Source organism: Saimiri boliviensis, chromosome 9 (assembly GCF_048565385.1).
Source record: "Saimiri boliviensis isolate mSaiBol1 chromosome 9, mSaiBol1.pri, whole genome shotgun sequence".
In the NCBI taxonomy this organism is placed as follows: Eukaryota; Metazoa; Chordata; class Mammalia; order Primates; family Cebidae; genus Saimiri; species Saimiri boliviensis.
The window spans coordinates 119,814,217-119,957,414 of record NC_133457.1 but is presented as its reverse complement, the minus strand read 5'-3'; the positions used below and the strand labels follow the sequence as shown (position 1 = coordinate 119,957,414).

Sequence of the window (143,198 nt, the reverse complement as noted above, 5' to 3'; positions counted from 1 at the left end):
TGGATCTATGTAGTAAAGGCGTAAAATACAGAAGAAACTGATAACATTGTTTAACTTTGGAGAGAGAAAATTGGGTAACTGGGAAAGAGGGAGACATTGACTTTCGAAGCACAAAACTATTACCCATGACACTGTCAACTCACATGTTTACTTGTGGATTTCTGCCTGGGAAAAATAAAATACATATGTACAAAGAAATAAATAGGTTCGCTGGGCACAGTGGCTCATGCCTGGGTGATAGAGTGAGATTCCATCTCTATAAATAAATAAATAAATAATAATAATTATTATTATTATTTTTTTTTTTTGAGACAGAGTTTTGGTCTTATTGCCCAGGCTGGAGTGCAGTGGCGCAATCTCAGCTCACTGCAACCTCCACCTCCTGGGTTCAAGCGATTCTCCTGCCTTAGCCTCTGAAGTAGCTGGGACTATAGGCATGTGCCACCACCCCTAGCTAATTTTTTGCTTTTGTTTTTTTGGTGGGTTTTTTTTTTTTTTTTTTTTTTTTTTCAGATGGAGTCTTGCTCTGTCGCTCAGGCTGGAGTGCGGTAGCATGATCTTAGTTCACTGCAACTTTCATCTCCCTGTTCAAGGGATTCTCCTGTCTCAGCCTCCTGAGTAGTGGGGACCATAGGCATCTACCAGCACACCTGGCTAACGTTTTTTGTTTTGTTTTGTTTTGTTTTGAGACAGAGTTTCGCTCTTGTTACCCAGGCTGGAGTGCAATGGCGCGATCTCGGCTCACTGCAACCTCCGCCTCCTGGGTTCAAGCAATTCTCCTGCCTCAGCCTCCCGAGTAGCTGGGACTACAGGCACTCACCACTATGCCCAGCTAATTTTTGTATTTTTAGTCTCTAATACAGGGTTTCATCATGTTGACCAGGATGGTCTCAATCTCTTGACCTCGTGATCCACCCGCCTCGGCCTCTCAAAGTGCTGGGATTATAGACGTGAGCCACCGCACCTGGCCTTTTTTTTTTTGAGACAGAGTTTCGCTCTTGTTACCCAGGCTGGAGTGCAATGGCGCGATCTTGGCTCACCGCAACCTCCGCCTCCTGGGTTCAGGCAATTCTCCCGCCTCAGCCTCTGGAGTAGCTGGGATTACAGGCACGCGCCACCATGCCCAGCTAATTTTTTGCACCTTTAGTAGAGACGGGGTTTCATCATGTTGACCAGGATGGTCTCGATCTCTTGATCTCGTGATCCGCCCGCCTCAGCCTCCCAAAGTGCTGGGATTACAGTCTTGAGCCACTGCGCCCGGCCTTTTTTTTTTTTTTTTGTATTTTTAATAGAGACAGGTTTCATCACGTTGGTCAGGCTGGTCTCGAACTCCTGACCTCTTGATCTGCCTGCCTCGGCCTCCCAAAGTGCTGGGATTACAGGCGCGAGCCACCGCACCTGGCCTTAGTCACTGTTTCTTGAATGACGAACAGAGAAACGATTGACTGAGCTAAGAGCTAAAGAGTCCTCAGGAGGGGATGTTTCTGTAATAACACAGCGAAGTCAGGCGGCTACTGACTCCAGGGGTCCAAGTGAGAGACCACATTCCGGAACTGTTGGCCGGACCCCTGCGTCCATATGCACTGGGGGAGATCCTGAGCACCCTGTGGCCTGCCCAAGTTCAAGGAATCCAGAAGTCTCTGCTCTGTAGACCTACAGGGCTGTATCTTACGGGCCAGGAATGAACTTCGGGCTGGGGGCCTCCAACTCACCAGAACTCACCCCGTGGGTGAATGAAGCCTCAGGCAGGGGAAAAAGGAGGAGCAGGAAGGAAGCTTGGGGGCGTCAAGATGGGAAGGGAATTGGCTATGGGAAGAAAAGCTGGATGTTGGAGGAATACCCTGATCTACCCATCCACCCACCCTGACCTCAAGGAGCAGAAAGTTTGCATTTGCCTCTGGTGTGTCCACCTCCCAAATCTCTCTCCAGCGTATCCGTTCTGCTTCATCTCCCCTGGAGGACAGTGCGCCCTGGGCTTCCCCAGGTGCCTGAGATGGCCTCGAGGAGGCAGCACCCACAGCAAAGGCCATCGGCCTGCCCCACCCTCACCCCTCTCTTCCCCACCAGAGTTCCATTGCAGGGGTTTTTAATGGAAGGGAATCTAATTTCTTTCTGAGAGCAACTTGCTCTAGGGGGTCATCATTTCTACACTTGTTACTCATCGGAGAAAGGCCCAAAGCACTGGCAGAGGGAATTTTTTTTTTTTTTTTTGAGATGGAGTCCTGCTCTGTTGCCCAGGCTGGAGTGCAATGGCGCAATCTCAGCTCACTACAACCTCCGCCTCCCAAGTTCGAGCAATTCTCTGCCTCAGCCTCCCAAGTAGTTGGGATTACAGGCATGTGCCACCATGCCTGGCTAATGTGTGTATTTTTAGTAGAGACAGGGTTTCATCATGTTAACCAGGATAGTCTTGATCTCCTGACCTCGTGATCCACTGGCCTCAGCCTCCCAAAGTGCTGGGATTATAGGCATGAACCACTGTGCCTGGCCTGGGAAATGTTTAAAAGAACGTAGACTCACAACTCCCATACAGAGATAAGCTGACTGTGTGACATAGACTTTCTCTGACTCATTATTTAAGGAGGAAACAAGTAAGAGGTTGCAATCACTTCAAAGGAGGATTCGGAGAAGCATGCCTGGCAGTCAGGTGCTGCTGGGAGTTCGCAGGCCGACGCAGGCTTCAACACGCTGCAACTCATGCGCATTTTCATGAACAGGAATGTTTGCATATTGTTGGTGTTCTACAATTTACAGAATTTTTTTTTTTTTTTGACATAGAGTCTCACTCTGTCATCCAGGCTGGGGTGCAGTGGTGCGATCTGGGCCCACTACAACTTCTGCCTCCCGGGTTTAAGAGATTCTCGTGCCTCAGCCTCCCAAGTAGCTGGGATTACAGGCATCCACCACCACACCCAACTAGTTTTTATATTTTTAGTAGAGACAGGGTTTTGCCATGATGGCCAGGCTGGTCTCGAACTCCTGACCTCAAGTGATCCACCCATCTCAGCCTCCCAAAGTGCTGGGATTACAGGCGTGAGCCACGGCACCCAGACTACAAAACTCAAGTAGCTCAAACACGATCAGAGGCTGAGGACCCTCCGAAAGGCACCCTGCACAGCCTTGGCTTTCTGCCGATGGCTCCATAGATGTTCCAGTCCATTTCAGAGCGGGGCACAACCCTCCCTGACTGCATGCTTGCTCTTCCTGGGAAAAAAGACTTGTTGCCCATCTGTTGCCCACCACCCCCAGGCTGTCAGAGCCCAATGGGTCCAGAGTCCAAGTGTTACAGGAAAGGAGTCCCGATCCAGACCCCAAGAGACAGTTCTTGGATCTCGCCCAAGAAAGAATTCAGGTTGAGTCCGCAGTGTAAAGTGAAAGCGATTTTATTAAGAAAGTAAAGGAATAAAAGAATGCCTACTCCATAGACAGAGCAGCCCTGAGGGCTGCTGGCTGCCCATTTTTATGGTTATTTCTTGATGATATGCTAAACAAGGGATGGATCACTCATGCCTCCCCTTTTTAGACTATACAGGGTAACTCCTGACGTTTCATGGCATTTGTAAACTGTCATGGTGCTGGTGGGAGTGTAGCAGTGAGGATGACCAGAGGTCACTCTTATCACTATTTTGGTTTTGGTGGGTTTTGACCGGCTCCTTTACTGTAACCTGATTTATCAGCAAGGTCTTTATGACCTATATTTTGTGCTGACCTATCTCATCCTGTGACTTAGAATGCCTTAACCATCTGGGAATGCAGCCTAGTAGGTTTCAGCCTCGTTTTACCCAGCTCCTGTTTAAGATGGAGTTACTCTGGTTCACATGCCTCTGACTCAAGCTCCTCTCGCAATCAAACTCTGGGATCAGGGCTGGCCCGTGGTAGCCATCAGTAAGTACCTGGTGAATGGGTGAACTGCAGCGAGGGAAGTGAGCTGAGGACAGCTGCTTTCTGTGCTTCTGAGGGATTTGATTTACTCTCCCGTGGCTCTCCTTTCTCACGAGGACAAATCCAAAGTCCTTCCAGTAGCCTATAGGGCCTCCATGGTCGACACCCCGCTCCATCTCTGCTCACGCCTTCACTCCCTGCAGTGACGCCTCCATCATGCCAGGCTGCTCCAGCTGCAGGGGTCTCTGCTGCCCATTCCTCCGGCCCCCACCCTCTCCCCCCAGTTTGTCCTTACAGCTTCCTTGCTCAGTCAGCTGCTTCTCAGTGATCCCTTCCCTGATCACATTGTTTAAGGCTGTAAACTGCCCTGCTCATCACACACACACACATCCCCCCCATGTACACACACGTACGCATGCACATATATGCACACACACACACACACACACACACACACACACACACACATGTTTCCCTTCTGTGCTGTCTTTCTCCAGAGCGCCCATGCCCTCAATAGACTATGTATTTGGCTTTTGTATTTCCTTTCTGTCTCTACCCCAGGAAAATAAAAGCTCTATGCAAGCTGATGGTTGTGTGTGTTTGTTCTTAAATCTCTTCATCCCAGTGCCCCTAACAGCACATAGAACAAATATACACTTATTGTATGAATGAATAATCAAATGAAAATGTTACCTGCTAATAAAAATAATGTTACTATTACTACCAGTATTACACATGCTACTTGTGGCTGGCATAGTGGCTTAGACCTGTAATCCCAGCACATTGGGAGGCTGAGACAGGAGGATCGTTTGAGGCCAGGAGTTTGAGACCAGCCTGGGCAACATAGTGAAACCCTGTCTCTACAAAAAATTAAAAAAATTAGCTGGGCATGGTGGCATGTGCCTGTGGTCAGCTACTCAGGAGGCTGAGGCAGGAGGATCACTTGGACTCAGAGGAGGGTAGAGGCTGCAGAGAGCCAAGATCACGCCACTGCACTCCAGCTTGCACAAGACAGTGAGACTCTGTTTCAAAAAAAAAAAAAAAAAAAAAAAACTCAAAAAAAAAGTTGTTACTAGTGATTTAGAAACAGCCTATTACGCCGGGCGCGGTGGCTCAAGCCTGTAATCCCAGCACTTTGGGAGGCCGAGGCGGGTGGATCACAAGGTCGAGAGATCGAGACCAACCTGGTCAACATGGTGAAACCCCGTCTCTACTAAAAATACAAAACATTAGCTGGGCATGGTGGCGCGTGCCTGTAATCCCAGCTACTCAGGAGGCTGAGGCAGGAGAATTGCCTGAACCCAGGAGGCGGAGGTTGCGGTGAGCCGATATCGCGCCATTGCACTCCAGCCTGGGTAACAAGAGCGAAACTCCGTCTCAAAAAAAAAAAAAAAAAAAAAAAAAAAACACAGCCTATTACTCCAATTTACACAGCTGTTGTTTATCAGAGGTCCCTGAAGCAAAATCTGGAGAACATGCTCTCTCTGTTCTCTGTGACGGGCTGTATCTGCCATCTAGTGGCATTGTCTAGTAACTGCAAGTCGCATAAGCACCGCTTCTAACATTGATGCTGCGGGGTGAGCTGCTCCAGCCACCTAGCCGCGGGTCAGTCTCCACACCTGTATCAGCATCTCTTGTGAGAATGCAAATTGCCACAATCCGTTTAGAGGGAAATTTGGCACTACCTAACAAAACCGCATATGCACTTAACTTTGTACCTTACAATCCTACTTCTAGGAATCTACCCTGAAATTACAGCTTCAGCAATACCAAAATACATAGACACTTTTAAAGGACCAGACCACACAAGAACTCACTCACTGTCACAAGAACAGCACCAAGGGGATGGTGCTGAACCATTCGTAAGAAATCCACCTCCGCGATCCAATCATCTCCCAGCAGGCCCCACCTCCAGCACTGGGGATTACACTTCCACAGGAGATTTCACAGATCCAAGCTGTATCAAACACAGAAATAAAAACAGAACACGAAAGCCGGGTTTCCTGCTGTTGGATAAAGAAGCTGTAAAGAAGGAGAAGGAAGGTGGCTAGGATGAACATGAAGTGTCTTTCTAGAATTGGAGGGGTCAGCATAGAGTCATGGTATTTCACATGTGTATACCCAGACAGATGCAGAACCGTAGCTGTGTTTGGGGAGAGGCTTCATACACCCAAGCGTATATTTCCTATTAGAGGGCCTAGGAGCAATAGCAGCCCAGTAGTGACGAGCACACCTGGGAACCAGGTCCTGGCTTCTAAACACCATTCTTCAAGAAAAGGAACCTGGACCCTTGGGGAAGTGGCTGATCCAGGATGAAGGAGGCAATGAACCAGATGAGCATGGAGCATCTTGGGTTGCCAGAAAGGAATTGCTCAAAAGAGGAAGGGGCTTGCTCACAGAACACACGTGCCAACCCGAAGGAGCTCGTAATGCCAAAGGTGGGAAAGTTAAAGCCAGAAAATAACAAAAATATCAGATTTTAATAGAGTAAAATAAACACCTAAAAGTCCATACTGAAATCCATTCATCAGTCAATGGCGAAGGAACAGCTCTTCCTTATGGCAGAATTCCAATCAAGAAAAAATGTAGAAGGAGAGAGGAAAATTGAAATTGCCGTCAGGCAAGCACTGAACCCTGCAGAAATCCCTGTTGCAGCAAGGCCCACTGATGCCTGTTCAGCTTAGCAGGTGGAAGGCTAAGGAGGCATGATTGGTGCATCTCAAAGCAGTTCCCCTAATACATGTATTAACAGTAAGGGGAAAGGTACCATTGCAGAGCCGACACCCATCACAGCCCAGTGAACACCAGTATCAGCCAACAAGCACAGCGAATGTGCACAGCAAGGGGTGTCAACACAACACAAACCCCTGGTCCGAGGCACTGAGGACACCACAGTGCTTCTCCAGCATTACTGCCACACAAGCACAACCGCATTCCCATCATGAGAAAACACCCTTCAAACCCACATCATGGCATATTCCACCAAACAGCTCATCACTGTTCTTCATTATACAATTGACTGTGGAGCGACACGTTTGGACTGCAGGTCCATCTATGCTCAGATTCTTCCTTCTCCGCCACACCTGAGGCAGCAAGACCGATCCCTCCTCTTCCTCTTCCTCCACAATGTGAAGATGACAAGGATGAAGACCTTTATGATGATCCACTTCCACTTAGTGAATAGGAAATATATTTTTTATTTCTTGATTTTTTTTTTTTTTTTTTTTTGAGACAGAGTTTCCCTCTTGTGACCCAGGCTGGAGTGCAATGGCGCGATCTCGGCTCACCGCGACCTCCGCCTCCTGGGTTCAGGCAATTCTCCTGCCTCAGCCTCCTGAGTAGCTGGGATTACAGGCACGCGCCACCATGCCCAGCTAATTTTTTGTATTTTTAGTAGAGACGAGGTTTCACCATGTTGACCAGGATGGTTTCGATCTCTTGACCTTGTGAGCCACCCGCCTCAGTCTCCCAAAGTGCTGGGATTAGAGGCTTGAGCCACCGCGCCCGGCTTTTTTTTTTTTTTTTTTTTTTTGAGACGGAGTTTCACTCTTGTTACCCAGGCTGGAGTGCAATGGCGCGATCTCGGCTTACCGCAACCTCCGCCTCCTGGGTTCAGGCAATTCTCCTGCCTCAGCCTCCTGAGTAGCTGGGATTACAGGCACGCGCCACCATGCCCAGCTAATTTTTTGTATTTTCAGAAGAGACGGGGTTTCACCATGTTGACCAGGATGGTCTCGATCTCTTGACCTCGTAATCCACCCACCTCGGCCTCCCAAAGTGCTGGGATTACAGGCGTGAGCCAACGCGCCTGGCTTATTTCTTGATTTTTTTTTTTTTTTGAGACAGTTTTGCTCTTGTTGCCCAGTCTGGAGTGCCACTGGCACGATCTCGGCTCACTACAACCTCTGCCTCCTGGGTTCAAGTGATTCTCCTGCCTCAGCCTCCCAAGCAGCTGGGATTACTGGCATGTGTCACCACGCCTGGCTAATTTTTTACTTTTAGTAGAGATGGGGTTTTTCCATGTTGGTCTGGCTGCTCTCTAACTCCTGACCTCAGGTGATCCGCCAGCCTTAGCCTCCCAAAGTGCTGGGATTCCAGATGTGAGCCACCGTGCAGGCTTCTCATTGTTTTTTTTTTTTTTTTTTTTTTTTTTTTTGAGACGGAGTTTTGCTCTCGTTACCCAGGCTGGAGTGCAATGGCGCGATCTCGGCTCACCGCAACCTCTGCCTCCTGGGTTCAGGCAATTCTCCTGCCTCAGCCTCCTAAGTAGCTGGGATTACAGGCACGCGCCACCACACCCAGCTAGTTTTTTGTATTTTTAGTAGAGACGGGGTTTCACTATGTTGACCAAGATGGTCTCCATCTCTCGACCTCGTGATCCACCCGCCTCGGCCTCCCAAAGTGCTGGGATTACAGGCTTGAGCCACCGAGCCCGGCCTCATTGTTAACATATGAGATTAGCATAAATTAGAGTTTGGCAAACTTATCCTGTCAGGAGCAGTTAGTAAATACGTGTGGGCCGTATTGGTTTTTGCTGCAATAATTCAAGTCTGCCATTGTAAGCACAAAGCATAGATAATATGGAAATTACGTGGCGCAAAAGCAGCCATAGATAATATGTAAATTAGAGTGTGGCTGTGTTCCAGTAAAAATTCATGGGTGCTAAAATTTGGATTTTATGTAATTTTCATGTCATCAAACATATACATATATATATATAGCCACAGGGTCTCACTATGTTGACCAGGCCGAACTCAGACTCCTGGACTCAAGCAATCCTCCTTCAGCCTTCAGAGTAGCTGGTACTACAGGCACATACCACTACACCCTGCTTGATGTTTTTAACCATGAAAAAATATAAAAACCATTATCAGTCAGTTCGCAAGACCGTACAAATATAGGCAGGTAGCCAGATTTGGCCTGTGAGCTATGGCTTGCTGACTGTGGGTCTAAGTATCTGCTGGTTAAATGAAGACGATCTAAAACCTGCCCCATCTTGAGATTACTGGCTAAAACCATGTTTTTTCTTTTTAAATTAAATTAAATTTTATTTTTTTTCGAGATGGAGTCTCGCACTGTCACCCAGGCTGGAGTGTAATGGTGTGATCTCAGCTCACTGCAACTTCCTCCTCCTGGGTTCACGAGATTCTCCTGCCCCAGCCTCCCGAGTAGCTGAGATTACGGGCACATGCCACTACATCTGGCTAATTTTTTTTTTTTTTTTTTTTTTGAGACGGAGTTTCGCTCTTGTTGCCCAGGCTGGAGTGCAATGGCGCGATCTCGGCTCACCGCAACCTCCGCCTCCTGGGCTCAGGCAATTCTCCTGCCTCAGCCTCCTAAGTAGCTGGGATTACAGGCATGTGCCACCATGCCCAGCTAGTTTTTTGTATTTTTAGTAGAGACGGGGTTTCACCATGTTGACCAGAATGGTCTCGATCTCTCGACCTCGTGATCCACCCGCCTCGGCCTCCCAAAGTGCTGGGATTACAGGCTTGAGCCACCGCGCCCGGCCTATCTGGCTAATTTTAAAAATATTTTTAGTAGAGATGGGGTTTAACTATATTGACCAGGCTGGTCTTGATCTCTTGACTTCATGATCTGCCCACCTCGGCCTCCCAAAGTGCTGGAATTACAGGTGTGAGCCACCGCACCTGGCCACCTTTTTTTTTTCTTTTTCTTATCTGGATTTCTTCAGAGTGGGCTGTGACGATGACTCACATACTCTGTTTTGCTTGAAAACACTCATAACTAATATGGAAAGCGAAAGGAGTAATCTTGGCTCCTTTCATTTCTCCCATACTGAAACCTGAGAGTTAAGTCAAAAAGCAAAATGTTCAAGGACCTTTTACAAGAGGTCCACCTTCCACACACGAAGACAATTGCCAGTTTGGGATGGATCCTGAAAGCCTCATGCAAATAATGGGAGTGGACTTTGTGGTTGGCAAGGAAGGTGGTGGAGATTCAGGACTTCTCTGTCGGGCACCAGAAGTTTGGACTGAAGTTAAATAAAGGAATTTCCATAGTGTTCCACAACTAACTGTTCTTTCCAGCCACACACAGGTGTGTCTACAAAACCATCAGGTTGGTCTTTTATTTTTATTTATTTTTATTTCTTTTAAAGGTGGGGTTTCACCATGATGGCCAGGCTGGTCTTGAACTCCTAACCTCAGGTGATTCACCCACCTCGGCCTCCCAAAGTGCTAGGATTACAGGTGTGAGCCACCGCACCCGGCCCAGGTTGGCCTTTTAAATGAGGAAGATGGGCTCAGAGGTCAATAAGGGCCTTATATTTGTAAGTATGTACAGAGTCAGCCACACTAACATGTAAAATACCCATATTTTAAATAAGTAGGATAAAGTACATATTGACTGATTTTGATACAGATGTTAGCATATCTGTATTCAAAACCTCAATGATATAGAAAGTATGAATTATTTTCCCCTTTTCTTTTTTATTAAATTTTTAAAATGGTGTTTAAAATTATTTTTATTTTTATGTTTTATTTAAAAATTTAAATATTTATTATTATTATTATTATTATTTTAAAATAATAGAGAAGGAATCTCACTATGTTGTCCAGGGTGGTTTCAAACGCCTGGGCTCAAGCAATCCTCCTGCCTCAGCCTCCCAAAGTGCTAAGATTACAGGTGTGAGCCACTGTGCCTGGTCTCTCCCTTTTTCTTAATCCAACTATTGACAAATGTAACTGCTAGTTTGGTAGAGGGAAGAGTCAATACATGGAAACTTTGATTGGAATGAATGAAAGGACTCTTGTGGCGGTGAGAGAATCAGATGGACTCTAGAATACACCTCTCTTAAATGAATCATTTTGTCACTTAAAAATTGTCATTAAAGTCATCTTTTGTAATGTGTCAGAGATAAAAAGCAGTTCTGTGTCTTGCGCAAATAGATACTATAGAGAAGAAAACAAGAGTTTTTATGGAAATGACATCAGCATCTTATCCCAGATTTCCCTAGCTCCGTGGTCCACCCGCGGCCACTGCACGGAAGCACGAGGTCATCGCGTACTATTGTGCAGCTTTCAGTGCCCTTCTCACCACCCACAGCTCTGGAGAGAGGCAAAACCAAAACCATCACCGCTGTGGCTGCTGGTCTCACATTCACTTTTCCTTCTAGTGAAAAAAGAAAATAAGCAAGGTCTCAAATGCGGAAGTTCTTCAGAATAGTTTTATTAGTTTGCATACAGTTTGTCAGCATTTAACTTTTTTCTCTATTTTTTTGACACACAAATCCATTCAGTTAGAGCCGCCTTCTCCCCAAATTTCATAGATCGTGATATTATTGTGTGGATCTGCAGGCATCACTGACCTTCGAAGCCTGAGGTTGCTGCCACCACCTGTTGCCATAGCAACCTTAAGATTCCGCACCTTGGACACAAATTTCACAAGCTCCACCTCGAGTTGGCTTAAGGTATTGAACGCACAGTCTTTGTTGGGGGAAGCATTTTGACTTTTCTTTAGTGGAGTGCGAAATTGGCTGCCTCGAAGGCCAGGAGGACTCTGCTCCTGTTGAGAAAGATACTCAAAGTCAATAATATCGTGGACTTTGCTGGTTTTGACACAGTTCCAAGAGAGTTGGGCCCATTTAAGAGAAGATGGTTCTTGCACTGCTCTAATGCAGGCATTGGCAAACTATGGCCAAATTTGGCCCACCACCTGTTTTTGTAAATAAAGTTTTATTGGCACACTATCATGCACATTCACATTTGTATATTGCTTAAGGCTGCTTTCATGTTACACCAGCAGACTTGAGTAGTTGCAAGGAAGACTATACTGCCCACAAAGTGGAAAATAGTCACACCCTCCCAGGTCCTTAACAGAAAAAGTTTGCCAATTCCTGCTCTAATCAGTCTGGGCACAGTACCATGACGTGCTGGGTCTTTCTAGGGGAGAACACACTTTCTCTCCCTTTTCCTTTCTACATGAAAGAGTTGTTTATGGTCACTTTGAGGCCCGGCTCAAACTACTTTACACCTTTATCTCTTTTTGTATGTTTGTTTTTCTGAGACACAGTTTTACTCTGTCACCCAGGCTTGAGTGCAGTGGCATGATCCTGGCTCCCTGCAACCTCCGTTTCCTGGGTTCAAGCAATTCTCATGCCTCAGCCTCCTAATTAGCTGAGACTACAGGTGCCCACTACCACATCCAGCTACTTTTATCTTTTTTTTGAGATGGAGTCTCACTCTGCTACCCAGGCTGAAGTGCAGTGTCACTATCTCAGCTCACTGCAGCCTCTGCCTCCCTGGGTTCAAGGGATTCTCCTGCCTCAGTCTCCCAAGTAGCTGGGACTACAGGCATGCACCACCTTACCAGCTAATTTTTGTATTTTTAGTAGAGACAGGGTTTCACCATGTTGGCCAGGCTGGTCTTGAACTCCTAACCTCAAGTGATCCACTCACCACGGCCTCCCAAAGTGCTGGGATTACAGGTGCGAGCCACCATGCCCAGCCTACACCTTTATCTATTTAGCACAAGTCTCATATTTTGTTGGGATAATGATACCATTTCCATTTAGCTCAGGTATTTGCAGTAAATGAAACACTAGGAAAAATTTAAAAAGCAGGGGGAACACTGAATCTGACCCTGTGAATAATTTGACCTTCTGAAACACACCAGAAGTTCTTTTTTTTTTCTTTGAGATGAAGTCTCATTCGATCACCTAGGCTGGATGTGGTGGCGTGATCTCAGCTCACCACAACCTCCACCTTCCAGGTTCAAGCAACTCTCCTGCCTCAGCCTCCCAAGTAGCTGGGATTATAGGCACGTGCCACTGTGCCCAGCTAATTTTTATATTTTTAGTAGAAACGGGGTTTCACTATGTTGGCCAGGCTGGTTTCAAACTCCTGACCTCAGGTGATCCACCCACCGTGGCCTCCCAAAGTGCTGGGATTACAGGCGTGAGCCACCATTCCTGGTTGAGTTCTTGAATCTATTCTTTTTTTTTTTTTTTGAGATGGAGTTTCGCTCTTGTTACCCAGGCTGGAGTGCAATGGCGCGATCTCGGCTCACGGCAAACTCCGCCTGGGTTCAAGCAATTCTCCTGCCTCAGCCTCCTGAGTAGCTGAGATTACAGGCACGTGCCACCATGCCCAGATGATTTTTTTGTATTTTTAGTAGAGATGGGGTTTCACCATGTTGACCAGGATGGTCTCGATCTCTTGACCTCGTGATCCATCCGCCTCGGCCTCCCAAAGTGCTGGGATTACAGGCTTGAGCCACCGTGCCCGGCCTAAATCTATTCTAATTGTAAAAAATCCATCTAACCAGAAGAACTCTGAGCCAATAAGCAGAAGGTCATCTTCCACCGTTTGTCCCGATATCTGTGGTTCTGGGGACTATTGTCTTCACTAAGGATACATCAGGAGGGGAATTTGCTAACTTTGCCCAGGACCATGAGATAGGTTCATTATATGCAAAGGTTCCACCTAGACTTACTAGAACATCTGTTTCCCTGAGACTCCTGAGATTGCATCAATGTGGTGTAAAAAATGGAGCCATCCTTACCTTTTTATTCCCACTGTCTCCTCGACACTTCAGTATCACATACGGCACAACAACAAACAGAAGCCAGAGCCATTTGTTCCCAAGCCAGCCTTGGGTGTGCTCTGGTGGATTCTGCCGAATCCGAAAGTGCCCTCCACATGGCACCTTCCCCTGGGGTTCGCTAGTTTTCTCTATCAGGGAAGAGAACATAAAGGCATAGCTGCAGGTGAGGCACAGAAGCAGGACCAGGAACCATTTCAGCATCCACATGGTGAGCAGAGATGGGGAAGGGAGTTGCTCATGATGGGTTTGCTTGCCCTCACAACTGCTTGCAGGTCCTTGGTGATGTCACAGAGGCCCTGAGCTGAGGCCACTCTGGCCATTATGATGACTTCAGGACAGAGGATAATGAAGCTCACAGAGGTAGCCCTGGAGGAGGACTCAAAGGGAGATGGGGACATTTCCAGCAGGCAAGTAAGAGAGAGAGGATGGGCATAATGAGTGCCAATTCCCTGCCAGGGGACTCTTTCCAACCCTGGAGCTTTGGTGGGAGAGGCCATCATTTCTGTTTTTCATTTGTTTGATCCAGACATTGTGACGAGCCGGGAGATGGCATGTGCCCCATGGAGCTGAATTGAATGGGAAAGAAAGAAAGATATTAAACTACAGGCTACCTACAAACTCAGAGCCACCTATGTGTTTTGTTTGACCTACCTTGTTTCTAAAAACTGTCAGTACTTAAATGTTGGGAGGCATTTCACTTTAAAACTCCAGGTTTCCGTTTTCCTTTGAAAATATGAGAGTGTGGCCAGGCGCGTGTGGTGGCTCACGCCTGTAATCCCAGCACTTTGTGGGGCTGAGGCGGGCGGATCACCTGAGGTCAGGAGTTCAAGAGCAGCCTGGCCAACACAGTGAAAACCCATCTCTACTAAAAATACAAAAATTAGCCAGGCGTGGTGGCACGTGCTACTCGGGAGACTGAGGCAGGAGGCAGGAGAATCGCTTGAACTCAGGAGGTGGAGGTTGCAGATTGCGCTACTGCACTCCAGCCTGGGCAACAGAGTGAGACTCCGTCTCCACAAAAAACCAAAAGAATCTTGCTCTGTTACTTAGGCTTAAGTGCAGTGGCAGTATCATAGCTCTCTGCAGCCTTGACCTCCTCGGCTCGAGCGATCCTCCTGCCTCACTCAGACTCAGGTGTAGCTGGAGCTACAGGCGTGCACCATCATGACTGGCTACTGTGTGTGTGTGTGTGTGTAGAGCTGTGGTCTCGCCATGTTGTTCGTCTCCTCTCGAACTCCTGAGCTCAAGTGATCCTCCTGCCTCAGCCTCCAAAGTTTTTTACAATCTTAATGATGTATCTCGGAGGGCAGGGACTCGGTATATCTCATTCACTGCTGAATGCCCAGCACCCGTTACCATGCCTGGCACGCAACAAGCTCTCGACAAATGTTTACTGAATGATTGATTATTGATTAAGTAATTATTGATTACTTAATGATTATATGATTAATGATTATGAATGAAGTCCTGCCTCTTGCCTCATTTTCTTCCTTTGGGCATGTTACTCCCTGTCCTATCCATGTCACAAGATTTTGTGAGGCTGCGGGAAACACAGGATCCGTTCCCCGCGCCCTGGCGTTGGGTTGGGAGGCTCTCGGGCGGCCTCAGGTTTTACATTCAGAAAAGGCGAAGCTCCGTTCTTCCCCTGGAACTTGCCAGCTGAACTCCATGTGGGCGCCTCGCCCACCTCAGGCTCCGCCCACACCCAGCCTTGTCCACTGCTGTGGGCTGATGGAAGAGTGAGAACCTGTCTCTAAGGGGCGTGGCCAGAACCCCGCACGAGGAAAAGGGTGGAGCTTCAGAGGCCACTGACCAATGAGAGCGCAGAGTTCTGGGCCGGAAAAGGCGGGGCCACGAGCCGGAGAGGGCGGTGTCCGTATTTCCATTGGGCTACCTGTCGTCGTTAGGGAAACTCGGTGTCCCGGGGGTGGGGGGCGGGCTTTACTGGGAGGCGGGGCTTCCGGGGCCGGCTCGGCTGGGACTGGGCGTTCGCCGTCAGCTGACCTGCAGCCATCATGTCGGCCATTTGTAAGTGGCCTAGAGCGGTGTCGCGGTGTCTGCCGAGCTGGTCGCCGCTTCTGCCGCGGTCCTCGGACCCCGCCGCCGCTCTGGCCTGGGGGCCTGCCCCGCCGCAGCGGTCGGCAGCGCAGCGATCTGTGAGTGGCAGGCGCGGCCCTCGGGCCCGCTCACAGCGACCGGCCGCGGGCTTCCCGGAGCAAAAGCCTGCGGGCAGCCGGGATGGTCCTCAAGACGGTGAAGGGCATCATCGACCGCGTGTTCGACAAGAACCTGTAGGGCTTGGTCCACGGCACCCGCAACCACAAGGAGGACGAGGTGAGCCCGGCGCGCCAAGGGGACGGCCCGGACCGGTCACCGTCCCGGCCCCGGGCCCAGCCCTGCTCACAGGGCCTGCTCCGCCGGCAGCCCGCCCGGACTGGGCTCCGCAGTCCCGCTCTGGTCTCCGACCCTGCCTGCCCTGGGCCTCGGCCGCCGCCCACCTCGTCCGTCCCCCAGCGTCACTTTACCCCCGAGAGGCAAAGGCCCTGGAGCAGCGCCCCTCGGGTCCTTGCCTCATCGGATCGCCGGAGGAAAGGGCTGCCCAAAATGCCGTGCCCTGGGTCCCGCCGATGGGTGGCCTCCCCCTGGAGCCTCAGTGTACCCGCTCAGAGAGAGATTCGCCTCCTTCTCCGCCCGGGTGACACCCACAGGAGACTTTCGAGGTCTCTAGCAGAGGTTCTCCAACCTGAGTGTGTTTCCCAATCGCTGATTAAAAATGCAGGCTCCCGGACGCCGCCCCAGGACCCTCCTTGGGAGACGAAGGCAAGGGGATCCTGGGCCGCCGCGGGAGAAACTCCTGGGTCCTGTAAATGCGTGTCCCTGGGGCCTGGCTTGCCTCCTGTGCCCCTGTTCCCAGGAACGCGAGGCTGCTTCTCGGAGGGATGGAGGGCTGACAGCGGCATTCTAAGCCGGGTGAGGTAGCAGCTCGGGGGAGCCTGGAATGGGGAAGCTGACTTCAAGTAGAAACCTGAAAGCCAGGGCAAGGAAACGGTTTTCCAGAAATAAAATTACAACTGTGGGCATCGTTTCCTTCCTGCCCCTCGCTTCCGCCACCGGTGACCTAGGTTGAAGAAGGATGGGGATAGTGGTCACGAAGCGTCGGTCTTGGTCGAAGGATGCCCGTGCAGCCAGTGGGCAGTGGAAGCCTTAGAAAGCCTCCTACTTGAGCGACTGCCCACTTGCAACCCTGCAGGGACAGCAAGGCGGGCCTGAAGGAGAGCAGCCTTCTGATACTGCGGCCCCAGTACCAGAGCTTGTGTCGGCATGAAGTGCCAGGAGGGCGGGCAAGTTAAGGAATTTGCTTGCAGGCACCAAGTTACCCTCAGCCCATGTCCCTCTCCTTGGGAACCTGAGTTCTTATTGTACTTTTCCAGAAGTCGTGTGGCTTCGCCTGCCTCTGGCTTAATGAAGTCATTTTTGTTCATCTCCATCCTTTTTTCCTTGGTTTTCGTCATCTCAAAAGCACTCCCTAACTGCTTTGGTTACAATGGGTAACTAATGTCCCTACTCCTCAGATTCAGATTCCTTTGGAGTTGAAGGCGTAGCTGAGTAGCCTGGAGTTTAAGAGCGTAGTTCACCAGATTGGGAATGTGGTTTGCTTCCTGAGAGGACTTTTCCTTCAGGGGCAGGATCTCCCAGCGCGGATCCCTGCCCTCTTCAGTGCTTGTCACTGAGCGGCCTGTTCTGGGATCCTGAGGAGCGGCCTTGGGGTCTGTGCGGTGGAGAACCACCCACTCTAGTCTGGGGTGTGGTTTTCAGGGGGGTTGCCTGTCTTCACTGGGGAGCCCCGGAGCCTGGGTTTCTTCCTTTGGAATTGGTGTGAGTTCCCTACAGGCATGGGCCCATTCAAGTGGGTATTGGTGATGGAAACATTTTTAGAATAGTGTGGGACCGTCCTTGAAAGTCCCAGGCTTCCTTCTCAGCCCTGCCGTTGGCCAGTCAGCGATTCCATGCAGGACACTAGGTGTCTGGGGGGCCCTGGCTTTCTCATCCAAAGACCATCCTTATGGCCCGGAGGGTCGTCATTACTCAGGGATCCACTTCTGACTCGGGATGTTCTCTGCAGCTGCTGAAGTTTGCTGATTGGAGAGCAGCAAATGACTGTTCAATGACAGTTCTAGTGGAACCCAGTGCCCCCATCAATTCGCTTTTCAAAAGCAGCGACCCTGTAGTCTGCATGTTGTAGGCTTTTCTTCCCGCCTGCTGCACCGGGAGCGAAGACTCTTGACAGTGCTTTTTCTGCAGCAGTATAGTTTCCAAAAAAAGGTTTCCATTTTGTAATAGATTCTCACTTAAAACTTGAGTGTGGCTTCATGGAAACGGCTTAGTAATGACTTTGAAAGCCTCATGGAAAGGCAGCGTGATTGAGTGGAAATCGCATGAAGTTTGGGAGATCTGAGTGTCCCGACCGACTTCATGGGGCCGCCCATGGAGAGCCCTCTGTTCTGTCTCCTGGGTAACATGGGGACCTGGGGATGAGTTGCCTCCCTCCTTGGTGAATGATGCTGAGGATGCTGTAGTGAAACGTGGTTTTCTGGAAGTGCCAGAGCGCTCGAAGAGGTTGTTTTGTTTTTTGTTTTTCGTTTTTTTTTTTTTTTTTTTTTGAGACAGTCTCACTATGTCACCAGGCGCCAGGCTGGAGTGCAATGGATCTCAGCTCACTGCAATCTCTGCCTCCCGGGTTCAAGCAATTCTCCTGCTTCAGCCTCTCGAGTAGCGGGGACTACAGACGCGTGCCACCACGCCCAGCTAATTTTTATATTTTAGTAGAGATGGGGTTTCACTGTGTTGACCAGGATGGTCTCGATCTCTTGACCTCGTGATCCACCCACCTCGGCCTCCCAAAGTGCTGGGATTACAGGCATGAGCCACCGTACCTGGCTCGAAGAGGTTATTTAGTTCACTTTTTTCCAGTCCTCAGGCTGTGACTTCTTAGTGCATTGTAAATTCGATTTACTGGGTTATGCTAGGTAAGAAAAAGGAAAACAAACTAGAAAATACCAAAGCGCAAGCATTCAGTAACTGTCCTGTCTTGAAACTTTGATTTCTGCATGTGATTCTTGTGTGCATGTGTGAGCATATTGGGTTACCATGCACTAACATGAGTCTCAAAAGTATGGGAAGTAGTGGTCTGATTTGCACATGTCTTGGTCTACTTGAGTGTGCATGAATCCTTCAGAAACAGCAAGGATGATGTTGGCAGGTGGGTGGAAATCCACCTGGGGGTGTCCTCAGCTTCATAGAACTGGGACAAAAACCAAACCACTTTTCTTTCTTTCTCACAAGTCCTTTCCATAGTTCTGCGAAAGTTTTCTCCTTTTTTTCTTTTTACTATTATTTTTAAAAATCTCCATCTTATAGACAAGCATGGGAAAATGTTCTTAATCCTGATTTTTTTATTATAAAATCAAGGCTGGGGCTGGGTGCAGTGGCTCACACCTGTTATCCCAGTACTTTGGGAGGCCAAGGTGGGCAAATTGCTTGAGCCCAGGAGTTCAAGACTGGCTTGGGGAACATGGCATGACACCATCTCTACAAAAAAATACAAAAATTCGCCCCAAAATGCAGTAGCACACGCTGGTAGTCCCAGCTACTTGGGATGCTTTAGCGGGAGATTGCTTGAGCTCTGGGAGGTCGAGGCTGCAGTGACCCCTGATCATGCCACTGCACTCCAGCCTGGGTAACAGAGCGATACCCTGTCTCAAAATATGTACATTTAAAATTTATCCATACTTTTAAAGCTTACTTTTTAATGAGCGCAATGTTATTAAGTAAAAAGTGAACATGTCTTCATCTAAATATCCTCCACTCCTTCAGAGCAACCATTTCTACCAGTTTGGTGTCTATATATTTTTTTGAGATGGAGCCTTACTCTGTTGCCCAGACTGGAGTGCAGTGGTGTGATCTCAGCTCACTGCAACCACTGCCTGCTGGGTTCAAGTGATCCTCCCACCTTAGCCTCCCAAGTAGCTGGGACTAGCCCATGCTACCATGCCGGGCTAATTTTTTTATTTTTAGTAGAGACAGGGTTTCACCACGTTGGCCAGGCTGGTCTTGTAACTCCTGACATCAAGTGATCTGTCCACCTCAGCCTTCCAGATTGCTGGGATTACAGGTGTGAGCCACAGTGCCCGTCCCCAACTCCCCACTTCCACACACTCCCCTCCCCCCGTTTTTTTGAGACTAGGTTGTGCTCTGTCAATCAGACTGGAGTACAGTGGCAGTCTTGGCCCAGTGCAGCCTCCAACTGCTAGGCTGAAATAATCCTTCCATCTCAGCCTCCTGAATAGCTGGGACTACAGGCACGTACCACCATGCCTGGCTAATTTTTTGTTTTTGTTTTTGTTTTGAGACAGAGTCTCACTTTTGTCGCCCAAGCTGGAGTGCGGTTGGCACTATCTCAGCTCAGTGCAACCTCTGACTCCCAGGCTAAAGCGATTCTTCTGCCTTAGCCTCCCCCGTAGCAGGGACTAGAGGTGCGCACCACCATGCCCAGAAATTTTTGCATTTTTAGTGGAATTGGGGTTTTACCATGTTGGCCAGGCTTGTCTCGAACTCCTGAACTCAAGTGATCCACCTGCCTCGGTCTCTCAAAGTGCTGGGATTAAAGGCATGAACCACCATGCCCTGCCTAATTTTTGTATTTTTGTTGAGATGGGTTCTCATTATGTTGCACAGGCCAAACTTGAACTTCCAGGCTCCAACAATTCACCCTCCTCGACCTCTCAGAGTGCCGGGATTACAGGCATGAGCCACCGCACTCAGCCTGGTGTCTACACTGTTGAGATTTTTTCCCAGCATAGAGATGGCAGGTGTTTCCGAGTGTGTAAGATCTTGCTCAGCATTCCTGTCATCACTAATGGCTTTCTATGCAGCCAGTGTAGGAAGGCCTAGCTTGCCATTTCCAAATCCTCCCTGACATGGGCATCCATGTTTTTTTCGCCATTTCCCCCTTGATGGGGATTTCCAGCAGTGCCACCATTCATGTCATGGGGCATTGTCCGTGCAGATCTCCATGGAACAGATCCTCAGAGGCAGCATGGGGAGTCAGGGTTCTCTGTCAGTGCCCGCCCCCCGCCTGGCTCCTGTGCCTCCTGGCTTGGTGTGGCCTCCCCGCTGGTACCTCTTGGTAGCACCCGCAGTGGGTCTCCCAGACCTCCAGCTGCAGAGGGCAGTTGACTTGGGCCTAGCTCCTGGGCTCTCACACCTGTCACCTCATTCACCAGAGGCCACACTACTCAGTGACGGAATACACAGGGAGACACAGGCCTTGAGGGGCTGTGGTCTTGCTGAGCTTCCCTTAGGCCACAGGGATGGCAGCACAGGATGCTCTCGGGAGCATTTTCTCACTGAAACAGTCCCTGGAAACTGCAAGTACGTGTAGACCCTGCTTGGGGTCACTGCTGCTGGAGGCCTTGGATTGATCTTTCCCTTTGCACGTTTGCTGGCCCAGCTCTTGGTAAGCTGGGAGCAACCAACTGGCACCCAGGGCTGTGGATGTGCAGCTGCTCCCGTGGGTGTGGCCTTAGGGCAGCCCTGGGTCCCAGCAGTTTACCTGTGGCTGGCTGTGGGAGGCCAAGCCCTCCTCTCCTGCGCCCTGGCCTCTCCTCGCTCCCTGGCCCCCTCGTTCCCCATCACACACTTCCCGAGTCCTCTTTGGCCCCTTTCTCCTTGCTCAGCTTATCTGCTCAGGCTGATCTGTGCACCTTCCTGAGGACACATTCCCCTTCCCCGCTCTGGGAAGATGCTGCCCACCCTGCAGGGCCCAGGGTTGTGACCCCTGAGGGGCACCTGTGCCTTCAAGTCAGGGCCTTCTTTCCCTGAGGCCCCAGGCGTCTGGGCTGCTGTCTGCCCTGCCTCCCTCTCCTGGCTTCTGCTGCAGCTGCAGAAGCCAAGGCCTCCTGCCTCATGTCTTAGTCTCCCCTGGGCCCTGGGTGACTTGGATGTTTGTGAGGGTGACAGCACTGGTCAGCTGGGCACCGGCCCCAGAGATGTCCATGCACTAATTCCTGGGACCTGTGGGCCTGTTCATGTAGCAAGAGACATTTTGCAGATGAATTAAATTAAGGATTTTAAGACAAGTCATGATCCTGGCTCCAGGAGGTCAGGTCACCATTCTCCAAGAAAGGGAACCTAGGCCTCTTGGGGAAATGGCTGATCAAGGATGAAGGAGGCAGTGAACCAGATGAGCATGGAGCATCTTGGGTTGCCAGAAAGTAAGGAATTGCTCAAAAGAGGAAGGGGCTTGCTCAAAGAACACATGTGCCAACCCGAAGGAGCTCCTAATGCCAATGGTGGGAAAGATAGAGCCATAAAAATAACAAAGATAGCAGATTATTTAGAATAAAATTAACACTCATCAGGCCATACTGAAATCCATCAATCCATCGGTGAAGGAACATCCTCTGCTCTCCTTACAGCAGAATTCCAATCAATAAAAAATGTAGCAGGAGAGAGGAAAATCGAAATCACCATTAGGCAAGCACCAAAGTACGTGCGGAGATGCCATCAGCCACACCAACATGAAAAATGCCCATATTTTGAATAAGTAGTATAAAGAACATGTCAACTAATCTGGGAGCCCTGGTTAGCACATCTGTATTCCAAACTCCAATGGCATAGAGAGTATGAATTTTTTCTTCCCCCCTTTTTTTTTGTTGATTTAAAATAGAGACAGGATCTCACTACATTGCCCAGGGTGGTTTCAAATGCCTGGGCTCAAGCAATCCTCCTGCCTCAGCCTCCCAAAGTGCTAAGATTACAGGTGTGAGCCACTGTGCCCGGCCTCTCCCTTTTTCTTAATCCAACTATTGACAAATGTAACTGCTAGTTTGGTAGAGGGAAGAGTCAATACATGGAAACTTTGATTGGAATGAATGAAAGGACTCTTGCGGTGGTGAGAGAATCAAATGGACTCTAGAATACACCCCTCTTGAATGAATCATTTTGTCACTTAAAAACTGTCATTAAAGTCATCTTTTGTAATGTGTCAGAGAGAAAAAGCAGTTCTGTGTCTTGCGCAAATAGATACTATAGAGAAGAAAACAAGAGTTTTTATGGAAATGACATCAGCATCTTATCCCAGATTTCCCTAGCTCCGTGGTCCACCCGCGGCCACTGCACGGAAGCACGAGGTCATCGCGTACTATTGTGCAGCTTTCAGTGCCCTTCTCACCACCCACAGCTCTGGAGAGAGGCAAAACCAAAACCATCACCGCTGTGGCTGCTGGTCTCACATTCACTTTTCCTTCCAGTGAAAAAAGAAAATAAGCAAGGTCTCAAATGTGGAAGTTCTTCAGAATAGTTTTATTAGTTAGCATACAGTTTGTCAACACTTGACTTTTTTCTCTCCTAGTTTTTTGACACACAAATCCATTTAGTCAGTCTTCTTCTCTCCATATTTCGTAGATCGTGATATTATTATGTGGATTTGCAGGCCTCTCTGACCTTCGAAGCTTGAGATTACTGCCACCACCTGTTGCCATGGCACCTTTAAGATTCCGCACCTTGGACACAAATTTCACAAGCTCCACCTCGAGTTGGTTTAAGGTATTGAATGCACAACAGTCTTTGTTGGGGGATGCTTTTTTATTTTTCTTTGGTGGAGAGTGAAATTGGCTGCCTCGAAGGCCAGGAGGACTCTGCTCCTGTCGAGAAAGATACTCAAAGTCAGTAATATCGTGGACTTTGCTGGTTTTGACACAGTTCCAAGAGAGTTGGGCCCATTTAAGAGAAGATGGTTCTTGCACTGCTCTAATGCAGGAATTGGTAAACTATGGCCAAATTTGGCCCACCACCTGTTTTTGTAAATAAAGTTTTATTGGCACACGACCATTCACATTCATTTGTATAGTTAAGGCTGCTTTCATGTTACAATAGCAGACTTGAGTAGTTGCAAGGAAGACCATACTGCCCACAGAGCTGTACCTATTCCCACCCTCCCTGGTCCTTAACAGAAAAAGTTTGCCAATCCCTGCTCTAATGGGTTTGGCCACAATATCATGACATGCTGGGTCTTTCTAGGGGAGAACACACTTCCTCTCCCTTTCCCTTTCTACATGAAAGAGTTGTTTATTGTCACTTTGAGGCCCAGCTCAAACTACCTTACACCTTTATCTCTTTAGCACAAGTCTCATATTTTGTTGGGTAATAATACCATTTCCATTTAGCTCAGGAATTTGTAGTAAGTCAAACACTAGGAAAAATGTAAAAACCAGGGGACAGTGAATCTGGCCCTGTGAATAATTTTGAACCTCTGAAATACCATAAGATGTTGAATCTATCCTACATTAGAAAAAATCCACCTAACCAGAAAAACTGGGAGCCAATAAGTAGAAGGTCATCTTCCACCGTTTGTCCCAGTATCTATGGTTCTGGGGACTTGTCTTCACTAAGGATACATCAGGAAGGGAATTTGCTGACTTTGCCCAGGGCCATGAGGTAGGTTCATCGTATGCAGCGGTCCTGCTTAGACTCACTAGGACATTTGTTTCCCTGAGACTCGGAGACTCCCGAGATTGAATCAATTTGGTGTAAAAAAAAAATGGAGCCATCCTTACCTTTTTCTTCCCACTGTCTCCTCGACACTTCAGTATCACGTACAGCACAACAATGAACAAAAGCCAGAGCCATTTGTTCCCAAGCCAGCCTTGGGTGTGCTCTGGTGGAGTCTGCCGAATCCGAAAGTGCCCTTCGTCTGGTACCTTCCCCTGGGGTTCGCTAGTTTTCTCTCTCAGGGAAGAGAACATAAAGGCATAGCTGCAGGTGAGGCACAGAAGCAGGACCAGGAACCATTTCAGCATCCACATGGTAAGCAGAGATGGGGAAGGGAGTTGCTCATGATGGGTTTGCTTGCTCTTGCAACTGGGAGACTGGGTATTTGGTGCCAGGCCCTTGGTGATGTCACAGAGGCCCTGAGCTGAGGCCACTCTGGCCATTGTGATGATTTCAGGACAGGATAATGAGGCTCCTGGGTAGCCCCGGAGGAGGAATTAAAGGGAGATGGGCACATTTCCAGTGGGCAGTAAGAGAGAGAGGATGGGCATAATGGGTGCCAATTCCCTGCCAGGGGACTCCAGCAGAGGAGCTTTGCTGGGCGAGGCCATCATGTTTTCATTATTTATTTGTTTGATCCAGACATTGTGATGAGCAGAGGGGAGATGGCATGTGCCCCGTGGAGCTGAGTTGAATGGGAAAGAAAGATGTTAAACCACAGGCTACTCGGAGCCACCTCTATGGTGGTGGTGGTGGTGGTGGTGGTGGTGGTGGTTGTTGTTTTTGCTAATTTTGTGTTTTTAGTAGAGACAGGGTTTCTCCATGTTGGGCAGGCTGGTCTCCAACTCCCAACCTCAGGTGATCTGCCCGCCTTGGCCTTCTAAAGTGCTGGGATTACAGGCGTGTAATAGGTGGGCCACTGCGCCTGTCCCACCTATGTGTTTTGTTTGGCCTACGTTGTTTCTAAAAATTGTCAGTACAAATATTGGGGGGCATTTCACTTTAAAACTCCAGGTTCTGGCTTCCTGTGAAGATATGGGAGGTCCGCAAACACTGGGCACACACTCATAGAAACAGTCTCTCTGCTGGAACGAAGTGAAACCGGCCTTTCTGTGGCCATATTCCCTCCACAGCCCCCAAAACTCCCTATCACCTCACACCATCATTGATCATAGCAGTGTGTGCTCACCCTGGGTTAAGAGTATACTTTAGGCTGGGTGCGGTGGCTCACACCTGTAATCCCAGCACTTTGGGAGGGCAACGCAGGTGGATCACCTGAGGTCAGGAGTTCGAGAATAGCCTGGCCAACATGGTGAAACCCCGTATCTACTAAAAATATAAAAATTAGCCCAGCATGGTGGCATATGCCTGTAGGTCCAGCTACTTGGGAGGTCGAGGCAGGAGAATCGCTTGAACCTGGGAGGCAGAGGTTGCAGTGAGCTGAGACTGTGCCATTGCACTCCAGCCTGGGGGGCAACAGAGCGATACTCAGAAAAGAAAAAAATATATAGTTTGATTAAAATTGTGATAAGAACAGACAGCTTTAGAGACTAGCAGAAGGAGACTGCTGTAAATTAGGTTATGCAGGAAGAGTTTCCAGAAAAAGACGGTTGAGTAGAGCAAGAGAGATGATTAGGAGTTGGTGGGTAAAATGGGAAGGAGCTGAAGCCCCCAGATGAGAAGGAATAGCCAGCTTGACAACTGAGACCAAGGCTGGGAGTAAACCGAGGACTCCACAGTATACTGGAAACCATGGGTTTTTAAAAAATGACATGAAACAAGAAATCCTGGGTACTGGAACACCCGGCTTATTCCCCTGGGTCATCTGTAGAGCCAGCTTCACCAGAAGCTTCACCTCAGGCTTCACCAGAGCCCGAGGAAGGCTCTGATGCAAGGATTTACTTCCAAGGAGCAAAACTTTATGCTTCACGAGAAATAATCAAAGGTCTGCTGGGCACCTTCGCTGTGCCTTAAACTGTACTGAGCTCTGTGGAGTGACAGTAGTTCTGCAAGACTGGCCAGGTGTGGTGGCTCACGCCTGTAATCCCAGCACTTTGGGAGGCCAAGGCATGCAGATCACCTGAGTTCAAGAGTAAGATCAGCCTGATCAACATGGTGAAATCCTGTCTCCACTAAAAATAAAGTAAAAAAAACTTAGCTGGGTGTTGTGGTGCACACCTGTAATCTCAGCTACTCAGGAGGCTGAGGCAGGAGAATCACTTGTATCCAGGAGGCAGTGGTAGCAGTGAGATGAGATTGTGCCACTGTACTCCATACTGGGCAACAGAGGGAGACTCTGTCTCAACAACAAAAAGAAGTTCTGCAAGACTATTCTAGAAAACCAAAAGGGGAAAACGGCGTTGAGCTGTGCTGCACAGCTTCCTCCAGGAGCATGCACAGAGTCGCTGGGGAGTGGGGCTTCCTGCCAGAGACTGGGTGGGACTGGAGAGATGCAAATCTTCAGGCTGAAGAGAAGACGGGCACTTCTCTTCTTACAGGAGCCCACTCAGCTCGGCAGCTACTGCCTTGAATTATGCCCACTGTAGAGGCAGCTGCCCTGATGTCCAGGGCCTTGGGCCACCCTGTGACCTCAACTTAGAGGCCTGTCCTTGGTATCACGCTGCTCCGTCCCCAGTCTTCCTCATTCATGGCTGCTGGATATTTTCAGGGGCCCCCAAATCCATACGCAGCCTGTGTCTTTTATTTATTTATTTTTCGAGATAGGGTCTTGCTCTGTCACCCAGGCTGGAGTGCAGTGACATGATCTTGACTCACTGCAGCCTTGATAATTTTTATTTTTTTGGTAGAGACAGAGTCTGGATAATTTTTGTTTTTTTGGTAGAGACAGGGTCTCCCTGCGTTGCCCAGGCTGGCCTCAAACACCTGTCTCAATAAGTCCTCCTGCCTCGGTCTCCCAAAGTGCTGGGACTGCAAGCAGGAGCCACAGCGCTCAGCCAGCCTGTGTCTTAAGTGGGCTGAGAAGTTTGGCGGCTGTGGTGAGATGCAGCAATAAGGGGCAAACAGACTTGGTTTACAGGAATGGCCCCAAACCACAGAAATGCTCAGAAGTTTTGCCACATGTGATTGTGTTATTTGTAAATGTTCACATCTTTAATAGCAATCACTTTTTCCTACATGTGTTCAAAAGTGTGGAGCGCTTTCCAACCGAGCAGGACCAGTGGGAAAGCAGACAAGATCTTTGAACCAAACTTCTCTCTGGGTTGTGGGATGGAGTGGCACTCTTTTCATTCATTTTGGCACTTTAATTTCATCTGTTGGAAATAAAGGGCTGTGAGAAGCCGAATAGATGGCATTTTGGAGAATTTCTACATCTTCCATTTTCTCCTTCCAGCTCCCTCTGGTGGAAAGCAGCTCGGGTCCTGGGGGAGGACGGGGGAGGAGGAAGAGCTAGGAGATCCTTCACTTTCCCCTTGGGCGCAGCACCTGAACCCGTGGTCTTTGCGCCCCGGGTGGGAGTCTGCCCCAGCTGCCACTCATTTCTTCATCTGGTAAGGACTGAATGGGGAGAAGGTGTGGTGTGGCCAGGCAGAACTGATTCACCTCACTGCTTTGGAACTCAGGCACCATGTTCGTCTATAAGGTGGGGGATGGCTATCTTCCCACTGCACTGGGTGGCTGGGAAGTCCCAGTAGAATAAGTCTTTCAGGTGCTTGGCTGTTCAGTGAGCCCTAAAAACAATGCGAACAATCACCCCTCCCCAGCCATTGGTGTACTGAGGTCCCATGCCCGGCACAGGTGGGGACATACATCGTGGACACCTTCTTCCCTCACGTTGGCTAGAAGCCTTGAAGAATGGTGCCTTAGCAAAATGTGAAAGGCTGGCTAGCAATCTCCAAGGAAGTCTGATCCCTCCTGCGTGGATGGTCCTGAGGGCAGCTGGGGGAGGGAGGCCCACAGCCTGTTTATTTCAAAAAGGCCCAAAGCAGAGGACTTTGAAATGCTAAAGTTTTCATGTTGAGGACGCTGTGACTCAGTTACCAGAGAAAACTGGACACAGTCAATAAACTCAATGCACAATAAAACTGATTCAGGATAACATGAAGAAAACTGAATTGGTAAAAATAATGGTGATTAAAAGAAAAAAAAAAAACCCACGATGGCAGAAGCTGTAATTAGTAAAATGTGACTAAAAGGATAAAATTAAAATAGGGAAGAAGAGTGATAGAAAATAATGTTATTCAATTGAGGAAGGAACTGACTTGTGAAAATAAATTAAGAAAATGAAAAGGGGGTCCAGGCAGGTGGCTCATGCTGTAATCCCAGCTCTTTGGGAGGCCGAGATGGGCAGATCATTTGAGCCCAGGAGTTCAAGACCAGCCTGAGCAACACAGTGAAACCCCATCTCTACTGAAAATAAAAAAATTAGCTGGTGTGGTAGCGCGCATCTGTAATCCCAACTACTTGAGAGGCTGAGGTGGCTGGATCACCTGAGCCCAGGAAGTCAAGGCTGAAGGCTGTGGTGAGCCATGATCATGCTGCTGGACTCTAGCCTGGACAACAGAGTGAGACGAAACCCTGCCCTGTCTCAAAAAAAAAAAAAAAAAAAAAAGGGAAAGAAAAAGATGTTGAGATTCACTCAGGTGGCTGGTAAAATATTAAATATTAGGAAAAGTTACAGGTTGTAATCTCAAACCTTTTGCAAGGCCAAAAGGTTTTACTGGGGCAGGCTGAAGGCAGCTGCCTCATTTACATTAGCATAGGAGAGAGACGATCAAAGGCTGTCCCAGTTTAAGTCTGTTTACCCCACATCCCTTTGTCTCCACTGTTTACTCATGTCAACTTAGTGCTGGGGGTCCTCACAGGGGGAGACCAAAGGGGAACTGCCCGTTAATAGTGTTTACTCTGGGCCCGGAATCTAAAGCACTTTTATCATTCATAAAACCACTTCAAACCATGTTAATTATCCACAAGTGTGTTCACTTAGAACCTCTGTCGACGGCTGCATTTCACCCTCTGAAAGCAGCCCACCCATCCCTAGCCCACTTGAATCACTGTAATGGTGTGGGAGTGCATTCATTCATCCATCGAGTCAGGGTCTGCAGGCCAGACTTCCACAAGCGGTGGTCTGTGTCTCAGGTGGTGACCCTGACATGATCAAGGTCACAAACAAGGGAATAAAAAATAATGAAAACGGTTGAATTTGGCTGTATAGAAAATAGGGGAAATTAAATGGCTAATTCAGGTTTGTTCTGGAGAAGACCATGAAAAAAATTCATTTAATATAATTTCGATTAAAATGCTCTATACTCACAATGTCAAAATATCCTTGGGGCCAGACCTTCCCATCACTGTGAAGCTGAGAACCACACAAGATTTGAGAAAAAGCAGGGCCACCCATGGTTCTCCCTTGCTGGCCTCTCCCTGGAATTCCCCCCACGTCTGTGTTTCCCACAGAACCTGCCTGCTCACCTGCCACCGCTCCCTATGCTTCTGAGGGAAACCCAGGGCTCGGGGGTCTGGTGTAGAGAACCAGTCACTATCTGTCATACCACCGTGTGCAGAAAGCCATACAGAGGCCTGGGTTCTTGGTTCTTCATTAGGAGTCTAATGGGAAATTTCACTAACTATTGATGTCAACACACATTACAGGTAGATCAAATGCACCTTTTTTGGGGGAACAATTCTTCCTTTACCATCTGCTGGAGGAGACAAGGGTGATTTCTCTGACTTCATGGAATGATTCCTATCATCACCAATGCAACAGTTGCAATGTTCTTACCCAAGCATGAGCAGAAGTTAGAAAAGATAAAAACACAGAGGAGAGAAGAGGCAGACCAGCTTTATTTCTGAACCCAATCACTAGTGCCCAACTGAGACTGCTGTCTTCAAATGATGAGGTAGGGGCAGACTCCCCTAATAGTATTTAGCAAGACCAAGAAGAATCCAGGCTCCTCCCAGGCATGGAGCAGAGGGACGAGGCCCTTCAAAGCTTCTGGTGGGCACAGTGTATTTGAAATCCACTCTTTCTAAAGCCCAGTTTCACTTGGCCTACTTAATTTATTGCTGATAGCAAAACCATAATTTTAGTTAGTATGTGCCAACTCTGCTCTTGTGAGGACTCCAGAATCTCTCGTTAGTGGAAGCATAAAAAGTGCAGCCCGCAGGGCTTCCTGGCCATGGAAAGGACCAAGTGTACCTGAAGGTGGAAGCAAGCAAGACCTTGGGCCACTGTGCAGCCCATCCTATGTCCCCCCTGGAACGCACACACCTCACAAGAGTGGCCACACCAGTTCCAAGGCTGGCCAGGTCAGCTTTATGACGTACAGAAAGAACACACAGCAGCGCACGCAGGTGCACAGTGACCCGCCTAGGTGGAAACCAGACAGCCTTCTGGGGCAGGAGCAGTGGCGGGGTGGGTTTCAGAAGCAGTAGGACGTGTGGGTGACCCAGTGGGCGGACTCCTCCTTGGAGCGCTTGGCAGAGCTGTGAGTGGTGAAGAGAGACTTGTAGGCCTCGGATTCTTCACTGTCAGCGATGGACCTCTTTGTGGCTCCACACGTAGGCTTCCCAGCTTTTCCAGACGAGCTCTCATTTGTTGCTGGAAATATGAAGAGTCAAAGCTGTCAGGGCTGGGATGAAGATTATCCTAAACTTTACAACCTCAGAAGGGAAGCGTGTCAGTTACTCTGTCCCAGACTTTCTCTCACTGGCTGTGTGAGCGCTGACGGACATAATCTTAATTGCCAACTCCAGCAAAGCAGACCCAGCACGACACATCTATTATTTGCTGTCCCACCAACTACTCCCTGCTCTGTTGCAGACAATGGTCCCAGCCCCGTGAATGACTTAGATTGTCCTGATGAGGCAGGGCCTGCATTACAGGGGAGGAAGCAGAGACAGGAGCCTCAGTGACCGTACAGTGCGGAGCTGGAATGGGAGCCCATCAGCCACTGTGGATGCTATTTAGAGCACAAGATCACAGTCTCTTAATAATGAGTCTGTTTTTCATTTTGTGAAATAAATAGTATTTTCTTTGAGTTAAAGAGAGTGAGTTGTAGGAGAAACTTTGATCCTTGGTTAAGAGGCAGCAGAGAGGGGACTCCGAGAGGCACATGTGGAGCCCATAAGAACCCCAACAGTAAAGAAACTGGGAGCATTCCCACCGGGTCCCTGAGCCACAGTCCTTCTGACAGTCTCTGTGCGACATCTGAGTCAGTTCTCAGCGCAGCCTCTTTTGCTTGGCACCAAGCGCGTCCATGACAGGAATCTAAACAATTAGTATTTGTGCCCAGACCCTGTCAATCCTGCCAGGGCTCCTGATGAGGGTTTAAATATTTCTCAGTCATCCCTGCTAAAGAGAATTCAGTAAGTACGCTCTAGAGACATGACTTAGGACAGGCCTGGGCTTTCCATCCACCCACTCCAGTGAAACCTGGGCTTAGCTGCCTGGGTCTCCAGCCTTCTCAACATCTCCCTGGAGCTACAACAAAACCCACCTGTGCTTCTGGGAGCCAAGTTGGTTTTCTTCTCTCTAGAATCAAGGCTGGCTTCTTCAGACTTCCCTGTCTTAACTTTTGAGGGCCCTGGGACTTCTTTAAAAGAAACAAAGTAGTCAAAGCAAAAAGGATGCCAAACAAAGCACGAACTTACTAGCAGACTGGCCTAGAGCCGTATTTTGCTAAAACAAGGATCTCTTGTAACATCTTACCTTCACTGACATCTGGTTTTGAAACAGACTCTGCTGCCTTGGGTTTCTTTGTTTTCTGTAAAAAGAAAGAGGATGTTGGAGGATGTGCTCAGATTCACTCCACTTCAGCATCAGTGTGGCTGCCCATTGTCCCAGGGACCCTGTCAAACGGGGTAGCCACACTGACGTTGAGATGCCAGTCACATGAGACAGGCAGTCACTCTGAAGAAGGCCTTTGATGGTCCAGTAACTCCTCAGCCTGAATCCTCTGCATGTGACTTACGTCATGCACTTCTGCCTCACGCAAGAATGTATCTGCACAGAGCTCCTCACTTTCATATTTACATTTCCCAAATCACATTCGCAAAAGTCTTAAATGAAGCTGACCGGTTTCAGTAATAAGGGCCAATGTTAACGGTGACTACGTATACAAAGGAGCACTTAAATGAATAATAACACAAAGTTTATATGGGTGTGTGAAGTCCGGCCAGCATAAGTACGAACTAAATCTTGCCTATTCCACTAATTTTCAAAGTTGTCAAACTGCTTTGGTGTTTGTTATTCAAGTTTAAGGCCAAGTTTATATTAAAGACAGTTTAGCTAATTATTCTAAACTCAGGACTACTGTTGTTAAGATTTTCAGGCACTAGAATTGTTACTCATATTTTGACCAGCAATAATAAAAGAAACAAACCATTCTACAGTTACACAGCAGCGCTGGAATTGATTTAATTGTAGAAACAAGTAGGACTAGGTTCATTCAATTTACTTTAAAATGTCAATTTCCTAACCATCCAAAAGGTGGCACTAAAGATGCGCAGCCTGATTACTATAGCCATCCCCCGGCACCGAGCATGAAAAAAGACCTCTCAGGCCTTGAGTTTGTAACACATACATGCAATGTGATTTATAACAGAACAAAGACCTTCTGCTCATTTCACACATCCAATGCAAGCATGCGCATCTGTGAATATTGATACTCAGTCCTTCAAACTGAGTATAAAAGACAACTGTTTTATTTCTAAGCCCTCCATTCACAGCTGAGGTTATTTGAAAAGAACGGGCAGTCAGGTGTTAGGAAATGTTAATGTCCTGCTTCCAGTACTAATTGTATTTGGGAAATATTTTGGTATCCTGGTAGCAGTAGCTATGAGGCATTTCCAGAAGCTCTAGAGAATATTTTGCAGAGAGAAGCATGGAGTCCCGCTGGGCTTTGAATAAGTTGGCAGGAAACCTGTGACCAAGAAAACTCACAAAAGCAAAATGGTCAAAGGTAATAATGAACATTTCTATTTCTAGTAGCTTCCTTTGAAATGCATATTTGTGTGTGTGTTTCAGAGTTTCACTCTTGCTCAGGCTGGAGTACAATGGCGTGATCTTGGCTCATTGCAACCTCTGCCTCCCAGGTTCAAGCAATTCTCCTGCCTCAGCCTCCTGAGTAGATGGGATTATTGGCACGTGCCACTAATTTTTTAGTCTGGCTAATTTTTTTATTTTTAGTAGAGACAGGTTTCACCATGTTGTCCAAGTTGGTCTCAAACTCCGACCTCCAGTGATCTGCCTGCCTCTGCCTCCCAAAGTGCTGGGATGACATCACCTGGCCACCCTTTTGTGTTTTTAAAAAACTAAGCTTGAGCAGTTTTTAAAAAGAAAAACAGGGAGATCCCTTTTGGCGACTGCCCTTAGCTAAAAAGACCTCAAACTGGCCGGGCGCGGTGGGTCACGCCTGTGATCCCAGCACTTTGGGAGGCTAAGGCAGGCAAGTCACAAGGTCAGGAGTTCGAGACCAGCCTGGCCAACACGACCAAACCCCCGTCTCTACTAAAAGTACAAAAAAAATTAGCCAGGCGTGGTGGACACTAGGGACACTGACATAGGAGTTGCAGTGAGCAGAGATAGTGCCATTGCACTCTAGCCTGGGCGACAAGAGCAAGACTCCACCTCAAAAAGTAAAAAGACCTCAAACTTAAGCTTCCCTCTTTTTTTCCTCTCTCTCTCAAAATAATGAAATCAGGCCGGGCGCGGTGGCTCAAGCCTGTAATCCCAGCACTTTGGGAGGCCGAGGCGGGTGGATCACGAGGTCGAGAGATCGAGACCAACCTGGTCAACATGGTGAAACCCCGTCTCTACTAAAAATACAAAAAATTAGCTGGGCATGGTGGCGCGTGCCTGTGATCCCAGCTACTCAGGAGGCTGAAGCAGGAGAATTGCCTGAACCCAGGAGGCGGAGGTTGTGGTGAGCTGAGATCGCGCCATTGCACTCCAGCCTGGGTAACAAGAGCGAAACTCCGTCTCAAAAAAAAAAAAAAAAAAAAAAAAAATAATAATGAAATCACAGTAATTTAGAAAACCAACTTAGAATTAACACACTTTATATAAGATATACATGTATTCACGTTTCAACCTTAACACAGCACTTAAAATGGCCAAGTGGCTTTTTTTTTTTTTGAGAGAGAGTCTTGCTCTGTCAGGCTGGAGTGTAGAGGTGCGATCTCAGCTCACTGCAACCTCTGCCTCCCAGGTTCAAGCGATTCCCCTGCCTCAGTCTCCCGAGGAGCACGTGCTATCACGCCCGCCTAACAAGTGGCTCTTTAAATAGTTTTTATGAATATTGTATTAACATCTTACAAAACTGCTCCATGGAATATTTCTACTGGCATCTGAATTCCAAGTTTGGCACAATTACTACAGAGCCATTTCCAGACATTATTTTCTACCTAGGTAAAATGATGAAAGGAGAAAATGCAAATGCTTTGGCTCTTTCTGATCATTCTGGGTCCGTATGTGAAGATAGCACTGCTGCCATGTGCTCAAGCCTCACAACCATGCATTACACGGTATTCCAGGGTGATACGGTCCTGTCTCATCTTCTGTTAGGGTTTTATAAAAACCTCAAACCTCTGAAAAATCATAAACGATTCCATCATTCTCACCTTGGACTGGCACTGGTAAAATGCAAGCCCAGGTGAGGGCAGGCGACTTTTTTCATAATTTTATGTCCTCAGCCTACTGGAACTAATTTTCTAGTACTTCAAGCATTTTTTGGCCTTAGTTTTGACCACATCAAGTTTTCACCCTAGTTTATCCTGAACCCAACTTTGAGCAATGCTCTCCCTGCTTCTGGTTGCTAGGCTCCCTTCTGGACGCTGAAGCACCATGCTCCATAAAAGCCCCTCCCTCTCCCCATGGGACAGCTTAGGAAGGTGAGGGATTTGGCCCCCATTTTTAGGAGAGCTATTTATTAGCTCCTTGCTATTCAAAGTGCACCCTTGAGTTGCATTCACGTGCCCTAGGAGTGGGTGAGAAGCACAGGTGCCCAGGGCCCACCCAGGCCTGCTGGAACCCAGACTCCTGGGCAGCAGGAAATCCTGACAGCCGCAGCGATGACAATGACTTTTCTTTTTTCCTTTGTTTTACAAGCTATGAGCACCAAGTATGTACTGTCTCAGAATCAACAGCAACAGTAAGTGATAGCAACAGCGATGGTGGTGGCTCCCTTTCCCCAAGGCTCGCTGGGGCCATGTCAGTGACAGAGCTTTCCCCGGGCATGGTCTCTGGAGCCTGCTGACAGCTCCGTGCCCTTGCATGTCGTCACTGCCCCACTTCACTGATGACAAAGCTGGGCGTGGAAGAGCAGAGCTCCTGTGCCCACCACAGCCAGGCAGTGCCCGAACCACAGCTGTTATCTGCTTCCACAGTCCAGGCCCTTCTAGGTAATAAAAATCACCTTGATCATGCAAACCCCTGAGCAGCTGCCAGCTCATTCAGTGGTTTCAGTCGGCTCTGGAGTAGAGGTGGGGGCTGAAGACTCCCATTACCTTTTCCAGCTTCGCTCTCAGCCTTCTCTCCTCCATCCTGGTCTTCAGCACGTCCACATCCTCCTTGGTGCCATTGAGCACGATCACATCATCCTCCTGAAAGGCAGTCCCACACTGGGGAGGGCAAACGAGAGGGCAGGGTCCATCACCACTCAGTGGGGAGCCCATGCTTTGGTCCCCCACTCTCAGCCTTAAGCAGTGGCCCCCAGGCTCCAAGTAAATTCCCATTACTGGTTTTCAGTTCAAAGTCTTGGTTTGGGAAGTTCCCAGGCACAGAGAAGTGTCAGCATAGCAGCTTAAGAGTGCTATCACTTGCAAGGCAGGTGCCTGGGGGCTTGGATTTTGGGAGGGTTCCCGACATTTTCTAACTGCTAAGAGTAGCTTGGCTCTCCGTGCCCAGACCATCTGTATGAACAATGTGGTCTATGCTAACACCTACCTTCCTTAGGGGAGTGTGGAATTCTGGAACATGCTAGGTCGAGGGTATAATGCCAGCCCTCAGCCAAAACTTTGGGTACCAAGTCTCTAACTTGCTTCCCCAGGCAAAAATGTCTCACAAGTGTTGCAGTTGTGTTGCGGGGGGAAGTGTTCACTACATGCAACTCCTTGAGGGAGGGAGTGTGCATAAGGAAGCCCCATGTGGATTCTTCCAGACTCTACTACCTGCACCTTTTCCCTTACCACCCAGCTCCGTATCCACACTACACTGCTGCTGTGAATCTTAGAGCCGAGTACAACTATATGCTAAGTGTCGAGTCTTTCTAGAAAATCCCCAAGCATGACAGCAGTCTTGGGGACCCCCAACACACCCTGGCAGAACAAGACTGTGAGCAGGGTCTAGACCACTCAGACATACTGCGCATACCCAAAGGCAGGCGTCCCCAAACTACGACTCGGCTCGCGGGCCACATGCAGCCCCCTGAGGCCATTTATCCGGCCCCCCGCCGCACTTCAGGAAGGGGCACCTCTTTCACTGGTGGTCAGTGAGAGGAGCACAGTATGTGGCGGCCCTCCAACGGTCTGAGGGACAGTGAACTGGCCCCCTGTGTAAAAAGTTTGGGGACGCCTGCCCAAAGGTGTGCCCACACTCAGAACTGTCAGTGAGCAAGCCACTCAATTCAAAATGTAGGATTGGGGGCCTCCACTTCTGGTTCTCATTTTTCTCTCTTTTTCCTGTCCCCAGCCCTGGGTACCTCTGCTGTGCCAAAGACTGGGTAGCTGCCGGGCCACAGCAGGGAAGAAAGCATAGACAAAATGATGAAGATGAGACTTGAGGTCATGATTAGTACCTGTAATCCCAGCACTCTGGGAGGCCAAGGTGGGTGGATCATTTGAGGTCAGGAGTTTGAGACTAGCCTGACCAACATGATGAAACCGTCTTTACTAAAAATACAAAAAAGTTAGTTGGCTATGCTGGCACATGCCTGTAATCCCAGCTACTCGGAAGGCTGAGGCGAAAGAATCACTTGAACCTGGGAGACACAGGTTGTGGTTAGCCAAGATCATACCACTGCACTCCAGCCTGGGCAACAGAGGGAGACTCACTGCACCCCAGGCTGGGCGAAAGGGCGAGACTCACTGCACCCCAGGCTGGGCGAAAGGGCGAGACTCACTGCACCCCAGCCTGGGTGACAGAGGGAGATTCTGTCTCAAACAAAGAAAGATCTAACCCAAGTGCAGTGGCTGATCCTGCTCCCGGCGGACATTTGGCAGTGTCTGGAGACATTTTTAGCTGCCACATCTGGGGTGCAGGTGCTATTGGCATCTTGTGGGTAGAGGCCAGGGATGCAGCTAAGCACCATACAATGCACAGGACGGCACCCCTCACAGAGTTACCCACCAAGATGCCCCTGTGCTGAGGCTGAGAAGCCCTGGACTAGGGTCATAAACACCTAAATGTAAGAAAGGAAGAATAAGAATTTCTAGGAAAATGTGTTTTATATCTAGGGTAAGGAAAGTCATCTAAAATAGCAGTCCCCAACCTTTTTCGCACCAGGGGCCAGTCTCCTGGCGGGTAGTCAGAAGAAGGTTTCGGGATGAAACTGTTCCACCTCAGATCATCAGGCATGAGATTTTCATAAGCAGCATGCAACCTAGATCTTTCACATGCAGAGTTCTCAACAGGCTTTGTGCTCCTGGGAGTCTAATGCCGCCGCTGACGGAACTCAGGCAATACTGTTCTCTAGCCCGCGGCTCACCTCCTGCTGTGCGGCCCAGTTCCTAAGAGGCCATGCACTGTCCCTCTGATCTAAAGCTAGTAAGGTTAACAAGTTTTACTATGAAAAATTAAAAACTTTTACATGACAATGTCACAATAAACAACAAAAACAAAAGCAAAAGGCCAAGAGCATATTAGTAGCACATACAACGAAGGATTTGTTTACAGAACATACTCACATAACTTTTTTTTTTTTTTTTTTTTTTGCAACAGGGTCTCAGTCAAACACTCAGACTGTAGTGCAGTGGCACCATCACGGGTCTCCGCAACCTCAACTTCCCAGGCTCAAGCAATCCTACCTCATCCTCCTGAGTATATGGGGCTATAGATGTGTACCACCATGCCTGGCTAATTTTTGTATTTTTTTGTAGAGACAGGGTTTTGCCATGTTGTCCAGGCTGGTCTCAGCTTCCCAAAGTGCTGGGATTACAGGTGTGAGCCACTGCGCCCAGCCTCAGTTTAAAGATTTCACTGATTTCACCCTGCAGCTTGTAGGCTCTGTGTGGTTTTTCTTTTTTATTTATACTGTAAGTTCTGGGGTACAAGTACAGATCGTGCACGATAGGTACACACGTGCCATGGTGGTTTGCGGCATCCATCCCCCCGTCATCTACATTAGCTATTTCTCCTAATGTTCTCCCTCCCCTAGTCCCCCCACCCCCCAACATACCCCAGTGTGTGATGTTCCTTCCCCTCCCTGTGTCCATGTGTTCTCATTGTTCAACACCCACTTATGAGTGAGAACATGCGGTGTTTGGTTTCCTGTTCTTGTGTCAGTTTGCTGAGAATGATGGTTTCCAGCTTCATCCATGTCTGTGCAAAGGACATGAACTCGTCCTTTTTTATGGATGCATAGTATTCCATCGTGTGTATGTGGCACATTTTCTTTATCCAGTCTATCATTGACGGGCATTTGGATTGGTTCGAAATCTTTGCTATTGTGAACAGTGCCACAATGAACCTACATGTGCATGTATCTTTATAACAGAACAATTTATAATCCTCTGGGTATATACCCAGTAATAGGATTGCTGGGTCAAATGGTATTTCTGTTTCTAGATCCTTGAGGAATCACCACACTGTCTTCCACAATAGTTGAACTAATTTAACAGAGAGCCAAGTCATGAATGAACTCCCATTCACAATTGCTACAAAGAGATTAAAATACCTAGGACATCAACTAACAAGGGATGGGAAGGACCTCTTCAAGGAAAACTGCAAACCACTGCTTAAGGCTCTGTGTTATTTAAGACAGTCTCTGCCCTCTGTGAGTTGGGTAGGGAGTTCTTAAAAATAAAAAATGGAGGAGCAGTGAGCTTCCTACTATCATCCTGTCTATGAAACTTCTGTTCTCCCCTGCCTGAGGAAGTCTCTTCAAACTTTTATTTACTCTGTAGCTAACTCTTAGAAGAGCATTCTGGGTTTCTGTTTTGTATCTTCTGATCTCCCAAACCTTTTTTTAGGGGTGGGGGAAGCAGAAATCATGTATTGTCTCTTAGCTCACAGTATAATGCTCAGGACACAGAATGCTGAGTCGGCTCTAAAAGAACAGCTTCAGCACCTTGTGCATTTGCTACCTAACTGGCCTTTTTAACAAACAGGCTTTCTGAAATCTAATTTACATAACGTTATGACATGTACAATTCAGTGGCTTTTAGTATATTTAGAGTTGCGCAACCATCACCGTAATCTAACTCTAGGTTAATTTTTATCACTTCCAAAAGAAATCCCATATCCATTAGCACTCACTCCATTCCCCTTTTCCTCAGTCTTAGACAACTGCTCATCTTTCCATCCTACATATTTGCCTCTTCTGGACATTGCTATAAATTAAATCATATAATTTATGTGGGTTTTTTTGCGACATAGATTTTAGCATATGTTTTCAAGATTTATCCACGTTATAGTATGGATCAGAACTACATTTCTTTTTATTGCCAAATAAAGTTTCATCTATGAATCTGCTGACAGATACTGTAGCACAGCTAGCTTAAAGTTAGAACCTGAGCAATGCCATTTTATAAAAGAAAAAGCTGTTTTTAAAATAAGTTGTAAAGGCTGTCCCATTCTCCTCACAGTAACTGCGGGCCTTGGCCTCTGTAAATACAGTTGCTAGTTTACTTTGCAAAATGCAAGAAGGTAAAGCCGCTTAACAGCAACTGCCAGAGTTGCTAGTCTTTGCTTACCGGTAATAAGCATCCCATCTAATTCCATCCTGGCTCATGCAGCTTGTACTAAGTGACTAAGGTCTGTTATTTCTACTTTAACTCAGACAATGTGCAAACTAACGCTTATCTTGACTTCTGTAAGCCACTTAGGTAACAATCGAAGTGACAACAAGTCCTCTAGCCCTCAGAATGTCCGGAGACCCGCACCCTCCTCCCTGCCTGGGAAGTCATTTATGGAATCCCCTGGGCCTCGGATTGTCTGAATCCCTTCTCCTCCACCCCCGCCCTACTCTCTCACCCACAAAGGTGGGCATGAAAAGGTCCTGTCACCCTCCTTTCGACGACACAGGTTGGAGAGATGCAACTCCTCCGTGGCCACCGGCAAATAAACCCTGTAATTTGGCATACTTTTGTCCTGGTGTTGACTTTCTATGCTGGGTCCAGTACAACAATACCTGAGTTGTTTCCACTTTCTGGCTAAGAAATTCACATGGAAGTCTTTTGTGGACAGATGTTTTCATTTACGGCCAGTCATTCCAATCCTGGGTAGATACCTAGGATTGAAATGATTGGCCATAAGTTAACTTTACATTTAACCTTCGGAGGAAATGCCTTTCCTCAAATGATGCATTTCCAAAATGACTGCACCATTTTACATTACCACCAGCAGTGCTTGAGGATTCTCTTACACCCTTCCCAACACCTGTCATCATTTTTCTTTCTTTTCTTTTCTTTTGGGGGGGGTGGGGGCAGAGTTTCACTCTGTTGCCCAGGCTGGATTACAGTGGCTCAATCTTGGCTCACTGCAACCTCCATCTCCCAGGTTCAAGTGATTCTCCTGCCTCAGCCTCCCTAGTAGCTGGGATTACAGGCGCCTGCCACCAAGCCCTGCTAATTTTTGTATTGTTAGTAGAAACAGGGTTTCACCATGTTGGCCAGGCTGGTCTCAAACTCCTGACCTCAAGTGATCCACCTGCCTCCCAAAGTGCTGGGATTATAGGTGTGCGCCACCATGCCCTGCCTGTTGTTCTTTTTAGTCGTAACCGTCCTAATGTGTGTGAAGTGCTGTCTCATTGTAGTTTTAATTTGCGTTTCCCAAATGACCAATGATGTGGAGCATCTTTTCACCTCTTAACTGGCCATCTGCATACCTTCTCTGGAGAAATGTCTGCTTAAATCCTTTTTCCATTTCTAGTTGTCCATGTCTATTTGTATTGTCTCTTCAATCTTGCATTCTAAGAGGTCTTTACACAGCATATTCTGGATATAAGTTCTGTCTTAGTCCAAGACTGTTACAACAAAATGTCTTACACTGGGTAATTATAAAAGTGTTTTATTCTGATGAAATTGGACTTACCAATTTTCTCCTACCACTACATTTTTGGTGTCATATTTAATAAGTCATCACCTGACCTAAGATCGTGATTTACTCCTGTGTTTCTCCTAAGTGGTTTGTAACCAGAACTTACAGATTTAAGTCACAGATTTAGGTCTGTGATCACTTTCAGTTCATTTTTACATTCAATGTAAGGTAAGGGTCCAAATTCATTCTTCTGCATGGGGCTATCCAGTTACCCCAGCACTGTCTGTGGAAAAAAACTATTCTTTCCCCATGGAATTGTCTCAGCCCTTTTGTCAAAAATCAATGACCATACATTCGAGAGTTTATTACTGGACTCCCCATTTTATTCCATTGATCTACACACCTGTCCTCATGTCAGCACCCCACTACCTTGATTAGAGTAGGAACTGTGACTTGTAAGAGCCACATACTGAATGGATCAGCCAAAATTTTTTTTCTGGTATCTATGAAAAACTCTATTAAATGTTTAGTCATAGATATTTAAAGGTATGCCAAATAAGGTCTGTTACTAACTACAATATTTAGTTACTCCATAAGATGCTGCCTCTGAAAAACATCAAGGTAGGCAACCAAATAACAAAATTCTTTAAATAACTGGATCAGTAATTTTTACAGACCTACTGTGCCCAGAACAGTAAGAGACATGCTATGCCTGGAATCTCTTTTGTAGAAAGCATTATCAGCACAAGAAAAGCCATAAAAGTACTTTTTTCCCTAAAGTTGCCAAAGATTTTCCAGCATCTCCCAAATTCACAGAAGATACCAACAAGCATTTGCTGACCCCCGACAGCCCCTGCCTTCACTTGGTTATTTAATGTGCTTCTTGTTTCTGAAAGTGATTTTCAGGTTAAGATCAGCTTTCTTTCTAGGGTGAGTTTTCATGACCGAAGATAAATTTTGGACCAACAAATCCTTGAGGGTGGTGCCATAGAGAAGTTCTATCAATGACTGAAGCAGGCGCCCAATCTAGCATTTAACTGGGACAACCCTTGAAGAAAGGAACTTGTTTTTAGCCGTCACTGCAGAGAGCTGGGCTACAGGAGGAAGAACAGCCTGCTCCGCTACAGGAGGTCCCTGGGAAGTCTCACGCTATCGGAGGTCTGAGTGGAGCTTTCCCTTGGCTCTGGAAGATGGTCTCTTCCTCGGAGAAGGAATGAAAAAGAATCTGCAGGAGCAGAACCAGGCGGCAGTTAATGCCCAGTGGGAGCTGCGGCTCCGGCGTCCACGGCCCAGGGGTGGGGAGGAGGAACCAGCGTCTGCTTCTCTGTTGGTGCTGCCCCTCCTTTCTCTTTCTCTCCTCCCAGGTTTCTGCTGCTGCTGCTTTCTGTCACCCCTTGCTGCTCCTCCTTACGACAGTGTCAAGGTCAGCGGTCTCCTTTCTCTAGATCTGATCAGAGGCCATGGACCTTATTCTGCATATAGCTGTGTTGTGTTGTGCCCAGACTTATTGTACTTTTAAAGATGAACTGGCACTGACAATAAGAAGTGAGGAACCCCTCACATTAGAAATGGAGCAATCTTGCTCTTTCTCATAAAAATTCAAAGATCCGGGCCGGGCGCGGTGGCTCAAGCCTGTAATCCCAGCACTTTGGGAGGCCGAGGCGGGTGGATCACGAGGTCGAGAGATCGAGACCATCCTGGTCAACATGGTGAAACCCCGTCTCTACTAAAAATACAAAAAACTAGCTGGGCGTGGTGGCGCGTGCCTGTAATCCCAGCTACTCAGGAGGCCGAGGCAGGAGAGTTGCCTGAGCCCAGGAGGCGGAGGTTGCAGTGAGCCGAGATCGCGCCATTGCACTCCAGCCTGGGTAACAAGAGCAAAACTCCGTCTCAAAAAAAAAAAAAAAAAAAAAAAAAAAATCAAAGATCCATTAGCACCAAACCCACACCTTCAAGAGCATCAATGGCTTGAAACTTAGTAGGAATGCCCCTGGAGACTGGGCACAGTCCTCTCAACCACTAGGGAGGGGCCGCATCACGCGTTCTGGGTACATGTTTGACCCTAGAAATCGGAGTGCAGTGGTTCATCCCTGAAGGATGAGGGAAAATAAGCACAGGGGCTACTGCGGAGATGGGGAGTGGGGCTGCTGCAAAGGCACAGCACAGCTGGCCCATGGGGACCTGCTCCCCACCTCCTTGGTAAATAATATGTATTATACAAATAGAAAAAAACACCGTTATCTTCCTGCTAGTATGTTTATCTTGAGTATTGTTACTGTATAGTAGAAATTATATATCCATTTTAAATTTTATCTTCATTCCCTTTATCACTTGTAACTCTGATGTCCAAAAAATGGGGAAAATGGTTAAAAAAATCATAATACGGCCGGGCGCGGTGGCTCAAGCCTGTAATCCCAGCACTTTGGGAGGCCGAGGCAGGTGGATCACGAGGTCGAGAGATCGAGACCATCCTGGTCAACATGGTGAAACCCCGTCTCTACTAAAAATACAAAAAATTAGCTGGGCATGGTGGCGCGTGCCTGTAATCCCAGCTACTCAGGAGGCTGAGGCAGGAGAATTGCCTGAACCCAGGAGGCGGAGGTTGCGGTGAGCCGAGATCGCGCCATTGCACTCCAGCCTGGGTAACAAGAGCGAAACTCCGCCTCAAAAAAAAAAAAAATCATAATACATTCCCAGAAAGGGAGATTATATGGTTACTTCAGAGTCTGGGGCAACGCAGAAAATGCTTATCATAGGTTAAAGGAAAAAGCAAACTAGTAATTGTATATTTATATTGATAAGTCCTCTGGATGCTTTTTAAAAAGGCCAGTAGGGAAAGTGCCAAGAGGGAATAGTGGTCAAATTAGGAGCAATATGCGAATGTATCCAGATATTTATATCACTCTAACAAATGGAGTAGTGGCTTCCCAATCTTTGTCCTTACCAGTAATATTAGCAGTGAACAGCTGACTGCAGGCATCTCTAATCTAGGAATTCCACTTCTGACACATGCTCCTTTCTCTATCACGGAATCCTGTTTTTGTTCCCATGGCTCAGAGTAAATGAGTATACGTCTGCATGTTTGTACTGACTTTTACAACAGTGTGTTCCCTCCGCTACACTGTCAGCCCCAAGCAGGAGGCATTTTGTCTTCATGTTCCATGGTGGGAGCCTAGGGTTCTGCCCACAATAGATGCAGTGAATAACTGCTGAACAGAGCCTGAGGAAAGATTTCAAAGTAGGAAAAAGAGGAGATTTTAAAGCCATGCAGTCTCCCAAAAGCTCGCATGAAACATACATCCCTATACATGAGCGTGCCCATCACACCATATGTTTTAAAGAAAAAGCAACTTATGCTAATCTGAATGGCAAGGGAGACAGCTCCTTTTTGGCTTGGATTAAGAAACATAAACCCAGGGCCGGGCGCAGTGGCTCAAGCCTGTAATTCCAGCACTTTGGGAGGCCGAGGAGGGTGGATCACGAGGTCGAGAGATCGAGACCATCCTGGTTAACATGGTGAAACCCCGTCTCTACTAAAAATACAAAAAAGTAGCTGGGCATGGTGGCGCTTGCCTGTAATCCCAGCTACTCAGTAGGCTGAGGCAGGAGAATTGCTTGAACCCAGGAGGCGCAGGTTGCGGTGAGCCGAGATCGCGCCATTGCACTCCAGCCTGGGTAACAAGAGCGAAACTCTGTCTCAAAAAAAAAAAAAAAAAAGAAAAAGAAACATAAACCCCACTGCATTCACAATACCTGTTTCATAAATTATACCATATGTCCTTTTATTAGGGATTTCATTTTTTAAATGTTTTACTGTAGTCAATCTGTATACAAGGTTTATATATAAAGCCTCTTGACCCTCTGTCCATTTATTGTCAATAAAAATGGGTGCGACAGCTCCTCCAGTATGTTTGGTTCTTGTGTTGACATTTCCCTCAGCGCTATGGAAGTGTAATGTTTTATGTGGGCAAGACTCCCCAGCGTTTCCTCTGTTGCTTCTTCCACTGCTGTTTGGCTTAGAACGGCTTCCTCCTTCCAGAGGTAGGATGCAAGACAAGAAGTGAAATGAACAGATCTGCCGTCCAGTCCACCTTCACCACGTGCTATGGCGCAGACTTACCCGTGGGAGCGCTACAGAGCATACAGCAGGCTGAGCCCCTGCCTTGTGAAATGTCTGGATTTTTCTGAATGCTATTTATGGAGAAACAGGATTTTTAAGTGATTTTTATTCAACCCCTTAATGAAAGAGGGCCTGATAACTAAACATGCCTCCTGTTTTTAAAATCATTTCAAGAATCTGACCCATGAATGCCGCAACTTCATCCTGCAGTTTTCTGACTGTGCACCCTTCCTCTGGGCCAGCCATCTTCTGTTGTCTCATGTGGGTTTTCACGAGGGATCCGGTCCCAAGGAAATACTCAGAGAAGCAAAAGCAGCAACGACTTTTCAGTCTGCACGTCAGAACCAACAGGAATAAAACTCTCCAGGGATATACGGCAGCAAAACCTGCCAAGCAACTCTGCTCAAAGGATTGAAGCAGGTGCCGCTGCCAGGAGGAACCGATGGGAGAGAAAGATCGGGCTGGGCCCCGATGCGCCAGGACCCCCACTCCAGGAACCAAGGGGCTTCTCCTGGTAAGCGCTTCAGTAATTATGCAGGGCCCACCAATGGCAAAGGTTAAGCAGGTACACTGTGTGGGGGGCGAGGGGGGAGTGGGGAGCAGGGTCTCACTCTGTCACCCAGGCTGGAGTGTAATGAGGCAATCTCAGCTCACTGCAACCTCCACCTCCTGGGTTCAAGCAATTCTCCTGCCTCAGCCTCCGGAATAGCTGGGATTACAGGCACATGTCACCACACCCGGCTAATTTTTGGATTTTTGGTAGAGACGGTGTTTTACCAGCTGGTCTCAAACTCCTGACTTCAAGTATCCACCTTGGTCTCTCAAAGTGTTAGTATTACAGGCATGAATCACCATGCCTGGCCACAGGTATACTTTTTGAAGTAGACTATGTTTTTCTTTGCCATCTCTATGGTTTTAAAGTATTAGAATATGAGTAATATTTGAAATATAGGTGTTGCAGGTATCTTTTTCTCTCAAAAAGTCCCTACTTTTTGTTTAAGCCAAAGAAAATGAAAGTAGAGTATCTTCCCAGTGTGGCATCAACTCGATTTTTAAATATAAAATGCCACCACTGGTTAACTCCTCACATGAGGCAAATTCAAGGCCACGTCCAAATCCTCAGCTCTCATTTTGTGAAATAAAATGTTTTACTTCTTGTGGTTGTTTTGAGAGGATATCCTAAAATAAAGTTTTCTTATTTCCATCAAAACAGCTAAAATAATTTATATGTTTTAGCAATAAGCATTTTGTGAAAGACATCCATTTTACCAGACAGTTAGATAGCTTTGAATTCAAAATCAGTCCAACTTATAATGCAAATAACTCAAGAATACACTGTGCTAACACTGAGGCTGCTCTGGACAGCATTCTAAGCTCAGAAAAGGACACCACATTTTCGTTGTGTGGCCACAGGGACTAGAGGACGAGTGGAGGGAGCACCTGCAGTTACGGTTTCAGGCTGCATTACTCCGAGGGCTGCATGCCCGTGAGCACGGAGCACCTCCAGGGGCCAGGCTCAGCGTGAAACTCACATCCTTCACTCCTCACCTCCTCCCAGTGTCCTTGAGGCAGGCACTACCATACACCGCGTCCGCAGTCAAGAAAATGGACACTCGGGGAACTTCCATTACTTGCCCCACAGACTCCTTAAGTGCTAGGACTGTGAGCTTAACGTGAGAGCCCTGATTCAAAGCCCATTCCCTGAAGCTAAATATGAGGTTCCTAATAAGGTCAATGCAATAATGAGCCCCCCCGCAAGGAGTGAAGCGCTCAAAAACTTTATTTGGGTGCTAAGTCAGCTGTTTATGCTGGTTAAACTAATGTTAATGCTCTAAAACAGCAATATTCTACAATATGTGGCAAAATAGTTTGAGTTCACTTTTAGAGGCACCCATCCTCTATTTACTCATAGGAATTACCTTTAAAATATATAAATATAAAAAATTCAGCAAAAAGGATATATATGGGATGCTGCCAACTCTCCCTAAAAAGTCTTTATCACAAATTAAATATCATCGTAACCAATTCACAAAGACTATCCTTCAACGAACTGTTCTGGAGGTAACATGGTATCAAACCCATATTGCTGACTTTTGCTATTGGCTGTGAAGTCTTGTTGGGAGTGGACACTGGGAGGAGGTAATTTAGAAGAGAAAAAGACCACAGGCACCGGCTCTCACTAGGAGAGCAATGTGTTTTGAAACCACCCCCTGGAAGTACTTTAACCTTCTACAAAAACATAAGATGTAAAATAATTCCTCTCTGAGAATTATTAACTGGAAAGCATTCCCGTTCTTGTGCAGATTCTGGCACTAAAAAGTTAACCACCATCCTGGCCATAAGTTTGATCACCATCTCCACTGAAAGATATTATCTCTTGGATGCTAGATGGCTTCAGTCAACCGAATGTACGATTTTAACATTATTCACTGCTTGGAAGCTGTTTTGTTTCACTGCACACTATATACATATTTAACAATGCTACTTTTCAAAGGCTGCAGATATGGAGGACTAAAAGATTATTAAAATATACAAGGTCTAGGAAAGACAATTTAAAGATAGACAGTACATGAAAAAAGTCTTGAGATGGTCTCACACACAAACCCCCAAATTTATTTTATTTTGGAGACAGGATATCACTCTGTTGCTCAGGCTGGAGTGCAGTGGCATGATCATGGCTCACTTCATCCTCAACCTCCCTGGCTCAAATGATCCTCCCAGGAGCTGGGACCACAGATGTAGCTAATTTTGGGACCCCTAATACTTGGCTAATTTTTTATTTTTATTTTTTTTTGGTAGAAATGAGGTCTCGCCGGGCGCGGTGGCTCAAGCCTGTAATCCCAGCACTTTGGGAGGCCGAGGCGGGTGGATCACAAGGTCGAGAGATCGAGACCATCCTGGTCAACATGGTGAAACCCCGTCTCTACTAAAAGTGCAAAAAATTAGCTGGGCATGGTGGCACGTGCCTGTAATCCCAGCTACTCAGGAGGCTGAGGCAGGAGAATTGCCTGAGCCCAGGAGGCGGAGGTTGCGGTGAGCCGAGATCGCGCCATTGCACTCCAGCCTGGGTAACAAGAGTGAAACTCCGTCTCAAAAAAAAAAAAAAAAAAAAAAAAAAAAGAAATGAGGTCTCACTATACTGTCCAGGCTAACCCCCAAATTTTAGAAACTGTTAGTTTCCTTGTGTAATACACAAGGAAACAGGACACTGGACTAGTAAAAATAGGTCTGTTCCAGACAAAGAACTTGCTCCATAACACACAGCGTAACAGCCACTCTTTCTAGAGCCTTTACAGTAAGTATCTTAAACATCTTTCTATGGAGGAAAAAAATGGTTCGAAAACTCAGTATGACAACTTTTTTTTTATGAGAGGCATATTCCCCACACTTAGAAAATAGCACCTACATTTACTGGAAATTAGTGATAGAAAATCACGTTTAGTAACTAAACTTCCATTATTTTTTCATTAAAAAGTGGACTTCGCAATCTAGAAATAAAACAGCCACAACAAAAACTCACTAATAATTGCTAGGAAATGTTTGCAAAACTGAAAATACTGTTCACCATTACTTTAAAAGGGAAAAAATGCCAGGCCATGAAAAGTTTCTTCCTCTAGGAATTTTCATATTACCCATTAGATGTTATGTTCAAGTGACAGCAATAGCAGCGAGATCTCCAAAGGCCTGCATTTACAATAGAGGACCTGGCTGCCTTAAAAACCATGTCTTGATACACTGTGTGCACTGAAACATCACTTCATGCTCCATAAACACATACAATTCTTATATGCCAATTTTTAAGTGGTTTTTTTTTTTTGAGACGAAGTTTCACACTGTTGCCCGGGTGGGAGTGCAGTGGCGTGATCTCGGCTCACTGCAACCTCTGCCTCCTGGGTTCAAGCAATTTTTCTGCCTCAGCCTCCCAAGTAGCTGGGATTTCAGACACGTGCCACCACACACCTAGCTAATTTTTTGTATTTTTAGTAGAGACTGGGTTTCACTATGTTGGCCAGACTGGTCTCAAACTCCTGACCTTGTGATCCACACACCTCGGCCTCCCAAAGTGCTGGGATTACAGACAAGAGCCACTGGGCCTACCCACTAACAAGTTTTTCTTTTTAAAGCTCGTGTGGCAAAACCCCATCTACAAAAAATTAGCTAGGAGCCTCTAGTCCCAGCTATGGGGGAGACTGAGGTGGGAGGATCGCCAAATCCCAGGAGGTTGAGGCTGCGATGAGCCATGCTCATACTACTGCACTCCAGCTTGAGTGACAGAGTGGGGTCCTGTCTCAAAAAAAAAGCTTAGATTGAAACAATGACAAACTAAACTGCTGGGGACCCCGGTTTCCACTCAACAGGGCAGTCCAGCAGGCATCCATTCTGAGGTTTCACGGTGAACCTGAGCCAGAGGGAAGATTTAACTGGGCCGAGGTGAAAGCTGCGCTGATGGAACCAAGGTAGAAATAAGGCAGCAGCAGGTCAACACTGAACTGGCCATGTCCCTGTGTCTATATAAGGGAGAGAAAAACACTTAGCCTGGGTATTTTCCTAAAGGACAATGGGCTATGCTTGGGGCCTGTCTTCATTTAATTATTATAAACTACTGAAAATACCCATCTCCTGGGCTCTGCATAAGGCTAAGTTTACTTGGGGTATCATATGACAGTGATGAGGGGCTAACTCACTTCTGTGACAGGAGAAACAGAATGATTTCACAGTCAGCTTAAAAACAAAATAGCCAAGCATGGTGGCTTGGGCCTGTAATCCCAGCACTTCAGGAGGCCAAGGCAGGTGGATCACCTGAGGTCAGGGGTTCAAGACCAGCCTGAAGAACATGGAGAAACCCTGTCTCTCCTAAAAATAAAAAATTAGCCTGGGTGTGGTGATACATGCCTGTAATCCCAGCTATTTGGGAGGCTGAGGCAGGAGAATCGCTTGAACCCAGGAGGCAGAGGTTGCAGTGAGCTGAGATTGTGCCATTGCACTCCAGCCTGGGCAACAAGAGAGAAACTCTCCTAACAATAACAACAAAATAGGCCAGGTGCGGTGGCTCATATTTGTAATCCCAGCACTTTGGGAGGCCGCAGAGGGTGGATCACTTGAGGTCAGGAGATCCAAGACCAGCCTGGCCAGCATGGTGAAACCCTATCTCAACTAAAAATACAAAATTTAGCTGGGTGTGGCAGCAGGTGCCTGTAATCCCAGCTACTCGGGAGGCTGAGGCAGAAGAATCCCCTGAATCCAAGAGGTGGAGGTTGCAGTGAGCCGAGACCGTGCCACTGCAACAGCATGATCTCAGCTCACTGCAGTGCAGTGGCACGATCTTGGCTCACTGCAGCCTCTGCCTCCTGGGTTCCAGCAATTCTTCTGCCACAGCCTTCTGAATAGCTGGGATTACAAGCGCATGCCACCACACCTGGCTAATTTTTGTATTTTCAGTAGAGACGGGGTTTCACCATGTTGGCCAGGCTGGTCTTGAACTCCTGACCTCAGGTGATCCAACCGCCTTGGCCTCCCGAAGTGCTGAGATTACAAATATGAGCCACCACGCCTGGCCTACTTTCATTTCAAGAACATTTTTCATTCCTATTCAATTTCTATTATCAGGTTTTATTTATTTTAGAACTCTCATATAAAATGTATAAATTATGATGGTTTTATGTTTATAAAAATAAATATTACATAATTTATAAGAATGTCTTTAAAATTAGGTTATAAGATTTCATGTTTGAGGCAAAAAACATTTACTGAGCCAGTGGAACACACTGTAGCCTGACATACCTGGGCAGTGGCTGCTTGTTATTTTTGAAGCATGATGGGTAGAAATAAACTGTACAATGAAAATAAATACAACATCTTTAAAACCAAAATTAATGTTAATAGTTTTTGGTGGCTCAGAGTTTAAGAGCACAAGGATAACTCAAACTGCTGCCTGGTTGAGGCTTTATCCAAACAGCATTTATAAAAATCATGTGGAAAGGCAAGGGACCAGTGTCCAATCTAAGATCAAACACCAGTTGAACGTACACAGGCTTTTTAAAAATAGAAATAGGAACAAGATGCAACTAAAAATTAGCGAGATGTGGTGGTTCCCTGATTATCCCATTGCACTCCAGCCTGGGTGACAGAGTGAGACTTTGTCTCCCAGAAAAAGAGAAAAGAAATAAGTTTCTGAATTGTTTGTAGGAAAGATGTGATAGATTAAAAACAAGATACCTTTATTTAATAAATAACATTATTTGATAATCATATAGTTGTCTGTCGAGTCTACAAAGGTACATGAATACGTGTAGCAGTAGCAAAAAGTGACCAAAGGTGTTTCAATTAATTTATTATTATTATATGCAAAGGTCATTCTTTAGGGTTTTCTTTTCTCTTTTTTTTGGGAGACAGAGTCTCACTCTGTCACCCAGGCTGCTGTGCAATGGGATAATCAGGGAACCACCACATCTGGCTAATTTTTAGATTTTTTGTAGAGATGGGGTCTCACCATTTGTCCAGGCTAGTCTTGAACTCCTGGGCTCCAGTGTTTTCTGCCTTGGCCTCCCAAAGTGCTGAGATCACAGGCATGAGCCCAGAAACTCACTTCAACAGGTTTAAGTGTATAATCATAAAATTCCTCTTAATTTGTCACGTCTTTTATTGGATCATATACAGAGTAATGGCATACAATGAACTTTGAATAATACAGAACAGGTCAGTGTCTATGTCCAAAATGAGTACTTGAGATTTTTCATCTCCCTAAATAAGGGCAATAACATGAAAATATGCTCAACATCATTAGTCATTAGGGACATGCAAAGTAAAACCACAGGGAACTAACATTACATTAAAAGGTAAAAAAAATTTGACCACAGCAAGTATGCATGAGGATACATAATAAATTGCAGTATCATACATTACTGGCACAACCACTCTGGAAAACCGTTTGGCAGTTTCTTAAACAGTTAAACACACAATGACAGACTAGTTTATAGTGACACAGATTATGGCATATCGCAATTGCCACAGATGGGGATGGAAAGAGAGGATGAAAAGGAGCATAAGAATACTCTGAGGGGTGAGGGAAATGCTTGTTACCTTGATTGTGGTGATGGTTTCATGGGTGTGTATATGTAGTTTAGTATACTTCAATAAAATTGCAGGGGAGAGTTATGACATCCTAAACTGTATCTGTTTTTCTTTTAGGAAGCTTAAAGGAAAAAATACTCAAATTATGGTAGTAAGAATGCACTTGGAGCTCAAGACATGAGCCAGCTTCGAGCCACAAAGTCTGGACTTATGGTGTGCGCAGTTATCTGCATCTTCATTTTTTTTTTATTTAAGGAATCCAACTCCTGTAGAACCAGAAGAGGAACCTGTCTATCCAGAAGTAGTAGAATGTGGCTTTTACCCAGAAGAACTGTGTTCTGCTTTATTTGAAGGAAAAGGGGTGGCCCTCCAAATTGCAAAATTTTGCAAAATCCCTCATAAATCCAAAATACATGCTCATTTACACACACCAGGAAACTGTTCCAGGACTTCTCAAGGACTGCATTTCATAACCAGACCCCTGTCTGCAGAAGAGGGCAATTTCTCTTTGGCATATATTATAACGATTCATAAGGAGCTGGCCATGTTTGTACAGCTTCTCAGAGCTATTTATGTACCTCAAAATGTTTATTGTATTCATGTTGATGAAAAGGCCCCAAAGAAGTTTAAGACTGCTGTGCAAACCTTGGTTAACTGTTTTGAAAACATTTTTATTTCCTCCAAGAGAGAGAAGGTGGCTTATGCTGGCTTTACAAGACTACAGGCAGATATTAATTGTATGAAAGATCTAGTGCGTTCCAAATTTCAATGGAACTATGTCATTAATCTTTGTGGTCAGGATTTTCCCATCAAAACCAACAAAGAAATCATACACTACCTCAGAAGCAAATGGAATGGTAAAAACATCACTCCTGGAGTAATCCAACCACCACGTATTAAATCCAAGACAAGTCAAAGTCATCTCAAATTCATTCCTGAAGGAAATACCTACGCATCTCCAAATAACAGATTCAAAGATAAACCACCCCATAACTTAACTATTTATTTTGGAAGTGCTTATTATGTACTTACGAGAAAGTTTGTAGAGTTCATACTGACTGATATCCGTGCAAAAGACATGCTTCAGTGGTCCAAAGACATCCACAGCCCAGAGCTACACTACTGGGTGACCCTGAACCGACTAAAAGGTAAGAATGACCTAACTGGTGTGGATGCCTCTTCAGGTCAGCAGCAACAGCAGGAGAAGATTTACTTTTTTTTTGAGATGGAGTTTCGCTCTTGTTGCCCAGGCTGGAGTGCAATGGTGCGATCTCAGCCCACTGCAACCTCTGCTTCCCAGGTTCAAGCGATTCTCCTCCTTCAGCTTCCTGAGTAGCTGGGATTACAGGCATGCACCACCATGCCCAACTAATTTTTGTATTTTTAGTAGAGATGGGTTTCTTCATGTTGGTCAGGGTGGTCTCAAACTCCCGACCTCAGGTGATCTGCCTGCCTCAGCCTCCCAAAGTGCTTGGATTACAAGCATGAGCCACTGTGCCCAACCAGAAGATTTATTCTTTTCTTCTTCTTTCTTTTTTTTTTTTTTTTGAGACAGAGTCTCGCTCTGTCGCCAGGCAGGAATGCAGTGGTGCAATCCTGGCTCACTGCAATTTCCACTTCCTGGATTCAAACAATTCTCCTACCTCAGCCTCCCAAGTAGCTGGGACTACAGGCACGTGTCACCACACACAGCTAATTTTTGTACTTTTTAGTAGAGACAGGGTTTCGCCATGTTGGCCAGGTGGTCTCAATTTCTTGACCTCGTGATCCGCCCACCTCAGCCTCCCTAAGTGCTGGGATTACAGGCGTAAGCCACCACGCCTGGTCCAGATTTATTCTTTTTCTTTTTCCTCAGTCTTGGATACATCTTTATCAGCAGACGATTTATTCTTAACTGAAGATTCTTTTTTCAATTTACCTATGTTTCTTTAGCTTTGTAAATGTTCTACATTTTGCAGGACCTTCCACTTAGGGAGACAGGAAGTTCTCTGATTTTAGGGGTCTGAAGTTAGCTAAAAGATGTTCCCAAATCCGTCTGGCTGCTTTTGTTCCCTCTCCAAAAAGAAGTACTTGCATTCTGCATTTCCTCAGAGACTTTGGAGAAACCTGAGCATAAATCTTTAGAAAGTCCTTCATTTATTTGATAAACACTACTGGATACCTACTAGTGCGAGGCATTGTGCTAAGGGCTCTGTAAGACGGAAAATATTAAAGCTAGTAATATTTTTGTGGCAAGTCTGATACTTCAGATGGGTTCTCTGAAAGGTAGAGGGAAATCAGTTACCACCCTTTTTTTTTTTTTTTTTTTTTTTTTTGAGACGGAGTTTCGCTCTTGTTACCCAGGCTGGAGTGCAATGGCGTGATCTTGGCTCACTGCAACCTCCGCCTCTTGGGTTCAGGCAATTCTCCTGCCTCAGCCTCCTGAGTAGCTGGGATCACAGGCACGTGCCACCATGCCCAGCTAATTTTTAGTAGAGATGGGGTTTCACCATGTTGACCAGGATGGTCTCGATCTCTTGACCTCGTGATCCACCCGCCTCGGCCTCCCAAAGTGCTGGGATTACAGGCTTGAGCCACCGCGCCCGGCCCAGTTACCACCCTTTAAGTGGATTTCAGTATTTTCTCTTTGTAAAATGTGAACTTGCCTCCTATAGGGAGTGTAGCTTCAAGCCTGAACAACCAAGCTAATCAGCCTAGATAGTGGTATATGATGAATCCAGCAGAAATTGGTTAGCATTTTTCTTATAATCTCATATCCACTGCAAGTTCTATTTTCAAATAATCTCTGAGGGCTGTTACAGAGAAAACACAATCCAAAGAACCCAAAGAGAATCACGAAGAGCACTCTGCATACAACAAGCAAGTAACAAGGGATGGAGAAAGGGATGAAAAAAATGAAATCCAAGTACAAAGATGAGGATCCCTGACCTTGGTCCACCCGGATGCTACTGCCAGTGCAGCAGATGCTACTACCCCCAAAAGCACTAGCCTTTGATCAGATGTAACAAGTGAAAGATTTCAAGGAAGGCTGGACTTTCCCCTTCACTTTTCTCATTGACTATCTCATCTAGAGGAAATGGAAATGATAGCACAGAAGAACTTATACTAAAAGAAGTGGGAAGCAGATTCCACATCGTATGGTTTTGTTTTCCTCTTAGATGCTCCAGGTGCTACACCAAATGCTGGCTGGGAAGGAGATGTTCGAGCTATTAAATGGAAAAGCGAGGAAGGAAATGTTCATGATGGATGCAAAGGTAAAAAGAAAAACAAAACAACAAAAAAGGTTTCAAATTTTACAACTAGAAAGCTGCCTAAATTCCAGTGGGAAAGCCTGAGGATCATGTTTAAAGTAATCTGGAATTAGTGATGATCCAATTAGCATAGGTTGAGTCAATTTTTAAAAATCTTTTTTATATAAGATTCATAAAGAAAAGTACACAAATCACACACAAAAAAAGTTGATAACATTTCACAAAGTGAATATACCCTCTGCGGCAATAGCTGGGCCCTGCCGTGTGTCCACACACCGCTTCCTACCCAGTGACAGGAACTACTGAACAAAGATACATGAACGGATTTTAACGGTGCTTCTGGGTAAGGTCCTTGGGTTTGAATATAGTAGACCAGCTATTAAACTAGGTTTACCCAGTTTTTCAGCTGTTTAAAGGACTGGCCTAAAATAAACAGGTTGGAGACAAAAAATGTAAGTTAAATACCAGACTAGTTCAAAGACAAGTAGTCCTGCTGCCGGCGTGCACAGCCGCGCTCCTGTGTAGAGGTACCAGGTTAGAGGGCTGGAACCTTCTAGTGAAGTGGTTTTTTAAAAAGTAGATAAGATTCAATTAGGGATCCATTCACATGGTAGAAAGGTGACAGGTAAACCACAGGTTAGCAAGAGCTCTGCTCTTTCTTTAGAAAGCAGGGGCTCCCTGTCATTACACACTGGGGTTCAGGACTTATCAGTATGCTCAGAAAAGCAGGGTGCTTGATTCTTCCTAGAAACAGGAGCCCCTCACGTGTGCACATGGTGTAAGAAGTTATGAAGGGTTGATACCATCAATAATAATGATTCAGAATTCTGAATGAAATCTGAATGTTTTAACAATGTTTTAAAAAATCCTAGTTATTATAAATCCTAACAAAGCTCTCATTCCCTAAAGTAGACACTTCAGAAAGTTCTTACCATCCCCAGCTTCAGTATGAAAACAGTTCTCACAGTTAGGCAGTAGTGTGGCATCTGTGGCCAGCATTCAGATCAGCACCCAAAGAAGGCCAAGCCCTGGTGCAGGGAGGTGGTAAACCTTCGGGCCTGGCTCTGGGCCTGCACTCAATCCTCACAACAATTGTCAGGTAGAAACAACTATTATTCACCCTTTACCAATGCAGAACCCAAGGCTCAGGGAAGTGAAGTCACTCCCACAGGCACAGTGGGGGCAGGGCTGGGCCTCAGACTGGGGGCAGCTACCTGCCGCCACTACAATGCATGAGCTCCCAGCCCGACTCTGCACACAGAAGGACGGCTATCCCATCAGAAGCAGCAACCAAGAGTTCTTTTATTTTTAGTCACCCAAATAGCATTAACACAGCTCTGAAAATGGTACATTGATTTTTATTCCCTTCTAGTTCAAGTTCATCCGTGTCTAAATGGCCCAGCTGTATTGTTACAATAAGGGTGTAGCTGAGCTGCTTTTCTTACGTCCTGAGTTTCTCCCACTGACTGTCTTCATATCTGTAATCTTTTTTTTCTTTTTTTTTTTGAGATGGAGTCTCACACTGTCACCCAGGCTGGAGGGCAGTGGTGCCATCTCAGTTCCCAGCAGCCTCCACTTTCTGGGCTCAAGTGATCTTCCCACCTCAGTACAAGTAGCTGGGGCTAAAGGTGTTAAGCCTGGCTAGTTTTTTATTTTTGTAGAGATGGGGTCTCACTATGCTGCCCAGGCTGGTCCTGAACTCCTGGGCTCATGTGATCCTGTTGCCTTGGCCTCCCAAAGTGCTGAGATTACAGATATGAACCACTGCATCTGGCCCATATTTATAATGTTAAACTAGTTAAATGTAACTCTACTGAGATTCTAGCACATTGTAACAAATACGTTTAACAGTTAAAATTTTTTAAATCATGGTAACAGCTGCTACTTACATAGTCTTACAAACAACACTGGACTTTCTGTGCAAACATCCCCCTGCCCCTTTCAAAAATAGTATTTCCTTAAGATAGTTTTTAAAAGTAGGATTACTGGGTTGGTGTGGGGAAGAGAGCAGCAAGGAGCTGGAGAGAAAAAGCAAGGTTTCTGAAACAGACCTCCTTCCCTCTCATACACACGCTGAGCCCTCACTTCTCTAAATCTGTTTCCTAACCTGCAAACTGAGAATAGCAATAGAACCCACTTCAGAGTGTTCCTGTGAGAATTAAGAGAGAGAGCAGAAAGAGCCAGGCACAGTTGTCAAGCATATAAAAAATATTACTGAGTCTTCAAGGAATCTAGTCACCACTGGATTCCAACACTCATTCCCACTTAAAAAAAAAAAAAAAATTAGAGACAAGGTCTCACTCTATTGCCCAGTCTGGTCTCGGCCTTCTGGGCTCAAGTGATCCTCTTGCTTCGGCCTCCTGAAGTGCTGGAATTGCAGATGTGGGCCACCATGCCGGGCTTGCAATCCCAATTCAATGTTTCTAACAAATGTTCACTCTGAAAAACCAATAAAAAGCAGCGCCGGGCATGGTGGCTCACACCAGTAATTCCAGCACTTTGGGAGGCCGAGGAGGGCAGGTCACTTGAGCCTAGGAGTCTGAGACCAGCCTGGCCAACATAGTGAAATCCTGTTTCTATAAAAAATACAAATATTAGCTGGGCATGGTGGTGCATGCCTGGGGTCCTCAAAAAAGGTAGAAGCAATGACTTATTAAAACCCGTAACATTCTTATGAACTCCTTACAACCAATGAAAAACTTAGAAGTTCATGGAACTTAGAATCTACCAGAATTGAGATTTTATCAGACAGATGAGTGCTAGCTCATCTCCCTTGTGCCCAGGATGAGCTGAAATTTCATGGTATTCACCTAATGTATTAACTAACAAAGATTTTAGAAATCACTAAAAAAAAAAAAAAAAAAAAAAAAAGAAGGCATCCCTTTCCACTGTAAGTTCAAAATTCAACATAAAAGCCCCTGTCAAAGTGTCAAAGCAATCATGGAATGCTCTTTGATGTGAACTCTGGTGAAGCTGAGGCTCGCAGATGGCAATGGACGAAGCCACTTTCTGTGCACGCAGAATGGGTGAGAAAACAGAGGCAGCTAGGTTTCTGTTTCTTTCTGCAGGCCACTACGTCGAGGACATCTGTGTATACGGACCAGGAGACCTGCCGTGGCTCATTCAGTCGCCTTCTCTGTTTGCTAACAAATTCGAACTCTCGACAGACCCGCTTGCGGTTACCTGCTTAGAGCGGCGGCACAGACTTCAGGCGCTCAGGCAGGCAGAAGTTCCTACAGAGCCACACTGGCATTTCCAACAGCAGAGTCATTTCAGTATGAGACCGCACCGCTAGGCAGTGTCTGCTTTCTTACTTGTTGACTTGAAACAAGAGAACGTTGAACCAAAGAAGTGGGAAAATCATTCCTAGATATAAATTATTCCTTAAATGAATACAGAAACATGCTGTTGACAAGACTTTACTATTGATTACAGGCCACTTTTATAGCTATGGGAAAGAAATCACAAGACAAAAAAACTCAAGCTACCACTGGTGACATACAGCAATGCACTCAGAAGGTCAACTGCTTCAGTAAAAAGCTGCTGAAAACACAAATTCTCCGAACAGTTGGATCCAGGCTCAAGCTTGAGTAAGAATGACACAGCCTGTTTTGAAGACCCAGATATTAAGAACAAGCTCCCAGTGAAAATGAAAATATGCTTATCTGAAACAGTCCTCACTGGCTGCAAACAATGTAAGTCTGTTCTGGCAGTCCCAGACAAATACTGAGCAGTATTTGTCTTTCGGTGAAACATTTCTTTAGGTGAAATGGAACTCATCTGCAGTAGAAAACGCACCTGGTTAAAAAGGGTGCCCTAAGTGTCTACAGTCCTGATGTGACCTATCGTCTCCTAGCACCTTCTGTGGGGTGGACGCATTCCACAGCCAGGCTGTCCAATGCTTGCCACAACCACAGGGGCTCCTAGGCATTGGAAATGTGGCTAGTGCAACTACAAAAGTGAAACTTAATTTTTATTTAATTTTTAAAAATTTAGTTACCTTTAAATAGGCACATGTGGCTACTGGCACCATGCTGAACAGCACAGATCTGAGACATGAATGGTCTTAACTATCTCTATTCACAGATCTACGTCTCCTCCCTTCCAAAGTCCATGACTTTTTGTTGTTGCTGCTGCTGCTGCAGAGAACTTTATATATAGTCTTTCTGAAATGCATGACTATTAAATGGCACAACATACAAGAGATTTTAAAACGGGATTTAAAAAAGAAAACACTGGAACCAGAGGAGAGGAAATTAAAGAAATGGAATTCCAATGCAAAATGTAAGCACCTCAGTAAATGGAAGCTTCCCATGCATAGAAATGAAGTCAAATCACCGTGTGTCAATGAGATCGCCCGCCCTGGGAAAACATAATCGCTAGCCAGAGGGGAAAGGAATTTGGAAGGCAGATCTCACAAATCAAACATCAAGGAACCACAGAAAATTAACACCTTTGTTTAAACAAACATTTTTTTCCCTTGGATATCTAATCCAAGAAAAGCACATATGGATAATATTAAGACTTTCAAAAAGAACACAAGAGCTCCATGACAGCACACCACCGCCTTCCTACACATTTTTACAGGCAAACAAGGCGCTCCGAAAGGCAATAGCTGGCTACGTGCTGATGGGCTGTTCATTCAGAAAGCTCACATCAGCCACGATTATGTCCCCAGCATTTTATAACTCAATAGCAATTAAATGTAAACCCCACTAAAGGAACCATAAAAAAGCTTTTATCTTTCAAGTTACTTAAAGCACAAGCCTGCCTTCACTTCATTCCAGTATCAACCCATGGTACACCCAGTCACATACTGTGGAGGGGGCCTTGTGAGAGCATCTGCCCACCAGCACTGTTACGAGGGCGTGGGTGTTCCTGGGGGAGAAGCCCTCAGAGAAATGTCTGACATTTTTAACAGAGGAGGAAATTGAGACACAGGGAGACGATGAGATGTTCCTGGGATCACACAGCTGGGAAGATGAGGATAGGATTTGGACCAGGCATCTACACTCTGCAGTATCACTGCTGAGTCCCAGGCAGCTACACCGCCTTACCTCACACAAAGCAGCACAAATTAAAACAAACACCTGCCCCCAACAGTCTTAAATACTATAATGAAGTCATGTCCTGAACAAATCATTGCAGTAACAGCAGGATAGAGCAGAATAAAAGGACCCTAAATGCATGGTGGAGTGCAGCAGCCTGAGACTGGGCTTCAGTGGACAGTAGGGGTAGCGATGGAAAAGGAGGCTGAGAGGCAGGGAGGCCGAGGCAGGGAGGCCAAGAGGCAGGGAGGCTGAGAGACGGGCAGCCTCAACAGGCCTGGGAGGCCAAGGGAAAGCAGCAGCCTCCGTGAGCATCAGAACAAGAAGCCTAGGCTCACTCTCTCCTGATCAGACCCTCAGTGTGTTCATGGGTACAGTAAAAGAACAAAACTAAATCATATGCAAAATGTGTCAAATATATTGCCAAGGTGATGTATATAAATAGGAATCTCAAAATAATTTATCTAGCTTTTTGGGAACAGAACTCTCTTGCTACCACATAAAGTTTACTCTTCAATTTTTTGATTCAATTTTTCTTACACGTGAAAGTTTAAGGCTGCCTGTGCTGTGTCTTATGTGATTCCTTGATGCTAAATATTCACAAAGAGTATAAAGACAGCATAAAGCATAATTTCAAAAAGGCCAAAGCCTGAAAACCAGAATTAGCTGTGCTGACAACCAGAATTAGCTGCGCTGACTACTACTGATAACACTCCTTTTCCCTAACTTAACTTTTTCTCTTTCCACTCCACCCACTCCATGAAAAGCAGGTGGACAGTGCAGGTATGTATTTTTTGACTTCTGACTTTAAAACATCCACACACCTCATTCACCTATCTACAAAGCCCAAATAAATGAACCACAGAGATAGCAAGTCCGATGCTACTGATCACAACTCCAATACTACACATCAGCACTTTTCAAATTTTACTGTGTATACAAATCATCGAAAGATCTAGTTAGAATGTAGATTCTACTTCAACTGATCTAGGGTAGGGCCCGAGAGTCTCTCTTTCTTTTTAGTTAACTTATTCTTTTAATCTTGTTTTTTTTGTTTCTTTTTCTGATACAGGGTCTCACTCTGTGTCACCCAGGCTGGAATGCAGTGGCACCATCATGGCTCACTGCAGCCTTGAACTCCGGGGTTCAAGCCATCCTCTTGCCCTAGCCTTTCACATAACTAGGACTAACATAACTAACAGGTGTATGCCACCACGGCTGGCTATTTTAAAAGTTGTTGTAGAAACAGAGTCTCCCTATGTTGCCCAGGCTGGTCTTTAACCCCTGGTCTCAATTGATGCTCCCGCCTCAGCTCCTAAAAAGCTGGGATCATAGGTGTCAGCCATTGTGCCTGCCCAAGAGTGGGCATTTCTTAAAAAATAAACAAAAAAACCTGCCAGATGATGACAATATTGCAGGTCTGTAGGTCATGCTTTGAATAACAAGCCCATCTTTTATTTTGCAGCCTGTAATTACTCCAATGTGTTTCTTCTTATTACAAGAAGTGCAGAGCACAGTAAGGAATACAATTAATATTTTGGCTAGTGATTTGTTTATAGTAAACACAAAAACACCTAGCAGCTACATCTCTTTGGACCCTGTTTACTGAAACCAATGTGCACACCCTGTGTTTTAGAACATGGCACCAATGCCATTTCAAGCTCTCAAGTCTCTTCCAGTGAACTGAAAAGCCAACTGTTGGTGTAACGACAGCCTGAAAAGTGGAGAAAATGTATACCCTCAATACAACTGAGGTTCCTGACATTCTTACGACACTGGTTTCTCTAAATGTTAGACATTATCTAAAAAGTGAACATACTTGTTTTAGACTTTGACACTGTGGCTTTATCTCTCTTCATTCACGTTTTTGTGATGCACTACAGTTCCTGAAACTGCACCATCACTTTTCTTTTTGGTAGAGTTTGGTAGAAATATGTAGTGTTCACCTCTTCGTCCTGGGCATCCAGCTAGACTACATTTCCCAGGTTACCTTGCAGGTGTGGCCATATGACTTCGTTCTGGCTGATACAATGTGAGCGCAAGCCACGTGCATCCCTTCCAGGCCTGATCCATAATAACCTCCTAAAAGAGATGTTCTCGTCTCTTTCTGACGGGAGCATGTTCCCAAAACAAGAGGTAAGAGCTACAAGGCAGCAGCGGCCTGAATCTTTACTTTTGGAAGAAGGCTGCCCACTGGATTAGCCGCTGGAAATTTGGGGTTGGTTGTTACAGCAATTAGCCAACCCTGACCAAAACACAGGTTAAAAATTCCTTACTGGAAAATATAAAATCTGAAATGCTTCAAAATTTCAAACATTCTGAGTGCTAACATGGTGTCACACAAATGGGAAATTCCACACCTGATCTCATGTGATGGGTCACAGTCAAAACTCTGATTAATGTATAAAATCACCTTCAGGCTGTATGCATAAGGTGTATATAAAATTTAAATAAATTTAGACTTGGGTCCTATCCCCAAGACACCTCATTATGTTTATATGAATATTCCAAAATCCAAAAAAATCTGAAATTCAAAACACTTCTGGTCCCAAGCATTTCAGATAAGGAACATGCAACCTGTACTTCATATGATTAAGCTTTAGAAATCTGAAATTAGAAATTGGAATTTGAGTCTTGATAAAAGTATATGAATTCGCCATTTATTTCCTCATTTTAAAATGTTACTGTTTAGAATTTTGGATCTAAATAAAAAGCATTTGAAAATTTACTATATTCCTTCATTTTACATAATAGAATCTGAGGATCAAAGAAAGTGAAGTGATATTCCCAATGCCAGAGCCGGTGTGTGAGCCCAAACTGGTACTGGTTGTGCAATGGTTTGGATGTGTTCCTTAAAGTTCATTTGTTGGAAACTTGATCCCTAATCGGTGTTGGGAGGCGAGGCCTCATGGGAGGAGTTGGGGTCATGGGAACACTGCCTGCATGAATGGGGTAGATGTGGGAGTGGGGTCCTTATTAAAGGGCAAGGCAGGCTCCCTCTTGCTCTCTCTCTCTCGCCGTCTCTTCCTCCCTCCCTTCTCCATGTGATGCATTCCATCATGTTATAGCCCAGCAGAAAGGCTCACACCAGATGCTGGTGCCTTGATCTTGAAATTCTCAGCCTTTGGAGCTGTGAGGAAATAAATTTCTCTTCTTCACAGATTAGCCAGTCTTGAGTATTCTGTTATAGCAGCACAGACCAGTCTAAGGTTGCCTGCATAAATGAATGAGTCCCACTCTAATGTGCCACTGACTGTCCCATGCTGGTTTTTTTTTTTTTTTTTTTTGGAGAGACAGTCTTGCTCTTACCCAGGCTGAAGTTCAGTGGCATGATCTTGGCTCACTGCAACCTCCATATCCCGGGTTCAAGTGATTCTCCTGCCTCAGCCTCCTAAGTAGCTGAGACTATAGGTGTGTGCCACCACGCCCAGCTAATTTTTAAATTTTTGTATTTTTAGTAGAGACAGGGTTTCACTATGTTGGCCAGGCTGGTCATGAACTCCTGACCTCAAGTGATCCACCCACTTCAGCCTCCCAAAGTGTTGAGAGTACAGGCATGAACCACCGCACCCGGCCCCATGCTCTGATTTTCTAACTTGTGTATTATGGGTTAACTTATATCCCCCAGCAAAATTCTTATGTTCAAATCCAAGCCCTAGTACCACAAAATGTGATGTTATCAGGAAACATGGACACTGCAGATGTAATTAGTTAAGATAACGTCATTAAAGTGGGCCCTGATCCAGTATTAGGAGTAATGTCCTAATAAGGGAAAATCTGGATACAAAGACAGACATGACAGAGGGAAGATAATGTGAAGAGGGAGAAGGCCGTCTATAAGCCAAGAAGAGGCCTGGAATAGAGCTCCCTCAGAAGAAACTAACCCTGATGACACCTTGATTTTGGACTTTAGTCTCCAGAACTATAAGACAACGAATTTCCGGTAAGTCATCTTGGGTACCTGATTACGGCAGCCGCAGCAAATCAGCACAGAGTATTCAACACAGCTCTGCAAAGGCAACTTTTATGGACAGTATACAAGTAAAAAGCATTCATTTTCTCATCCATTCTCTGTTGGCAACAGATTTATTTTGAAGGCAATTTCCTGAGGTATCCCTGATTTTCAACCAGTGTCCTGTCATAACTGCAGAAAGTCACAACAGCCAAGGTGGCCTCCACGAGGAGCCGGGAGGAGCCTACGCTCTTGCTCTTCACCTGGTCTCTGCTGTCCCTTACGCAATCCTGACGTGGCTCTGTTCCTCTTTCCCTTCCCCTGAAGTGCGCAAGGTACAGACTGTCAACAGCTTACTAGCTTTCAGTATAATTTCCCAAGCAGCAACAATAGAATCTGAGTTCCCCTGTGATGCTATATTTCCATGGAAAAGATCGACTTCTCTGTACAGCTCTGCAGACAGTATGTTTTTACTGCGCATGTGTCCTCATGGTTACTAGTTTGGATGTTTTAGGCCAACCAATGCAAACTGTGCATCCATCTAAGAGATGGGTATCATTACGGGCCTAAGAAAAGAATTGGATTGCTTTAGATCAGTAGGGCCCCCATACCTGGTTAACCATTAGAATGATTCTGAGAATCCTTAAGAACTAGAACTCCATGGGGCTCTATACCAACCTAGAAGGCTTTTCTGAGCCTTTATCTTCAATCTGAGATGGCAAATGGGAACTGAATAAGCCACTATGGCTGGCGATTCTAAAGTGTAGCCTGGTTTGGGAATGACTGATTTAGGTCATTTGGCTTCTACAGTAAATCTCAGCTTCATCTCCTACCTTCCTATATTTATATTCTTTCCAGAAGACTTCCTGGGTATCCTTGCAAGTGTGTCTAACATCATCCTGCTCTCTATCTGTTAAAGTGTGCACATGTTTGAACACAGGGCATGTGTGAAGCTTCCCTCCTGCTGGAGGAACCCCTGTGAGCTGCCTCCCACACAGGATCCTGGCTCATTCCTGCTGTCAAACTCCTGCTCAGTCTCTTGTCTCTGTCCACCCTGCACAGGTCCCCACACTGAGGATCCCAAAGCACTTTCCCACTGGCTACCAGCTGCACTTCCTCATTTTCTCGTTCATTCTCTGTTGGCAACAGATTTATTTTTAAGGCAATTTCCTAAGGTATCCTTGATTTTCAACCAGTGTCCTGTCATAACTGCGGAAGGTCACAACAGCCAAGATGGCCTCCACGAGGAGCCAGGAGGAACCTACGCTCTTGCTCCTCACCTGGTCTCTGCTGTCCCTTATGCAATCCTGACGTGGCTCTGTTCCTCTTTCCTCCTGCCTCCTTCCCTTCCCCTGAAGTGCGCAAGGTACAGACTGTCAACAGCTTACTAGCTTTCAGTATAATTTCCCAAGCAGCAACAATAGAATCTGAGTTCCCCTGTGATGCTGTATTTCCATGGAAAAGAATCAACTTCTCTGTGCAGCTCTCTCTGCAGACAGTACGGTTTTACTGCGCATGTGTCCTCATGGTTACTAGTTTGGATGTTTTAGGCCAACCAATGCAAACTGTGCATCCATCTAAGAGATGGGTACTATTATGGGCATAAGAAAAAAATTGGATTGCTTTAGATCAGTAGGGCCCCCATACCTGGTTACCCATTAGAATGATTCTGAGAACTCTTTTTTTTTTTTTTTTTTTGAGACGGAGTTTCGCTCTTGTTACCCAGACTGGAGTGCAATGGCGCGATCTCAGCTCACCGCAACCTCCGCCTCCTGGGTTCAGGCAATTCTTCTGCCTCAGCCTCCTGAGTAGCTGGGATTACAGGCACGTGCCACCATGCCCAGCTAATTTTTTGTATTTTTAGTAGAGATGGGGTTTCACCATGTTGACCAGGATGGTCTCGATCTCTTGACCTCGTGATCCACCCGCCTCGGCCTCTCAAAGTGCTGGGATTACAGGCTTGAGCCACCGCGCCCGGCTGATTCTGAGAACTCTTAAGAACTAGAACTCCTGCTTCTCCATCTGGCATTTGAAAGTTTCCCCCATCCACTCCAACTCACACCTTGGCCTCTCTCCCTGCTCCCGTACTGCCCCCGCCTTGCCCACAGTCCTGACAGGACTAGGCCTTGATCACACCTGCTGTTCATCTCAGTACGGCTGCCTGGCTGCTTCCGCCTCACCAATGCTGCTGCTCCTCCTCTTCCCCCCATTAACCACAGTCCCTGCAGCACTTACAACAGTGTTTTGCAAACTTCAGCCATTCCCCTCCCAACTGTACTGTCAATATCTTAATATTTTTATTTAAATCTACCCGTTATTTCTACTTAATTTTATCCATTAACTTTCTCTTTCTTTTTCTTTTTTTTTTTTGCAATGGAGTCTTACTCTGTGGCCCAGGCTGGAGTACAGTGGCGTGATCTCAGCTCACTGTAACCTCTGCCTCCCGGGTTCAAGCAATTCTCCTGCCTGTCTCAGCCTCCCCGACAGCTGGGACTACAGGCATGCACCACCACACCCAGCTAAATTTTGTATTTTTAGGAGAGACAGCATTTCGCTATGTTGGCCAGGCTGATCTCGAACTCCTGACCTCAGGTGATCCACTCACCTCCACCTCCCAAAGTGCTGGGATTATAGGCGTGAGCTACCATGCCCAACCTAACAGTAAACTTTATATTCCTAGGACAAATACAGAAAAACAGTACTCTTTGCCATAAAGTTACCATAAAAATGCAGAGAATGCCAAACGGTTTTGCTAGATTCTGCCTGCCAAAGCTCTGAGCTTAATATCTACTCACTTAGGCAGTTAAGAAAGGTGTTACACAACACCTTACAGAGATACCCAGTGCCTGGCTATGTACCTCCCCAGAGCAGCACCGAGATCACCAGCAATCTGTCCATCCCTGGGAGTCCAACTAATAATCACGCTCTTCCTTTGAGGCCCAGAACAAATGCCCCTCCCTTTATAAAACCATTTCTCACCAGCAGACAAAAGAAAGTTCTCTGGCACCTTAATGCCAATATTTTTACCATCCATTTGGTACCTGGCCTCAAAAAGCAAAGTAATGATGTCTCAAAAGCATGACATTTCCCATAATGCACAGCTCCTGCAGGACTGAAATTTCCTTGAGCACAGGAACCACATCATCCAAATCTTATTCTCCCTTGGAATCTATGCCACCATCTTAATACAGGAGACATGATCAATACTTCTGGTGGAATGCTATCAACCAATTCCCAAATGTCTTCTTTGAATTTCTTTTCTTACAAGCAAGCTTAGTAAGACAGACTCCTCATTCTATGAAGCCTTTATTCATAGTTACCTCAAACTGGACACAACCTACCACCCCCACTGACCTCTTCCCCACTCACCTCTGCCTGCCTCTGGGCCTGGGTAACTGGAGCTGCCCAGTGTCCTCCTCCATGTCTTGGATTTTTAGAATAGTCACTTAAAAACTAATGCACATCCCATCTGGCTTAAAACTGCCTTCTGGCTTCCTGACGCTCTTAGAATGAAATCCCTAAGTCCCAATGTGGCCCCCTAGAACCTGTATGAGACGACCCCTGCCTAACTCTTTAATCTCATCTACTCCCCTCGCAGTCCCTCCACTCTTACCACACTTTCTGTTCCCTAAACTTGGAAACTCCTCTGTCACTTCTGAGCTTTTGCACATGCTGTTCCTGCTGCCTAGGAGGCTGCTACCCAGGCTATACAGGGCTGGCTCCCTTGTGCCCTTCAGGTCTGAGCCCAAACCTCCAGAGATGCCTTTGCCGACCATCACTACACCAGCCTCTCTCCCTCCGTCACACTGTCTCATGTGTTTCCTTCCTGGCATTGGTCACAATCAATTCTGCCTTGCTTATCTATCCGATTGTCTCTCTCTTCAATTAGAATATGGAATGCAGGGGTGCAAGGGCCTTCATGGATCTTATTCAGCTTGCTAACCCACATATCAGTGCCTAGCCCAACCATCACTCAATGAAAGCTGCAGGCTTTCACAACAGGGAGCAACAATATAGGGAACGAAATACAAACAGGGTTGATACACACAAAACACAATCAGAAGTTGCTGGCATCCATGACATTAAATGAAGCAGCAGGCTAGCAGTACACCAAAGACACAAACATTGTGGCTTCAGCACAACGCCATTAAAATAAAGCCATCGGTATTTCCTCCACGTGGGCTGAGGCTAGCTCTCATGCCTAGTTACTCGCCACCCATGCAAGCATTTACTGGGGACATTCTACATGCCCTGGAGAGAACAGGCCCTATAGATAAAGAGATGAACAAGCCTTGTTCCCTATCCTCAAAAACTAAGTCTGGTAGGGAAACAGACACATACACACACAATTGCATTACGATGGGAGGAGTGAGATAACAAGGTGCTTGGGGAATGTGGAAGGGGGTTTAGCACCAGGAAGTCACAGAAGAAAGAACTATGGAACTGGGGCTCACAGGGGAATAGGCCCTCCAGGACAGCAGGCCCACTAGAGGAAACTGAGGCAGCAGCATGTGCAGGATATGGCTGTCGTGTGGTCTGACCTGGACTGGCAGGCTGTGGTCAGGTGACAAGAGGCTGGAGTCTGTACTCCCAGCAACCAAGAGCCATGGAGGCAGAAAAGCAACTCATGAGAGCTGAGCTTCAGAAAGCACAAACGGAGGGAAAGGACCCTAAACCATCTGACTTCCTCAGCTACGGAGAAGGAACAAACGGTACTTGTCAAGAACTCACCGTGTGGCAAACTTCCGCTTTTATCTCTTTCAAGGCTCTCTCAGAAAACACACAGCCACAGCACCGCAGGAAGCAGAACCTGGAGAAGTAACCCAACGAGGGTGTGACTACATCCATCACATAATCAATTCTCATTTACCCAAGAACCACAAAGATTAAAACAGTTACACTTCACTCCATTAAAAAAACCAGTACATTCTCATAGAAAAGGGCCAGAAAAAAAAAGAAAGAAAAAAAGTCAGTTATATACAAAAAAAAAAAAAAGATTGAAACTGACACCACAAACATAAAAAGTCAAAAGAACAGGAACTCAGGGAGAAACTATCTTCAATAAATATAAGATTCAGAGCTTATTTTATAAATATTCAAAAGGGTCTCAGTAACAGTCAACAATACAATAGAAAAATGGACAAAGAGGATTAACATGCAGTTCACACACAACATATATAAAGACCAAAGGATTCTTAACCTCAAATGTTAAAAGAAATGCCTTTTAAAACCATGACCCATCATTTTTTTTCACTTATCAGGCAGTAATTCAAGAGACTGGGGCTGGGCACAGTGGCTCATACTTATAAGCTCTGGGAGGCCAAAGCGGGAGGATCACTTGAGGTCAAAAGTGCCCCAATACATTGTCATAGGCAACGTAAGTAACCTAGAGTTGATTTAAAGTATACAGGAGGATGTGTGCAGGTTATACACAAATACTGTGCCATTTTATATCAGAGACCTGAGCACCTACAGATTTTGGTATCCACAGGGGGTTCTGGAACCGATCTCCCACATACATGAAGAGATGACCACATACAAACTAATCCAATAATCAATTTCACGTGTGGAGCTCTTATCAATAACAGACGGACAAAGTCAAAATACGTAAAGCTCAATTCATTGGGTAAGAGAAAAAGGAGAAGAGACTGACCAGCAAATGAAAGGAAAAACAACAGGGGAAGCCACAAGCAGAGCAACAGGCAGCAGGGAACTCTAAGTCAAGACCCCACTGTGGAGCTCATTTCTGCTAAGTTCCTCTTCTGAGGTGAGCTCCAGTTTTCTTAAAAAGAAGTGGGAAGTCAAACACAAAAGGTTACATATTGTATGATTCTATGCGGGTGAAATATCCAGAAGAGGGAAACGCACTGAGACAGAAACAGCCTGGCAATGGGGAGTAACTATTTGATGGGCAGGGGGTTTTCTTTTGGGGTTATAAAAATGTTTTGGAACCAGACAGAGGTGGTGACTGTACAACACTGTGAACATACTAAATGCCACTGAACACATACTTTAACCAATTTTATGTGACATTCACTTCAAATACAAACATATATATATGTGTGTACAGCCACACACCCACACCCATATAAGATGGTGAACTCAATTAATGTGTATGTGTGTGTGTGTATATATATATATATATGTGCGTGCATACACACACACATACACACACACACACACACACACACACACACACAGAAGTTGGACATGGTTAGGTAAATGAGTCTGGTTCCCCAAATATGTCCCTACTTGACCCCAATGTAGTTTAAAAGAGAGCCCTAAGTGGTTTAAATTCAGATTATTTGAAGAAGAGTGTAATATTTAAAAGCAAAATGTCCTTGGGCCCTAATCCATGAAAGCCCTAATCCAAAGCCATGAAGCCCCCAGCTGTTCCGTTTCAGACCAGGACAGTTCATTTCCCGGGTGCAGTCTGCCACATGCAACACTGCCTGGCACACCGAGAGGGTGTTCACATACACCTATTAAATAAACAGGACACCAATGTGCCAGAATGCTCAAGATTAAATACTTGTTTACAGCTCAATGAAACCATTTTTACTTACTCAAAATGCTTTGCCCCAGGCCCTTCCTGAACGAAAGTAGTAAAAAATGCTACCTTTCAATATGTCGTGTGCTTGACAGCAAATTCCAGAGGGCAGTCTAGACTACCAGCTACTGAGGATACAAGCACACCTTGTTTTATTGTGCTTTGCAGATACTGTGATTATTTTGCAGACGGCAGGCTCATAGCAGTCCTGCATCCAGCACAGCACCATGTGTTCACATAATGTCTCTGTGTCACAGTTTGGTGATACTCAAATATTTCAAATGTTTCCATGATTATTATATCTGCTATGGTGATCTGTGCTCAGTGATGTTTGGTGTTACTTTTGAAACTGTTTTGGGGTGCCAGAAACCATACCCATATAAGATGGTGAACTCAATTGACAAATGTGTGTGTTCTGACTGCTCCATGAACTGGTCATTCCCCCATCTCTCACCTTTTCAGCTCTCCCTATTCCCTGCGACACAACAATATTGAAATTAGATCAATTAAGACCCCTACAATGGCCTTTAAGGGTCCACATAAAAGGAAGAGTTGCATGTCTCTCACTTTAAATCAAAAGCTAGAAATGATTAAGCTTAGTGAGGAAAGCGCATCCAAGCCAAGACAGGCCGAAAGCCAGCCTCTTGAACCAAACTCTTAGCCAGGCTGTGAATGCAAAGGAAAAGTTCTTGAAGGAAATTAAAAGTGCCACTCCAATGAACAAATGAATGTAAGAAACAACCGTATTGCTGATACGAATAAAGTTTTAGTGGCTTGGACAGAAGATCGAACTGGTCACAGTGACAGTTCCTTAAAAGCCAAAGCCTAATCCAGAGCAAGGCCCTAACTCTTCAATTCTGTGAAAACTGAGAGGTGAGGAAGCTGCAGGGGAAAAGTTGGAAGTCAGTAAAAGTTGGTTCACGAGGTTTAGGGAAAGAAGCCATCTTCACAACACAAAAGTGCAAGGGGAAGCAGCAAGTGCTGATGGAGAAGCTGCAGCAAGTTCTCCAGAGATCTAGCTAAGATCGTCAATAAAGATGGCTACACCAGACAACGGATTTTCAGTGAAGACAAAATAGCCTTGCATTGAAAGAAGATGCTATCTAGGACTTCTACAGCTAAAAAGAAGTCAACGCCTAGCTTCAAAGCATCAGAGGACAAGCCCACTCTCATTAAGGTCTAACATGGCTGGTGGCTTTCAGTTGAAGCCAATGTTAATTTACCGTTTGAAAACCCCAAGGCTTTTAAGAATGATGCTAAATCTACTCTGCCTGTGTTCTAGAAATGGAACAACAAAGCCTGAATGACAGTACATCTGTTTATAACATGGCTTACTGAATATTTTAAGCCCAATACTGAGACTTACTGCTCAAAAAAAAAAAAAAAAAAAAATTCCTTTCAAAATATTACTGCTCACTGATAATGCACCTAAGTCACACAAGAGCACAGACTGAGATATACAAAGAGATTCTCATGGCTGCTAATACAACAACCATGCTGCAGCCCATGGATCAAGGGGAATTTTGACTTTGAAGTCTTATTATTTAAAAATACATTTCATAAGGCTATAGCTGCAATAGCCTTCCTTTGCTATTCTTCTGATGCATCTGGGCAAAGTAAACTGAAAACCTTCTGTAAAGAATTCACCATTCTAGATGTCAATAAGAACATCTGTGATTTGGTCGTGCGGTGGCTGACACCTGTAATCCCAGCACGTTGGGAGGGGGAAGCAGGCAGATCACCTTTGGTCAGGAGTTTGAGACCAGCCTGGCCAACATGGTAAACTCCGTCACTACTAAAAATACAAAAAATTAGCCAGGTGTGGTGGTGGGCACCTGTAATCCCACCTACTTGGGAGGCTGAGGCAGGAGAATTGCTTGAACCCAGGAGGTGGGGGTTGCGGTGAGCTGCGACTGTGCCACTGTACTCCAGACTGGGCAACAAAGCCAGACTCCATCTCAAAAAAAAAAAAAAAAAAGAACATCTGTGATTCATGAGAGGAGGGCAGAATGTCAACATCAACAGGAGTTTGGAAGAAGATGATTCTACCCCTCATGGATGACTTGGAGGGGTTCAAGACTTCAGTGGAGGAAGTAATGAAAATGTGGTCAAATAGCAAGAGAGTGAGAGTTAGAAGCAGAGCCTGAAGATAACTGAACTTCTTCAGTCTCATGATCAAACTCAAATGGATGAGGAGTTGCTTCTTATGGATGAGCAAAGGAAGTGGTTTCTTGAGATGGAATCTACTCATGGTAAAGGTGCTGTGAATATTGTTGACATGATAGATTTGAAATACTGCATAAGCTCAACTGATAAAGCAGTTGCAGGGTTTGAGAGAATTGATTCCAATTCTGAAAGGTCTACTGTGGGTAAAATGCTATTAAACAGCATCACATGCTACATACAGAGAAATCTTCCGTGAAAGAGCCGATTGATGCAGCAAACTCTATTGCTGTCTTACTATAAGAAACTGATACAGCCACCCCAAGCTTCAGCAACCACTACCCTGATCAGTTAGCAGCCATCGACATCAAGGCAAGATCGAGGCACCAATCAGCAAAAAGATGAAGGTTCACTGAAGGTTCAGATGATCCTTAGCATTTTTTTTTAGCAATAAAGTAATTTTTAATTGAGAAAGGTACTTTTTTCTAAGACATAATGTTATTGCACACTTAAAAGAACAAAGTATAATATAAACATAACTTTTTTTTTTTTTTGAGACAGGGTCTTGCTCTGTCACCCAGGCTCTGCAGTGGCATGATCACACCTCACTGCAGCCTTGAATTCCGGGGCTCACATCATCCTCCTGCCTCAGCCTCCCAAATAGTGAGGTCTATAGGTGCATGCCACCATGGCTAGCTAGTTAAGAATTTTTTTTTTTTTTTTTTTTTTTTTGGTAAATACAGGGTCTCACTATGTTACCCAGGCTGGCCTCAAATTCCTAGCCTCAAGCAATCTTCCTGTCTCAGCCTCCCAAAGTGCTGGGATTATAGGTGGAAGCCACCATGCCCTGCTAAAGAGAACTTTTACATGTACTAAGCAACCAAAATTTTGTTTGACTTGCTTTACAGTAATACTTGTTTTACTGTGGTGGTCTGGAATAGAACCCACAATATCTCCGAGGTATGCCTGTACTTCTCAACAGTGGGGTAAAAGGCTTAATGCTTTTGCTTAGTGAGACATCCTATGAAAACGCACGTACTAACCCATTTAACCCTTCACATTTTTTAAAAAGGAAAAGATACAGCTTGCTTACATTTGCTACACAAATCTCAACCATAAGATTCCTGGTGCTATCGCCAGAGAATTTGTTAGCTACAAATTCAAAGCAAGTTACCATTTTTTGAGCCTCTGGTTGACCGATTAACCACAGGTTCTATAACTCTGCTTACTGCTGCACAACTTTTGGCATTAGTGCCCAGAGGCGGTGGCTCCCACGTGTTATCCCAGTGCTTTGGGAGGATCGTACAAGGCCAGGAGTTTGAATCCAGCCTGGGCAACATGGGGAGATCTTATCTCTACAAAAATAAAAATTAGTGGTCGGGCATGGCGGCTTATGCCTACAATCCCAGCACTTTGGGATGCTGAGCCAGGAGGATCACTTGAGGCCAGGAATTCAAGACCAGCCTGAGCAACAAAATGAGACCTCATCTCTTCTCAAAAAAATAAAAATAAAACTATAAAACAGAATAAAAATTAAAAAGCAACTGGAAGGAAATGGGATTTGCTTGATGGGAAACATCTGCCCTTTGCTTTCTGTCCTACAGGAAAAGATAATCTAATAATTAAACTCAGGTTTCAAAAGTGTCACGAGACATTTTCAGAATCCCACTTCACTTCAGGTTTCGCTTCCCTACCTCAAGAACGAAGGCCACAGACAAGGCTGGGTCTTGTTGGAAGTCCTTATGCCAATGGCTGAGGGAAATGAACATGCTCATGACTGGACACCATTTCCTCTAAGGCGCTACCAAACCCAAGGACACCAGAAAGAAAGCCACATGACCGTTAAGCTATGGCACAACTGCTAACAAGACTGGTATTATTTGTCCAGCCTGCCACAGTCTGTCCCATGTCTGTCACTAACCTGTGTCGGCCATTCATCTCCAGGCCCACAACGGGGCAGATGAAACGTGCCCGCTGGAGGTCGTCATGCTTGTCACCCTTAGTGTTTCCTTTATCCCCTTCCCAGGCAGGATTATCAGAAAGCTTAAGCTCTGTCACATTCTGAAAAAAAAAAAACCATTAATATTTTAACAATTCATTTGATAAATAGATCATCTTTTGCCTTAATAACCACCTAAGTCAATAAATTGTTATTCCAGCCCTTCCCATCAAAATCTCTTCCTCATAGTTACTTTCCTTTGGTCCATAAGAAACATGGATATAATATTAAATCATAAATAGAAAACAGAAAACAAGGCCAGGCATGGCTGCTCACGCCTGTAATCCCAGCATTTTGGAAGGCTGAGGTGGGCAGATCACCTGAGGTTGAGAGTTTGAAATTAGCCTGACCAACGTGGAGAAACCTTGTCTCTACTAAAAATACAAAATTAGCTGGGCGTGGTGGCACATGCCTGTAATCTCAGCTACTCAGCAGGCTGAGGCAGGAGAATCGCCTGAGCCCAGGAGGCTGAGGTGTGGTGAACCGAGATTGTGCCATGGCACTCCAGCTTGGACAACAAGAGAAAAACTCCATCTCAAAAAAAAAAAAAAAGAAAAGAAAACAGAAAACAAGATTTTTTCAACTCACTGACTAGCAAGTAAATTAGTTAAGTTACTTCTACCGCACAAATTTTTTTAACTTAAGGAAAAGTATTGTCTCATAAAAAATTACTCCACTAAGAGAAAGCTTTGCATTAGTTCCACCCAGAAAGGAATGCTTTCTCTCCCTGCTGATGAATCAGTCCTCTCTGAGGCTGCTCCATGTTACTGATCATCTACATTTATGTAATTATTGAAAAAAGGAAAAACAAAACAAACTAACAAAAAACATATACACATATATCTTTATCTATATGTGTATATGTAATTTTATACATATACAATTTTATATATATACATATACATATATGCATAATATATATATAAAAAATTGTTGAATAGACAGTAAAATGTGAGGCCAAGGCCTAATGAGATAAGGCACAATATTACCCGGAAAATACTGTCATATTCCAAGACACAACGATTGAGGTTTTCAAGAATTTCCAACTTTACAAGGAATTTGATACAATAGCTCTACTTTTGCATTCGAGGCATTTCTTCATATTTAATGAGACCATTTTGATTTCAACACTCTAGAGAGCAACTGAGTGTCTCAAAAGGCAAATCGCTACTCGTACAATCAGCTTCCTGGTCAAGGGCCAGCAAGAGTCTCACTGAGTTCTCTGCTCCAAGTATTTGTGGACTGTTAACTGACAGTAATGACAATCTTACGTATTTGCATTGTTTTATTTGTTCCTTTTCTTTACTGTTCTAATTTCTTGGAGTTTTTTTCTATTAAAGATTCAACCATATAAAACTGAATATTACATGCATTTTAAGTATAGAACTGTATGAATCAGTGTTAATGATAACTGCAAGTTTTCATGTCAGATGAGTAACGTGCTGATATCACAACAATGTTTGAGAGAGGCACATCTTATACATGCATGTGAAACCCCAATCATAAAACTTATGAACAACAAAAGAATTGTTAATCAAATTTTTGATGTAAGATGATTCATACTACCATAGGTTTTTCAGGAATAAATTCTCTTCCCAAGGTAAAAGACCATTAAAATCAGAAAAATTTCTACAGCACTAACATTAGCTACATTTCAGAATTATTGAATTGCCCAAAATGAACATATCCTGTAATCAACCCCCAAAATTTGAACAAATAGCCTAATATAATAATGTGAAAGAAAGAGAGACAGAGACAGAGACACAGAGAGAGAGACAGGGAAGGAAGGAAGGAAGGGAGGGAGGGAGGGAGGGAGGGAAGAAGGGAAGGAGGGAGGGAGGGAGGGAGGAAGGGAAGGAGGGAGGGAGGGAAGGAGGAAGGAAGGGAGGAAGGGAGTGAGAGAGAAAGGGAGGGAGGGAGAGAAGAAGGGAGGGAGGGAGGGAGGAAGGGAGGGAGGGAAGGAGGAAGGGAGGGAGGGAAGGAGGAAGGGAGGGAGGAAGGGAGGGAGAGAGGGAGAAAGGAAGAGAGGGAGGGAGAGAGGGAGGGAGGGAGAGACGAAGGGAGGAAGGGAGGGAGGGAGGAAGGAAGGGAGGGAGGGAGGAAGGGAGGGAGGGAGGGAGGGAGGGAGAGAGGAAGGGAGGAAGGGAAGGAGGGAGGGAGGGAGGGAGGGAGGGAAGGAGGGAGGAAGGAAAGCAAGTAAGGAAGCAAGAAAAGGAAAAATCTAGAGCCTTAGACTGGGAGTTAGGGAATCTGGTTCTGGTTTCAGCACTTCACTAGCAGTGTGGCCTCAAATGAGCCATTTACAGACAGATGATGGGTTTGACTAGCCTGACGGTTCTGAAATTCTTTACTACCTTTCTAAGTTTTTTCCACTGACCATATTTGAAAATGTGTCCTGTCAAGAAACTTCCAGTATTAAAAAACTTGTTTTTCCACTTTTATGAAAGAACTTTAACTGCCAATCAGAACCTTTAATCACCAGACAGTAACCATATGATTTAACAGTGATCCATAAAACTCTCTAATTCTACCAAAGCATCTTCCAAATCCAAAATCCAAGTAGGTGAATCTTAATAACGAAAATAATGCCTCCCAACATTAATACAGAACATCGAGAATTCTGAAAGCACAACACATAGGTGAAATCACAACAGATTTATAATGCAGCAAGTATGCATGGTGGAACTTGTGGCTTGAGATTGAAGAGGCCTCTCAAGATCATACATGTATTAGATGGCCGGGTGGGACTGGAATCCCAGATTTCTGAGTTCAGTCTTTAATGTGTATAAATTCTATAAAATGAACCTCAGACACCTTTGAGAACTTCACAGAACTTCACAATCACCTGTATTACCTTAATGCTTTTAATGTGAGATGCTGCCTTCCCAAGAGCCTTTTCTGCAGATTTGTCCAAGAGAAACTCAATGACGGCATCTTTGTTATAAAGTCTGCAACAATAAGTATTAGTCAAAACATTATCTCAATGAACAACTTTCAAACAACCAAAGGAGGAAGAATAAACTGAACATAATCCAAAAGTCATTTACATTTGATAACAGAAATGCCCTGTATTATTAAAAATATATTTAACCCTGTTTCAACTATTTCCAGAGCATACAAAGAAGAAAATTATTTATGCATTTACTTGAGACAGAGTTTCACTCTTGTCACGCAGGCTGGAGTGCAACAGAGCAATCTCAGCTCACCGCAACCTCCACCTCCCAGGTTCGAGCAATTCTCCTGCCTCAGCCTCCCAAGTAGCTGGGATTACAGGTGTGAGCCACCATGCCTGGCTAATTTTTGTATTTTTAGTAGAGACAGGGTTTCACCACATTGGCCAGGATGGTCTCAAACTTCTGACCTCAGGTGATTTGCCCATCTCAGCCTCCCTAAGTGCTGGGATTACAGGGATGAGCCACTGTGTCTGTCCAGAAATTAGTTTAAATCAAGGGTGGCAAACTGGCTGTTGGAGGGGCTGAATGTAACCTGAACAAGGATTTTTTAAATTGGGAAATTTAATGTAAAAATACATATTTCCTATTTTTCTTTAAAAATTAAAACCAGAAGGTGTGAAAACACTAGGCCCACACTTTTTTTTTTTTTGAGATGGAGTCTCACTCTCTTGCCCAGGCTGGAGTGCAATAGCACAGTCTCGGTTCACTGCAACCTCCGCCTCCCAGGTTCAAGCCATTTTCCTGCCTCAGCCTCCCAAATAGCTGGGATTACAAGCGCCTGCCACTGTGCCCGGCTAATTTTTTTTTTTTGTATTTGTAGTAGAGATGGGGTTTCACCAACCCATGTTGGCCAGGCTGGTCTCGAACTCCTGACCTCAGGTGATCCACCCACCTTGGCTTCCCAAAGTGCTGGGATCACAGGCATGAGCCACCATGCCCTGCCCGGCCGGCCTGTAGTCTTGAACTGTAAAAACTGCTGGAACTGAGTGGCAGCTGCCACTTTGGACAGGACAGGGACTCTCCAGGATTCTCCATTCCCTGCCATTCTCGCCTGTTCCTCACATGGCTCCTGCATGAGTTTACGCTTATAAGCTTCTAGTGGCCAGAGTTTGCATTTTTTTGAGACAGGGTCTCACTCTTGCACAGGCTAGGGTGCAGTGGTGCAATTATAGCTTACTATAGCCTCAACCTCCCAGACTCAAGGTATCCTCCTGCCCAGGATTCTCAATAGCTGGGACTACAGGATCATGCCATCACAACTGGCTAATTTTATTTTTTGTAGAGATGGGGTTTCACTATGTTGTCCAGACTGGTCTCAAACTCCCGTACGTAAGTGACCCTTCCTCCTCAGCCTTCCAAAGTGATGGGATTACACGTGTGAGCCACTGTGCCCACCCTGGCCCCTGACTTTTCAAACCATGGATTACATAAACCAAACTGACCAGAAGAATACAGAACTATGCTTGGAGACAGGGAATGATGGCCTATGCCTCACAAATTTGCTTGGGATAATTCACACTTGATGAACAGAAAACTGCATTTACACATCAACATTCTCTTCAAAATGACTTAATAAACTCATCTTGATTAAGTGTAAAAACCATACCTGCCAAGTTCACAGGCAACTATTGGTCGTCTCAATATTTCCTGACTTAGAGTACAATAGTTCCATTGGGCCACTAATTCAGCATCTTTGTCAACCTAGTAAAAAACAAAAAATTCAATTAATGTTCATCTCCGAAAGTCACATGTTTCACAATTCTACATATTAAAGTATATTCAGTAATACCACACTAACGATTTTTTGTTTTTAAATCAAAGATAATGACATAGGAAGTTGGGTTTTTTGTGTGTGTTTGTTTTTTTGAGATGGGGTCTCACTCTGTCACCCAGGCTGGAGTACAGTGGTGCAATCTTAGCGCACTGCAAGCTCCGCCTCCCGGACTCCAGCAATCCTCTCACCTCAGCCTCCAGAGTAGCTGGGACTATAGGTGCACACCATCACGCTTGGCTAATTTCTGTATTTTTTTTGTAGAGACATGGTTTTGCCATGCTGCCTTCAAACTCCTGGACTGAACTGATCTGCCTGTCTCGCCGCCCAAAGTGCTAGGATTACAGGCATGAGCAACTGTGCCTGGCTCACGTCAGGATTTTAAAAGTTACAAGTAATTAATACTACATCAAATAAAGGCCCACCTAAATATGACATACATAAAGAAAAAGAGCTTATATAAAATTATTAAACTGTTTATGCAAGTCACATACAAATATTAACATTTGTATCTTAATAATAAATTAGGGAGGCCATACCAAAAAAAAAAAAAAAAAAAGCGTGTCAGATTAATTTCTTTTTTCTTTTTTTTTTTTTTTTTTTTGAGATGGAGTCTTACTCTGTCACCCAGGCTGGAGTGCAATGGCATGATCTCAGCTCACTGCAACCTCCTCCTCCTGGTTTCAAGGGATTCTCCTGTCTCAGCCTCCTGAGTCGCTGGGATTACAGGCGCACTATGTCATGCCCAGCTAACTTTTTGTATTTTTAGTAAAGATGGGGTTTCACCGTGTTCCCTAGGCTGGTCTCAAACTCTTGAGCTCAGGCAATCCACCTGCCTTGGCCTCCCAAAGTGCTAGGATTACAGATGTGAACCACCGTGCCCAGCCTAGATTAATTTCTAACAATGGGAAAGCCCCCTAAGTTGCAGCAGAATTTAAAGCCTTGAAAACTGAGAAGGCCAGGCACGCTAGCTCATGCCTGTAATCCCAACACTTTGGGAGGCCAAGGCAGGTGGATCACGAGGTCAGGAGTTTTCACATATATCATATTCCATGTCCCACTCCTTCCAATTCCGGCTTTTTCTTTCACTGCGTAGACTGCACCACTCTTTCCCATTCTTAAAATGCCAAACCTGAATAATTTAACAGGGTGGCCCTTTTGGAAGAAAATAGGAAAAGGAAAAAAGAAAAAAATCCCACTGAATTTATTTTATTAATTTATTTTTTGAGACACGGTCTTGTTCTGTTGCCCAGGCTGGGGTGCAGTGGCAAAATCACAGCTCACTGCAGCCTCAGTTCTCCTGGGTTCAATCAATCCTCCCCCTCGGTCTTCCAAGTAGCTAGGACTACAGTCAAACACCACTATTCCCAGGTAATTTTTATTTTATTTTTGTAGAGCGGTCTCCCCGTATTGCCCAGGCTGTTCTCCAACTGCTGGGCTCAAGCGATCCTCCTGCCTCTCAAAGTGCTGAGATTACAGGTGTAAACCAACACACCTGGTCCCTTGAATTTAATTTGTGCATTAAAACTGCTTATGCATCTATTGTGTGCCAGGCACTGTGCTAAGCACTGTCCATGACTTAACTTTTTAATCCTCAGATAAACTCTGTGAGTATGATACTTTTGTAGATGAGGAAACTGAGGCACCAAGAGATTAAGTTATATTTAAAAAGCACTTCAGCGAGTTGGGGGCAGGGAGAAAAGTGACAAATTACTCCTTATCCAGGGCTTTAAAAATAGTTTCCCCCCTCTCCAAAACAGAAAACAGTAAAAAAAATGTTTTTACCAGGGTCTCGCTTTTTTTCTAGTGTCTTTCTTCCTTTAAGTTTTTACATATCTGTACAGTAAAGACAAGTGCTTTTTCTATACTCTCACTCACAACACTCAATACTTCCAGTACACTTCTGACAACATGTATGGGATCTTCCCCACACTGAACAATTCTCCGATACCAGCCAGGTGTCTTACAATTAAACTCAACTCTGATACCCCTATTTGGATATGGCCTCAGATCCCACAGGTTAAGGGCTCAGTCCCATAAAACCGTACCCTATCCCAACTTTAGATGCTAATCACAATTTCAAGTTGTCACTTGTGCTTCTGACCAAGTGTCTATAAATCAAAGGCTACCAACCCCTCAGGTTTGATAATTTGCTAGTGTCTCACAGACGTAGGAAAACAGTTTCATTATCATTGCTGATTTATTACAAACACACTTTAAAGGACACAAACAGCCAGACAAAGAAGTACATAGGGGGCTGGGTGCGGTGGCGGCTCATGCCTGTAATCGCAGCACTTTGGAAGGAAGGCTGAGGCAGGTGGATCACAAGGTCAAGAGATTGAGACCATCCTGGCCAACACAGTGAAACCCCATCTCTACTAAAAATACAAAAAAATTAACTGGCTGTGGTGGCACATGCCTATAGTCCCAGATACTCTGAAGGCTGAGGCAGGAGAATCGCTTGAACCCGAGAGGCGGAGGTTACAGCGAGCCAGATTGCACCATTGCACTTCAGCCTGGGAAACAGAGCGAGACTCAGTCTCAAAAAAAAAAAAAGGACACAGGGTATAGTCTGGAAAGGTCCCAAGTGCAGGAGCTACTCCCATGGAATTGGGGTAACACCCCTGGCATAAGATGTGGTCGTCAGCAACCCAGGAGATCTCCAAACCCTAAATTTCAGGGATCTTTATGCAGACCTCAGCACGCAGGCATGATGTATTATTAACTCCACCTCCAATTCCTCTTCTCTTCCCTGAAGGATTGGGCGAGGTGAGGCTGAAAGTTAAAGCTTCTAATCTTGGCATTTCTGGTGACCAGCCCCCATCCAGAAGCCCACCATGAATTACCTTATTAGAACAAAACATGATCCTGTCACCCAGGGAACTACAAGGAATTTAGGTGCTCTACGTTAGGAACCAGGGCAGATTTCACCGTATTACTTTGAAATGTAAGCTCCTCCAGGGCTAAACTCTGTCTTGTTCACTGCTATACTCCTGGGGCCTACAACAATGTATACAGTAACCACTTAATAAGCATTTGTTGTGTGAACGGTGATAATAAAAATCCATCCTGACTAGGCATTCTGGCTTTTTTGAATCGCTCTTCCTTTTCAACCCTCTTCCAACACCTGTTTCTGGTCAAGCCTTTCATTAAGCTACTCCTTTTCAGCCCTGGCCACAAGAAAACAAAACCGAATCGAATATTTTGTTGGCAAAAATGAGTGCCAACTACCCATCATTAGCCTGTTTAAATGTAGGTATGAGCTGAGGGTACACTTCGTCCTCGGGTATTCATTCATTCTCAGATTCACACATATTTACTGAGTGTCTATTATGTGGCACACACATGGTAGGGGTTACAGAGGTAAGACACACAAGGTTCCTGTGTACACGGCAGAGAAACAATAAATACATAACAGAGTGGGAGGCACTGTAAAGAAGGCATGAGTGGAAATGAGGCACATTTCAGCTACAGTGGACAGATGACATTTGAGTAAAGAACTGAATGAAGTAAAGAAACTAATCAGGTGACAATTTCAGTGAACAACATTTCAGATTAATGAACTCATACTCCAGGTTGAAAAATAGGGCCTGTTTGGCTAGAACAGTATGAAAGAGTTGGAGAAAGGAGAAGATGAGGTCAAAAAGACAGGCAAGGCCTGATGAGATTTTATTCTTAATGTGATGGGAAGCCACTGGAATGCTTCAAATACAATAGTGACATAGGCGTTTACCTTTTCAAACAAGCTCTCCGGCTCCCGAATCAGAATATATGAAGTCCCCACGGGTGCCAGGCACTCTACTGGGTTCTTTACAAACCTTCTATCATTAAAAAGTAATTACTAGTGCTAACTTTGAAATCCCAAATAAGTGGATGGGAATCCTGGCTTCACTACCTACCAGCTGTGTGATCTTAGTCACCTTAATATCCCTGGACTCAATGTCCCTGTCAGTAGCAAAGAAACTATTATACATAATTCCTTCGATTACCTGTGAAAATTAGGGATTCTTCACTATTTACTCAAAACAGTTACTGTGCCAGGAACTATGCTAGTAGCAAAGGAAAAAAGGGTGCAGTCTCTGCTATCGGGAACTTACCGTCCAGCAGAGAAGACTGACACAAATCAACTACGAACAGCAGTGTGCAGGGTGGTAAGACAGTTTATAAAAGGATCCGGTAAGGGAACAGTTTGGGAAGGCTTCTCTGAGCAAATGAAATTAGGGTACACAAAGTTCAGTATGCAACAGCTATTTGTATTACTGCTACTAGCCGCAGGTAGGGTTTAAATGCTCGCTCTGCCATTTACTAGCTTTGCACCTTACTCCTTTTGAGCCTCAACTTCCATGTCTGAAAATGAGGATAACAGTACGTAACCTTAGAACCGTGACAATGACATGAGATACCTCGTGAAGATTACTGTCCAGTGACTCGCAACAGTCAGCACTCATGGAATGCCCACTCTTTATACTATTGTTAATTCTGAGTCCTCTGAATGGAATAAAAGAGCGCAGCTAGGTCTGGAACCCCGCTGGCTCCCCCTCCTTACCTCCTCTCGTTTCCTGAGGTCGTCCAATTCCCACCACCCCCCGGCCCCCAACGGCCTGCCCACATCACTGACCTTCTCAACCTTCTTGGGCCCCTTTACCAGTTCATGCCTCTTGGGGATAGTTCCCCCGTCGCAACCCATCGCAGAGCAGGAGTCACAGCCAGCAGCGAAACCCTAAAGAAGCCACTTCCGGGATGACTGACGAAATCTGCGACCACTTCCGGCGCACGGCGGTGACGCAAACCGCTGGTCGCCGCGTAGCGGGGGGGAGGCACGCTGCTCGCGACGTAGTGGGCGGGGCGGAGCCGTTGCCAAGTGCCGGTTGTCATGGAGAGCGCCGCTTGGAGGCTGGGCGCGGGCGGGTTTCCTCTTTCCTGCGAGACCCCGGGTTTCTGCTGCGCAGTCGGAATCGTTCGCCCACGCGCCGGGAGGACAGCGAGGGCGTGGACGGTCTGGGAGCACCCACCGCTCTTAGGCCCGATCCCACCCCAGGTTGTGTGGGTGCGGAGCGGGCACAGCCCTGGGCTGCGAGCGCCTTGAGGGAAAGGGCCGCCTCCTGTGTCTGCGATTAAGTATGCGAAGGAACGGAATCTACCGCATTAATGGACATTTTTGTGTTTAGAAGGAGAACGCATCTATATTGAGCTCCAACTGTGACTCAGGCACTCACAACAAGTCATGTGTAGTGATGTTACAGCAGATTCTGGGGAGTAAGACCCTCCCTAAGGCCTGAAACATTCTGGTGTCGTGCATATTGTAGGTGGCATATATGTGAAATTTTGCATACGTGTGTGTATTTCAATCAGTTTCCTAAAGCCCAGGCTAAAAAAATTTTATTAACGATCAAGTTTCATTAATAGGCTACACAGTAGTTCACACACACACACACACACACACACACACTGACTTTGCCATGCCCATTCCAAGAGACAGGCTGTATTTTATCTATAAGGAGAACACAAATCTCTTGCTAAAATCCACGATTGTCTGTCTGCTCTTAGGCAATTGCCTGTCTCTCGTTTGTTCCCTTAATTATCATAAATATTATCGGAAAGTTCCTATAATCCCAACACTTAGGGAGGCTGAGACGGGAGGAGTGCTTGAGCCCAGGAGTTCCACGTCAGCCTGGACAACATAGTGAGACTCCATCTTTGCAGAAAAATTAGAAAAATTAGCCAGGCGTTGTGATAAGCTCATGTAGTCCTAGCGGCTCCAGAGGCTGAGGTGGGAGGAAGGGTCCTGAGCCCAGGAATTCAAGATTGCAGTGAGCTATGATCATGCCACTGCACTCCATCCAGCCTAGGCAACAGAGCAAGACTCTGTGACTAATACATCTATATGTACGTATGTATGTATGTATGCATGTATTTGTATATATGTGATGGGAACGTTTCTCCATTGCCAAGACGGCAGACCTTTATGATTGGATGTTATCCTGTTGACCTAACCGAAATATAAAAACGCTGAAGATATTTTTTACTTTGGAACAGTTGCCCAGAAAATACGTGGATGTGAAAACTTCAAGGGCTATATGTAAGCTTGGGGTACTTGTTACTGCGATTAATGGGAATTTTAAAAAAATAATCCCTTTAATCAGTTGGTCTCTGATTTATTTCTATGCTAACCACAGTGACTAAGCTCTATGAGGGTAGGGACTTCGTTTTTTGGTTTTTGTTGTTGTTTTGTTTTGTTTTTGTTTTTTGAGATGGAGTCTCACTCTGTTGCCCAGACTGGAGTGCAGTGACACGATCTCAATTCACTGTAACCTCCACCTCCCATGCTCAAGCCATTCTCTTGCCTCAGTCTCCCCAGTTGCTGAGACTACAGGTGCCTGCCGCCATGCCTGGCTAATCTTTGTATTTTTAGTAGAGACGAGGTTTTACCGTGATGGCCAGGCTAGTCTCGAACTCTTGACCTCAGGTTATCCACTTGCCTCAGCCTCCCAAAGTGCTGAGATTACAGGCGTGAGCCACCGCGTCCGGCCGGGACTTCGTTTTATTCCACGTGCCTAGAAGAGTCTTTGGCATACTCAGTATATGAGTACATTTCCTCAGTAAACCAAAAGAAAGTACAAATTCATTGAGAAAGGGGTTAAAAGCCTAGTTTTGGCAGATACTAAAACTGGTTAGTGCTATTAGAATTCCATTTAAGTGTGGAAAGATCAAATGACTCCTTCAGGGTCACATAGCCAGTGAGAGACCTGGGAATGAGTGCGAGGATTAGTTCTTTCTCACAGTACAGGACAGAAAGTCAGCTACATAACAGCAGAAACATCAGCCTCTTTAGAAAGACTCAAACAAGTGCTCTTTTCTCATTTGGAGAAGAAAAAACAAAAATAGCAGCTCTTTATTAAACCATTACCGTGCATGCACTGGGAAATTTGTAGGCATTCTTTCCCTTTGGGCTCACAACAACCTTAGGAGTTAGAGGGTATAATGCCTCCTATTTTGCGTAGGAAAACCCCAAGACTCAGATGTGCAAGTTGTCTTTGTTCAGGGTCCCACAGCTGGTGAGTAGAAGGAGCAGAAGATGAGGGGCTGTCCTAACGTTATCCCTCCCCAATTCCCCACCTCCTACAATCCCTCCCCTGGCCCCACCCCCCACCCCCCTACAGGCCCCGGTATGTGATGTTCCCCTAATGTAGATGACGGGGGATGGATACAGCAAACCTCCATGGCATGTGTATACCTATGTAACAATCCTGCACGATCTGCACATGTATCCCAGAACTTAAAAAAATAAAAAATAAAGGAAAAATTAAAAAAAGAAGATGAGGGGCTGTGTCCAATGAGGCCCATCTGACTTAACCGCTTCCCCAAATGCTGCTGATAAAACCCAGCAGTACCAGCTGTGCTGGGGTTCCAGGTGTGCTGGGGTTCTAGCTCAGGTAGCTGCATTTTTTCTCTTCCTCATTGGTCTCCTCTTTTAGAATATAGGTCTCTAGGCTACTCTGTGCTGCAGACTATACACAGCTAGACTTTTGTGAGGTTTATTATCATTGGTAGCTACTATGTGTAGAGAGCTGGCTGCCATGTCAGGTGCTGTGTTCAGCATTTTACTGGGCTTGAGCCATTTATTCTCCCAGCTCTGCTGGGAAGCAACTGACATCATTGTCTGCTGCCTCTTCCACTGCCTTGTCGAATGAACTAATAAAGGATATTCGCTTACAAGAATCTTTGGAGACAACTTAGTCACAGCCAAGCTGTGGATTTGAGTGGAAGCAGAGGAATGAAATCATAAAAAAGAAAATTAAATCATTACCCTCTAGTAAAACCAGTATTTCTTAACCTTTTGGGAATCATTGGACCTGTTTGAGAATTTGATAAAAAGTTTGAACTAAATCCCCAGAAAAGTATTGATTAGCACATAGGATGTTTCACATAGCTTATACATGTTTGTATTTTACTCACAGCCTTCTGAATCTCAGCCTAAGAACCAGCACTTTAAATGCTGTTATAGTAAGTCCTTATAGTAGGTCCCAAATATGTCAGACTTCTGAGCTGTGGCAGGTTTGATTTCCTGATAGCTCTTCTCATGGGCTCTTGCGTAGCTGCAGCTCAGCCTAACTCATTTTAAGAGTTGGCGTTAAACATTTTTAAAACAATCTGCTATGGTTTACGAATGTGTCCCCTGAATTTTATTTGTTGGAAATTTAATCCCAATGCAACAGTGCTGGGAATTGAGGACTCGTAAGAGGTGATTAGGTCATGAGGGCTCTGCTCTCATGAGTGGATTAATGTTGTGATCTTGGGAGTGGGTTGGTGATCCCAAGAGCGGACTTGTTATAACGTTGAGTTGGGCCCTCTCTTGCTCTCTTGCCCTTCCACCTTGCACATGCGAGGATGTAGCACGAAGGGCCTCGCCAGATGATGCACAAGACATGATGGACTGAGACATTATATATGAAAAATGTTTGAAGAGCTTTACAACTGTCCCTTAAGGTCATATACAGGAAGGAATCTCAAAGAAGGTTAAAACAAAGTAGAAAACTGAGGCAAGTCTTAAGATATTTCAAGACAAAAATTACTTTCAGTTTGCAGTTTTAGGGAAGAAATATTCAAAATAATTCTGGCAATATACAAAGCTTTGCATGCACTGGCCCCTGGCCACCCTTCCCAGCTAATATTGGCCACTGTTCGTTTCCTTACTAGGTTCCAGCCACCCTGGCCACCCTCCTCTCCTACCTCTGTGCACATGACTTGCTGATCCTTCTCCAGGGACACACTTTCTCTTTACGTGTTCCCAGCTGGCTCCCTTAGGTGATCCCGCCCTCTGTTCCTGGGACCCCGCCCTGGTGCCATCTTCCCTGACCTCCCTCCAAAATAGCTCTGCTCTGCCATCACATTAGCCCCATCTTGCTTTATGTTCCTCTTTGCATTTATCACGCTAATATCAAGTTATAAATATAAATTTTGACATCTTGTTCACCATGAAATTTTTGCATTGATTTTTATTTCTTCAAAATAATTGCATCAAAATATTATTTATCTTACAGTGTTTCGGGCACCGCCTTCTACTTGGCATTCCAGAAGAGTGCCTCTCCCACCTCCTGCCTGTTTTTTTTAAATCTCCCTTGACTGGAAAGAAAGCATCATGCTCCAGAGCCTTTGTTCTGTTTCCTGCAGCATCTCTAGCAATCAGCAAAGGCCTGGACAAACGGGAGGTAGGACTATTTGAGAAATGAGCGAATTAAAGGAAAATGGCATTTGCGAGTAGCTTTGATTCGTCTCCTTATAAGTGCACATACAAATAGGCAACTTTCCGGAGCTGGGTTGCACGCACAGGGAAAACATGAACTTTTTTTTTTTTTTTTTTTGAGACGGAGTTTCGCTCTTGTTACCCAGGCTGGAGTGCAATGGCGCGATCTCGGCTCACCGCAACCTCCGCCTCCTGGGTTCAGGCAATTCTCCTGCCTCAGCCTCCTGAGTAGCTGGGATTACAGGCATGTACCACCATGCCCAGCTAATTTTTTGTGTTTTTAGTAGAGACGGGGTTTCACCATGTTGACCAGGATGGTCTCGATCTCTTGACCTTGTGATCCACCCGCCTCGGCCTCCCAAAGTGCTGGGATTACAGGCGTGAGCCACCGCGCCCGGCCAACATAAATATTTTTTTAAATGTTTATAAAAAACATAGTTGCCACCAAACCGCAAACACACCTTCCCACCACTTGTCGATCTAACTGGAGGATCTCCAACATGGGCTCTTCACCACTTCCAGCCTTCTGATAAAATTTGACTTAGTTGAGGTCAAGTTGCTACCACCACACCACCCACCATTTCCTCTTCCTTCCTTGAGAGGAAACCGTAGAGAATTCTGGGCATTAAGCAAAAATACTTAGCAAAAAGCTACCAAAAGCTAAAAAATTGTATTTAATTTTATTTGAATTTTTTTTTCAGAAGTAATCATCCTATTAATCAGTGGAAATTCACCCTGGAATCACTCTGTTTAAAAAAAAAAAAAAAAAGGAAGGAAACACATTTAGCTAACAGCAGCATTTTTCATTATTTTACATGCAGTGGTTTTGTACTTTGTTGACAAAGGTCTTCAATTTGGATTCACCTGCAAAAAAAAGGCCTTTTGTTACCTATGAGAACACTATGAAACACTCAGTTATGAAGGACTAAGCTAAAGAATGTGTTAGAAACATTAGAAATGCTTTAATAGCAATGTAATGATCATGTAATAAATATGTGCCACTGTTACTAATATGTGTAAACATGATTTTATCCACTGCAGTAAAAATTTATGTTTGCCTCCTCATAATAATCCCTCCCCTTTTTTATTTTCTGTTTTTTTTTTTCGATGAAGTCATACTCTGTCACCCAGACTGGAGTGCAGTGGTGTGATCACGGCTCACTGCAGCCTCGAATTCCTGAGCTCAAGTGATCCTCTCACTGTAGCCTCCCAAGTAGCTGAGACTACAGGTGTGTACTATCAGGCCCAGCTCATCTTTTGGTATTTTTTGCAGAGGCAGCATCTTGCTTTATTTCCCAGGCTGCCCTCAAACTCCTGTGCTCAAGCGACCCTCCTGCCCTGCCTCAGCCTCTCGAAGTGCTGGAATTTCAGGCATGAGCCACCAAGTCTGGCCTAATTCCTCCTTCTTCCAACAATATTCCTGGCTTTTGTTAGGGGATCCTGTCAGGACACCCCTTTTGTTAGGGGATCTCCACAGGTCTCTTGCCTTTCTGCACATTTCAGAGCAGAGGCACCAATGGCATTTTGTTGTTAACCATCTTTTAAAGGATGTTGTTTAACCATCTTCCAGCAGCCTTGGAAGATAGAGATAATGTCTCCCTCCAGAGCAGAGGGCAGGTTTGTTTGGTACGTGAGATATTAAAATTGAGAGCTAGGCACAATGGCTCACACCTGTAATCACAGCAGTTTTGCAGGCTGAGGCAAGAGAATTCTTGAGCCCAGGAGTTTGAGGCTACGGTGAGTTATGTTTGCACCACTGTATTCCAGTCTGGGTGATGGAGTGACATCCTGTTTATATACATATAAAGTGTGTGTATGTGTGTGTGTGTGTGTGTGTGTGTGTGTGTGTGCATGTCTAATATATAGGTGAGATATATGTCACATATATAACATCTGTATTACGTATCTAGCATCTGTATTGCATGTCTGTAACACATATTACATATGTAATAGAGAGATGACGTCTCCCTCTAAGGCAAAGCCTGGTCAAATTTGCTTAGAGCCTATTTAATAAAAGATTGGGGATTTCTATGATAGGGTTACTTGGCTTTGACACAAACCCATGTGTGCAGCATCCACCTGAGCCCACCACTGCGTCACCCCCTGGGACTTGGGGGACATGGGAAATGATGTGAAGGTGAGGCAAAGTTGCTTGCAATGCCATGAAAAATTGTCCTTTGTCCCCATGCACAGAGGAATGAACACTGCAGGCCTGACGAATATCCTCATGAAGTCCTGTCTACAAGGTTGGCCTTCGGTTGGTGCATGGGAACTTGGATTTTGGGAGGGTTCCCACCATTGCCAGAATTCATAAGAATGGCTCGTTGGGCCTAAACTGTTTGTACAAACTGTGATTCATGCTGAACACCTGCTTTCCTTCTGGGAGCCTGGAAAGTTGGTAGGTGCCAAGAAGAGGCTTCCTACCTGATCAGCCCCCAGTAAAACCTGGCTGCTGAGGCTCTCATGAGCTTTCCTGGTTGACAACATATCACACATGTCACAATTGTTGCTGGGGTGAATTAAGCGTGTCCTGCGTGACTTCACTGGGAGAAAACTCTTGGAAGCTTGTGCCTGGTCTCCCCTAGATTTCACCCCAGGTACCTCTTCCCCTTGCTGATTTCACTTTGCATCTGTTCACTGTAATAAGTCACAGCGGTGAGTATGACTCTGTTCTGAGTCCTGTGAGTTTTCCTAGTGACTCATTGCCTGGCAGTGGTCTTGGGACCTCTGACATTGTCTCTGATTCCAGAATCTCATGTCTTCTGTCAGCATCCATGAAACGGTGACAGGCTAACTTGTTAATTTCAAGGATGAAACCTCAGGCCCATCACAGTCCTTGAAAGAGCAATCCCATTACCTCTCAGGACATATGGGAGAATGTGTGTGGGGTGGGTGGGAATTCCAGATCTAACTTAACGTGGGCATTCCATGCCTTGCTTATCATGGAGCTTTCAGGAGCAGGCACCTGATCTAAGCCAATCCAAGCTGAATGAAGGCCTTTTCTTCTCTTCTGTCCATGAATCAAGAAGAGTATAACCTGGGAAAACCACCTCACAATCATGGGAGTTAACCCAGAGAAAGTGGAACCAGGAAACCGGTCCTGGATGACATTGTTGGAGCCCCTGAAACCAGCCAGCCTTGTAGCCAGTCTGCCCCTGGATGATTTTTAAGATATATAAGCTACTGAATTTCCTTTATTGCTTAAGATAGATTGGACATAATTTTCTATCCTTGGTAAGAGGTGTCCTGCCCAGGCGCAATGGTTTGTGCCTGTAATCCCAGCATTTTGGGAGGCCGAGGCAGGAGGATCATGAGGTCGAGATCCAGACCATCCTGGCCAACATGGTGAAACCCCGTCTCTGCTGAAAATACAAAAATTAGCTGGGTATGGTGGTGCATGCCCATAGTCCCAGCTACTTGGGAGGTTGAGGCAGGAGAATCACTTGAACCTGGGAGGTGGAGGTTGAAGTGAGCCAAGAACATGCCACTACACGCCAGCCTGGAGACAGAGCAAGACTCTGTCTCAAAAGAAAAAAAAAAGAGGAGTCCTAACTGATGCAGATCATGGCTGTTCAAAGAACAGGCCCCCTGTAGGGCCTCTCGATCCAATCGTAGAGAACTAAGCCTCACAAAGGTGGGATCCTTCTTTTGAGGACCCTGAGACGATCTCAATAAAAATCACCAACCTCCAGCCGTCAACATTTTAAAAGTGCCTACCAAAGTAACAGTAGCAGATAGGAGCTGGACTTGGCATCATTTCAGGTGACTTACAGCCGGAGATACTCTTCCAGGCTGCAGAGGTGTTTATGTGTCTAGGGGACCCAGACCTTCACTTAAAATGAAGTGATGATATAACTGTGGCCACAGGAGCTGAGGACTTGGCTACAGGGAGAGGAAGAGGAGGTGGTTTGAGCTGAGGGGAGCTCCGTGCCATTTCTGTGTCTGTGTCCACGCCACGCCTTCCTGTCTGCACCACCACGGGTGATGGTTTTGTTTTCTAGTGCAATCTGGTGCCTAAGAACTTGCCTCTGCTGCATCTCCCTGTAGACTTCGGGGACAAGCACTGGAATGACAAAAGGAAACACTGAGGGCTTCACTTGGGTGGCACAGACCAAAGAATTTTCCAAAAAAAAAAAAAATACTGCAAATGACTTTTAAAGTCATGATTATATTTAATAGTATTAGGGTGGTGCAAAAGCAATTGCGGTTTTGGTCATTACTTTCCATGGCCAAAACCAAAATTACTTTTGCACCAACCAATATAAATTGTAACAGATTTGAGACAAATATAAAATTTTTCAAACTCAGCAGTAGAATTTATCAACACAGAATCTGTACTATATGAAATAAATTAATAGAGAACCCAACAGATCACGTTATGTTGTAAACATATGTATCTTTAGGTTAAAGTAACATAGCAAAAAAATATATTTATGGGTACAAGACACATATATAATTTGTACCAATCTCACAGAATTAATTCAATTCAAAACAACAACAAAAAAACTTACTATATTTTCTAATGGATGCAACAAAAATTAACCATTTGAAAATAAGTTCTCTTGTGCTTTCCCTACTGACTTTTTTCCTGGTACCTGCTATACTATGTATGTGTTTCTTCAGCACTTTACTGTCTGACCCCCACTAGATTGTAAGTTCCAAGAGGGCAAGGCCTCTGATACACTGCTATGTCTCTAGCACCTGGAACTTGGCATGCAGCAGGCATCTAATAAATAAGTGTTAAATGAGTGAATTTAAAACACACACACATCGGGCATGGTGACTCACACCTGGAATCCCAGCACTCCGGGAGGCTGAGGCGGGTGGATCACCTGAGGTCAGGAGTTCCAGACCAGCCTGGCCAACATGGTGAAACCCAATCTCTATTAAAAATACAAAAATTAGCTCTTCCTTTCTCTGCCACAGTGGTGTGTGCTTGACTCTACTTCTCACTGTGTCTTCTTACCAAGACTTTCAGGATTAAATGATTCCTGACCAAGAAACAAAAGTAAAATCGCCCTACTCCCCAGTGGACTCAGGTGAAAACTGGTCATAAATCAGGTACAACTCCAAAAGGAGACATTGGGGAAGAACCAAGCTGGGCCTATAGGAATCGCACATGAGATGGCACACAGGTTGATGCTGGCTGAGGGTCACAATCATGTTACCATATCAAGCTGAAAATATCACCACTACCTGGAGAGTTGGACATGTTTTATTGGGAATATATTTTTTTCTGAGTCTAGTTTGAACACATTGGTTGGCTGGGTTCAATAATAAATATGTGAGACTTTTCGTTAAAAAAAAATACAAAAATTAGCTGGGTGTGCGGTCGCACGCCTGTAGTCCCGGCTACTTGGGAGGCTGAGACAGGAGAATTGCTTCAACCTAGAAGGTGGAGGTTGCAGTGAGCTGAGATCAGGACATTGCACTCCAGCCTGTGTTACAGAGCAAGATTCCATCTCAAAACAAACAAAATCATGCACACATTTAATCAATGTAAAATATTACTTCCACAATGTCACTTCAAGCTAATACTGCATACCCCACATGTGCGAAACCTCTCAAGGTCTTTACCTCATACCTGACTCTCTTCCCTGACCCCCTGTGGGGTCAGTCAGTCCCCTGGGATTGCTTAGCTACTTGGTCCTACCAGCTTTGGGTACCAGGTCTATTTCAGCTCATCGGTGTATGCTCCGGCTGGCTTTTCCCATAGAACAGAATTGCACAGTTGTGGGTGTGAAGCTACAGAGGAGGAAGGGAGGTAGAATGTCCTCATCCCAATGTCCCTCTGAACTGCCGCGCATGTTGCTCCAGCTTCTCGGCCTCCGCCTGCAGGTGCCCCAGCGCTGCAGGGCTAGGGTACTGGAGCACCGCATTCTTTGTGGCCAGCGCTACATCCTTGAGCAGGCTGCAGAGGTGACCGCTGCCGCGGAGGATCTCATTGCGCACGTCTCTCTCCTGAGTTTCCTTGCACAGCGTGTCCACCAGCTTCTGTCCCACCGTGATGACCAGCTTGCTCTGAGTGATCAGGATATCCGGGGGCTGGCTCCTGCCGAGGCTGCTGAGAAATGCGCTGATGGCCTTGAAGAGCGCCCCAAAGTAGAGCCGGCAGTGTTCAGACAGGTGGGGTTTCTTCTCAGGAGTCTGTTGACTCGAAGGCTGGGGTATAAGAGGGCCAGGACTCTAAAGACGGGAGGGAAGAAAATAGATAAGAGATTTAATCAGTGGGCTGTGGCTGTCTGCTCTTTCCTGTTTTGGCTGGATTTCCAAGACTTTTTATTTTTATTTTTTTAAAAAAAGCATGGTTTTGTTTGGGAAGCCCAATACTGCAGCAGTTATCTAACAAATTAATGTTGATGTTTTCATTACAGAGCACTGTAACATATAAAATATATAATCTTATATCATATTATAATACATTCATATATAATTTCATTCAATCACCTCAATAAACCAGCCATAAGAAACCCATTTTAAGAAACACATTGGCAATGACTGTATTTATAACTTTTTTTTTTTTTTGAGACAGTCTTGCTCTTTCTCCCAGGCTGGAGTGCAGTAGTGCAATCTCAGCTTACTGCAACATCTGCCTCCTGGGTTCAACCAATTCTTCTGTATGAGCCTCCTGAGTAGCTGGGATTATAGGCACCCATGACCACACCTGGCTAATTTTTGTATTTTAACTAGAGATGGGGTTTCACCATGTTGGCCAGGCTGGTTTCGAACTCCTGACCTCCAATGATCCACCCACCTCAGCCTCCTAAAGTGCTGGGATTACTAGCGTGAGCCACCGTGCCCAGCTAAATTTATAACTTTAACAATGCAGGAAAACTTGTTGGTGAGATTTAAAATTTTCTCAAAGAACAGATTCAAAGACATTTAAAAATCCTCTCTGGTTTCAATATAGAGGTAGGCCAGAATCCTCAAAATTTCCAGAAGAAATCAAATAACCTGGCCTATCTGCCTTAATATTATTTTTTATATTTTGCCTTAATATTAAAACATTTTCTAATAAGGTTTCATCAAAATTTTACATTCATGAATTTTATTTTCTGGAAAATAAAACCAAAATTGCCCCAAATCCTATATACTCTCGAAAGATTTCAGTACCTAACTTAGTGGCCACAACTCCAGGTAGCAATTGAAAGGTGAAGCTTAGAGTAGAGAAAAGGCTGCCTCGGGCCATTCCATTAGCAAATTAGAGATCTGGAGCTCTACGTTTGAAACTCACTTTCTTTCCATTAAATTTCACACGCTCGCATTTACCTATTATCCCAAAATCCACACTCTGGAAGCATTCAGACAGATAGGATATAGAACTGATTTTTTCAGAAGGGGAGTATGTTTTCAGGGGCTGGAGGGGAATTAGATGAGGGAGAGGAAGGTATACTTTGAAGAAGCACATTCATTATTAGAACTGCATATTTGGAAAATGAAAACGATGATTGTCTTTGTAATTGAAGTGAAGGAAAGATTGAAATGTCAGTTCAGATGGACTTTTTGGAAGCAGGGAGTATAAGAATGAAGCAGGTCAGGTGCAGTGTCCCACACCTGTAATCCCAGCACTTTGGGAGGCCGAGGCAGGAGGATCGCTTAACCCTAGGAGTTCACGACTAGCTTTGGCAACATGTGAAGCTCTGTCTCTACCAAAAACGAAACAAAAATTAGCCAGGTATGGTGGTATGAGCTGCAGTCCCAGCTACTCAGGAGCCTGTGGTGGGAGGATCAGTTGAGCCTGGGAGGTAGAAGCTGCAATGAACCAACATCTTGCCACTGCCCTCCAGCCTGGGAAGCACAGCAAAACCCTGCCTCAAAGAAGAAACAAAAAGGTAGGGGGTGCAGTGACTGTAATCCCAGTACTTTGGGAGGCGGGGGTGGGAGGGTCACTCGAGGTCAGGAGTTCGAGACTCGTCTTGCCAACATGGTGAAACCCTGTCTCTACTAAAAATACAAAAATTAGCCAGGTGTGATGGCATGCGTCTGTAGTCTCAGCTGCTTGGGAGGCTGAGGCAGGAGAATCACTTGAACCTGTGAGGCCGAGGTTGCAATTAGCCGAGATCACACCACACTGCACTCACACCTGGGTGACAGAGTGAGACTCCATCTCAAAAAAAAAAAAAAAAAAAAAAGCTTAGAAATAACGAGAAATAATGAGGTAGAAGTAGACATCAGATTACGAGCATTTTAAGTGAAAATATATTAACTGTAGGTAGGTTAAACATGTGCTATGATTCTTAACTTGGGGTGCTGGAAATGTGTGGAGATAGTTTTGGTTATCACATGGACTAGGGACTTCTGTGGGCAGTGGGTGGGCAGGTTCTGGGATGCTGAAGAGCTCATCCCGCGCCATGGAGAACTGTCCACCCAATGGTCGACAGTGCCCCGGGCTGCCCCTGAAAAGTGCTGTCACTCTAAAGCGGTTTTCTAAGTGTGGTCCTTTGACCAGAAGCATCAACATCACCTGCAAAGTTGCTAGAAATGCACATTATTATGCTCCACCCCAGACCTACTAGATCAAAAACTCTTGAGAGTGAGGCCCAGCCACGTGAGTTTGTTTGTTTGTTTTCTTGAGATCGTGTCTTGCTCTTGTTACCCAGGCTAGAGTGCAATGGTGTGATCTTGGCTCACTGAAACCTCTGCTTTCAAGATTCAAGCAATTCTCCTGTCTCAGCCTTCTGAGCAGCTGGGATTACAGGCTCCCGCCACCACGCAGAGCGAATTTTTCGTATTTTTAGTAGAGACCGGGTTTCACCATGTTGGGCAGGCTGGTCTCAAACTCGTAACCTCAGGTGATCCACCCACCTCAGCCTCCAAAGTGCTGGGATTATAGTCACGAGCCACCGCACCCAGCCAGCCATGTGAGTTTTAACAAATGTCATAGGTGATTGTGAGACAATCAAGTTTGAGTACCACTAGTCTAAGGCATATTTAATGTGGAACAAAATAGCATGACTGTCAACAATATGGCAGGCCCGAAGACTAGTGTTTGAAGAGCTGAGCGTCAAGAGGCCTGGGTTCTTGTCCTAGTTTGCCTCCAAGAAGGTGCAGGACCTCATCGTAATCATTGGCCATCTCTGCTTTCCTTCCACCCTCTACGGCATCTGTCCTATAACCTAGGTAAGTTTCCCAAGCTTCAGTTATTCAGAGATAATCCTTACAACCTTTACAACCTTTACAATCTTTCCACCTTGCTCTTAACTTCCACTGGCTTCATTCCTTTGCTTTAAATGGACCCATTTCTTTTTTAACTTACATTAATTTAAAGGAAACTCTTAAAAATGGTAAATGGAAAACTACTGTCATTTACCACAAATAGAAGGAAACCAATAAAAATAAGCACAATGATAACATCTTTGATTTTTTTTTTTTCTTTTGAAAAGGAAGAACATCAAGTGTCAAAGAGGTGGTGGGGATATACAGGCCCCAAATGAAGATTCGCTGCTGTAATCAGAAACATTGAAACAGAATGTCAAAGAGGACATGAGTCAGTCCTGTTCAACCCTGTCAGTGCTACCCACAGCAGCCTTGCAGAGCACCTAGGGTCATTTCGCTAACAGCTAATGCTTCACTTTCCATTCCCTGGGGTTCGTTCGTCAGACTCACTGGTCTCCAGGATTCTCTGGCTAAAATAAAGGACAAAGAATCACAAAAATGAACTTTCGCCCATGTGGATCACGGCTGTCATGCTGAGCTATCTGTAGCATGACGAGACATATCTAGCAATAAAGCGCATGAACCAGAAGTTTTAGAGTGAGTGCTATAGCTTACCGTGATTCCTAAGTCTTTGCTTTCATTTAACCTTTGTTCCAAGATAGGTTTCTCTTTCTCTTCTAAGTTAGGCAACGTCTGAAAAAGAAAATCCCTTCAAATTACCAAAGTGAGTGGTTTTTTACACTACTGTGTAATTATTTAAGTTCACTTTAAGACTTGAGCATTCTTTCTCATATTTTCTGTTGATGGTTCTGCCTACTGATTCCTTTTCTCAACCAAAGAAGACTTTGGCAGCCCAAAGGCCGAATTTTGCCTATCAACATGGCCTGATATAATGACATATATATGTGTATGCAAATTTTAAACATCCAGATTTCTAGAACATGTTAAACCTCCTACACCATCAGGCATTTCAGCAGAACACAAAGGTTGGGGCTGAAAGCAGGAAATTATCTCCTTGACACAGCCCCCAAGTGACTGGTGGGCCTCTTAAGGCTCGTAATCCCTGAACTAAGGCATCTCATTCTATAATGTCTGAACTCATCCAGAAAAGTCTTTTTTTTTTTTTTTCTTGAGACAAAGTCTTGCTTTGTTGTCCAGGCTAGAGTGCAGTGGTGCAGTCTTGGCTCACTGCAACCTCTGCCTCCTAGATTCAAGCAATCTCCTGTCTCAACCTCCCGAGTAGCTGGGATTATAGGTGTGCACCACCACACCCGGCTAATTTTTGTATTTTTAGTTGAGATGGGGTTTCACCATGTTGGCCAGGCTGGTCTCGAACTCCTGACCTCAACTGATCTGCTTGACTCAACATCCCAAAGTGCTCGGTTTACAGGTGTGAGCCACCATGCCCCACCTCTTTCTTTTTTTTTTTTTTTTCTTTTCTTTTTTTAGAGACAAGCTCTCCCTCTGTCACCCAGGCTGGAGTGCAGTGGCACCACCACAGCTCACCGTAACCACAAATTTGTGGTCTGAAAGGATCACCCGACTCAGCCTCCCAAGTACATGAGCAACCATACCTGGATATTAAAAAAATTTTTTTGTACAGCTGGGATCTCACTATGTTGCCCAGACTGGTCTCACCTGCCTCAAGGGATCCTCCTGCGTTGGCCTCCCAAAGTGTTGGAATTACAGGCATGAGCCACCACACCCAGTCTCAGAAAGTATTTCTAAGAGGAGCTAAAGTCTGGAGGCTGATCAGACCATGAGCAATTTGAAAAAATGTTTCTACTTCCTCTTCCGTTGCTAAGAAACACACTGACAATGACTCAGTTTATAACTTTCAAAAATGCAAGGAGACTTGGTGGTGAGGTTTTAAATATCTACTCAAGGAACAGATTTTTAGGAAACTTTAAAAATCCTTTTTAATTCTAATATCATGGTAAACTTGAACCCCAAAAGTTTTCAGAAGAAATCCAAATAAACTGACCTATCTGCCTATGCTGACCTATCTTTCTCTGACTTGTTAATTTCATCAAGAATTTTACTTTCATAAATTTTATTTTCTAGAAAATGGAACGAGCATCTCCCTAAAGCCTATATATTATCAAAAGAATCTCAGCATCTTCGTGGCGACTAATCCAGGTAATAATTGAAGTCTCTTTTTCGATCACTTGGAACTCTGAACTCACCTGTCCACAGATATTTGCTCTATTTTTCTTTAATAGTTCAGGAGAATGTTCATCTTCCCTTTGCTTAGTGGAAGGAGTACTGTTTTGGTATGATTCAGTTTCTCTTTGGGGAGGTTGGATGCATTTTTTACACTTAAATTCTGCATTTGGGGTCAACTGAACAGTTTCATCCTTTTCACAGTTCTGCTTAAAAAGGAGCCTTCCATTGGCAATGACAATGGAGGCAAACCTCTTGATGTCTTCTGGAAGCATTCGTGCCACCATGACAAACCTCTCAAGGTCATCTGGGCTGTTCTGGACATTGTCAGTCACAAGAACTTCCAGAGGCCAATGGCGATTGTCCAAGCTTTCCTTTGTTTCAAGCAGGATGTGGTAGGAATTGGAGATTGTCTGCATCTGGTCCCGAATTCTGTTCTGAAGGTGACTGTCAGTGAGGTTACAGGCAGTCCCATGGACTCCTCGGGCAAAATCCAGAAATTCTCTTACAGATTCTTCTATGTGATCAGTGGCCCTGTGGATTGCTTCAATGTTGGCCTCCAGATAGTCTCGGAATCTCCACTTCCTACTGACAAACAGCATCAGGCCAGCGACGGAGCTGACCACCTTGTGTTGCAGAGCCATCGCTGTCTCCTTGGCCACGTCCAGGTCCAAGAAGAGCTCCTTTGCTGACTCCTCCGAGGAAGAGCTGGAGGAGGAGTCGGTGGATGTGGTGGAGCACGAAGAAACAACGCTAGCTCTGCTGTCAGAACTGGAAACTGATAATCTGCTGGGTTCAGGAGATAGGGAAGTTGTCTGCCTGGAGAACCATGAGGAATTACGGCCCGTGGAATTCTCTGTCACCTCATTGATTTTCATCAGTTCCTTCCCAGCCTGAGACACACTGGACATTGCTTTAGGGATGTCATAAATGTTGGGCTTGGTGTTCTGCTGTTCCACTCGGGGCATCAGAAAGCTTGAAGGAACCTTGTAGCTGACATCTGTATCCAAAGGAAATGTGTCTCTGGGTGTGAGAAAGCCGTAAGAAGGAATTTCTGGAACACTGAGTTTTTTCTGCATAGGCACCCTGTTGTTCAGTTGTGGAGTGAGGGAGCTGTCTCTGCCACTTAGAAGACTGTGGAAAATAGAGCTGGAACTGGGGACAGCGTGGGGCCCTGATTCTTCCGCAAAGGTGGTGAGAGATGTGTTTCTGATGCTGGTCTTTCCTGGAGTGTCATAAATCCATTCTGACTTCTGAGGATTTGGTAATGTGCTGTAGCCACCACTTCTTAAGGTAGTCGCTGATATCAGGGGAACACCCTGTACCTGTGGAAGAACCACACACAGTGGCCCGGGTTAGTAGCTTTCAAAAGAGGGTGTGAATGCCTCGTTTAAATCTCATCATCACTCCCCCACTCAACTTTCTTCAGTGGGTCTTCATTTCTGTTACCACTCAAGGCCCTTCACCAATTCTTTCGAGCATCATTTCTTTCCACTTCCACCACGCTGACCCACCTCATCTGCCACAACCTGCTTACGGGTCCAGCCACCCAAGCTGCTTACTTTGCCCTGAACTCAGAACACTGACTCATGACCCTGTATTTCATTTTGCCCAAACTGGTTCCTCTGCTCTAAATGCCCTTGCAACCCTGTCTTTTCCATCCACCAAACTCCTCTGCATCCCCCAACACGGCTGAAATGCCAGCCTTCTTGTAAGTTATTCCCTGATGACCTTGGGTGTAAGTGTGTCTGTGGGACACATGGTAGAATCCTATTATAAACACGGATTACACAGATTTCAAATAAAGTCGTTTCACCAGTACAGATAAAAGTGTACTGTATCACAGTGCATCCCTGAGGTCTGGCATAATAAGAAGCCATTATATAACTTTTGCTCTGTGCCAGGCACTGTCCTAGGTCCTTTGCAGGATTACCTCACTTAATACTCCCAGCCCATAAAAACAGAGATGTTAAATGACTTATCCCAAACCACATAATGAGTCCTATTCCTGAACACAAGTGCAATGAGAGGTTTTACCTCAAACGCAATAGGTCTCTGTTATGAGGAATTTGCATTCTAATTCTTGACCAAGCTAATAATATATTTTTAAAATGTTTGTATTTTAGTAGAGACAGAGTTTCACCATTTTGGCCAGGCTGGTCTTGAACTCCTGACCTCAAGTAATCTGCCCACCTCAGCCTCTCAAAGTGCTGAGATTACAGGTGCCCACCACCACACCTGGCCAATATTTGTATTTTTATAGAGATGGGGTTTCACTATGTTGGCCAGGCTGGTCTTGAACTCCTGACCTCAGGTGATCCACTTGCCTCAGCCTCCCAAAGTGCTGGGATTACAGGCTTGAGCCACCATACCTGGTCCCAAGCTAGTAACATTTCTGAGAGGATTTTTGTTGTTCGTAACACCGCACCTTAGCACCTCTCTGCACTTACACTTGCTTGGCCGGCGGGGGGATGGAGTCCTGCCTTCTTGGGGCTGGCTGGTATGTCGTATAACTGCTGCTTCTCTGGCTCCTGGGAAAGACCGCAAATGCAGACAATTTGAATGTTTCTTTCCTAAAGGCTACACATCACAAACTCTCCCGATACGCGTGTTTTTTCCAAAGGAAGACACAAATTCCTGAAGACGTTTTGGTGCTTTTGGTCATGGTACTAACGGTGGAAATCTAGGTGAGGGGTCCCCCACCTTCCTTGTTTAGGGACGTACAGGGGATCTTACAGTCCCAAGTTTTTCCCGTAACAGGGTATACATTAAACAATGGACTTTATGCTTTAAAAAGAGACTTCTCAACCAAAGGTGGGGGGTGGACAACAGAGCATCAACTGCAGTTGCCTAAATTAAAAAGGGTAGTTTATCTTCTTTGAGTTCATCCCCCTCCCTCTTGTTTGAGACAGAGTCTTGCTCCGTCACCCAGGCTGGAGTGCAGTGGTGCAATCTCGGCTCACTGCAACCTCCACCTCCCCAGTTCAAGCGATTCTCCTGCCTCATTCTCCCGAGTAGCTGGATTACAGGCACGCACTGCCACACCCAGCTAATTTTTTGTATTTTTAGTAAAAATGGGGTTTCACTATGTTGGCTAGGTTGGTCTCGAACTCCTGACCTCAAGTGATCTGTCCCCTCTTGGTCTCCCAAAGTGCTGAGATTATTGGCGTGAGTCACCACACCACCGCACCCAGCCGAGTTCACCTTAAAATTAAGTCAGAGGATAAATGAGATTGAGACCTAACATGTCTGTTTTCTTTCCTGTTTTTCTCAGTAGAGATTTTCCTGTGTTTATCAGTCATAATTATTCTGCAAATATTTAATGCATGCCTACTAGGATGACCAGACATTTTATTGCTCTCGTGATGTGCCGGATGACACTTCACATCATGAGAGCAATAAAAACAGGCTGTGAGTTACTCATTTGACAAATGTGTGTCTTACCAAGGTCCTAAGTGCCAGGCACTGTGCTGTGCTGCTTTTTTTTTTTTCTCACTCTGTCACCCAGGCTGGAGTGCAATGGCGCGATCTCGGCTCACTGCAACTTCTGCCTCCCAGGTTCAAGCGATTCTCTTGCTTCAGCCTCCTGAGTAGCTGGGATTACAGGTGCGTGCCACCGGGCCCAGTTAATTTTTGTATTTTTAGTAGAGACGGGGTTTCAACATCTTGGCCAGGCTGGTCTCGAACTCCTGACCTCGTGATCCATCCGCCTCGGCCTCCCAAAGTGCTGGGATTACAGGCGTGAGCCACCGCGCCCGACTAGCAGTGTGCTTCTTAGAAATCTAATTGTCAGGCCGGGTGCGGTGGCTCACGCCTGTAATCCCAGCACTTTGGGAGGCCGAGGCGGGTGGATCACGAGGTCAGGAGATTGAGACCATCCGGGCCATGGTGAAACCCCATCTTTACTTAAAAAAAATACAAGAAATTAGCAGGGTGTGGTGGCGTGTGCCTGTATCCCAGTTACTCAGGATGCTGAGGCAGGGGAATCGCTTTAATCCAGGAGATGGAGGTTATGGTGAGCCGAGATTGTGCCACTGCACTCCAGCCTGGCAAAGGAGCAAGACTCTATCTAAAAAAAAAAAAAAAAAAAAAAAAAAAAAAAAAAAAAAAAAAAAAGAAATCTAATTGTCACTACCCTGCTCAAACTCCCTCAGTGGCTTTATATATATATATATATATATATATATATATATATATATATATATATATATATATATGTAATGTGTACAGTAATTTAGAAACATACATTGCCGGGCGCAGTAATCCCAGCACTTTGGGAGGCCGAGGCGGGTGGATCACGAGGTCGAGAGATCGAGACCATCCTGGTCAACATGGTGAAACCCCGTCTCTACTAAAAATACAAAAAAATTAGCTGGGCATGGTGGTGCGTGCCTGTAATCCCAGCTACTCAGGAGGCTGAGGCAGGAGAATTGCCTGAACCCAGGAGGCGGAGGTTGCGGTGAGCCGAGATCGCGCCATTGCACTCCAGCCTGGGTAACAAGAGCGAAACTCCGCCTCAAAAAAAAAAAAAAACATACATATTAGGATACAAAAAACAGGTGACAAATTCCAAAGCAAGGCAAGAGAGCACCAAAACAGGTTTTGCAAAGAAAGAGAGAAACAGCTGGACGTTGGAAGGGGCTTCTTTAGAGAGTTGGGCTGTGAGTCTCCTGAGGATTCTCCTCAGCTGGGAAATGGGGTGGGGTGCAGCAAGGGTTGCCTTTCACGCCCCAAAAGCAAACCATCAAGTGCTCTCATGGGATTATTCAGTGACTTGACTTATGTCCCCTGATTCTGGGATTACAGTGGATGGGGGCTGACTTGCTTGGGAGAGGTGAAAAGAGAGAGGCTGAGGACAAAATACACAGTGGCAGCGTTCTGTGATGGCCAGTTCTCAGACCAAGACCCACGGAGGAGCGCAAACACTGGACTTGGGCACAGCATTAAGAGGGCATCAAAAAACTCAGTCACCAAGGTAAATACTATTTTAAACGCAATATTTAAGAAAATCATAATGCGAAAAAATCATGGTGAACAACAAGTCAGACTTTTACATAAAGACAGGATCTAGTGGGGCTGGGATTAGAGCAATGTGAGTGAAGTGAGTCATACAAGTGTGTTTTTATTGATAACTTTCGTGCCCATGGAAAGTGCCTGTGCTCCTAGAGTCTCTCATGGCAAAGGGGGTCTGTGTGTTTGTCATGGACCAGGCATGGATCACACGAGCTGGAGCAAGAGCCAGGGAGGAATGGCTCAGGGACTCTCAGGAGGGCGTGGCTGGAGATGACCTGCCTGCCCTAGAGCTAAGAGAGGAGCCACCAGCCAGAGGAGATGCATTTGTCCACCTGGAGGGACTTCCAGATAAAGATGCTCAGCAAGGAGGTGAGGGGAAGGAGGTGGGGTCAGAGGACATGGCACTTACAGGAATGCCTGGAAGAGAAAGAATCCACTTGCCCCACTGGCCACTACTTCAGCACCCACCAACAGAACCGGGGCCTTTCTCCCTCACACCCCTCTCCCTGCCTGCCTCTTGCGGCCCTGCAGGAGTCTGAGACCACCCATACAATTCCTGGAGCGAGCAGGCCAAGCTGGGCAGCAGGAGCTTTGGCTTTAAATGAACTGGAAAGTTTGATTATTGCCTGGACAAGTAAATTCCTCAACTGAGCCTGGGGAGGCTAAAGTGACATTTAAAAATTTTTTAAATTTTTATTTTTTTTCAGACAGAGTCTTGTTCTGTCACCCAGGCTGGAGTGCAGTGGTGCAATCTTGGTTCATTGTAACCTCCACTTCCCAGGTTCAAGTGATTCTCCTGCCTCAGCCTCCCTAGTAGCTGGAACTACAGGCGTGCACCACCATGCCCAGCTAGTTTTTGTATTTTTAGTAGAGATGGGGTTTCACCATGTTGTCCAGGCTGGTCTCAAACTCCTGACCTCAGGTGATACTCTTGCCTTGGCCTCCCAAAGTGCTTTGATTACAGGAGCTGCCACACCTGGCCTAAAGTGACTTGTTACCTGTGAGTGACCAAGAAGTCACAGAGCCTGCTTGGAATTTTATTTAGGCTGGAACTGTGGTTCTCAAGCCTGGTTTGCACAGTAGAGTCACCTGAGAGCTTTTAAACATCCTGCTGTGTGGGCCTCACCTAGACCTGACTAAATAGTCTCCGGGCTTGGGGCACAGGCACCAGGATGGCTAACGCTCTCAGATGCTTTCGCATACAACGGAAGGTAGGAGCTACTGATCTGGGCAGGGAGAACGGCACCACAGAGCGGTTTCTTCTGGGCTAAGAAAGAAGTGAAGCTATTTTTTGATCACATGAAGCATGTCTTGCAAATTTGATGTTCCACCTACATACAAGCAAGTTAAAAAAGAAACAACTAAAATTTCTTCCCCCAGAGATAATCAGTGTTGAGATAATCAGTGATAATCCACGTTGAGACTGTGGTGCACATCCTTCAAAATATTATTTTTTAAAAAATGTGTGTGTAGGCCGGGCAAGGTGGCTCATGCCTGTAATCTCAGCACTTTGGGAAGCCAAGGCGGGCAGATCACAAGGTCAAAAGATCTAGACCATCCTGGCCAACATGGTGAAACCCCGTCTCTACTAAAAAAATATAAAATTAGCTGGGCGTGGTGGCACACGAATGTGGTCTCAGCTACTCAGGAGGCTGAGGCAGAAGAATCACTTGAACCCAGAAGGCAGAGGTTGCAGTGAGCCCAGATTGGGCCACTGCACTCTAGCCTGGTGACAGAGCAAGACTCTGTCTCAAAAAAAAAAGTGTGTGCATATGTGTATGTACATACACACATATATTAAATATCTATTATAAATGATGGCTGGATGCGGTGGCTTACGCCTGTAATCCCAGCACTTTGGGAGGCTGAGATGGGAGGATGGCTTGAGGCCAGGAGTTCGAGACTAGCCTGGTCAACATAGCAAGACTCCATCTCAAAGAGAAAAAGAAAAAAATATCTATTCTAAATGAAAAGTAAAAACTTCAAAATATTCAGAACTCGAGTAGTCATAATGTTTTCCAGAGCAGGCCTGGGCTCCAAGGGTAAAAAGGATTTTGTAAAGTTGGCCTCTGAGTGGCAATGTGTATTCTGGAGGCTGAGAGGACTGAGCCCCTGGCCTCCCATGGCAATGCTGAAATGCATTGTGGGCATGATGCCGAGAACCCCAGACTCTGGGCGCAGAGGTCTGGGTGGTGCAGGGTCCCTGAACAAGGCTCACCTTCAGGGCACCGGGACCCCGGTGCTGGGTAGGCACATCATACACCTCGGAAGGCAGAGTTGGCATCGAGGCTCGGGCAGGTCTGGGAAGCGTGAGGATGGCCTTGGAGAGAAAGGAAGAGAGCAGAGGGAAAGGAAATGTCATTCTGTTGATCACAATTGGGTTCAAAGTCATCTCTCCAAAAGCAGAGACAGCTAGGTGAGCATGCTGAGGGCATCACCCGGCACCCCGATGCAGGCTTTCCACTCTCAAAACTGAGAATAGCAGGGTGCAGGTGGGAGGCTCCTGGTGGAGGCAGCCTGCCTCACGGGGGGCCCAGATGTCCTACGTCTGCCTCACCTGGGAAGTTCACCTGAGACAGGTTAACATGCAGATTCCTGGGCCCACTCGGTTGGATGGAGTCTCTGGGTATTGCGGGCGGCCCGGGAACTGGCACTGTTAACAAGCTTGCCTGGTGATTCTGATGTTCTCTAGGGACCAGGAGGCTGTAACTCTGATACTGGGTTATTCATCTGCATTCATCTAGCTAGGCTGAGGCTGCAGATGTGCACGTGACAGGCAGAGGGACTGTAAGGATGCAAGGTGGGGGGACTAATGAGGTGTGGGAGGAAACTGGGGCCTGGGAGCTGCCTCAGGACTCGCCACCTGGGCTGAGACAGGGACACAGGAGGTGAGCAGAGGAACTGCAGCTGGTGGCTTTTGCTGGCAGCAGTGGGAGGTGGAAGAGGACCTGGCTATGTGAAAGTGATGGAGAGGGGTGAGGGGGAGGAGGGAGAGAGGGAGTGGGAAAGGTTAACAGGGAGCAGTCAGTTAAGGAGCTTGCATTTTGTCCTACGAAGGGTGGGATGGAGAATCTGATTTATATTTGATTGAGCGCGCTTGGCCAGTTATTGCTCAAGCCATTTTGGGAAACGTGGTCTCAGCCACAGAGCCTGGGCCTGTGCATAGGAACTTCGGATTCAACTTAATCCTTTAGAGCTCAATGTTGTCGGCTCAGTGGTGGGTACCACACTGGTTGCCACAGAGCAGCTTCTGAACCCAGCCAGGGGTCCGAGTCACCTAGAAAACTTTAAAAGAATATAGCTGCTGGCCAGGCACGGTGGCTCACACCTGTAATCCCAGCACTTTGGGAGGACGAGGTGGGTGGATCACGAGGTCAAGAGATCAAGACCATCCTGGCCAACATGGTGAAACCCCGTCTCTACTAAAAATACAAAAAAAAAAAAAAAAAAAAAAAAAAAAAAAAAAAAAAGCTGGATGTGGTGGCATGCGCCTGTAGTCCCAGCTACTCGGGAGGCTGAGGCAGGAGAATTGCTTGAACTCAGGAGGCGGAGGTTGTAGTGAGCTGAGATCCCGCCACTGCACTCTAGCCTGGTGACAGAGAGAGACTCTGTCTCGAAACAAAAAACACGAAAAAGAATATAGCTGCCAAGAGTCCCATTCAGACCTCCTGGACTAGAACATCTCTAGGAGGGGCCGAGAAATGGGTGATTTCTTCTAGAGTAGAGGATGCTGTCTGCCGGGGGCTTAATGTCTAAGAGGGAAATGAGGTCTGAGCACACCAAGGACACAGGCTGGGAAGCAACAAGGGACCTGGAAGAGAGGACAGGGTGACGCTCTAGAGTCTCGGACAGGGAGAATGTATTTCCCACTGGGGTCGCAAGGAGCTGTCGCTGAGTAGGGGACTTTCCAAGCAGGCTCAGGGGCTGGTTAGGGTTTCAACATGTGGAGTGGGGAGGTGGGGGAGGGAAATGCAGGTGGAGGGGCAGTTTCTGAGGACTGGGTCAGGGTCCCTCCATCCATCACGGTGTCCCCAGGATGCAGCACTGGGAATGGCATGTGGTACATGCTAGGTTTATCTGTTGGTTTTTGATGAACGGATGTGCACAGCTTGGATGGTAAACATTAGCACACAGTGTAAAAATTCGCCCCGCCATTCATCTGGCTAGACTCAAGGACGCAGATAAAGCAGCTGCAATGCAAACAGGATGAACATTTCTTCCAAGGACACGCTGCAGCTGTCACATGTCAAAATAGCCCCCTTCATTGGGTAATGACTGCTTTCTTGCTCCTGAGAAACTCGGTTCCCTAAAATCCTAGGCTCTCAAAACACAGCTCTCCAAAGTGCTATCAGTAAGAATGAAACATCCCACTCCTGCGTGGGGGATCTGAGTCATTGACAGAGAAGCAGCCTCGATCCCCAGGTCCTCATGTGGTCCTTCGGACAGGGGTTTCCGGGCCCAGCACTCCCCTCTATCTCCGCTTCGTGGTTCCCAAGGAGAGGGCAGCCACGTCCAGCCTGCATGCTGCCCTGTTTTGCACAGAGCCTATCAAGGCACACCTTGGCTTAGATTCCGCCTAAACCCCACCTTTCCCCATCTCCCCATCTCATCATTACGCTGCCTTTTCCTGCTTGTGAGCTGCCCTGTGGTTCCTCTGCTCTACGTTTAATAAATGGATTTTGTTCTTGATGGTCTCAGGCTGATTGGTCTAGGTGGACAAGCCCATCAGTGGTTTCCCATTACATGTTGAATGGAATGAAATCCAAGTTTTTTTTTTTTTTTTTTTTTTTTTTTGAGACAGTCTTGCTCTGCCACCCAGGCTGGAGTGTCATGGCGCCATCTTGGCTCACTACAACATCTGCTTCCCAGGTTACAGTGATTCTCCTGCCTCAGCCTCCTGAGTAGCTGGGATTACAGGTGCCTGCCACCACGTCCTGCTACTTTTTTGTATTTTTAGTACAAATAGTATGGAATTTCACCATGTTGGCCAGGATGGTTTTGAACTCCTGACCTCACGTGATCTGTCTGCCTCGGCCTCCCAGCGTGCAGAGATTACAAGCATGAGCCACTATGTCAGGCCAGAAGTCCAAGCTTCTCACCGGCCCAGACAGGCTACGTACCAGCCATGCCCAGGGACCTTGAATGAATGTCTCTGACCATTGGCTGTCATGTCTGTATCTCCTCCCTCCCAGCTCTCACTTATTTGAACACACCAAGCTTTCTCCTACCGCAGACCTTTTCCAATGCTGTCCCAAGGCCCATTCCTCCCCTATGACTTCAGGCCCTTTTTATTCTGATGGCTGACTACGGGGTCCGCTATGCCTATAAGAGCACCTCCGCAGAGCAAAGGGACTTTCCTGGGTATGACATTTCAGATGGAAGGAAGCCAGCTCAAAAATGCCCAGTGCTTCTTGGAAAACGTAGGTCCACTGTGGTGATCCATTAAGGAACATGTTTGAGAAATGCGGTTTCGAAAGGTTTAGGGAAACAGAAGGAAACTCCAGTTCAGAAACTAGTGGGTCCAAGAGCAATTTCACCAGGAGATCTGGCCCTTTTCTATTGAAATACCAAAGAGGCCCTTCTGAATATAAACTGAAATCAAATATGTTCTTTATGTGTGTGGTTTTTTAAAATTAGGCCAGCACATTATATTAAGGAAGTTGGAATAAAAAGTAAAACAAAGCTCCAGATAGTGGCTACCCTGGTGGGGAAGTGACAGAGAGAAGGCACTGGGGGCTTCTGTTCTGCTAGCTTTGTTGTTTCTTGGTCTGGATATAAGTTACTGAGCTGTTACTTAGCATCTGTAGGCGAGATTTCAATAAAGTGTTCATTGGAAAGAATGGTGTCAGCCACAGAGTCAGGTGAAAGATCAAGGAATAAGGGCTCTGTTTTGGGGGTGATGGAAGTCATGCCTCATCAGCTGTGTGACTCTGCATGAGCAATTTCACCTCCCTGGGAATTGATGTCCTCATCTGTAAAATGGAGATTTGTTTTAATCTAAAGATATGCAGAGATCTCGTCCAGCCATAGAGATGTCTGATTCAGACACATAGATGCCTCTCTTAGGACAGCTTAAGAAAAATGACATATTTCCATGTCAACGAATGTTAATTTCGGGCCACTCTTAGTTTACAGACTGTCAACACAGATTTTAAAAACAGTCCATGAAATGACGGGCAAAGACTGTGTTCCAAGCCTGTGAAGTTGCCATGGGTAAACAGTTCTAACTGTTGCGTGTGCCCACAGTCCCAGCTACTCAGGAGGCTGAAGCAGGAGGACCCCTTGAAGCCGGGAAGCAGAGGTTGCATTAAGCCGAGATCATGCCACTGCATTCTAGCCTGGGCAACAAGAGCAAAACTGTCTCAAAAAACAAAATATTTTTTAATTTCTTGCCTGCTTTGTGCTTGGGGTCTCTTAGCAAGAGATGTGGTCTGTGACTTACAATCCAGGAATGCCATCTCACTTGGCTTCTGGGACAGCTAGAAGAACTTGAAGAGCAGTTAACGATCAGTTAAGGATTTTCTGATCCACAGAAAAGACAGGCATCTCCTCCCTGCCCCTGTCATCTAGCCATTAGCCCTGAGGCTAAAACTGCCCAGAAACTACATTTTAAATGGAAGCGGCTGTTGATAGGCCAGGCAACTCTGAGCCACTAGTTTGGTGGCTCATACCTGTAATCCCAGCACTTTGGGAGGCCGAGGTGGGTGGATCACCTGAAATCAGGAGTTTGAGACCAGCTTGGGTAACATGGCAAAACCCTGTCTCTACTAAAAATTAAAAAAAAAAAAAAAAAAAAAAATTAGCCAGGCCTGGTGGCAGGAGCCTGTAATCCCAGCTACTTGGGAGGCTGAGGCATCAGAATCTCTTGAACCCAGGAGGCAGAGGCTGCAGTACCTACACTCCAGCCTGCATGACAGAGCGAGACTCCGGGTTAAAAATTAAAAAAAGGAAATAAATAGGGAAGGAAGGGAGCAAACGTGTAACTTACAGGTAGGGCAGACATGGAGGGAGCTTAAGGAAGGGAAACAGGACAGGAAACTCCCCCCTGGTGTTTTACTGTGGCCACCTCAAGAACCCTGGTCAGTGGTTAAAGGGACCCCCTTGAATTTCCTTGTGGTTTCTGTTGTTAGCCGCAGCCTGCACAAGCAAGGGCTCAAACTGTTGATGCACTTAACATCAAGGATAGATCTCATTGCGAATGCCCTGATCAGTTTTCAAAGTTAAATTTCAATAGTAAATTCATCTTTCCTTTCACACAGATGTCAATTTGGCAGTTGACAGTGGACCCCACGTTTCTGAAACCATATGTTGTGTATGGTCCGTTTTGTTCATGCAACTGTTATTTACTGAGCACCTTGCAGGAGCCTGGCACTGTATTGAGTGGCATGAGCAGGGGGGAGATGCCAGCCTTTTCTGTGGATCAGAAAATCCTTAACTGATTGTTACTGCTCTTCAAGCGTCCTCTGGTTAACAGAGAACATTGCATCTGTTTTTCTTTCACGGAGAGGAAGGAATTGCTATTGATTTTTTTCTTTTTTCTTTTCATGGCTTTGGAAGAAATTCAAACTAACTTCAGCTAATGTCACTTGTTCTTAGAAGAAACCTCACCAAAGCCCTGCTCTGAGTCAGCTGCTCGGACAGCAGCTGAGCATGCCAGGCCTAGACTAGGGCCAGTTGTTCCAGAAAAGAGAGTTAGGGTCCACCTCGTTAACTACTTCAGAACGTTCCACCAGTTTTCTCCTGGTGTTTGTAGTGAGCGTCTGTGCATGGCAGCTGTTCTTTTTAACAACTGTCTGGTTCTATGTCTTGTAGCCCAGGGAGTTCGAAAGTGCAAAGTATTCAAAATCTTCTGAGGAATCAACCTTTTCCTGTTTGAAGACAACTTTGGAAGTTGATATGGAGAAGGCCTGAATGCCGGGGGGCCCATTCCTATGGCCCCCACAGCAACACATGCTTCAGAGAGAGTGGCCTTTCCCTGCACACAGACCTTGCCAAGATCTCTGCCAGAGCTGTGGCTGGGTGGGATGTGTCATGGAGCCGAAAGCAAAGCATCTGATGGCTGGAAGTATCTGCAGTGACTCAGGCCTGTGCACATCTGCTCTGCACCTCACGAAGGCCAGGGCTTTGGGGGAAACAGGGAATTATTTTTCTCCTTCTTTCCTTTTTTTTTTTTTTTTTTTTTTTGAGACTGAGTTTCGCTCTCGTTACCCAGACTGGAGTACAATGGCGCAATCTCGGCTCACCGCAACCTCCGCCTCCTGGGTTCAGGCAATTCTCCTGCCTCACCCTCTTGAGTAGCTGGGATTACAGGCACGTGCCACCATGCCCAGCTAATTTTTTGTATTTTTAGTAGAGACGGGGTTTCACCATGTTGACCAGGATGGTCTCGATCTCTTGACCTTGTGATCCACCCGCCTCGGCCTCCCAAAGTGCTGGGATTACAGGCTTGAGCCACCGCGCCCGGCCTTCCTTCTTTCCTTTAATTATTTTCCTTATTAAAAAAAAAGTTTTCATTCTGCATTTGCTTTATTATTTCTAAAGACAGGGAAGTCACCCAGGCTGGAGTGCAGGGGGACGCCATAGTAATAGCTCTCTGCAGCTTCACTCTCCTGGGCTCAGAGGTTCCTCTTGCCAGAGCCTCCTGAGTAGATGGGACTATAGATGCCTGCCACCATGCCTGCCTAATTATTTACTTATTATTATCAGAGATGAATTCTCACTATGTTCCCCGGGTAGTCTCAAACTCCTGGGCTCAAGCAATCCTCCTGCCTTGGCCTCCCAAAGTGCTGGGATTACAGGAGTGAGCCACAGAGCCTGACCCATTCCACATTTAATGAATGCTCTTTCTCCTCTGTTTTTTAAAAATGGGTGCTTTGGGCCAGGCATGGTGGCTCCAGCAATCTGGGCTCCCATTTTGTGCATTTGATCTGAAGGACACCCATGACTCAAGGGGTAGTTAGGACCCTGGGTGTTTCCACAACCCTCAACCCACGTCTAGTAGTTGGAAATGTGCATACCTGTTTTGGAAAGCTGAGAGTCTTTTCACAGATGATTCTGGCGCTGGTGGGAGGGTCAGGGAATTCGTAGACTTGGGCAGCGGGGGGCTGGGACCCCTCCACCCAACTCCTCATCTGCTCATAAACAGGGCCTGGAGTGGAAGGGTGGGGTAGAGTGGGCACCTGATAGGTCTCCTCTGAGCTGGCAGGAGCTTCTTCCAGGCCTCTCAGGAATGGGGGGCGTAGCCTGTCCGCAGCGACCTCCGTGAGGATTTGGAGGCGGTTGGCAGGGGCCAGGCCTTGCCTCCCATGGAGCAAACACTTCCACCAGCCCTCACTTTCTGGCACCTGTTGCTCCAGAATGGTCAGGATGTCCCCTCTGCTGAAAGCCAGCTCGTCGGAGCAGTCAGGGCAGTTGTCGTAAAGTGCCCTGGCCAGGAGTGCCTGGGAGTAGAGGGGGTAGCAGAGAATTTGCTGTTAGCACCATGGCCAGTGACCGCTACACCAATCCCACTCACTTAGAAAGCTTAATGCAAATTCATAATGCCCTTTCTCTTCATTTCTTCCACCTCAGAGGCTCTTGCCCCTGCTCTTTGCCTGATTTGTTACTTCACATCCTTGGGGTCTAAGTGAAATGTCACATCCTCAGGGCAGACTTACCTGTACACCGAGACAAGTTTGTGTGGTCCTAATATGGTTTTATTGCTCTGTTTTGTTTTTGTTTTTGAGACAGGGTCTCACTCTGCTGCCCAGGCGGGAGTGCAGTGGTGAAATCTTGGCTCGCTGCAGTCTCAACTTCCCAAGCTCAGGCAATCCTCCCACTCCAGCCTCCCAAGTAGCTGGTACTATACATGCGTGCCGCCACACCGGGCTGAATTCTGTATTTTTTGTAGAGAAGGGGTTTTGCCATTGCCCGGGCTGGTTTCCCACTGGATGGCCCTGTTTTAATTTGTGAAAACCATGACCCTTGTACTTACATAGTTCAGTGAGCACATGGTTGGGTAGAAATTCCTGCCTGTGTACCTTTGAGCAAATTAGCTACTTGAGCTTCAGTTTCCTCATCTGTAAAATGGTAATAATAGTAATACCTACCTCATGGGCTTACTGTGAGAATTAAATGGGTGGATATATATACACAGACTATATATGATGGGTTGATATATATATGTACACCATATATATATATCAGTTATATGTATTTCTATCTATTATATATTGTGTATACATATGGGTATCTCTTTTTCTGTCAAGTATAGGTGGCTGGCATTTAGTAAGCACTTGGTACAGGCAGCTGTGACTGTTATTACTATTAGGTTGCTTTTTGTCTGGTTTTTGCTATTTTCCTTCTGAACTGGATTGGCAGTTCCGTGACTGCTGGGCCTACATCTCACTTGGCTATTGTGTCCCCAGTGTCAGGCTCAGGCCCAGGTACATAGAAGATGCTCAATCAATGTTCATTAATAAGTGAATGACAAGAGGCTGGGTCTAGTGATTCACGCCTGTAATCCCAGCACTTTGGGAGGCCGAGGAGGGCAGATCACTTGAGGTCAAGAGTTCAAGACCAGCCTGGCCAAAATGGTGAAACCCCATGTCTACTAAAGATATAACAATTAGCTGGGCATGGTGTTGCATGCCTCTAGTCCCAGCTACTTAAGAGACTGAAGCAAGAAAATCACTTGAACTCTGGAGGCAGAGGTTGCAATGAGCTGAGATCACGCCACTGCACGCCAGCCTGGGCAACAGAGTGAGACTCCATCTCAAAAAAAAAAAAAAAAAAAAAAAAAAAAAGAAAGAAAGAAAGAAAAAAGAAAAAAAAACCTACTGAATGACAAGAGACTCAGGGGGTTAGTAACCTGTCGGTAGTCACACAGCCAGGATCAAACCCAGTCTCCTAATTCTCCCGCCCACGCTGTTTCAGTAAGTCACACAGTTCTAAAAAGAACAACCTTGTTACCATGGCAGTGATGGTCAAACTCCCTCCTTAATTAAACTTTCCACTGTAATTACATAAAGGCAAACTTGTTTCCTTAGGTTTTAAAGTTACCACTTTCACCTCCTTTTTATATCAATGTATGTTCATTTTCAGAAAAATAGAGAAATGAAAGAAGACATAAAAATTACCCATAATCCCACCACTCAGAGATACCAATTCACACCATTTCTGGTATTTATCCTTCCAGTTTTTTTTTTTAATTTTTCTAAATAAATTTAATTACACCTTTTACACCCATTAACCCTTGTTGATACGGTTCTTAAATAAAGCAAAAGTGACTAAGTATCCCATTAGGTTTGCTGAAAATTATCGTGCTTCTTGTGTAGTATTTCTTTTCTGCTACAAAAATGGAATTGGAAGACCAAGACTGATGAATATCATCTTACCCAGACAAGCAGGTCTGTGTGGATTTGGGGAACCCCTGCTACAAGCCTATCTAAAAAGCATAGGTCGAATCAGATCCTTCAAGCAGCCAAAGGGGCACTGAACACGCCCCACAAACCCTAATACAGCTGAGATCCTAGGAGATCATGAACAAGTTCTGTACATAAAACCTTTTGTTCTTTCTACAAAATAAAAGTTCACCAAAGAAAAAGTAAAAATAATAACAACAAAACAGAAGAAAACAAAAGTGCCTGCAATGCCGCCACCACAGGTAAGTGCTGTTAATCCTTTGGTTTTTTAACTTTCTAGATCTTTTCTTTTGCATATTTGTTCACATACACATCTAGAGTCACCGTTATATTTTTAAAACCTAATGGCATAATATGATACACCCCTTTATAATCTGCCTTTTCCCCCCCACTTAAATGGTGAACATCTTTCCATGTCAATAAACATTTTTCTTCAGTATTCTTTAAAACAGTGACACGGTTTTCCATTGTGTGGATGAAACGTAATTTTTCTTCTTGGTTTTGGACATTCTAGCTAATTGCAGGTGTTAGCTATGGCAAACAATGCTGAAATGATCATCTTTATAGCTAATACTGGGAACTCCCCTTATTCATTTCCATGGATAAATTCTTCAGTGGGAAGCTGGCAGGTGGAAACCGTTAGGGCTCTGGTTGCTGTCACATTGCCCTCCAGCAAAGTTTCAATCAATTCACACCTCCGCCCACTGTGAATGAGACTGCACAGTTCCTTGTACCCTCATCTACCCTGTGCGTTACTTCTGTGTTGGGTGATGTATTTGTTTAAAAATCTTTGTCAAGGAAACTTGAAATGTTTTCTAGCAAATTCTTAGCAGTACCCAGACCACTCGAAACTACAGAATCGGCTGCAGCCCTCGTGTCACTGTGGGGATAACCTGCAGGCAGCTCGGGGAATGTGTCACCTTCCTGCCGTTCCCCACTTTTTACTCATTTTTTTTTTTTTAAAGAGAAAAGTTCCCAAAAGGAGTTAGGGCCATGTGTAGTGTGAGAGGCATTCCTGCCTGCAGAGATTTCCTCTCTTCTCCATGGTGAAGCAGAAATCCTCAAGTGAGAGGGACGATATGAAGCTTTCACTTGTCTGAGCCCAGTGAGTGTATGAGATGACACTGAGAGGCAGAGAGCTGAGCTGCAGCCCACGGACTCTGACCTCACTTCCTGGTGTCAGGCACCTCACGGGGTGTCTTTCTGGGTCAGCCAATTGTTCCTTCACAAATTCAGCAAACATTTATGGAATGTTTATGACATAGGGCACTGTTGTCCTCCTCGAGTTTTCAAGGGACGTGAATTTTGATCATGGCACGCCCCTGTCACCCTTCAGTGGCTCCCTACTGCCTTTTGGATGAAGCCCAAGCTGCCCAAACCTTCAAGGCCCTGTGTGATTTTGCCCCTTTCCATGCTTCTAGCCTCATAGGTATCACTTCCTCATTGGCCCCTGGGACGCCACCCTTTCTGAGGGCTTGAGTCCATCACACATGCTATTCTCTCTACCCCAAAGCACTTAGCAGCTTTCCACCCAGTGAAATCCCACGCATCCTTCCAGACTCATCTGAAATGTCACTTCCTTAGAAAAAGGGCCCCTGACACCCTCTAGACCAAACTAGTTCTCCCCATACTTCTGCTCAACACCTTTGCACATCAGTACCTATCACATTAGGGTTCAACTCACCTAGGATCTGTCTTCCCACAAGAACAGAAGCTCTGGGAGAGCGAGGGCCACATCCTCTTTGCTCTGGACTGCATCCCACAGTCCAGCACAAGGTATGGGATCTTTGGCTACTTGTTGAGTTAGTGAATGAAAGTGAAGCGTGATGTAGCACCCCCATTTTCAAGTCTTTAGGAGGTAAAAAGTCACAAACACCAAGATGAGCACTCCTATTTCTGTCTGGAGTAGGGTAAGAGGGAAGCTTTCTGTTACCCTCTGCCCACGCTTTTGGATAACCTTCAGTAAGAATGACCACCAGTATATCCAGAAGATAAACCTCAAGGCATAACTAGTCTGCACATGGAATCATTATCTCTTGAATGTGTTGGGAGTGGGTTTCACAAGAATGTGGGTGCTGAGCTTGGAGAACCCAGCAGTGATGAAGAATTTAAGGGAACAGAATTTTGGAGTCTTGTAAAGAGTACTGATTAAAGGTCAAGACTTAGGCTGGGCGTGATGGCGCATGCCTGGAATCCCAGCACTTTGGGAGGCGGAGGCATGCAGATGACTTGAAGCCAGCAGTTCTGGGCCAGCCTGGCCAACACAGGGAAACCCTGTTTCTACCAAAAAATACAAAAATTGTCCAGCATGGTGGCGCATGCCTATAGTCCCAGCTCCTGGGGAGGCTGAGGTGGGAGGATGGCTTGAGCCCAGCAGGTGGAGGTTGCAGTGAGCTGAGATTTCACCACTGCACTACAGCCTGGGTGATGAGTGAGACCCTGTCCCAAAAAAAGAAAAAAAAAAAGTTACACGTTACTTTTTAGATTGTTTTCCAGTTAAATAGGCAAATAATTGCTGTTCAGTAAAAAACGATAATCTGAAAGGTTATGGTTTATTACCTTGTAGGACTTAAATCAGTTTCACATTTAGCCTTGCAATCACACTCTAATATTCCTTAATTAAATTACCTATACATACCTAGCACCTCAATGATCTCTTTTTTAAAAATAAATGCATTCAGGCCGGGCGCGGTGGCTCAAGCCTGTAATCCCAGCACTTTGGGAGGCCGAGGCGGGTGGATCACGAGGTCAAGAGATCGAGACCATCCTGGTCAACATGGTGAAACCCCATCTCTACTACAAATACAAAAAATTAGCTGGGCATGGTGGCATGTTCCTGTAATCCCAGCTACTCAGGAGGCTGAGGCAGGAGAATTGCCTGAACCCAGGAGGCGGAGGTTGCGGTGAGCCGAGATCGCGCCATTGCACTCCAGCCTGGGTAACAAGAGCAAAAAAACTCCGTCTCAAAAAAAAAAAAAAAAAAAAAATGCATTCAAGTTGGAAAAGTATTCTCAATGATCTTTGACTTAGTTTTAACATTTCATTAATTCCCTATTAATCCATCAAAATTGATTAAAATCTTTGACATGAGTTCATTTTATATTTGCATGGGAGTCACAATTTTGCCTTTATGAAAACTGTACTTTAATCATCCACATTGAGGGGGAAAAAAGGGAAAATAAAAGCCTGTAATGAAATACATTATGGTATATTTCATTGTAATTCCCATGAAATACATTTAAATCAATATTTTAAAACCCACCATCTGAAATGTGCTTGCATTTGTCTAGAAATAAGATAGTGTGTATCTTTAGACAGAGCAGTTGTTAAAATATGGCAGCTGCTCTGAAGATTGGATGCAGCTTAGCTGGTGGATTTGCCTATGGTGAAAGCAAGGGCTTTTTCCAGAGAACAATGGGGTTTTTGTGAGCATCCACCCCACTGGGCACCCACAGCTGTCCAAGATGGACGGACAGCAGCAGTTTTATTCTTGATACATGATTTATTTTGTAATTTTGGCCTGCTGTCTTCAGGACAGCTGACCACATCTTCAAAGGATGTAAACTTCCAGCAAAGGAAAACTCTAAATATGCTGCCATACCATGATTCCCTTCTGTATGAATGAAAAACTGTATGGCGTTTCATTACAATTGACAGGGGGTGTCTCTAGACAGCTCATGCAATCGATTAATTATGTCTCAGAGTTTCGGTAGCAAAGACCATCCATGTTAATGTTACAAAAGAAAAATGAAATGCATGTGGAAACTCTTGGGGAATTCCTTCCCTGAAATGGAAGGAAAACAGGGAATTATATTGAATGAGAACCTGTTTTGTGTTGGATGCACTGAAGTCATTATATCACTTATTTCTCTGAAATCTCAGAGGCAGACTTTCTTATCCCCATTTTACAGATGAGAGAATGGAGAGTCAGAGAGATCAAATGACTTGTCCAAGGTCACCTGAACTCTAACTCGTTCCTCACATCCATTCTTTCATCTTATAAGCCACTCTCCGGACACCAGCCAGAATATTTTATTTTATACACATAAATTGGATCCTGTTGTTCTCTTATTTTAAAAACCTCTGATTGCTGAGAACCGCATTCAGAACAAAAGGTCACCTTCCTAATGTGGCTTCGAGGCAGGATCAGCCTCCCAGTTTGCAGCCCTCCCCTCGTTCATTTCCCTCCAGTCACATTGTTTTCTTACTTTTCTCAGATGCCCTGAGCTTGCTTCCACCTCTGACCTTCCCTTTGCTGTTCGGTCTGCCCAAACCCTCTTCTGCCAGATCCTCCTCCTCTGGGTCTCAGCTCGAGTCGCCCCTTTGCAGAGGCTGCCCCTGACCTCCCCACTTATAGCTGGGGCTCAGGCCCTTGTGATCAGGCTGGCACGCGGGCAGCACTGGACATTGCAATCGCAGCAGGAAGCACTCATCGTGCACCCGGGTTCCTGGCACTGCACCAAGCTCTTTGTGAATAACAGCTGGAAGCAGTTGACAGGCCACTGCAAAGGAATCCAGTAACCATCACAATGGTTGCTCAGTTCACTCACGAGATACTCTTTAATAGGGTGTTAATTTGGGAACATTTGTATAGAAATTTAAGAGGTGAAGGAGGACGTATGTTCACATTTTTGTGTCTTGTGGGTACACAGGCAGTTAGATTCTGCGTACAATGGAAGAAATGTTCTTAAATGATTTCCAAAAAGGACATTTCCCTAAAATGCCCATCTTCATACAATAACTGGTAGAAGGAGAAGGAAAATGAATACACATTTGGAAGGAAGAATGAGAGATGGATAGGGAAATAAAGGTGAAGAATATTCACTGTCCTCATGGTGATGGTAACCTCGGCGCAGAGACCTGGACACATCTTTGTCGGGTGCAATGTGCTCATCTAAACTCGAGCAGCCGAGGATAGAGTGGTCTTAGCTGCACTTGGGAGAAATCTGGGGAGCCATTCATTCATTCATTCGCTGAGATTGTATTGAGCATCAGCTGTATGCCAGGGGCTCTGCTGGAGGTATCGTGGTAAGCACAACTGTTTCTGATCTCATGCCATGTACATTCCAGTGGAAGAGACAAATTCTAATCAAATCATCACAGAAGTAAACACAGGATTTCCACCTCTCGTGAGTGGGATGGAAAGAAAATACAAGAAGTTATGAGGAATAAAATACCAGAAGTTATGACAAATTCTTAAGTGCAGGGAAGTAGTGATGGGTGACGGCTTAGGGAAAGTTTACCTGAGAAAGTGGCCATGGATGCTTCCATCTGGGGGTGAAAAGGAGTTAGTCAGATAACGGGATGGGAAGCGAGAGCATTCAGGCAGAGGAAGAGGAATCTGTGGAGGCTGGAGTGTGTGGGTGAGGGGGGGTGTGAGAGTGTGAGTGAGTGCGCGTGGGGCGGGGGGGGGCGCGTGGAAAGTTGGAGGAACTGAAAAATGACCAGGCTGCCTGGAGAAAGATCAACAGAGGCCCTGGCTCCTCATTTCCATAGCGGCTGCTGTTTATATGTGGTTACTGGGTGGAAGACCGAGTGCATTGAGCAATTGGAAACGAGAGAGGTGAATCAAAGCCAATTGTCCCGTCCATCTGGGAGATGCCTGTGGCTTGGATGAGGGCGGAGGCTGGATTTTGTTAGTTTTGGGGAGCAGCTGATGAAGGGCTGGATGTAACTTGAGGTGAGCCTTGGAAGAAGAGCAGGAGCATAATTGCAGAGAAGAGAGGGACACACTGCTGAATGGGCCAGGGAAAGTCGGAAGCAGAGAGGGAACTGGCCCGCACACTTTCATCATCCACGGTGGCATATGGGCCACCAGCAGCCATGGCCACTCTAGGCAGGAGCAGCTTAGATGAGCTGGGAGAGAAGCAGCTGCTGCAGCCTCAGTTACGCTGCTTCATTGTCCCTGTTCTTAGGATGGAAATCCCCTCTCCAGGCTGGGGTGGACACAGTTCCAGGGTGACTGTGCCCACGTGGACTTGCCCACATGCACAGCTTCTCTGCTTTACCTTCCACTTTCTTTCTCCTTAGTTTACTCGAAAGAACAAAGCTGCAGAAACTCAGAGGGTCAGGGCTGGGGGGCAGGTGGGGGTACACTGATTGCTCTGTTGGCCTCATTTTAGTGTTTCCTGGTACCCAAGACTAGGAGAGATGAATGACCTGCCTGAGGTCATGCAGCAGCCGGTGGTAGAGCGGGGAGTCAAACTCGCATCTATCTGACTGAAGCCTGCTATTGCCAATCCTCTGCACAGCCTTCCCAAGCCCAAGTCTGCTTCCTGCTCTGATCTGCTAACTCTTACGTCCAAATGTGTGCAAATCCAGAAAGAGCTACTTTAAAGACAGCTATTAGCAGGAGCAGCAAACTCAAACGATTATAGGAGCTGGGCAAGAAATACATATGAGTGAGGCAGGTGGGGCGTAAGACATTTTGGGTGTGGTGGAGGCTGTGGCATGCTCAGACAGATCTTAAACTATCACTCCTCCGGCCCAGTGAAGCGCTCTGCTGCTGAGTTCAGCGCATTGCTGGGGTCTTACAGTCCCCACCCATATTTCCTTTGCAAACTGAAAGTTAATAGCCAGGGGGCCTGAGTATTTCTGCCCAATGTAGGACTCATTGGAGGGCAATTTTTATCCCAAAGCCCTGGCTAAGTGTCAAGACTGTGTCTAAGCTGCCCCATGGTTTGAAGCTCTTTCTCCTCTGTCCAGCTCCTTCTCTCTTTCCCATCACAGGGGTCAGAGCAGCATCGTGGCCCCAGCCTGCTTCCTCCTTGTTTCATCTTTCACAGCCCACCCCCCACCAAACTTTCACGCTCCTAAAATTAAGACAATAGTAACTATGAGATAGGAAAGTAGAGATCATGAGATGGTTTCCATCCAAGTAACCGAGAATATCATTCTCTCTTTGGGAAGGTAAATTGTACCATGGGGTCACCAGTCCATAGTGGGAGCGTAGTGGGAGGTGGTAAATCAAGAAGATCCCCCACACAAGTGGTGGAGATGTAACTGTGGAAGAAGCCGGGGCGGTAAGTGATGTCTAGGCCCCTGATCCACACAGAGAGATAGATCCCCCAGGCCAAAAAGAAGGTCATTTTGCTTCTACTAAAATCCTTCTTTGAAAAACGTCCATGTTTAGCATTTCGGTTTCCTTCTCACAGATTCCATGTCTTATTTCCAAGAATTCTTAGTATCCAAGCAAAGTGACTGAATGCTTCCTACTTCCCCTTTGAGGGCCATGAGGGAAGGGTTAGTTACAGAGAAACTACATTTTAAAAAATGCAAATGCTATAAATATCACAGATCTTTTGATAAATGGGAAATGTGAATCCCTGAAGTTCATGGAGGATTCCCATGGATGTACGAGCTGTTATGTTACAATCAGTGACATATCCTGTTATATATTTTTATGAGGTAGCTGAGCCCAGACTCCACATCAGGAGTGAGTGCAGAATGGAGAAAGGGCTCTTTGATCATCTTTAAAGTCAACAGTCTCGCCTTGAATGTACTTGGAAGTATTTCGTTTCATGTAAATTCAAATATAGGATAGGAAAGATTAAAGCAGAGAGAATGGTGTTATCTGTTGGCTTGTGAATGTTTACTTTCCATCCTTTTAAGAGGACATTATGTTAAAAAAATAAAAGTTTCCAAGAACATAAGAAAAATCCCCTCACCACCTCCATTTTTCCCACCCACATTCTTCAAAAAGGGAAGACAGAGGAGGAAGGACAACCTGAGGAAGAATCAAAGTATCTACAGACACTCCTGGGAGGGATTTCTGGTGGGAGACAACAGCGTGTGAGGTCACCTCCAGAAGGATGAGAGAGGGGTAATTTTTTTTAAGAGACAGGGTCTTGCTATGTTGCCCAGGTTTACAGTGGCTATTCACAGGCATCATCATGGTGCACTGCAGTGGCTATTCACAGGCATCATCATGGTGCACTGCAGCCTTAAACACCTTGCCTCACGGGTAGCTGGGACTACAGGCACATGTCACCATGCCTAGCTTAAGGAGTTACAGCAAAGATTATCTGGAAAGGGTCCTCACTTTGCAAACCCAACAAAACAATACAGACTTCTCACACACTGTGTATGTCAGCTAGTGTTATTTTCCTATAACTAATCAAACAAGAGGGAGAAGCTGGCTGGGAGCAGTGGCTCTCGCCTGTAACCCCAGCACTTTGGGAGGCTGAGGTGGGCAGATCGCTTTGAACTCAGGAGTTTGAGACCAACCTGGGCAACATGGTGAAATCCCATCTCTATAAAAAAACATAATGATTAGCTGGGCATGGTGGCACACGCCTGTAATCCCAGCTACTCAGGGGGCTGAGGTTGGAGGATGGTTTGAGCCCAGGAGGCAGAGATTGCAGTGGGCCGAGATTGTGCCACACTCCGGCCTGGAAGACAGAATGATACCTTGTCTGAAGAAAAAAAAAAAAAAAAAAAAAAGAAGGGGGAAAATCCTCTTTAATCTTTCGGATGCAATTTAGCCCCTCATGAAACCATTCTGTTTGCCCTGACAGGAGTGTCCATGGCACTCCGATTACCCAGGCACTGTGTTAGTCTTGTTGTCCACTGTTAGCCAATGCCTTGGGAATCAGATGGCTCACTTGGGAATCAGGTTGGCTCACTTGGGAATCAGGATGGCTCACTTGGGAATCAGGTTGGCTCACTTGGGAATCAGGATGGCTCACTTGGGAATCAGGATGGCTCACTTGGGAATCAGGTTGGCTCACTTGGGAATCAGGTTGGCTCACTTGGGAATCAGGTTGGCTCACTTGGGAATCAGGATGGCTCACTTGGGAATCAGGATGGCTCACTTAGGAATCAGGTTGGCTCACTTGGGAATCAGGATGGCTCACAGTTTCTCAACTCTGTCCCAGGCATTGGGATAAGTAGTTAGCACTGATGACCACATTTGATATTGAAAAACCTTATGAAGCAGGTACTGTAACTAACGTTGCATTTAGGAGATGAGCAAGCTAAGGTACAGAGAGGGCGAGAAAGTACCTTAAGGTAGCTCAGTGCTCAAGGGCCAAAGCCAGATTGGAATGCAGGCAGTTTTGGGTCTGGAGTGTGCTCTTTTAGCCTAAAAACCACTCTGCTTAGCACAGACTCTATCTTAGCAGATACAGGATGGCAAAGTGGCTCCTGGAAGAGGGAGATGAAGCTGAGAAAGACATTTGTATAATGGAGTACAGTGTAGCCATGGCAAGAATGAGGTGCTTCTATCAATGGAAATGGGACAATCTCCAAAATGTAGTATTACATTTTGTAAAAAAGAGCAAGATGAGCATAGCTCTGCATTGATGCTTTTATAAGTATAGCATCTTTCTGGAAGATTATGTCACTCATTGAGGGGCCCTTCTGGGTAGAAAACAGGGGTCTGGGAAGCTAGAGATTTGGGATTAGAGAAAAACACTCTGAGTCCATGTTCATTTCCTGCAAAATAATCTGGGTCTTGTGCACAAAGACCCAGGCCAGACCGGAGGGCCTCCCATGATGGGACATGTTCCCCAAGGCCAAAGTTAGGCTGTGCGGTAGCGGGACACAGTAGCTGTGTGTTGTATGTGTGTGATGTTGGGGAAAGCATTCAGAATAACCACGTCCCTACTTTCCTCCTGGAAAACCTCCTGCACTCCTGTAGTTGTGCTGTGAGGTCTACAATTGAGAAGAGAGCACCAGGCAAGCAGCCACCTCCTCCCTCATCTAACATTCATTTCTCTCTCCCTTCCCTCCCTCATTTTCACCAGCTCGTTCCTGTCTTCTCTTTGTCCCTTCTGCCTCCTTCCTTCCTCTGTCATCATCTGCCTTTGACATAGTTATCCAAGAAAGAAGCTGTGATCTGAACCTTTATTTTCTCCCATGATATTGCAGGGGCTTTCCATATCAATATTTACATTTGAAAGTAAAATTCTGTAAGTGAAGAGGAACTGTCGCTTAAAATAGCAAAATGGTATATTTAATCACCAGAACTTGCCCTAAGAATGTGTAAGTAGATTAAACTGTTTCTCTTTAATTTGTCATGCCTAATGTGGTGAGAGAATTCATTGATGAAGTTATAAAACTTGAGACAGATTTGCTTCAATAATCTGCATCTCATTATCAGAAATATTTGGAATTCTTTTAATGAGGTGATAGCTACGTGGGTTCTTGCCTCATCTCCCATAAAGGACAGTTGTTTTTCTTGGAGCTGTTTTTTAAAAAACTTAGCAAAGTAGTTAAGTGAGATGCTGAACGGAAACTGCTGCTTTTTGTGTGTGTGATTAGTATTAATTTGCCAAATAGGCCAGGAAAAGAATTGCGTTTCTGCTTCAGCTCCCTTTTTTTGAAAAAGGTGAAAATTCTTGAATGAAAAGCTTCAGAACGTGCAGATAATGATCTGAAATTATTTAACTGGAAGTGTGAATTGAAACTCCCTTTTCCCAACTGCTTTTTTTTTTTTTTTTTTTTTTTTTGAGAAGGAGTTTTTCTCATATTGCCCAGACTGGAATGCAGTGGCATGCTCTCAGTTCCCTGCAACCTCCGTCTCCCAGGTTCAAGTGATTCTCCTGCTTCAGCCTCCCAAGTAGCTGGGATTACAGGGGCCCGCCACCATACCCAGCTAATTTTTTGTATTTTTAGTAGACATGGGGTTTCACCATGCCCAACTACTCTTATATTTAAGGTAACATACAAGGCCGAGTGCAGTGGCTCATGTTTGTAATCCTAGCACTCTGGGAGGCTGAAGCGTCCACACACTTGAGGTCAGGGTTTGAGACCAGCCTGGCCAACATGGCGAAATCCCGTCTCTACTAAAAATACAAAAAGTAGCTGGCGTGGTGGTGTGTGTCTATAGTCCCTGCTACTGGGGATGCTGAGGCAAGAGAATTGCTTGAACCTGGGAGGTAAAAGTTGCAGTGAGCTGAGATCACGCCACTACACTCCAGCCTGGCGACAGAGCAACACTCCATCTCAAAATAAATAAATAAATAAATAATGTTGAAGCTTTAAAATAAAACTTAACCAAATAGAATATAATTTTCTGAACAAAAATATAAGGTCTCCCTTTGTGATTTCAAAACCTGATGCAACTTTCAGTTGTTTCCCATGGTGTGATAGTCATTTGGAAACCATCATTACCGACTTCCTTAACATAGTGGAGAGAATTGGCAGTCACAAGCTCTGGACCCCTTTACACAGTTAACTCAGAGTCCCGTGCAATCAAACAGTTGCAGGAAATGGATGCCAGAAGAGAGAAACTCAGATACTCACATTCACCTTCATCTTGATCCTTTCAAGAAATTATTTTAAAAAGTACTGTCCATATCCTGGAAGACACCAGCAGAAATCACAAGTCGCTTGGGAAGGGCAATCTTTCTATAGGAGTTTGTGCAGGAATGCTGTGAGGTCTGGGTCTAAAAGTACTTTCTCTGCAGCTGTCCTTGCCAGTGGCTCTCTAAGCTCCTGGGGGAAGTTCACTGCCCTTTCTGCTATCCTAGCCATGGGGAAGGGTGGGCTGGTTACATAACACATTCTCTCCCACATTCCTATTGGTTCCCTCCCATCCAAATGGATGCAAATACGCTTTGTGGCCCGTTTATCCATAGAAACCAGGGAAAAAGAAGCGAATAAACCTGATGAACTTGGATATGAGGAGGGATGCAAGAGAAAAGAAAATCTTTAATGAAAAGAGAGTTCCTTATTTTCTTAACACCTCTAAAAATAATCCTGAAGAATGGCATATGCTGTGAATAAGCACAAACTTTAACTGGGTTCTCTGTGATAACATTGAACTCTGACCCAACCAGCTTTGAATTCTTCCTGATGATTCAGATGAAAAAGCCACCCATTAAAGGAACTTCTGCAGCTGTAGGAAGCACTGCCTACTAATGGGCTTTGAGGAGGAGGTTGTGGCTAGAAAAAAATTCCAGGCCGGGCGCGGTGGCTCAAGCCTGTAATCCCAGCACTTTGGGAGGCTGAGGCGGGTGGATCACGAAGTCAAGAGATTGAGACCATCCTGGTCAACATGGTGAAACCCCGTCTCTACTAAAAAAAAAATTCCAAAGCCACCCAGTGGAAACGAAACATTTGCTTCCCTGATACCTGAATACTGCGGTTTTCCAGTAGGTTTGGGTCTTACCCAGATCGACATGCTTTAATACACTTCCCCTACTCATGGAAACCTTGCTAAGCTGACTTTTAGGGCTTTATAGAGTTGGCAATTATTTATTAAGCACCTACTGTATGTCTGACAATATACGCTGTGGGAACAGGTAACCAGGTGTCCTTGATCTAAGCTCAGGATTGAAATGATACAATAATAAAGGTTTCTCAGGCCTTCACGGAATCGATTATCGTGGCTGTGGCCTGAGACGGGCCAATGTCATACCAGACTGCATTCTCCAGCTCAACGTGCCCTAGAGATCCTGGTCTGTTCCTTCACAGCCTGCCGCTGCCTCCCACCGCCAAGTCTATTCCTTGCCAGCTAAGTTCCTGAGTTATTGCTTAAGATATTTGGGTTGGGGAACTGTTGGGTCAAGTGTAGGGGTTGACAATTTCACACTTGCTCATGAAAAGCTCACCCAAGGAGGAGGGCAAGTAACAGAACTTCTCTGGGCTTCAGTGTGTTCATCTGAAAGTGAGAGAGCTTCACAGGGCAACCTCCAAGTTCCCATCCAGCTGCAAAACATACATTTTCCATGACTTCTTTTCCTACTCTTACCTCTTAGTTCATGAAAGCCAAGTGAAGGATTACAGAGAAAATGACGTGCAGGTGGTTTTCCTTTCTAACTTCCTTTCCTTCCCTCTTTCCTTTTTTCTTTCTTGAAGGAAAAGAGTCAGGAAAGGCACAAAGAAAGAAGGAGTTTTCTATCATTTCATGGGTCGCAAGCAATTATGTCAACTCCAATTAGAAGAAAACTTTGTCTAAGCCTGTGTTTCTCTTTCTTTTTTCTTTTCTAGAGATAGGGTCTCACTTTGTGACCCAGGCTGGAGCGCAGTGGTGTGATCACAGCTCACTGCAGGCTCGAACTCTCAGGCTCAAACGATCCGCCCAAGTCAGTCTTTCAAGTAGCTAGGACGACAGGCATGAGCCACCACACCCAGCTAATTTTTAAAATGTTTTGTAGAGACACAGTCTCGCTATGTTGCCCAGGCTGGTCTCCAACAGCTGGGCTCAAGCGATCCTCCCACCTCAGCCTCCCAAAGTGCTGGGATTACAGGCATGAGCTACCACACCCGGTCCCCAGCCTGTATTTCTAAAGCTCTGTGTGTCTAGCAACTGCATGCTTTCTGTCATATCCATGTGCCACTGTACAATTTTTTTTAGGTAAAATAATAGATTAAGCCAAGCAAAAAACAACTCTTCCTCAGCAATGTTACCCATGCAGTTACAGGTTTGATGAGCTAGTTTTAGTTTGTTTGAATGCACACCAAGATACACCAGTAATGTAAAAAAAACTGTTCTGTGCACCACACTTGAAATCCTCTGACATGCCTGCAGTCAGGGTCCCTGCAGGGTGTAACCTTTCCATTTGATCGGTCAGGAAGAATTCAAAGCTGGCTCAAGCTGTTTAATGTGTCGCAGAGAAATGAGTGAAGGTTCAAGCTTGTTTACCAAATTCTCCATCTTTCTATGGTCATTTTAGAGGTCATTTCAGGGAAGCAAGGGACCACTCTGTTGTTTAAGCTTTTCTGCTTTTGTTCCATTGGTGTGAAGTTACTGCAATTCACTAGGTTCGCTTGTTTAGCTGTTAATAATGGACTACAGATCAACCCATCCCAACCCTTATTTGAGATACCCAAAGGGAGCTTAGGGAGAATGTCTTGGGTAACTGGCCCTGTCTCCTAGTGGTTGGTCACCACCTCACTTTGGGGAATGCCAGTGTAAGGAAGGAGCACCTTGACATGCCTGTTATTAATTACTGACTCTTGTGTTTCTATTCCCCTTTCAACTGTGGGGAAACCTCACTTCTGAACCTGAGCTGGGTGGTAGCTCACTCCTGTAATCTTGGTGTTTTAGGAGGCTGAGGAGGGAGGACTGACTGAGGCCAGGAGTTCAAGGCAAGCCTGGGTAATATAGGGAGACCTCCTCATCTCTACAAAACATAAAAAGAAATTAGATGGGCATGGTGGTGCGCACCTGTAGTCTCAGTTTCTTGGGAGGCTGAAGCAGGAGGCTTGCTTGAGCCCAGGAGTTTGAGGTTTTAGTGAATTATGATCACACTACTGTACTCCAGTCTGGGTGACAGAGCGAGACTCTGCCTCTAAAAAAAAAAACTTCTGAACCCAAAGTGAACATTCCACAAAGCACTTTTCACTTATTGTTAATGGCAAACACCTGCAGCACACAGGCAGGACCCTGCTGCTCTTCTGCCTCTCATCCCTCCACACCTGGCCTCCTGGAGGAGTTTGAAGAGTGCGGAGCCTGGCACAGTGACTCACACCTGTAATCCCAGCACTTTGGGACGCTGAGGTGGCTGAATCACTTGAGAACAGGAGTTTGAGACCAGCTTGGGCAATATGGTGAAACCCCACCCCTACAAAAAATACAAAAATTAGCCGGGCACAGGGGTGGGTGCCTGAAGTCCCAGCTACCTGGGAGGCTGAAGTGGGAGGCTGAGGTGGGAAAGTCACTTGAGCCCAGGAGGCAGAGTGGCACTGGGCTGAGATTGTGCCACTGCACTCCAGGCTGGCGGGGAAAGAAAAAGTGCAGTCTCCCATGCCCAGCGTTGGCGATGCTGTTTCAGGCACAGCAGCTGCACATATTCTCAGGGTCGACTCTGCTTTTCGGAGGTGTGTGCACAAGGCTGCTGTTCCCCTGAACAAACGCTTTATGGGTGATGCGTTTGAAAAGGGTTCCTAAAAAATGCATTTCCCTTTTTTGCGTGTCAAGTTGGAGTGTTCTAATCTTCCCCTCCATGGCAGCTCTCTTACCAGCCTCCCACCTTCCTCCTTTTAAGCTATTTCCCCTTCAGGCCCCTGTCATTTCCTCCCTTAGTCATCGAAGTTCCAAAATCGCCCTGTTATTATTCTCTGGTTGCTTCCCCATTCCATTATCGTGTCAGCCAAGCGCCTGTCTGTTCACAGACCCTTTAGGTTTTGGGGTGATGATGGCAGTCTCCTTAGCTTTTTTCCCCCTTAAGTGTGCTCTAGAGGAAATAAAATGTTCAAAGACTGCAGGTTATTAAACCAGGAGACCAATCATGAGTATATAATGGATTTATTAGTCATAAGAATTATTTACTATATATGGAGAAATGGGACCAGACACTTGTCCTTGGAAGCATTTAGAACAGTGCCCAGCACACAGTAGACTTTCAATATTTGTAGAAGGATTGGAAGGCACATTGTGTTCCTGAATCAAACATAGCACACGTAGTTAAAGAGAAGCTGTCTACTCCTTGATTTACTATTTTTTTCTGCTCATAACTACTCCTCATTCCACATGGCAATCAGCAGTCTCAAACACCGAAAGTTTTACTTTTTTTTTTTTTTTTTTTTTGAGACAGTCTCGCTCCGTTACCAGGCACCAGGCTGGAGTGTAATGGCGCAATCTTGTCTCTATGCAACCTCCGCCTCCCGGGTTCAAGCAATTCTCCTGCCTCAGCCTCCCAAGTAGCTGGGACTACAGCCGCGTGCCACCATGCCCAGCTAATTTTTATATTTTTTAGTAGAGACAGGTTTCACCACGTTGGCCAGGATGGTCTCGATCTCCTGACCTTGTGATCTGCCCGCCTCAGCCTCCCAAAGTACTGGGAAGGTTTCACTATTTCTAAAGACAGAGTACATGATTCTCCTTCATGCTCATGGAGAATAGCAGAGCACCACCCCAGTGGAAAAAGAAGCCACCTACGCTGAAGTCTCTGCATTTAGCAGCTTCTGCTCTTTCCTACCTACAGCCCGTTTGTTGCATAGCAGCCTGAGTGATGTAGAAAACATAAATCAGACCATGTCATCTCCCGCTTTAAGTGGGCCGGTGGTTTCCTTTGCAATTAGAATGGCTTCAAAGCTCTCACACAGCCGACCGTGCTTACACCTCAGATCTCACTTCCGACCACTCTCTCCCTTGGTTTGCTCTGCCTCGACCCCACTGGTCTTTTTATGAACACTCTACTCTGCTGAATGCATTCCCACCGCAGGGCCTTGGTGTCTGCTGCTCCCTCCAGCTGGAATGCTCTTCCCATCTCTCAAGTCTTCAGAGTGGCCTTTTCCATCCATCACCTCCATCAGATCCCCCCATTTTCTCCACTTTCTGGCGTTTCTCACCACCTGAAACCATGGGTCCATTAACTCCCCGTCATGCTGACTCCACTGGAATGTCAGCTCTGTCTTGATCACCCTGAACCCCCAGAGCCCAGTAACTACGGGTTGGGTGAATGGCTGAGCCGTGGATGGTGAGCTGTGTTTTCGAGTTGGGTATTGTGTCTGGGCTGTTTTGCCTCGTGGAATAGATGAAGGGAGGAAGCTGATGAAAACATCGGCGGGAGGCCACAGGTCTTTGTGACCTTGATTTCAATAGCAACAGATTGCATCTAGGGCAACAACAGATGGTGGACAAGGAGGGGGCCAACTGGCAAGAGAATAGGCTGAGTGGCATCTTAGACTGAAGCCAGGTAGGGGTTACAGAGTCAGGAATGACCTCTGTGGCCAAACACCTGATGACTAGAAAGCAGTGCTGTTCCTATCCTCAGAGCAGGCAATATCCAGGGCTCCACCTGCACTCCCTGTAACCTCCCATTCATTCACACACACTACCACAAAGCATTTATTGAGCACCTACTTTGTGCAGGCACTGCCGTAGTCATCAGAGATGGGGCACCGAATAAGAAAGCCCAGGTATCTCCCTCATGGAGTTTTGTTCCCAGAGAGGAAGACAATGAACAAACAAAGTGAAATAATTTTGGATCTTAATAAGTGAAGGTAAGACAGATGAGAGTGAGGGGGGTGGGCAGGTGTAGCGCGGGGAGTGATTTGCATAGCGTGGTCCAGAGAGGCCTCTGGGTGAGGTGATGCTTGCTAGAAAGAGGAGCATCCAAGGTGGAGAGCAGCAGGGGAGAAGGGGAAGGAACTGAGGCAGAAGAGCTGCTGGGAGTGGGATCTAACGGCCCTTCAAGGGCCAGGTCAGCTTTCTGCACACAATCCAATTTGCCCTTGAACAAAGACTGAGTTTGAAATGTCCTGCTCACCACCTCCGAGCTGCTAAAGGTACAAGGAGAACCTAAAACTGCTGTACACTCACAAGCGAAGCCTTATCAAGCTTTCTCGCCCACGAGCACGGAAACAAGCCAAGTCCTAGCAAGTGGCAAACACTCCCAAGCCACCACATTCTGTCGCGTTTAAACCGAGCTTGAGAATGTGGGAGAGTTTTTAAAAAATGCTAAGTCTTTACCTTGATCTTTCTTGAGTGGGTCTAGAGCCATGCCACTCAGAGTTGAGATGGAAGAGAAACAAACAAGATTTGCTCTTTAACTGAGGCCGAATTGATCATGTGAATGATAGTTAAGCACATTTGAATGTACTTACAGCATGAACATTGAATCATCCACTATTCAGCAACATAATAAAGATGCTTGCTTGAAAACTGTCCCTTCAGAAAACTGAATGAGCATATAGCTGTCTTTATAAAAGAAAGTACAGATTGCAGAGAAAATACTATGGAAAGTAGGTTTAAAATAGAATCAAATATCAGAAAATGATGGAAAATAAGTGCCAATGCTTATTTCCTTCAGTAATCCTCTTTCCATTCCTGGACATTTACTCCAGTGAGAAAATAACGTTATTGGGGGAAAAAAAGGCTGTGTATGAAGATGCTAATTTCAGTATGACCTGTGCGTGCACACACACACACACACATAAAAGTAAACAGAATTTACAGCAAACAGGACTGAATCACTAAAGTACATTGCAGACTATTTTCATAACTAAAGCATCTTGAAACTACCAAGAATCCAAAATAAGAACTTACATATAATAAACACACTTATCCGCCTTGTCTTTTAGAACTAAGTTTCCGGCCAGGCACAGAAGCTCACACCTGTAATCCCAGCTGTTTGAGAGGCCAAGACAGACAGATCACTTGAGGTCAGGAGTTTCAGACCAGCCTGGGCCAACATGGTGAAACTCCATCTCTACTAAAAATACACAAATTAGCTGAGAGTGGTGGCACATGCCTGTAGTCCCAGCTACTTGGGAGGCTGAGGCAGGAGAATTGCTTAAACCTGGAAGGAGGAGGTTGCAGTGAGCTGAGACTGCCACTGCACTCCAGCCTGGGAGACAGAGTGAAACTCCATCTCAAAAAACACCCCCAAGACTACATTTCTAGTATGTCTTGAATGGAGCTGACTAGCTGGCTGGAGTCCAACAAACCAGTGAATGAGGTGTTAGATTTACCATCTTTGCCATGCACAATTATTTCTATTTTTGTTGCAATTGTATTGCTTGAGGCCAGTGTTTCCTATCACTAATATCACATTTAAAAAATTTCCCTTTGTTCTATAAAACAGTTTTTTTAAAAACAGAATAAAACAGTCTGGTAATTATACAAAATCTGCTATGCGCAAAGGTAAAAGCAGCTCTATTGGCAATGAAGCTACTGGCCAGCAGGTAGAATTGGGAACACGTCGCAGGAGCAGTCACTTTTCATATCCAGTGTACAAAGGTAAACTTCAGGGTCTGAAAGGCCATCTGCAGTGGTCCTGAATGAAAGGCAGAGTTATTTTAAAGGTGAATGCAACAAAGCTAAGGACCACTGACATGACATGACCCCTTGAAGCATTGTGCTACCATTTATAAAGCAATTAAGCAACAACGTAGGCATGAAGATGAGGTGGAGGCTGGGCGTGGTGGCTCACACCTGTGACCGCAGCACTTTGGGAGGCTGAGGCGGGCAGATCACAAGGTCAAGAGATCAAGACCATCCTGGCCAACATGGTGAAACCCTGTCTTTACTAAAAATACAAAACTTAGCCGGGTGTGGTGGTGCATGCCTGAATTGCTTGAACCCAGGAGGCAGAGGTTGCAGTGAGCTGAGACTGCACTCCAGCCTGGTGACAGAGCAAGACACTGTCTCAAAAAAAAAAAAAAAAAAAAGATTAATGAGATGGATCAACGGCACTAATATGAACAGAACACCAGTGCATACTGTTCGTTGTTAAAGGCAAGAAGCGCGACAGCTCTTTACTCACAGCTCCTATTTGTGTAAAAGCTTAAAAAATGTATCTTATAGCTGCATTGATAGTTTCTGTAGGGACACCCAAGAAGCTGTTAACCGAGGATGCCTCTGAACTAGGAGTTGAAGGCTTGGGTGTTTCCTGGTACTGTGTGGCTGGGTGGGGGTAGTGTACGAGATCTGAGTTGACACAGGCTGCTACTACATAAGGGCCTGTGGACCAATCTAGATGATGACCCATAAGTGAAGAACGATTGTATTATCTTAAAGACTGCCTAAACAAACAACAATATGGAACAGAGATTGTATTTGGCCTGCATAAAATACTATCTGGCTCTTTATGAAAAGAGTTTGCCAACTCCTGGTCCAAGCGAGAGAATATAATGAGCCGACTAAGAGTGGGACTCTGAGCTTAGTCTGCCTGGGGTTGATTCCTGACATTGCCACCTACTAGCTGTATAGCCTTGGGCAAGTCAGCGAGGCATCGCTTCCTTGTCTGTGACAGTGGAGTAAGAATAATACCTCTGCTTCGTGAGCATGTTGTGAGGATGTAACAATGAGAAAGTGCAGGTAGAGCACTCAGCACAGGGTCTGGCATATAGATAGTCAGTAAGGGTTGGCTAGTATTATCAGTATATATATTTTATATATGTACAGATATATTATTTATTTTATTTTATTTTTTTGAGATGGAGTTTCACTCTTGTTGCCCAGGCTGAAGTGCAATGGCACATCTCAGCTCACTGCAACCTCTGCTTCCCAGGTTCAAGCAATTCTCCTGCCTCAGCCTCCTGAGTAGCTGGGAATACAGGCACGCACCACCGCTATGCTCAGGTAATTTTTTTGGTATTTTTATTAGAGATGAGGTTTCACCATTTTGGCCAGGCTAATCTTAAACTCCTGACCTCAGGTGATCCACCCGTTTCGGCCTCCCAAAGTGGTGGGATTATAGGCGTGAGCCACCGTGCCTGGCCTATCTGTATAATATTAAGAGTAGAATTTCATGGGGATGCTGGGAATATCAATTACATGTCGATGCATACATACATGTTATTTACAAATTGCAGTGGGGCTTGGCAGTGTGCACCTGTAGTCCCAGCTACTCGGGAGGCTGAGGCAGGAGAATCACCTGAGTTCAGGAATCAGAGTCCAGCTTGGGCAACAGAGTGATACCCCCATTGCTAAAAATATTTTTTTTTAAAGAAAAAAGCCCCCACCAAATTGTAAAGTGCTACATAAATTAGGCAGAATAAGCTGTACATAAAGAGAAGTCTAAATCATAAAAAAAAAAATTGAGGCTATTCAGAAAAAAGGCCAATGTTCTGAAAGAGAAAAAGGTGGATTGTTCTAGATTAAGAACTGAGAATTGACAAACAACACTTGGATCAAAAAAACCAACACACAAACAAATAACAACAGCCAGAAAATCCAAAAAGGCTAATTTTGGAAAATGTGAATGGGGGCTAAACAGTAGAATGGCGTTACTAAATCAGTGTGAAATGTTCTTAGATATGATAACTTGTGGATATTCTTCTGTGTTCTGTAGAAGAATGTCCCTGTTCTTAGGACACATGTAATGAAGTGTCTCTGATTTGGCCATTTATTTTCAAAGAGTTTAACCACAACGATAAAAACTAAATGTGTTCTGGAGTCTAAATATACACCAATAGATACACCCATATATGACAAAGTACCAGAAACCCATGATCTAGGTGACAGATACGCAGGGACTTACTGAATAATGCCCACAGCCCCCATATTTTTCCAATGGTTTGAAAATGTTCAAAGTAAGTAGTTGAGGACAAAATTCTAGGGTAGCTAAGATATTCACATATCATCTATACAAGAGAGGCAATGATGGGTTACTCAGCCATAAGTTCCACCAGTGACTTTAAAAAAAAATTTTTTTTTTGAGACAGAGTCTTGCTTTGTTGCCCAGGCTAGAGTGCAATGGTGTGATCTCAGCTCACTGCAACCTCTGCCTCCCAGGCTCACGTGATTCCTGTGCCTCACCCTCCCGAGTAGCTCAGATCATAGGCATACGCCACTGCGCCCAGCTAATTGTTGTATTTTTGGTAGAGACGAGGTTTTGTCATGTTGGCCAGGCTGGTCTCAAATTCCTGGCCTCAGGTGATCCATCTGCCTTGGCCTCCCAAAGCGCTGGGATTACGGGTGTGAGCCACCATGCCCAGCCACACTAGTCACTTGTATTATTATTAAAAAATACGAATGGATTTTTATAAGGAAGCTCCCTATTTAGTGCTTGTTTCATTTCTTTTTTCCTGTTCTACCTAAAATTTAAAAAGGCACAGCCAGATGAAAATACAACCTTGAGCTTCATTTTCTTTATGTCTGGGTAAATTTTTTAATATGATAGCCATTTTAATTTTTCTTTTCTTTTTTTTTTTTTTTAAGATGAGGTCTCACTATGTTGCCCAGGCTGGACTCAAACTTCTTGGCTCAATTAATCTTCTCACCTCAGCCTCTCCAGTACCTGGGAGTACAGGTATGTGCCACTGTGCCCAGCTTCTTTTACCTTTCTAAATAGTGAATCTTTTTTGATTCATGACAGACGTGAAGTTTGTCTGAAAGCTCCAGCTTTGCTCACACAATATACAAGTTAACATGAAAATAACATGTAAGTGGCCACTGTGGGCTCAGCATGGGAGGCTGCAGGCAAGGGGCTAGGCTCTGCTACCTGGAGATGAGGGCAAAAACCGATCAGGACAGTTAGAGTGGCACTGAGTGTCTTTGGGGTCCAGAGGAAGAAGGAATTAGCAGGGGCTGAGGTAGACTCATATCTGGCTGCAGAAGTTTGCTGGACACAAAGTGACGGATGGTGCTATCAACCAAGTAAGTTGATTTCTACTACAAAGTCATTGTCACCCATCTTTGGATGGAAACTGGTAAGGAGCTTTACAGCACACCTATTCCCCACACTTAAACTTATATTAAACTTTCCCATCTCAAACTCCCACTTCAATGTTATTCCACCTTTACCTTTATTAGAAAGTCACAACTAAAGGCAGTCAACATCCTTCATCACCACAGCTTGCTTCCCAACAGAGCCCATTCAAACAGCCCCGCAACACTCACCTTGGGCACAGCGTCCACGATGCCTGTTCCCTTCATGTCGGTGATGTGGAGCAGCTCCCCTGAGCTCTACAGCTGATATCTCCGCTTCAGAGGCAGATTATGCAATGTCACTGCATGCTTCTGGCTGGTTCTCAGAAACTGAATTCTGTGGAGCTATCTGACAACTCATGGGAAATGGTCAAAAAGATTCTCCCAGCGGGCAGACTTTCTGGAACACACGATAAGAGTAAAATGAAAGCAGCGAAGGAGGGGAGGACCAGAAATATAAGCCACACTCACGCCTCAGTGCCTGACGTCTCACTTTGTCTATAAGTAGAGACTAACTAACTCATTTGCTATGTGAAACCGCAAAAGAAGAAGAAGAAAAGAAAACCACCGCTCTTCTGCTTTATAGGGTGAAGTTCCTACTTTGAAGAGCTCCGTGTATGAACACACAACATTCTTGTCCTTTGAACTCTGTGGAACAACTCCCATTGAACAGACCAAGCTCATTTCCCTGATGAGAGGCCACTAGGCCAAATATCTGATAGCGGTCAGCATTTCTTCCTTCCTGCTCCCTAGAACTTGCCTTATGACAGCCAGGATAAAAGCCATCAAGCAGGCTGCCTTAAAGGACACAGTCTCCATGCTTCCCTGCCTGTCAGTTGCACATTCTCCCTGCTCGCCTCCTGGTCTTTGCTCACCGTACCTAATGATGACCATCTTCTGGGTGCTGGCTCTGCACTGAGGGCTATGCTGAGCCCCACGCATGTATTCTCTTTCTAATATCAAAGACTCATCCTGTGTGCTGTACTTGAAACTCCTGCTGGCTCATGCAGTTGCAACCATCACTTGCCAACTCTTTTTACTTCCCCTAAATTCAAATCCGATCTCTAGAGAGGACCTACACTGTGGAGATACTGTACAAAACAAGTATGCTTTTTTTTTTTTTTTTTTTTTTTTTAATGGGATGAAGTCTTTCTCTGTCACCCAGGCTGGAGTGTGGTGACACAATCTTGGCTTACTGCAACCTCTACCTCCTGGGTTCAAGTGATTCTCCTGCCTCTGCCTCCCAATCAGCTGGGATTACAGGTGCGCCCCCACCCCCGTCCCCCGCACCATATCCGGCTAATTTTTGTATTTTCAGTAGAGATAAGATTTCACCACGTTGGCCAGGTTGGTCTCGAACGCCTGACCTGAAGTGATCCGCCCACCTCAGCCTCGCAAAATACAGGTGTGAGCCACCACACCTGGTGCCAGCCTGCATTTTTATTTAAACAAAATGGCACCCATTCTTCCAAGCCAGGCTCAAGTTCCATCCCCAGCCAGCTCTGTCTCCGCTCACTGCTCTCTTCTTGTCAGACAGCACTTTTTTATTTTTTATTTTTAAATTTTCTTCTTTTACCATGCCTCCAAGACAGGGTCAACAGGCAGCACTCAGCATCTTGTCTTCTGGTTGCCTCATGTGTAGTCCCCACAAGTCTGGGCACCAGGATGTATTTACCCATTGAAATAGCTGACTGATTTCTGGCCGAGACCATCCATATTTTTATTTTATTTTTTTGAGATGGAGTCTCGCTCTATTGCCCAGGCTGGAGTGTTATGGCACGATCTCGGCTCACTGCAACATCTGCCTCCTGGGTTCAAGTGATTCTCCTGTTTCAGCCTCCTGAGTAGCTGGTACTACAGGCACGTGCCACCACGTCCAATTAATTTCTTTTTTTTTTTCGTATTTTTAGTAGAGACAGGGTTTCACCGTGTTAGCCAGAATGGTCTCGATCTCCTGACCTCATGATCTGCCCGCCTCGGCCTCCCATAGTGCTGGGATTACAGGTGTGAGCCACTGTGCCCAGCTAATCCATATTTTTAAATGTTATCATTGTTAGAAATTAACTTCCAGGGGGAAGTAATTGACGTGATGCAGGTGATAGCAGTTTAAAGGGAGGGAACAATGACCCCACAGATGAACATTATTTGGTTCAAGGTGGAGATCCAGAGATATTAAGATATGAATTATATTATTAATAATTAATATATTACTATTATATTAAGATATAATTCAGGTACCATGAAATTCACCCTTTTTTTTTAACCCTAAGTTAGAAATTATCTTTCCTGGGAAAAATTCACCTTTTTAAAAGTATACAACCTAGTGGTTTTTAGTACATTCAGAGTTGTGTAACCACCACTCCAAAAAGTAATCCTCTTTCAATTCCTGGACACTTACCCCATTAGCAGTTACTCATCATTCTCCTCTTCCCCCAGCCCCCAGACACTGCTGTTTCTGCTCTATTATTGACCTTTGTTTGTGTCTGAAATTCTCTACAATAAAAAGGATGAATAAACTTGCCCAAGATCACACAGATAAGTAACAGATCCAGAATTTGAATTCAAGTCTCTTAGGAAAGACTCCACAAAAACTCAAGTTCAGATGGTTTCCATCACCTTGGCAAACTCCTGGCAGTGATTCTTCCCCCATACTGAAGAGCTTCCTCTTAAGCTCATAATACAGATGAGAATGCTATAATTTGCAGGTCATTTTTTTTTTTTTCTAGAGCAAACAACCTAAACGAGAAAATAAAAGTAACTAGTAACTAGTACACAAAAGTAATATGCTTTGGCCCTGAAATGATACCAACTAGCTCCTAATGAAGATAGTTTGGTATTTTGTGAATAAAGAACTTGACTTCTCAGTCTATTATTTGAGCCCCCTGCGGTTTTTCTGAATGAAACGTCTGAGAAACTGCTCTAGACATTTTGCTGCAATCCATTAGTATTTTAAAGCAAATGAGTCTTTCATGTGGACAAACATTGCAAGAGCTATTATTCTAGGAAATTGGGTACTTGCAAAATATCCGGTTGTTGAAGGCTGAAACAGCTAGAGTTCAAGAGAATCACGTCAGGAGGACTCTAGAGAGGTAATCTTAATGTTCTTGACAATTGTGCTATCAAGAACAGTATTTTGGACGAAATTTTCTTTTCTGAGATAAGTGAGTCTGATCAATTCACTTCTATAGTGCCTAATACATGCGTAGGGAGGAAAATAGCTTTTCTATGTTTTTCTGTGTGCCTTTATGTTGTTTTCGTTTGACAATCAAGCTTTCTGGCTGGTAGTAGTGAAACACTGAGTACTTGATACTTGAATTATAAAGGACCACTGAAGGAGGCTGAGGCAGGAGAATTGCCTGAACCTAGGAGGCGGAGGTTGCGTCGAGCCGAGATCACGCCATTGCACTCCAGCCTGGGTAACAAGAGCAAAACTCCGTCTCAAAATAAATAAATAAATAAAAAATAAGGGACCACTGAACACCAGACTTTCAATGTTCAAAACATTAAAGGCTTGGCGGAAATTTTCAGGATGTAATCTCATGAAGATTTTTCATAAAAATAGCTCTTTTGGTCAAAGGTGAATTTTGTGCATTGGCTGGGCAAGGTAGCTCAGGCCTGTAATCTCAGCACTTTGGGAGGCTGAGGCAGGCAGATCACTTGAGGTCAGAAGTTCAAGACTGGCCTGGTCAACATGGCGAAGTCTTGTCTTCACAAAAAATACAAAAATTAGCTGAGCATAGTGGGGCACACCTGTAATCCCAGCTACTCGGGAGGCTGAGGCACAAGAATCATTTGAACCCAGGAGGTGGAGGTTACAGTGAGTGGAGATTGCCCCACTGCACTCCAGCCTGGGGGACAGAGTGAGACTGTCTCGAAAAAAGAAAGAAAAAGAAAAAAAGAAATTCCATGAATTGCCAACAAATTCACCAAATATCCTGGTGCAGGGATAGTACTGGGAGGGCTGGGGAATCTGCAGCCACTTGAGTTATTAGTGATTATTCAGTTTCATCGCCCACGTTTGGACCCCAGAGGTTGACTGGGAAAACGAATTAGGGCAAAAATTGAAAACAAGGATGCAAAGGAAATGCTCTGGGTACAGAGTGGGGACAGGAAGCTGGAGAGAAAGGCTGAATGCTGG

General features: G+C 45.5%; 4 protein-coding genes and 1 non-coding gene across 9 annotated transcripts; 1 reads left to right on the top strand and 4 right to left on the bottom strand.

The window, feature by feature from the left end:
- Positions 1–11,057: 11,057 nt before the first annotated feature.
- On the bottom strand, positions 11,058–13,736 carry LOC101032214 (protein FAM209A). The gene is made up of 2 exons (XM_003932611.4): positions 13,408–13,736; positions 11,058–11,409 (listed from the first exon to the last, which is right to left on the bottom strand). Exons 1-2 carry the CDS (start codon positions 13,654–13,656, stop codon positions 11,140–11,142), a joined length of 519 nt encoding a protein of 172 aa, XP_003932660.3. The 5' UTR covers positions 13,657–13,736; the 3' UTR covers positions 11,058–11,139.
- A 16,044-nt stretch (positions 13,737–29,780) lies between these two features.
- Positions 29,781–84,792, bottom strand: RTF2 (replication termination factor 2). Of its 2 annotated transcripts, XM_003932608.4 has the most exons (9): positions 84,653–84,792; positions 79,870–79,964; positions 78,164–78,257; positions 75,232–75,371; positions 69,329–69,407; positions 35,467–35,580; positions 31,670–31,724; positions 31,458–31,553; positions 29,781–30,559 (listed from the first exon to the last, which is right to left on the bottom strand). In XM_003932608.4, exons 1-9 carry the CDS (start codon positions 84,719–84,721, stop codon positions 30,381–30,383), a joined length of 921 nt encoding a protein of 306 aa, XP_003932657.1. In that variant the 5' UTR covers positions 84,722–84,792; the 3' UTR covers positions 29,781–30,380. The 2 variants fall into 2 exon arrangements, with proteins under 2 accessions (XP_003932657.1, XP_074262792.1); XM_074406691.1 differs by lacking the exon at positions 31,458–31,553 and having other exon boundaries at positions 84,653–84,785.
- On the top strand, positions 35,577–63,373 carry LOC101031902 (beta-1,3-galactosyl-O-glycosyl-glycoprotein beta-1,6-N-acetylglucosaminyltransferase 7). The gene is given in 5 exon segments (XM_003932610.4): positions 35,577–45,789; positions 52,464–52,586; positions 52,588–53,494; positions 55,505–55,600; positions 58,666–63,373. Coding segments are annotated over 4 exon segments (1,293 nt in total). The 5' UTR covers positions 35,577–45,789; positions 52,464–52,523; the 3' UTR covers positions 58,893–63,373.
- LOC120368013 (small nucleolar RNA U13) lies at positions 76,734–76,837 on the bottom strand. The gene has a single exon (XR_005582243.1). It is a non-coding gene; the product is annotated as a small nucleolar RNA U13 (small nucleolar RNA).
- A 7,373-nt stretch (positions 84,793–92,165) lies between the features above and the next one.
- On the bottom strand, positions 92,166–139,678 carry CASS4 (Cas scaffold protein family member 4). Of its 4 annotated transcripts, XM_074406689.1 has the most exons (8): positions 139,253–139,678; positions 128,260–135,683; positions 114,628–115,050; positions 107,829–107,930; positions 103,048–103,128; positions 100,621–101,922; positions 99,050–99,127; positions 92,166–95,464 (listed from the first exon to the last, which is right to left on the bottom strand). In XM_074406689.1, the coding sequence occupies exons 2-8, from the start codon at positions 128,269–128,271 to the stop codon at positions 95,054–95,056; spliced, it is 2,409 nt and encodes an 802-aa protein (XP_074262790.1). In that variant the 5' UTR covers positions 128,272–135,683; positions 139,253–139,678; the 3' UTR covers positions 92,166–95,053. The 4 variants fall into 4 exon arrangements, with proteins under 4 accessions (XP_074262790.1, XP_074262789.1, XP_039335528.2 ...); XM_074406688.1 differs by having other exon boundaries at positions 128,260–139,678; XM_039479594.2 differs by lacking the exon at positions 128,260–135,683.
- Between the last annotated feature and the right edge of the window lie 3,520 nt (positions 139,679–143,198).

What these genes read in the sequence shown, in the direction of transcription:
- LOC101032214 (XM_003932611.4), bottom strand. Translation starts at nt 13,656, where the DNA reads ATGTGGATGCTGAAATGGTTCCTGGTCCTGCTTCTGTGCCTCACCTGC. An exon ending in GAGACAGTGGGAATAAAAAG is followed by an intron (nt 11,410 to 13,407) that starts GTAAGGATGGCT and finishes CTTTCTCAACAG; the next exon opens with GAGCAGAGTCCTCCTGGCCT.
- CASS4 (XM_039479594.2), bottom strand. Translation starts at nt 139,288, where the DNA reads ATGAAGGGAACAGGCATCGTGGACGCTGTGCCCAAG. An exon ending in CTCTCAGCTTTCCAAAACAG is followed by an intron (nt 107,931 to 114,627) that starts GTATGCACATTT and finishes TTTCTCTCCAAG; the next exon opens with GCCATCCTCACGCTTCCCAG. An exon ending in GAGCAAATATCTGTGGACAG is followed by an intron (nt 99,128 to 100,620) that starts GTGAGTTCAGAG and finishes TTTCTTTTTCAG; the next exon opens with ACGTTGCCTAACTTAGAAGA.
- RTF2 (XM_003932608.4), bottom strand. Translation starts at nt 84,721, where the DNA reads ATGGGTTGCGACGGGGGAACTATCCCCAAGAGGCATGAACTGGTAAAG. An exon ending in GAGATGAATGGCCGACACAG is followed by an intron (nt 69,408 to 75,231) that starts GTTAGTGACAGA and finishes TTACTTCTCCAG; the next exon opens with GTTCTGCTTCCTGCGGTGCT. An exon ending in AAGCGGAAGTTTGCCACACG is followed by an intron (nt 35,581 to 69,328) that starts GTGAGTTCTTGA and finishes TGCCCTCCCCAG; the next exon opens with TGTGGGACTGCCTTTCAGGA.